Here is a 120,616-nt window from a genome sequence, read left to right as displayed (position 1 = left end):
GCGCAAAGTTGAAATTCGGATTCAGCGTCAAAAATTACATAGGAATCGATGAAAACATTGCTACCCGGGATTTTTGCAAAAACCGCAAAAAAAACGCGATTTTCGTTCATTTTTCGAAGTTCGGTGCCCGTCAGCGCGCTTAGTTTTGCCTTGAGCAAAAAAGAGTATAGAAACTTTTTTATGGGAAATTTAACGAACTTTTTTTTTAAAACAACCAAATTGTCGTTAGATCAATTTTGGACGAGTCACAGGCCATAACCCGCAAAAAACCAAATTTTCGCTCATTTTTCAAAGTTTGGAGCCCGCCAGCGCGCTTGATTTTGCCCTGAGCAAAAAAGTGTATAGGAACTTTTTTATAGGAAATTTAACGAGCTTTATTTCTGAAAATAACTAATTTTATCGTCAGATCAATTTTTGGCGAGTTACAGGCCATAATCCGGAAAAAAGGCCGATTTTAGGCCATTTTTGCCAAATTTGGCAACTTTCCGGTCCGAATTTAATGGCGCAAAGTTGAAATTCGGATTCAGCGTCAAAAATTACATAGGATTCGATGAAAACATTGCTACCCGGGATTTTTGCAGGCTCTTTTCCTTGTTTGCCTGGACTAATTCCATACCATGTCGTGTCGTGATCAGAGATGGAAAATTTCATGAAATTTATTCTAGTGAAATTTCACGAAATTTCATGAATCAATGAAATTCAATGAAAAATTCAATGAATGGCGTTTTCGAATCTTCTGTATTTACATGACGAGACTTTCCAAATTTGTTTGCATTGTATTGTCGATATGAGTTCCTTTTATTAATTACTTAAATTATTCCTGCTTCTTAATTTTTAATTATTCTGAAATAATTATCTTTTTGCGAAATAAAATCCTGGCTTTGGCGCTCTTATACTACGGCCTTTCAAATTTTTTTGCATTAAAATGTAGATTTGAGTTCCTTTATTATTTAGTTAAATTATTCCTGCTTCTTAATTTTTAATCATTCTGCAACAATTATCTTTTTGCGAAATACGATACTGGCTTTGGCGCTCTTATACTATACGGCCTTTCAAATTTTTTTGCATTAAAATGTAGATTTGAGTTCCTTTATTATTTAGTTAAATTATTCCTGCTTCTTAATTTTTAATCATTCTGCAACAATTATCTTTTTGCGAAATACAATACTGGCTTTAGCGTCCTTAAACTACGGCCTGAACGGTCAAAACTGGAGTAGCGGCACAGGGAAGCCAAAAAACCAAGCGGGGACGCTGCTTCGATATTAAACTTCCATCGCCTTGCTAAGGCGCAGGGATACAACTATTTGAACTCCCCGGAACGCGTGAGGTATGACGCCTCATTTGAAGGCGTTTTCGAATCTTCTGTATTTAGGTACATGACGAGATTTTCCAAATGTTTTTGCATTATATTGTAGATTTGAGTTCCTTTTATTATTTAGTTTAATTACTCCTGCTCTTTAATTTTTAATTATTCTGCAAAAACTATCCACTTGCGAAATACAACCCTGGCTTTGGCACTCTTATACTACGGCCTTAACGGTCGAAACTACGGTAGCGGCACAGGAAAACCGATAAACAACGCGCGGACGCTACTTCAATAAAGCTTCCATCGCCTTACTAAGGCGCAGGGATACAACTATTTGAACTCTCCGGAACGCGTGAGGTATCACGCCTCAATTGAAGGCGTTTTCGAATCTTCTGTAATTTCATGACGAGATTTTCCAAATTCGTTTACATTATATTGTCGATTTTAGTCCCTTTTCTTAATTAGTTAAATTATTCCTGCTTCTTAATTTTTAATTATTTTGCAAAAATCATTATTTTGCGAAATAAAATCCTGGCTTTAGCGCTCTTAAACTCTGGCCTTAACGGTCGAAACTGCAGTAGCGGCACAGGAAAGCATAAAAATCAAACGGGGACGCTACTTCAATATTCAACTTCCATCGCCTTGCTAAGGCGCAGGGATACAACTATTTGAACTCCCCGGAACGCGTGAGGTATCACGCTTTAATTGAAGGCGTTTTCGAATCTTGTGTATTTACATGACGAGATTTTCCAAATTGTTTTGCATTATACTGTAGATTTGAGTTCCGTTTATTATTAAGTTAAATTACTCCTGCCTCTTGACTCTTAATTATTCTGCAAAAATTATCTGTTTGCGAAATACAATCCTGGCTTTAGCGCCCTTAAACTACGGCCTTAACGATCAAAACTGCAGTAGCGGCACACAGGGGCGGACTGGTTGTCGAAAAGTTAGGAGGAGACCTAAATGTAAGGGCCCCTCCTGTCGTTCGGAGGCCCCTCGATGAAGGTCTCGGGGCCCTCCCCCAGTAAATTTTGAAAATTTCACAATTTTTAAACACGTAGGCATTCTTGGAGTTGGATTTTACAGTACTTGAACTTCAAAATAACCCATTCTCAGGATTCATCGGGGGTCCCTTCATCACAAATGCTTTTGGCGACCTTCCATGTCTCTTGAAGACAAATTTTCAAGGAATTCGGGGCCTTTCAGTGATTGAAAAGGATAAGAATATTACAACATTACGGGAAAAAAACGATGACTCGAAATAATTCGCCGCGGGGGCCCCTTCGGGACCTCCGCGGCAAATTGTTAGGGGGCGATCGCCTCCCCGCCCTCATGGCCAGTCCGCCTCTGCTCACACCGTTCTTATTTTAGGCAGAGAAATAATACAAGTTCTCAAAATCAAGAGCTGATACCTCTTAATTGTCGAAGAAAAATATTTGGACATATTTACACGAAAGAGATTTATTTACGATGTGCTTATCCTGTTGTTCTGAACCATAGAGAAAAAAAAGGAGGTGTTTGCATTTCGGGCATCTTGGAAGTTTTTGATGACTTGATGACGTAGGTGGGTACAGCTGGGTACAGCAACGTCCCCTTCACGCTGTACCCACCTACGTCATCAAGTCATCAAAAAATTCCAAGATGCCCGAAATGCAAACACCTCCTTTTTTTTCTCTATGGTTCTGAACAGCGAAAATAGCTATATTATAGTGCGGTTATTTGAATTTAGCGTTTTTTGGCGGGAAAGTGGGAAATTGCGTCGTTTGTGTGCACGGAAGTCGTGACGTCATCACTATTAAATGTTGTTGTTGCACCACCATGGTTTCTTCGATTTCAGTGCATTTGCATTTTCCTATTTTCTTTTCTTGATGTGCGAATTTAGAAAATAGAAATTTGTCATCGAAAACTTTTCGTTTCTTGTCCTGCCGTGCGCCCAGTCTTTCTCCATGGAGTCTATATTTCACGAAAAAGTAAGTTTATGGTCATTCCTCTGTATTAGAATCGCGTCTTATTTTTAGGCAGTTTTTATTTCGTTTTTGCGCGCATGTTTACGTGAAAGTAGAACTCTCTTATCAGAACAACAATCATTTCATTCTAACCTAACGGAATTGTACTAATTTTGAAACGGTTTTTATAGTTCCACACTATAATCTCACTTATGATTCTTGATGTGTTTTGCTTTTTCAGCAAGAAGGTTACCTTTGCGCCCAGCATTGCTTGAATGCCTTACTGCAAGGGCCTTACTTCACTCCGGTCGAACTGGCGACTCTTGGTCAGCAAATGGATGACGAGGAACGAATTAGGATGGCAGAAAATGGTGTTGACAGTGCTGATTATCAACGCTTTTTAGAGGTAATTATGCTCTCGTCTTTCTGTCGCTGTGAGCATTGGTCAGAGCGAAGAATCGTTGACTGTAGTGTTCCGATGTAACCCTATATTGTACGTTGTGTTGAATGCAAGCCACGCTTAGCATTTGAGAAATCTTGTGATGTTGCATGAGATGTTCTTAGTAGGCTGCAATACTTTTTGTCAGTAGAGAAATCACCATAATGTTGCGGGTATTCTGGCTAGGGAAGTTACGTTTTCTTTAGGTGATCCAGCACGCATATCTACAAATATTTGTTTCTTGTGTGCCTTTATTGATTACATTTCTCTCTTGGAGTCTCTCAAAATCGGTTTCAGTATGGGTGGTAAATGGTAAGAGGCTCGGATAAGGAATCAATCAATGAATATGAGGAACCAGGTGCAAGCCTTGCCTACGAGAATGGAGAGGCCGTAACTACGATTCTGTGATGTCACACTAGTAGATGAAACTCGGCCGCGGTTTAACACGCGTTCTTATGGGAGAACGCTTGCTGCACGATGATTACTCGCCGATATCTTTTTCAGAGTTGCTCTGACGCAAAATTTCATAAGAACCTTTTCGAAAGAGGATAAAATGTCACTTTAGAAAACTAATTAACCCATTTGTGACATTGTCTAAAAATCGAGGAAATGAAAGCGTAATATCAAAATTGTTACTCCACTCAGATTCAAACAGGCCGCTCGCGCAACTTCGGCCGATCGAGGGCCACTCTGATTGGTCCACGCAGTAACTGCCTCACTCATTGATGCACCTATGACCCGGAGATGCTTGTTGTTTTCGGTAAATATCTACTAGCTTGACGTCACAAAACTGACTAGTTACGGCCTCTCCATTCTCACAGGCAATGGTGCAAGTAGATCCTCAGGCTTCAAGGGCTTTTTTACAGAAAAAGTTTTCTCATTTATTGCTTCCCAAAAATGTATGCTCATAATTTTACTACTCTGTCTCACAAATTAAGCAAGATATTCGAATTTTTAAGGAGGCAAATCGGTCAGTTTTATGACCTATCCATCCTCGAAAACGACATGAAAAACTACTCGTTACCAAAGCTTTCCTTCTTTTTTTTAAATACCGGTGACTTTGTTGTTCCAGCAACCGTCAGGAAACATGGATGACAGTGGATACTTCTCAGTTCAAGTTATCAATAGTGCTCTTGGTGTATGGGGCCTGGAACTTGTACCTTATAATAGCACAGAGCCGCGAGCAATGCAAGCAAAGCATAACCCGGAGTGAGTATTCTCTTTCCTTGCTTTAACTATTTCCTTAACAATCTAAAATTCAAAAGATTTTTTACCTGCACAGCCACCATTAACAGGCTGATAATTGAAACTCACTTGTCAGCAGGACAAGACATCTAAATATACACACAGTACACAATGCGGTAAGGGCTACGTCTTTTCTTATTGTACAGGCATGGCAAAAAATATTAAAAAAATCGGGCTTTTGTACCTCCCTAATGTGCTTCAATCTTCTTACGACTTGTTGAAAGCACATCTAATTGATGCTGTCTTCGCAAAAGTGCTTTTGCGACCAATAATTTTTTTCGCGGAAGTATCTCCTCAATTGAATGTTGGTAGCATAATTTTCTTTTCCTCGAATAAATTTGGCAGCGTGATCGCATGCTGCCAAATATGATTCACACTGACATGTAGCCTCCGACTTGTTGTCAAGAAGTACTACTAATATCGATGGATTCTGGTAATTGAAATCGGCTCAAATTTTTTGAAATATTTAGAATAATTTTAAGTAATTTTGATCTATTCTAGCAAAAACTCTGGAATTAACTTTTTTTAGCGTTTTGCTTCTCCTCATACTGTACTCAGATTTTGCAGGATTCTCAAATTCCAACCTGATGTACTCCATTAAGAAGGTTTTTTTTTTTTTTTTTTGGTGGTATTATATGCAGTATTTTTATTTGTTTCAGCTCCATGAATGCATATATATGTAACTATAAAGACCACTGGTTCACTGTTCGTAAGATCGGTTCACAATGGTTTAATTTGAACTCCCTTTTGTCTGGACCAGAGCTAATATCTAATACATACCTAGCAATGTTTCTGGCTCAGTTACAACAGGAAGGTAAATACCTCAACCATTATCAATTAATAGGTATCATAATAATGACCTAGACTTTCATTATTCAAATCTTGTAAGAGTTGCAAGGTTTGAAGAGGGACTTTGATTTCTTCGATTTGAATAGATGTTTTAGAAATTTTCTCATGTATATTTTGTAGAACTGGGTAGAGTTTGTTCAAAGAAACATATTTCAAAACCAGATGTTTGTTCACATGACTTTTTACATTCTAAGGGGGCTAGAATTTGTGTACTCTTATTCATGTCAAACGTGTTATACTTGTTCACTTTGAATTTATCTCCAGAAGAGTTGACCCAGCTAGGTGATTCTGAAATATTTAATTTTGATATCTCACTTTATTAGATACCCCTGCTGCTGATGATAAGTAGAATTTACCACCTAATCAATTCGATTAAAAGATACCTCCAGTTACAGAATTAAGGTGATTTGGAATGATAAGAGGAAAATGAGATACATTGTTCTCTTTTTCTCCTTCTTTTTTATTTCTGTTTTTACAGTTTATGTGTTCACTCAAACATTATGTCAGGCGTCGTTGTTGTACTATTCAAAATCTACAACATAAAATAAAGGGCCACTTTTTGTAGCGCATTTTTATTTCTTAAGTATTTTTGAAGTGCTTAATATATTTTTTTCCTCCAATTTAGGTTACTCAATATTTGTTGTTTTTGGAAATTTGCCTGAAAGTGATGCTGATAAAATTCTTCGAGCCAATCCTGTCAGTAGAACAACTCGCAAACCTGTTCCTGTCATTCAAATCAGTGATATCGAAGATGAGGAAGATTTAGACCTGAAAAAAGCCTTGAGATTAAGTCTTGGAGAAGAAGTTGCAAGTACTTCAAATTCCAAGGATTGTAGAGGCTCAAGTTCATCACGTCTTTCAAGGTATCAATCGTTGTCTTTTTCTCTAGGTATTTGATTTCGATAGGAGAGATTCCACGATATTTTCAAATTCAATTTTTTCAGGAATATTCTGCCTCTCTGCTGTAGGATTGATACGTTGCATCAAACATTGCATTTGACTAATCAAAGGAAAGAGACTTTAAGGTTTTAAAGCTAAAATGATCATGCTAAAGGAGAAATATTAGACTGCATTTTGCAATTGGGAACTGCAAATTCTGACTCTTTTCAGAAGTAACATGTGCTATAGTTTCCCTACAAAGATAGGTGCTTTTGTTGTTTAGCCAGAAATTTTAGTTCCCAATCGCAAATTGTGCTCAAATCATATATCAGTCCATGAAATCAAGGTTATGAACAAAATAAATCTGTCATGTCTCCTCATAGACTTAGAAAAAATGTTTAGTTCATGTTTTTTAGTGTTCCCTTTAAAATTTGTATCCACGTACCTTCCAAATTTCTTCCATTTTTTCCGTGCCGTTTTGTTTTCAGGCAAAATGTTTCTATGGATCTGGGTGTTTCCTTGAAAATTTTAAAACCACCTAGCGCGACACACACAAACACACCCAAAAAATAACCCAGATATTGCGTTACGTTTTTGATCTAATTGTTTTTAATCTATCTTTTGACAGGAATGTAAGTGATGAAGATTTAGAAACTGCCATCAAATTGAGCCTAAGTCAGTTTGAAGTGTCACCAAGTCAACAAAATTTAGAAGAAGATATTGTTGATCCAGATTTACAGAGAGCACTCAGAATGAGTGTTGAATGCACTGGTGAGTAAATAATTTTCAGCCTCGGTGGTGTAGTTACTGCAAGCACATATGTAGCAGGCTCGGTCCTGGAAAGTGACGAATTTAGAAGGACCTTTAAAAGTTTAATCACTTGTAGAGTGTCCCAGTGCTATTGTTGGGTATCAGAGGGAGATTAAAACAAAAGAGTCTAACCCTGTGGGACCTTAGATGGCCTCCAAAATTTCGCGCCAAGTAGCATTTGCCATAGTCATCAATACTACTTATTGTTACTTATCACATGGCCGCTGGGCCTTGCAGAAAAATGCAATATGTCTCATAGTATTGAGTACACTAAATAGAGTGCAGGCAAATTTCATCGTGCACAATGACACAATTGCTAATGTGCAGACTTGTGAAGGGCCCCATGCGGGTCAGCATAGACCACCACAAATACTACTTCTACTAAACAAGTTCCCCTTATCATCTTGGTTGGTTGGTACTGGGTTGGAGTCCTTTACCCCTGCTCTAATCTTACTTTTAGCACGACGAGATTATGGGGCCTTTTTCTTCAAGATGTTTTCATCATTAAGTTAAAGTAGCTTAAAGGAGGTCTGCTCCTACCTATCAGCTTAAGTACATCAGTTACGGTTATGTCAATACAAAACCTTAAGTGTCCGTAACTCTCTCTGGTAATATTTGTGTAGTTCTGAGTTGTTGAAAGGGGAGTCCATTTAATGTGTGAAATTATTTTTCTAATTCTCTGATTCTCTCGCAATGCAGGCTCAACATCCTTCTTTTTTAGATGCACCAAAAACCCCATCTATAAGTAATGACTGTAAAAATTAAGTAATTTAATCACTTGTTACTGTCTGTACCTAGACTCTTTCTTACAAATGTTGTGCATCCTTTGTGGCTTAGATCAGCTTTTAAGAATTGACAGCCGTAAAAAACTCAAACTTGTTCCTGATCATGACACCTTTCATCCCCTTGTTACAAACCATTACATGCTCAGATACCCCTTCCCAAACATGCACTTAAAATTTCTCTACGCTAACGTACACACTATGTATTTCATAAACAGTCCTAGAGTAGGAAGTTTTTTTCTGAGAATTCTAAAAAAAATTAGAATTGCGCAGGACAAGAAAATTCTCTTTACCTTTTTTACATACATATAGGTCGCTCTAAAGCATGCCCTCACGCTCTACGACACCTAACCTCCACTGCTCTCTGTCGAAACACAACCCTTTGGGCATCGAGCACCTTAGCATTTCTGCTTCAATCCCCTCTCCAAACTGTCGTTGGGCGCCCTCTGCGCCTTCTCCCAGGAGGAACCCAATCAAGGATCTTCTACGGCAACCTGTCTTCTGCTATTCTCTGAACATGACCATACCAAATAAGTTGTTTCGTCATAATATCATGCACGATGGTCTGTTTTGCATCGATGATCTCCTGTACTGTCTCATTCCTGACGCGATCCTTTCTGGAAATACCAGTGGATTTACGCCAGAAGTCCAGCTCTGTTGCCTCTAAAACCTACCGGGTCTGCTGTTACATCGGCCATACTTCACACCCGTCTTTACCTTATTTACAAATTTAAAATTTTGTTTTTTTTTTTCTTCAAAACTTTAAAATATTTCTATCAACCAGATCACTCCCCTGTCATCTTTTGAACGGTTGCACTTAGAGATTCAAATTTATATTTTTCGATCAATGAAAGCTACGTTTCACCACTTTTCCTTACATCTGTGACCAGAGAATACATCCATAATTTTTAAACTGAGGTCCAGGGACTTTTGGATCACTGGGAATTAAAGAGGTCAGAAAGAAAAAAAAATGTTTTAAAATCTCTCGAAGTTCTGTGTCATATTGTCAGAGTGGATTGTTAGGAAACTTTGTTGTAATTTCTTTTTTGTTTGTTTCCAGATGAGCCTCTCGCTAGTACAAGCGCTGATATGTCAGAAGTAAGGAGACATAGGTTAAACTTTTTAAGCAACCTCGAAGCCAGATCCTCATCAGCGAAGCTGAATTCTTAGCAAAATGCTCATCTCAGTGTTTCTTTTTTTCATAATTTTTGTTTTGTTGTGTTTTGATTATTTTTCTCTACTTTATAAGTATTTAGAATTTAAAATCTGCATTAATGCTCCTGTTGTATTTTCGTCCATTTTTAACAATTTATGCTTAAATAACCAACCTCTAGCAACTTTATCAGTCACCGCAATATCAGTCAATGTGGTAAAAGTTCTTTTCCCAAATTAAGACAATTGAATCAGTGAGGATGAAAGAAAACACACCAACTTGGAAAAATGAATTTTTGCAAGAGACAAAAAATCGTGCAGTAGGTGAAGAAGTTGGTCCAAGAAGAAGCTTTTTGGTGCCTAAGGGCAATTACTTTGGGTCATTCCAAAATGTTAACCTGACGTAGATGCGCCATCTTTTATGGTTTTTATGAAAATTGGGCATCTTTAATGTAATTTGGGCATTTTTAAGTTTCCGAGTTGATGTGTTTTTATTCCCTCAGATTAAATTTGGTGTTCTGTTTTTCAAATATCTAGGTGAATTTTTGAAACTATTAGTGGGTCTTCTTGTTATTTCATTGTCAAAACTTTTTTTTAAGAGCATTGGTGTCTAATTGAGTGAATTTTCTTTGCTCTATTAGTTCAAGTAATGCAGGGACATCAATCATCATTTATTGCTCTCTGGTCCTGATTTCTCCCATAAAAATAGAATCGTCGTATGATGACTATTCTGTGTGTCACAGTGTCTCTGACACGTCAGTTATGAGGATTTTTTAATCTGACAGGGCTAAGTGAGGTCAAGTTTTTCTCAGCAGTTTTCATTTTGATTCAGCTTATAGCTGCATACATGTGTGAACTTCAAAGTTACGTATCCTAACCATTTCATTTTAAAATATCTTCCTCAATTCTTTATTTTTATTTTTATGAAAAGTAAACTAACTTAGTTGCGCACAGTCTACAGTAGAACATTCTTTCTGTTAACAAACAAAAAAATGAGAGAAAAAATAGATATTAAAGATTTTAATGAAATGACATTGGTTAGTTTTCTGTTAAAAAATTGAATATAACAGGAAATGTTGACTATTGCAGTTGGGGATTCAGTTCTCAGAGTTAAGCTGTAATGTGTTTATTATAATGCAGACGGTCTGAGTTTTCAGTGAGTGTTATCGTTTAATTTTCAGCAACAACTTTCAGAAGCAATTTTCATAGGGTAACAAATCTTCAGAAATGTGTCAATATTATTTTCCGAAAAATATAAAGCTCAAATTATCTTGACCAGAGACACTGAAATCAAGAAGTCTGCCAAAACAGGAGAGTAATTTACTTAAAGAAAGTTGTTTTTTCATGTTTATTTTCTTCTCAGAATTCTTACAATCTTAGCCTGAATATCAATGCTGAAACTCCCAAACTACATACCTCTGTTTGCAACATTATAGACTTTTTGTCTTACTTTATTTTTTTAAACAGAGAACTACTTAACGTCAATTCTTATAAATTCCATGATTTTTCCTCTTTGTCCTAAGATATATCTCTGAAAACTTCAAGAAATGATTTTGATTCGTTCTCCTTTCAAAAAATAAAGTAGAAGCAAAGATTTTGAAACACTGCAAAGGAGATATGCGGTTTGGGAGTTTCACCGTTGACATTCTCAAAACAAGACGGTGATAGGGATACTTCTTTCTCAAATACTATTGAGGGAATATTATAATATCAGTAAGAAGTGTATGATAACAACATGGAAAATGAAAATATGACTTCAAAGCAATTTTTTGTAATGATTGGCATCTTTCTTTCACCAAAATGTGTAAAAGTTCTTCCAGTGCCTTTAATCATTATTTTTTTTCCTAGTAATCAGTTTTTCATGTGTGTGAAACCCTGTAAGAAGTGAAATAAAATCCATACCACCCACTTTCCAGCAATAATACCTTTTCTCTCTTATTTTTTCCTCCTGCAAATACCTCCAATGAAAATTAAAGGAGGAACAGAATAATTTATTCTAGTTTTTTATTGGGCATAATAAACACACAGACAACTCTTCTCGAGTGTTGTTTTTAACCTTTTTTCCATGTGCGAATAGTTAAATGTCTTGTACCAAAAACTGCCCAACTAGGAAATAAAGCACCAAACTGATAAGTCTTAAAGTTTTAATATTTTCACTTAAGAAGTATCGCTGGTTTACCTGTTGGTTTCATTTCCGTTGCTGATGAATATGCCCTGAAAAATCCTTTCATATGGGGAAACATATCCTCTCAACTCAATTATTTTTCTGCTTCTAAAGGATTTGTCTCAATTTCCAAGTTTAGCAGTTTCAAAGATGAGTCTTTCAATTTTTTTCCTCTAGAATTCATGTTTTGACTTTTTTTTCAGATTTACCTAAATAAAAATGGACTGCGATCAGATTTAAGTGAGGAGGCTCCCTCCAAAACGGCTGATAAACATTTGAGTCGGGACGTACGAAAACCGCTAATGTCCATTTTTCCAGTCTTCAGTTTTTTTCAGTTGATAATACTTTTAAAGAGTTGATACAACCATATAAGTGAAGAAAGAACTCGTTTTGGGATTAAGGTGACCCGGAGACGAGTATCAACGCCTTTTTCGTGGTTGCATTCAACTACGAAAAGTATAATCAACTTAAAAAAACTGAAGAGTGGAAAAATGGACATTAGCGGTTTTCGCAGGTCCCGATTCATTTCACGACTTGACTTTTTCCCTGCTGCATTTGATATTCTAAATAACTCTAGATAAAAATCTGAAAGAATATTTATCAGAATGGGTGTACGTGAGAAAACTTAAATGCTACAATTTAATGTAAAATATTCTTAATCCAAAAGTAATCTTCATGATGAATGTTGCAAGGCGTTCATTGGTCATTACATACCCTTGTGTATTTTCACACTGGTTGTGAGGAAAAAGACGCAGTTTAGTGCCATGCCATCATTAAACTTTACTGTTTCGATGTGTCGTTCAGTATTCTGACAAGAAAATACAGAAAAGTCCCATTACTTCTGCATTGCATTCACTATGCTGCACTATTCGAAGCTGCAGAATTGTAATGTTCTTGCCGTGAGAGACTAACACGCACAGCTAAGAAAGTGTACCATGTTTCTTGTTTCTATGCAAACCCAATGGGTCAGTTGCGAGGGTCACAGAATCAAGTTTTCATGCTTTAATCTTGCAGATCAACTAAAAATGATAAGATCTGTCCTAACTGCAACTTTTTGCAATCAATTTTAACCGATATATCGCACCTTGAAAAACTCGATTTATGACGTCATCCACCGCGAAAGTACATACCATGTTATGCACTACCGCGGTGGATGACGTCAAAAACCGGACTTTTCAAAGGACCATATCTAGCTTAATATTGAACGTAGAAAGTTGCTGTTTAGACAGATCTTCTTATTTTTAGCTAATGTACAATAATCAAGCATCAAAACACGATTCTGTTACCAGCACAAATGTCCCATTCTTTACACTAATGAGTAATAAAAATCTTTAGTACTTTTCTTTCAAAAGAAAATGGGCTGGTTTTCATTTTACTTTAATGAGCCGCCCTTATACAAGCCCTCAGCTAGAAGTTTTGCTAATTATTATGGATTTTTTGTTTAAGATATCATTTGGACCGCGTTAAACAGAAAGGAGCCAAGCCACATCAGCTGTTGCCAAATTTAATTGGCTAATTTAATTTTTTACATGAAAACAGGTGTGCGGATTTTTGTGCAAATTTCAGTGTATTTTCTCCATAGTGCGAAGCAAATTCCTTAACATTTTCAAAGGGATCTGCACAAACGTTTTCTCGTAAAAAATTAATTAACCAATTAAAATTGGCAATAGCTGATATGGCTTGGTTCCTTTTGTTAGACGCGGCCCATTTAATTTTTGCTCTTTCTTCTTCTAACTTTCTCAACATAGCTATATTAAGCCCTTTAAATTTACGGTTTCTAAGGTAAAAATAGAGACCCTTCACAAATGTCCTGGCAATAGGGGAAACTTTAATTTCTGAGGATTCACATTTCCGCTCAAAGGCAGCAACTTTTTTTCTACCTATTACTGGCTATTGAGCCACAGGTTGAGTAGCAAAGTAACTCAGTATAATCTGGTTTGCCAAACAAATTCTACTTAACTTACACATCACTGTTGTTAAGAACAGCCCTAAAAATAAAAGTTTCCAGCTGGTTGCTGTGGACTAGTAGATTGTTGATATCTGCCTCTGTTGATTCTACTCTCGAGGTGTTCCTTGAAAACAAGGGTAAATGATGAAAAAATGATGCGTCAATGTTTAAAATGAATCCAAAATTTATTGTTTTTTTGTTGTTTTTGTTTTTGAACAATTTAGTTGCATTGAGTAAAACATAACCATTATTTTTTTTGGAATATTGTCAATAAATATGATTTACAAGAATATTTTTTTCTTTCTTTTTTTTATTTTATTATAGATAGTTGGATTCATTGACAGCAGAGCAGTATCGCTGCATGTTGGATATAATAGTTACGTATTCTAACGACAAAAACAAAACAAAAGTACAATTAATTCTACCATGCATTAAGATTATTCTGCTATAACTTGGGTGTTATACATATTTTAACAGTTTTTACATGATTTGTGTTTTTTCTCCAATGGAGACAATATTTCGTAAAGCTACACATTTTTCAAAAGAAACAGGATACTTAAAGTTCATATTTTGTTTTTAAGTAAAAATACTGAAACAAATTAAACATACTAACAAAGTTTAAATTAATAACCAGAGCAGTTAAAAGTAAAAATTCTTGACATTCAATTAAGGAACGTTGGATTACAAAATTTTAAGTTACACCTCTTTTCCTTTGACTTACACTTCCTGCATCATAGGACTGTAGCCGTTTACTGGCACTATACTAGCTTAAAAACTGCCCAAGGAAAAGTAATTCTTGATGCAAGGACCCACTCAACCTTATAGGCAGGTCAAGCAAAATGAAGTCTGAAAGATTTTACGTACTACAGATGATGATATACAACATTTTTTTGGTGACAGGATTAGGCACTATATTCCACCATAGGAACTCAAGGTTCGACCAACATTCGTTGATCATCAGCTAATGACTACATTTTGACAAATGTACATTACCTGCCAAGGCAATTCAAGGTTGATTATCATTTTCAACCAAAACTAAAAGATTGAAGATTTAACAAATGGAAATGAAACTCAAGAGAAACTTAAAAATATTGGAAGACAAGGGTACTATTTCACCAAACCACTTGAAATGACCATTTTTCTTTAGTGAAGGGTTGGCATTTCTACTGGATATGAAAATGTGAAGATTTTTAATTATTGAAAAAAATCTAGCTCGAAAATTGAAGCGCTGGGTGCAGGAAGGTCTCCTCTAGGCTGCAATACCTCAGAATCTCTGCCAACGTTTTATCTATTTTGATCAAAGCATATGTATGCAATTCGTGGAAACTTTACTGAATATTCTGTAAGACTTTCACAATGTTCTAAACGAAAAATTCCAGAAAATTCACCTGATAATTTCCTCTCTAAAATATAAAATACCAGCAGATATCCTAAAACACCGTAATCAAGAGATGCCCTTTCTGTACTCAACACCTGAATTTATTATGATCTCAAGATTATTGAATGATCCAATATCTTGACAGCGAAAATGAGAAAATTTTCATTTTTCCTTTCAATCTGAGGGTGAGAAAATGAAATACATTTCTTAAAATCAATACAGTTTGAAACTATGCTAGGAAAACCACTAAGAGCAGCAAGTCAATGGAGAACTCGCATGTTCTACTCCTTTGGTTGAGGCTGTAAATGTTATATACAGGATTTTTAAATTTAAAAAATAAAACACCCTCTTCAAGTACGCATGACAAAAATCAATTTTCAGTTGGCAAGGGGACAAAAGTGCGAATAAATATAGATACATCTAGCTATATTAGTAGCTATGATATATGCATTCATTGATGGAGTCAGAGAGCTCTATTACCAAATCTAGGAAAAAAGGAAATTCCTAAAACTTAAGATGCTCTACTTCTTGGCCAGAATTTTACAGATTTATTAACATACCTGCACATAAGAATGATGTAGTTGGAGTTAGGTCTATACAATTTCTATACTTGTTAAAAGAAAAAAGAAAGTTGAAATTAAACGGCTAAGTGGCTCCTTCTAATCTAGATGTCAGTGGTTTCAAATTTGCAGATTGAATACATGTAGAGCAAAAAAAAATAATAAAAAAAAAACTCCCTCCTATTTCATCCCCTTTTGTGCTTTCCCTTGTTTGCACCAAATTTTGATGGACAATTAGTTATTGAAGGTGTCATGAGGGAGAGCGAAGTTTGAATAGGAGGAGAGGGATCAGAGAATGTAGGTGGTCGATATTATTGCCTTATTTGTCACTCCTCTGACAAAAGGGCATATCTCAATTTCTATGCTTACTCTGTTCTATGTATAACTCTGTATACTTTTCGGGGTTCCTGTGGAATTAGAGGTACATCCTTACGTCAAAGAAGCGAGGATTTGTACAGTTAGAATAGGGAGTGTGCTTGAGGGAGGGGGGAGAAGAGTGAAGAAGAGACTACTTCAAAGTCCTTCTAAGCGCTTCCTAAATTTTTAGCTTTTTACGGTTGTGGAAAAGTAACGAAAAGAATACTTGATGATAGAGACAATATTTTTAAATATCACTTAAAATTAATTAATCATAGGTAAATAAGTTACATTAAAAATTATTAGTACACGAGGGCAGATTTAAGAGTCAACTCCCTTATGTTGATAACTTCTTAATTGAGAAAATTGATAAACCGATGGATTTTTGGTACTTTCAGCTTTCCAACAAACCTTCGAAAAAAATAATGCAATGCTATTTCAAGTTTTCGGCGCTATTTTTTGCTAGAGGGGTAATTTTTACATTTTTGGTTAATATTATACTCTGCATAGAATTTTGATGTAAAGAAATAAGCAGTAAGTCTCTGGATCATTACAGTAGGCTTTTCCATTGAGTAAAATTTGAATACCTATTGACTGTTGCTTTCATCGAGAGATCTGAATACATTTTACACTCAATCCAGCTTAGTTGATGGACTGTTGTTGAAAAAAATAAAGATATGGAGGTAATGAAAGCAACTTGAAATATCACCATCAAAACTTTTCTAGCAGGAGGCTAAAAGAGGAATCCATTCATTGACATTCTGTATTTAACTTCATTTTGAAACAAATTCAGTCTCCTTACTTTCAATGATGCAATGCAAAAAAAAAAGGGGGACCTGCATATTGAAGGGATAAAGGATTTGTTCTCATTAGTAAGTATGAAATGTAAGTTTTAGCACACTGCACTGTGTGCTTATCTTGAGCACAAAGTACAGTGTGCTGAAACATACATTTCATACCTACTTTCATTTGTAGAGATTCTAGCTGTGAATTGAAAAGATGATAAGGATTAGTGCAGTGCATGTTGATGATTTGATATTCTGCAAAGAAGGAGTTGAGACGTCTCATAAATTTCTTCCTAGAGAACATCTGAATCTTCAGGATCATACTTTACAAATATAGTACAGTTATAATGAAAGTCGATTATGTCAAATTAAATGAAGGAAAAACTTAAATTTTTTGGGGTCAAGATTGTAAGATTTAAAAAAGACCAGTCATTTCATCCAGTGGCTATGATGAAAAATAAAATTTAGTCATCAGACATAATTCCTTCGGCTTCTATCACATGGAACATGTCTGGCTTGCACATCAAGATGTGAAGTGATTACAGAATGACTAACATGGAGCTAGTTCATTGCAAGTGACCTTTCCTACCGATGAAATCCTATAAAATCTGTTAATCTATCCTGCAGCCACTGAGTTAATCGTTCAGGATGTGATGATATCGTTTTTTCCGAGCTGTCTGTCAGGTATTCTTCAGAGCGGACGGTGAAGTACGATTTGATGGGAGCTCTGCACATTGGACAGGTGTCGAGCTTCACAAAACACGAAGCGCAAACACAAGTGTGTCTGCAAGGCAATAATGCTCGAGAGAGAGGGAAAAACTGACACACAACACAAAGCTGTTCGCAAACTGAAAATGCGGATTCGTTGACAACCTCTTCATAATTGGATACATTTCCAGTCGCTAAATATAATTGCTGAAACAGAAAAGCAAGAACTACATTAGTTTAGTTCATGGTAAGAATATAAATCACACTACGTATGATGGTAGAAAAACGAAGGAAAGTGAAAGAAGTGAGGAGAAGAGAGTTTTGATCTTGACACAAGACCTGAACCTTCTGAACTTAGTCAGGATTTCTTTGAATGTTCAGTCAAATTTCATCTTCAGAACAAAATTAAAGGCTATGCAGCGAGACACACCATTATTTGACTGTTTTGGCCTTCTCATATGTATTTTTTGTGTACTTTCCAGGACCATACAATATTTTTATACTCCTGCCATCTTCTTCTGGTTTTTATTTAGGAAATTCTGATGGAATCGCAAAGATGCATTTTAATACTCCTGCCATCTTCTTCTGGTATTTGTGTAGGAAATTCTGATGAGAATGCACGATGGGTACACAAAATTAAGATTTGAAAAGATGCCGAGACTTCCAAAGAGAAAAACTCACTTTTAGAGACGATAACTGTCCATTGGCTTGTTTCAAATACTGCGCCAAGATACTGGTGGGAAGAGTACAATCATCATCTTTAATGTGAACGACGCTCACTAGTGCCACCTGAAATTAAAAAGCAGTGGAAAATAAGGAGCAATTAAAGAGTGTAGGTAATCATTTTAGAGTTTTTTATGTAATTATTTTCTTGCCACTGTTAGGAGAAGATGTTGTCGGCGATGAATTGATTTTATCTACGGAAAAATTCTGACTGTGCTGAGAGTCTGATAAGAATAATATACTCCTCTTTCCCTCCATCATGTAAAATAAGCGTAATTTTCAAACGGTTTCGTGTACTGGCTACTGCTTAACACATAATTTTTTGTTTTGTCCTTTCAGCAAACATAACAACAAATTTTTGAGATCCACCTTTCTGAAAACGGATAATGACAGATACCATTATCTAAATAATAAAGATATCAATCAGATACTCAATAAAAACTGAATAAAAACAGAGGCTGACTTTGGCACATAATTCATCAATGATATTGGTTACTAGAAGAGGTGCCCTCTCTTCCAGGGGGAAAAATTGAAAAAAGAAAAAAAATTGAATGGGATATTCTGTAACAATATGCTCGCCTTAGGAGATAATAAATGAATGTTGACAAAATATATAAATGTTAACAAAAGTATATGGTAGATAACAGTTCGAATGTTAGGTGGAATGAATGAATAGAAAAAATTTACTGACTGCATAGTTTTCCCTCTATTCTTAAGGTAGTTTAATAAAAATTTATTTTGACACGATTACATATCCTGAAGCTTTTGCTTTTTCTTCAAAAATAAAATGTGATTCATTAAAAATTCATCGTCAATCTATTTCCAATAAAATATAATCCATTTAAAATTCATTTGAAATCTAATCAATTTCAATATGCACCATTATAATTTTAGGATTTCACTTAAAACAATTTTCTCAAATTTGACAATTGAAGGACTGTTATCATCTTGGATGAAGAATAGGGAAAACATTAAATTGTTATTAAACGAAAAAGAAGATATTACCGTTTCATCTGGATGAAGAGAAGTGGGATTATCTCTTCGGACGAGAAAGATAACAAGCGGGTAGCATAGTCTCGGAGGAGGTCCAAGTTCCAAATCTGGTTTTGGGAGACACAGCCTTAGCGTCTTTTCTGCGTGTTTGTTTTGCTCACTAAAAATTGAGTTAAGGAACAACAAATCCACGATGAAAATGTCTCATGGACAAGTTAAAAATTAACAAATTGCTGGGAACAACAAATGAGGATTCTCATTTAAAACGATGATATGATAATCAGGAATACTGTGGTTTTAATGAAACTCTGATAACTGTATAAGACTCAAAAATTACAGCTAAAGAACTGGCCTCTGAGAGAAAAATTAGATCCATATTCACTCCAAGAAAGTTGCTAATATTAGCATCAGCAAAGTTCTTAATCAATTTATTCAAATTTTCTTCATTGCTTGGGTGTAACTAATAAATGGAGATATCAGCACCACTGCTTGAGGGCCTGTTTTATATAGTTTTCGATACAAAAAACGCCCAAAAAAGTCAGACCAATTTGAAGTCATAGGTGTAGTTAGTTTATTTTGCTGGGGAGGGCCTGGCTCCTCAATATCACGGGGGTCTGAAGGGTAACAAATACTCTTCGACCCTAACAGGGTCCATGGCCCCAGGCCTCCCCCGGAAATTTTTTGAAATTTTAACTCTGTTAGGACTCACTTTGAAGCTTCCGTTACACAAATTTTCCATTCATTTCTGCACATAAATTACGCCGTTTTACATATTTTCGGCTCCAAGTACTTTCAAACTGTTATGACGAGTTACACTGAGAGAATTCTCGTCGTTGAAGATTTTTCTCCACTAGACAAATGTTTTTTGGGAGGGGGGGGGGGGGGTAATACTGTTTTCATTTTTAGGGAGGGCAGGGGCCTCCTAGCGACGACGCTTACGCTTTCAAGGTTGTACAGAAAGTCTTAAAAATGGTAATTTTCTCCCCTTATATTAATTTGCTCTGTGCTGCTAACTTGTAGATTCAAGATTCAAGCGTATGCGATTTTGGGGGATTTTTCTGAGATTATATAATAGTGGACGCTAGCACAACAGAATTTCACTGAAAAACCGAAAATCGCGTCGGACGTTCTCTAGGCAGCGTTCATAAATTACGTGACTCACTTTTCGGACGTTTTTACCCCCCCTCCCCTTGTAACGCAATCTCGACCCCTCTTGTAAATACGTGACGCTTGAAGGACTCCTCTTCCCTCACCCCCCCCCCCCCCCGCCTTCAAGATCCCAAAAGTTGCGGGAAACTGTTGAATATTAAGCTGGATTCAATTTGAAGTATTTTTACAGGGTGTCTAGTATTTTTTAATTTTGAAAAATCCTGATATTTTCCTGATATTTTATTAAAAATTCCTGATTTTTTCATTTTGAAAATTCTTGATATTTTCCTGATTTTTCTCGACTCCTGGTACGGTAGGCAAAAAGCAGTAAGACTTTCTCCGCTGAGGAGATTCGCGTAAGAAAAATTCCTGATAAAACGTCTGATTTCTTCGATTATCCTGATATCTTCCTGACTTTTTCCTGATCGGCCAAAATTCCTGATATTTTCTGATTTTTCCGGTTTTTCCTGATGCTAGACACCCTGTTTTAATTACAATGTGACAAATAACGCCCCAGGAATGAGGGTGATACATCTAGGATTTTGTGTTTTTTTTTACCAGTAAAGAGGGTTACGTAACGCTGTCATCGACCCTCCTCCCCCTAGAGCGTTACGTAATTTACGAGCGCTCCTTAGGATCGGCTAAATGAGGAGGCGGTTATATTTTCACGATTTTGCCTGGTTAACCTGAAACTTTATTTTTTAACCTGAAATTCCTGAGTGCCCATGAGAAATTGATGCCTGCTAATCCTACCGATGTTTCGATTAATAGTTTTGTGGTAGTCGGGTCTTTATCTCCAAGGGCGTTGACATATTTGGCAGTAAATTACACATGAATTGCATTGATACTCCTGATAAGTGCTCCCATTTCCCGGAACTAGTTCGAATTGCGGAACTTTTGAGATTTTCCTGAATTTTTCCCGGAACTGTTGAAAATCTCAAAAGGTTCCGGATCTTTTGCATTTTTTGGAACTTTTTCGGAACTTTTTTTTTTTGTAGGTTTAATGGCTTACGTCTCTTATCAGAGATCTACAGCCAACTATAGACAGAGATTTAATGTCCTTAGACAACAGGGCGATAGGGACATCCACGCTCCGGCTTTCAAATTTTCAGGGATTAAGGCCGAGTAGAATCTGTTTCTGCAGATCCACACGTCAGTTCCGTGAAAATTTGTCGCCACCACCGGAATTCGAGCCCGGGACCTTTTGGTCTAGAGTCAGACGCGCTGACCGCTAGGCCAACCTGGCCTACCTTCGGAACTTTTGAAAAATCTAAAAAGAATTCCGGAACTTTTGGTGATAGAATGGGAGATTTTGAAACAAAAAAGTTCCGGATTCCGGAACTTTTGACGGTCATGTAATGGGATAATGCTCCTGATTTCTACTGATTGTGAGTGAGATTCAGGAACTTGACGTTCCCTGAGAGTGAATGCGGGGAGTGAAGCGGTGAATGAGTGAATGAGCGAGTGAGATTGAGTTTAAAGGATACTGTATGACACGACTTCTTTGTTGGTAGTGGCCCTGAAGCATGACGCCTTGCTGGAGGGAGGCGTTGAATTTGTTCCACGGCCGCCACAGGAACAAGTGGAGTTCGCGGATCGAGACTCCCCAGAACGCTTGCAACGTGTAAGGCACTTGACTAGAAAACAAAAACTGCACTTCTGCAACAAACAAACAAATATTCACGGTCAAAAACAACATAAAAGCGAAGCGGTTCTACAGAGTCAGAGTCACGGGGGACCCCAAAATGTGTCGTTTCCCGGACGAAGGAACAGGGTGGCATGAAACGTAAGAAAGAAATGAAAGATTGGAAATTTCAGTGAAATATTTCATGAAACTTTACAATGCTGTGAAATATTTCATATTTTTCAGGGGCTAGAGTATGCAACCCGCACTCAAACACACAAAAATAAAAGAGAATCACAATGTTTACAATTTGCGAAGTATAAAAAGGAACCGGTGTTATTCAATATCCTTTCATAAATGTCGACAATTTCATGAAATATTTCACGTGCACTTTTAAGATTCTATTTTTCATGAAATTTTGCCACCCTGCGATGGAACGTAACTCCATTCCTAAGTTGCAAAATCAACTTAAACCATTCAATTTTTATATTCCTGATCAATTTTTGTCCGGAATTTTTCTGATATTTGCATGAAATCGGAGGAAAAATCCGTGAAATTTTCAGTTAGAAATGTCCGATATTCTCCTCGCGAAAACGCAATTTGCGAGGGGAAATTTGGCAACATTGAAATGTAGTTACGTCCTATCGTGAGAAAAACGACGAATTGAAGTCAAGCAAAGTATCTTGAAATTAAAAAGATGCAGTGTTTTGCATAGGTGGAGAAAGAATTTCGAGGTTTCCCAGAAAAAGTCCTTTTCTTTTCCACGACTTCTCAGGGTTGGGCAAAATTCCCTAACTTTCTCTCGTTTCCGGTTTCCCCTATGACTTTTCAAGAAACTGTCACCCTGTGTAACGAAGCGATTCTGCGCTGTACGTGCATTCCTAAGAACATAAATAACGCTGCATTCCTCCCTTCCCCTTGTTTTTTGTTTTCCAATTAAACTTAAAAAAAGCGTGTTCTATTAATCTGGGGGGATCGAAGTTGTTTTCCAAGGGCTGGCATGAAAAAAAGAGATAAGGCGGGAAGGAAAGTTTCACCACAGCGCGTGAATTTGTCTCTTCGGAGGAGAACGTAAACAACACAACAGTTGCACAATCTTGGTAAGTTTGCAATTGGCTTGTGCATACCTTCGGAGCCCATCATATTGAAAGTTTGCATTGAAAAATGAATAAATAATTAGAAAGTTGCAATCGTGGATTACATAATATTGTTTATTGTTCACCGGTAAATTAATATTTCATTCATACTTTTGTTACGATTGCGGATTTATGCAAATGGAGAAAAAGACGACGGACTGCGTGTCTGCCACATCCACCGTTAAATTTTGATTTATGAGATCTGCGACGCGGCATTCCGGAATCTCCGTTCCTATACTAAGGGACACACCTATGGTCGCGTTTTTTCTGGTGACGTCCGGCATAGAAATTATGAAAGAAGTGTTGATTATGCCGTTCTTACTTCCATTTTAAAATTTTCTTCCCACCGGTCGACCAAAAAACTTGACGACTAAGAAGAGAAAAAGAGAAAAATACATGATTTGCGATTTGACCATTGATTCTTGTGTAAAATTTCGCGAGAAACACGATGGTGCCACTGGTTTTCTCTGAAATCATCTCCCAAGCTCAAAAAAAGCTCTCAAAGTGAGGCCAAAATGGAGGGGATATCCCACCCTACCCTGAGAGTCCACCTCTACATCAAAACAAACTCTCCATGCAAAGATAGGGAGCAAAATACATTAGCAGTGATGCCGTGTTTTCAGTTTTGGAGTCCCCAAATAAAGTGGCGACCCTGCCAATGTATTTCTCCCCTACCTTTGCATGGAGAGTTTGTTTTGATGTAGAGGTGGACTCTCAGGGTAGGGTGGGATATCCCCTCCATTTTGGCCTCGCTTTGAGAGCTTTTTTTGAGCTTGGGAGATGATTTCAGAGAAAACCAGTGGCACCATCGTGTTTCTCGCGAACTTTTACGCAAGAATCGATGGTCAAATCGCAAATCCCTCACACATGCAACATATCCATTCTTTATGGTGATATTTGCGGAGGTTTTTCGACGCGGCGATGCTGATACGTGTTTTAGAAATGGAGCTGTCGATATGCTCCGGGGCTCGCGAGACGCATGACCAGCTGGGCATATCCTCTGCCCCTCCCACACCTCGGGCGGAACTTCGAATCTCGGCAACCGTCGTCCGAATCTGGAAATTTAAATTTTCCCCGGTTGCCGCGGCCGATGGACGATATGCCGAGCGATTGCACACTCGTAGACACGTGCAGTATTTTCGACCGTTCCATCTTCTTCCAGCGAGCAACTCTTCATCGCCAAAATTTTACGCATTAGAGGAGGCAGCCCGTCGCACACTGGACCAAGTCCATGGGAGAAGTCGGACAAAATTTGGAAACTTTAAGAGCTTATAACTCCGTTAATACAATTTTTGAGGTTCTCAAAGTAGTTTCATTGGTTTTCTCGTGAAATTTTCTTTCATAGTCACCCTTTGAAATTTAAAATATGACGAAATAAACATATACATTTTCAGTTGTAGTCAAAAATTTCTTATCCGACCTCTCTCATTGACTCGATCCTGGAAACTGGTAAATTGAACGACGCGCGACGTGAGTTTCGTATTGCATAAGCAAGAAATTGAAGGCGCTTCTTGTTACAACACTTGAATGCGACTATTATTGTTGCATCACGGACGCCTGTGTCACATAAGCGAAGAATTGAAGGCGCTTCGTGTTCCTATAATCCCTGGGTGCGACACTCTCAACATCACAGACCACAGATGATCACAATGCATCAGTTAAAAGCTAAACAAGAGAAAATCACTAAGAAATCCGACCCGAACTGTATGTAACAAAGTGGTAAAATAGTGCTAGGTCCATACTATTTTGCGGGCAAAAAGTTGAAAAATTTCAATAAGTGTCAAAAAGAGCTCAAAATTCATTACAGCTCAGAATTCAGAAGGGCTCAAATTTCATTGGAGCTCAAAATTTTTAACTCCGGTCGTAATTTTTGGACTTTCTAGCCTTGTTTTCCCCGCAAAAAAGTGTGGACCCAGCGCACTGTCGTTAAATCTAAAGCAGTTTCTAATTACGACGCTGGAATGCGACTAGTAGTTCACCCTCGGATTTTCGTGTTATATCAGTTAAAAGTTGGAGGCGCCCTTCCTTCCTACAACGCGTGGATGCGATTCTTACACCGCCGACATACCAGCTGCATCGGTAAGAATAATTGTCAAACGCTCCTCATCACAGCATCTGGATGTGACTATTATTGCATTACGGATGCCCCGGGTGGTAAATGGAAAATAGTGAAGGCGCTTTTTATTATAACGCTTGAATGCAAAAATTCCTGCAGCACGTGATATCTGAACTGCATATGAAACGCTTTGAAGGCGCTTCTCGCTGCAGCACGGAAGCAAAGAAACGGTGGTATAATTAGAGGGGATGATTGGAATACTACCCCACAGTTTTGATGGTTTTAAACACGGGCTATATCTTGGAACAAAAAGTCAACTGCGCGTGTCATGCTGGTATCAGTCAAGAGGATAATAGATTTTGAGGAGTAATTTTTTTGGACAAATTTGGTCGTGAAAGACCAATGAGCTTTACTGGAAATGAACAAAAAATCGCACCAGGATTTTGAAAAACAACCATGGTGGAAAGTTATGTAACGCGAACAAAAGGAAAACTGGAAAAATCTTTTTTTCTCTCACATATTCCTCTGAGCAAAAAATTGCGCTAATTTAGAACGGCGATATTTCATGCTTCGACGATTTCTTTTTGGTCCTGATATAATTATGCCGCCACAACTTGCTGTATAGTTTACTTGCGACAATGTGGAGAGAGGGGGAAGGGCAAAAGCACAAGGCTAACTATGGTACGCGATGTTTACTTGAGTCCTGCCGTTATCGTATATCCTCCCTATATATTACATCTATTTATGCACTTCAACACTTTTCACAATTACCTTTTTTCGCCTTTTTCGTTTACCATTCTTCCGTCGGTTTTATTTTTTTGTTGCCGGTGACTGTCCGATGCAGTGAAAGAAATGCCGATGAAGAAGAAAAAAAAAACTCAAGGATTCAGGTATACGTGGTACCATTGTAACCATTCCATAAACGTAGTATTAAGCGAATATTTTGGCGCAAGAAATGCCTAGAAATGACGCGAACCAAACCTGGTCTTTGTCTGTGGATGTTGTGTCTGAAGTTCAAAGACAGAATTTGTTCTAAATTTAACCAAAAGTGTTAATATGCCAAGTTACGAGTTGAGAATTGTCGAATCATGATGTGAGGTAACGCCGACCATCAGCGACAAACTAAGCACAACAGCTTTCGACTTATTATTTGAAATACAACAGTGTTTCACGCTGAATACTCTCTAATCCTCGTTTCCGATTCAATTTGATAAAAACAGTTCTTAAAAGTTTTTCGCCTTGCACTAAGAGCCCCCCTCTATGAACTGTCAGTTTTAAAAAATGAATGGAATGTCAGTCGACGGTGGGGGAAGACTAACGTAATTTCTTCGTTTTTTTTCCGGTGAAACTCTGAGAACTACAAACTAAACAGTGGCGAGGCGTGAATGATCGATTATGGATATTTTCCCATATGAAGCTATGGTAAAGAATCGATTATTGAGGTGTTCAGTGCTGAAAGAGATTTTCGATGAGCTGGATCGGAAAATACAAATAATTTAAGCTTCTCATGAATGGTTTCTCTACCTGTAAAGTTGCTTATCTCAACGAATTCGCTTCGAATCATGAGACAAATTCTCTGTGTTCTCCAACTTCTCCGAGCAGTTTTCCTCGTGAGGTTGAAATTTCGACGGGAAACTCCCTCAAATGCCCTATAGAATGAATTCCAAGAGTGAGTTTGGTGCCGGGAGATGGTGAAAAGTCGCACCCATTCTAATTCGGCAAATTCGGGCCTTGAATATGCCAGATCATACTTATAAATGGCTCGTTCTCGAATTTACGTTTTTTGGATTGCAAACTTCTAACCGCTCTCCTGGTTAGTTTGAAGTTTTGGGCATTTTTGTCTCTAAATTCATCTTAAAACTCTCGTTGATTCCCCGGAAATAATTCAAGAATTAAAATCCCTTCCTCCGTAGACCAGACACGTAGCTGAGAGGGCCTCAAGCTTTTATGCTTGAAGGGAGGGGGGGAGAGACAGAGAATAAGAGAGGGCAAGAGGGGCAGAATTTTCTTTTTTCAAGCAGTATTTTGCTTAAATCCTCATGATCAGCTAGCTTCATTACAACTTAAAAGTTGGCGTTGAGTAGTGAAAGACATGATATTCAGGGTGTTTTTTCCTAAAAAATTTCCGCCCTTATTTAGGGGGGGGGGATGTCTCACCCGAACAAGCCCCTCCCCCGCTCTAAACAAAATTCTGGCAACGTGCATGCGTGCCTGCACGGAAGTCCTCAAAATTCGACTCGTATTTTGAGTTGCAATTTTCAGTCATTTGGACTCCGGTCAGCAAGTTCATGTGGCTATTTGGGTCAGTCTGCGCGAGGGGGCCGTGGGGGGGGGGGGGGGGGGGGGGGGGGGCACGCCAAAATTGCTGAGATCCGAGCCACGTGGAACTCGACAGCTGCAACTGCCGAGGCGGCGAGACTCGGTTCAACTAACGGTGCTGTTCTGTCGTGTACGCAAAAGAGCAGTAAGTACACAAAAGTATTGAGCCTCGATGCGTATGGGAATCAGCGCGACCCGCGGTTCGCGCCGCGATGCTATGTTTCTCTTTCGTGAGAAGGCGGTGCTGCAGACTATGACTAGCGCAATTCTGCGTGGTTAGGAGGGCGTCTAACGCGCATAATTCTTCCTCTTCACCGTGTGAGTGTAAATAATTCAACTGATTATCTTTAATAATAAAAAAAAAAAAATAAATAAAACAAAGGAGACGGATAGCTAATTGGAAGTATCTACGCAGAGCATGCATCCCAAGTATTCCCGAGTGAGCGAATTTAAAAGAGCAACTGATTTGCACATAGTTTTGAGCACGGTCCTTCATAGTGCATACCAGGGTAGTAACAAACTTCAGAGGATATTCTCAGACATTTCTATGATTTCTCAGACGTACTTTGATAAAATTCTCTCACACTGGAGGATACGGCTGATGGTTCGACGAACAGAATTTGAAATGGTTTTCACGCAAACTTTGTGGTTCGGAACTTCAAACCCACTCTCGAAAGCAAATGAAGGCGATCCGACACTTCGTCCCGCGCAATTTTCATCATTTTCCTTGAAATTTTCCGGTTTTCCCTGATTTGTAAAAAATGTCCAGGTATTTTACCCGGGTTTTCCGCTATTCCCTGAATACGGCAACCTTATTAATATAGACATTTCTTTCCGAATTTCATGCAGTTGGATCTCTTCTGCCTTTTGATTAGATTTGCAATATTTCAAAATTTCGCAATATATCGTTGAATTTTCGGGCGGCTGAAAATGCAACTCCCAACAAACAACCGAATATTCAATAAGGAACTCGGAAACTTGACTGAAGGTTTCAAACTTCTGATTTTTTTTTTTTTTTTTTTTTTTTTTTGATTTTTCCTGTTTCCACCCGTCTTGCAGCTTCCACACTGAAAAAAAATCTCGGTGTATTTACGAGGGGCGTTCAATAAGTAAGTATCCCCCCTCTCTAAAATCCATTAGAATGGACCAATTTTAAAAAACTTGGGCTCAAAATCTTCCTTAGGATATTTTGAGTTCAACAAAACAAACCGCAACAAAATCGGACTATGTGCGGCCGAACGCGAGCCGTTTGAACGCGCCGAGGTGCTCGACGCTCCCGCCGAATCCGCGAGGATTTGAAGTCCACTACAGGAGAAGAGCTTCTCTGCCAAAGCCTCAGTCGTTCATCACTGACGAAAAATCAAAGAAATTTTTGTAGAATAAGGGGTTTACCTCACTTCTCCACATAACCAGCTCGATCCAAGCAAGTCTGATACTGGTTGTGAGACTAAGAGAACAGCTTTTGGATGCCTCGTGCGTGGAAGTCTTTCAGCTGACCGCGGATGAAAGAGTGGACGATACGATAATAAATGGCAAACCAGACCACCATTTATTCCCGTTCCTGAAATCTGAACTTGGAGGAGTTAATTTTGAATCAGTGGAAGAGGTCAAACAAGCCGTCCACTCTTTCATCCGCGGTCAGCTGAAAGACTTCCACGCACGAGGCATCCAAAAGCTGTTCTCTTAGTCTCACAACCAGTATCAGACTTGCTTGGATCGAGCTGGTTATGTGGAGAAGTGAGGTAAACCCCTTATTCTACAAAAATTTCTTTGATTTTTCGTCAGTGATGAACGACTGAGGCTTTGGCAGAGAAGCTCTTCTCCTGTAGCGGACTTCAAATCCTCGCGGATTCGGCGGGAGCGTCGAGCACCTCGGCGCGTTCAAACGGCTCGCGTTCGGCCGCATATAGTCCGATTTTGTTGCGGTTTGTTTTGTTGAACTCAAAATATCCTAAGGAAGATTTTGAGCCCAAGTTTTTTAAAATTGGTCCATTCTTATGGATTTTAGAGAGGGGGGATACTTACTTATTGAACGCCCCTCGTACTAATAAGAAAAGGGTAAAATTACCAAGAATTCAGGGTTCTATTGGATCCCAGCTTTTTCTTGGTAAAATCACCATTTAAGGAATTGGTAATTTTACTGGGCCTTGGTAAAAACGCCAATATTTTTTATCGACTGTGGTAGAATTACCGAGATAAAATGGCAAAGTTACCGGGAATTGATTACCAATAAAAGTGGTATTCTTACCTGAAAAAAACGATAAAAATACCGGTTTTTAGGTAAGCTTACCAGTCTGTCTTGATAGAATTACCAATAATTGGTAAAAAAAGTGAGATGATAAAGGTACCGTAAAACGCCGAGAATTTTTTTTCAGTGCAGAGTCATTTGCAAAGGTCCAAAAAAATGTACGAAACGTTGAATGAAATTTCACATCTCTGGAGGAGGTTAAAGCTCGGGGAAATCCGCCGTGTCCAACCCAGCATTTCCACCGCCCGAGCGAGGCAGGAAGATGGCGGAAAAATTCTCCACCTCGTTAATCGGTCGACATCTTTCTTCCGCGCTGGGCGAAAACGAAGAATCAGAGCAGAGCCATCCGCGCGCCGACAGGCGGCCGAATCGGACGACTCTAAAACCTCGCAAATCCACCACCCTACGAGCCCCGAGCCCCATTAAAAACCTCACATCCCGGGGCTCATCAGATAACGAACGCGCTCGGATTTACGACTTTCGCGAATTCGACTCCGTTCCGAAACGGCATTTTTTACGCGCCGTCTCTTGAGTTTCCTTGAAAGGGGGGAGGAAGAGGGCGGGCGTGACAGAGAGACGGATACACGCGCACCGCCAGGTAGACTGCCACCGAGGAAAAACGCCGTATCAACATTCAGACGTTGCCAAACTTATTTTAATAAACACGAATTTATCGGAAAAGTTATAAATATTTTCCTTCCAATTTTTCAGACAATTTCGTTCGTAATTTACTCTAGAATATCAGCAACTTTCAAGGCAAAATATGCCTAACTTTCTTCAAAAATCCATGTTTTATCGGAAGAAATCTGGCAACATTCGAAAGTTCATACGGTGTTTTTCCTTAGCACGGCAGTAGAGAGAGAGACAACGGGTAAGCAAAGGCGTCGCGTCGAGTCGTGAGGGGCAAAAAAAAGACGGCGCGATGCCTCCAGACTGTATTTTCCTCGTCGCTTTCAAGGCGAAACATCTTCGAGTCGTTACGTTGGTCAGCCCGAGGCTCTGACGTCACCGACAGGAGATCTTCAACTCATCGCGTCGGCGGCGACCACGTCACGGAAGACGGCAGTAACTCCACTTATCTTGAGCCTCGGAGCGGGTAAGAGCGCGTGCCGGGCGCGGACCACGTTCCGACGGACTTACTGCTGTCTTCCGTAGCGCCGGCGACGATCTTGTTTTCATTCTTGTTCTGGGGTGTGGTCCCCGGAGCGGCGCTCCGTTAGCGTCGAAAACCGCGCGGGTCCGTAGCGGGTCCGCGGGAGTTACGCGGCTTCGCGTTACGGCTTACGGCGCGGTCTCGGTTTCAATGGCATGACTCGGCTCGGGAGAAAGGTGAAAGGCCCCGTGACGAAACCACCGTTTCACTTTCTAAAACTTTGCCGAGCGTTTGGATTCTGATTGTTACCGGAGGCGACCGGCCGTCGAGTGTCGCCGATTTTGCCGAGAAAGCACGGAAAGCTCGCAAAAAATTCGGCAGAGTCGAAGTGACATCCTGCACGAGACCGGGTGCGGCGATTTTCGGAGGATGATGGAGAAAGTTGCTGGAAATTGAGATGTCCAGGTTGTGTGGAGATCTCGGGGAAGGAACACAATGGAGATGTTGCATGTGTGAGGGATTTGCGATTTGACCATTGATTCTTATGTAAAAGTTCGCGAAAAACACGATGGTGCCACTGGTTTTCTCTGAAATCATCTCCCAAGCTCAAAAAAAGCTCTCAAAGTGAGGCCAAAATGGAGGGGATATCCCCCACCCTACCCTGAGAGTCCACCTCTACATCAAAACAAGCTCTCCATGCAAAGATAGGGAGCAAATACATTAGCAGGGTTGCTACTTTATTTGAGGACTCCAAGACTGAAAACACGGCAATCTTGCTGATGTATTTGCTCCCTATCTTTGCATGGAGAGTTTGTTTTGATGTAGAGGTGGACTCTCAGGGTAGGGTGGGATATCCCCTCCATTTTGGCCTCGCTTTGAGAGCTTTTTTTGAGCTTGGGAGATGATTTCAGAGAAAACCAGTGGCACCATCGTGTTTTTCGCGAACTTTTACATAAGAATCAATGGTCAAATCGCAGATCCCTCACACATGCAACATCTCCATTGGACTTCATTTTGCAATTAGGAACTAAAATTGTTGGCTCACTTCAGGAACAACGTATGTGCCACAGATCCCCCATACAGATTTCCCCGTATCATTATGAATTAGCGAAGTTCTTCACTGCAAAATTTAGTCCAGTTGTTACCCAGCAAAACCTTAGAAATATTGTTGAGAAATGTTGTTTTAGGCCTTTTTTCCAACACAATATCTGTGCATAGAACACTGTTGAGCGCGAGAAACAGTACACGCCATCTTAGCAACACCATAATGGTGCTTGCCAGATTTTGCATTTCCATTTTTTACCTGAAGGCGCTCACTATGAGTTTTGAATTTCCACAGGTCAATGAGGCTAAAAGCCGGTTTACCGGTTTTATCATCTCTGGTCAAACTGCTACAGTTACCTATGACAAGAGGATTAACATCAAAGTAGCGTTAATGAACTCTTATTGTTGCCTCAAACTTCTGGTCAAATCTTGCTCGACGGAGGGGAAATTTGAAAATATTTAGGAGGTGAATATACTTCTACTCGTTGTCAAATGTTTTCACCAGATGTTAAATTTAAATCCTGATCTCTGATTTAGTTCCTCCACCAATTCCTTGTTTTCGTTGTGTTCCTCTCAAGAATCGTTTGGGACGAATCGCGGCATCTGGCGAAACTGGTTTACAACTGATTTTTGCACGACGTGAACTGAAGTTTTAGAGGTAATGCGCCCACAGTTAGCGGCATTTTATTACTAGGTTTTCCAAAACAATCGTGCAAAAACAATAAATTAAAAAAGCCTGACCGACGATGAAACAAGGGATTTCTTTTTACTTGATGTAAACGCATGACTACTACATGCTACGCATCTAGGGGCCTCTGTAGATAATCAACTTCCGGAACCAATTCCCATCTAAGTGTCATCAGTCATCAGCCCTAAAATTGTTTTTCCGGAATTCCTATTACTTTCAAGAGGAAACTTGGCAGAAACGTCTCGTGCGGCAAGAAATGATGCATGTTGGCATTCCATTTCAAATAAAGAGGAACGTTGCATGGTGGACCAACAGTTATCACATCGATGGCTGAAGTGCGACACCACGCTTCTCCATGGCGGCGTTTCAAAATCTCCGCTCCTGGTTTATTTTTCCGACGAAAAACAAGTCAACGTTTTAGGTCTCGATAGACGATTAAATTTCCGAACCACTTACCATCAAAGTGTCGGGAGTCATCAGTCTTGAACTCATTCATTTGCTTAATTTTAAAATGAAAACTTGGCAGAAATGTTTCCTGAGGCAGGAAATGATGAATGGTGGCACTTCATTCTGATCTTACTTTGAACAAAATAGTGCGGCTCATCAAAATTTGATGGTAGATGGTGACCATCAGTCATCAGCATGTCTACTTTGATCGGACGGAATTGGTTCGGAATTTGATCGTCTATCCAGGGCTTATAGCTCAAAATTTCTACATGAATATTCTACTATTGTCTCCGCAGGACGTTTCATGGGATTTATCCCGAGTTCGAATCGCAGGGATGAAACTTCTGGGCTTTTTCCCCGTTAAACCAAACAACAAAATAACTTCCTCTTCTCTCTGAGTCGCTCTAGGACTCCACAAGGTCTCTATATGGTACTCTGATTAGTATTGACTAACCTAATCCTTTTCCCAAAATCGCAAGTGAGATTTTTCCCTCGGACAAACCCCACAAAACGCCCCGCAGAAACAAAGCTAAAGTCTTCAAGAAAATGCGTTTAATGGTTTTCCAAGGAGAAAATAAAGCATGAATGGAAGTCTACAACGTCGCGACGGGAGATACGTGATCTAGGTCTCGTACTTTAGCCATCAAAATGGCCTATTCGATCGGAATTGGTCCGGAATTTGATCGTCTATCGAGTCCTCCTGTTTTGCCCGGAGGCGATAGACAAAGAACCGGCTCTTACAACTGCCGTTCTAAGGAAGAACGCCGTATGAGCCTTCAAGCGTTGCCAAATTCCATTCGAAAAGTCACGAATTTACAGGAAAATTGTGAATGTTTCTCTTCCAATTTTTCGGAGGATTTACTCCGTAATTCGATCTAAAAAGTCTGCAAATTTCAAGGGGAAATATTCATAAATTTCTTCGAAAATAAATGTTTTGGGGGAAATTTGGCAACAAACGAATGCGCTTAGGGCGTTTTTACTTACATCACGATAGACAACTGGTCGGCCCTTTCCGCATCATCCGGCATCACGGCGATCCTTTGGAAGCTCGGCGCAAGCTCCGTGTAGAAAGTCACGTTGACGCGTCGTCCGGTGCCCCGCGCTAAAATGACGTCACGGGGCGGGGGGCGAGGGGGGGGGGGGCGGCCCGCACCTGCTCCCGCCGATGTCGCCTGATCGAGTGATCGCATCGCGCTGGGCGCACGCACAGGAGCCGATGCTCGTCCTCGACCCCTGGCGATGGCGCGTCGCGTGTAGTATCAGAGAAAGGTAAGCTCGCCCGGAATCCGATCCCATCGGATCCGAACGGGCAGACGGCCAGTCACGTCCCGGAGCCGCCTGACGTCAGAGCCGAGTCACGTGAATCCGGTCCCGAGCTGGAGCTGGGCACACCGATGCCGCGGATTAGGCCGATTTCATCCGCCTCTTGGATGCGGATAACAGGGGGCTGATTATTGAAATTGATAGACACAGTGAAAGACAAGAGGAAAATTGACCGATTCTAACGGTGGAAGCAAGTGGTGGTTGCTAAGGTCAGAGAAGGTAAGTAACCAAAGGCAACTCGGAGAGGACCCGTATTTATAGTTCATCCTTTTTAAGAACTACCCGTTTCTGCGAATTTAAGCGAATTTTATTTGCCTCTTTGATGCGGATAACAGAGGGTTGATTATTGAAAGCGGGACTTACGGATCATTTTGTATGGATGAGCAGGGGTCGTTGCCAACTTCCAACTGTTATCATCTAATGGTTTTTTTTTTTTTTTTTTTTAGCAAAAATTGCCACAAAAAAGAGGATTTTTTAAGATATAACGCTTTGCGCTGACTTATTGGTGAATTAAACACGTTCAAGAGCGTAATACAAGTAAAATTCATGATTTCAAATTTATTAAAATCTTCATTTTGACCTACATCTGCTTGGAACGTCCGATATTTTTGGGCTCTAGATGAACCCTTGGGAGCAGTGTGATTCAAGATCTCTGAGCTGATCAGAAATGGATTACGGGTGCTCATTAAGTTTCTCATGCTCCCCAAGGGTGGGTTAGGAATTTCCTATCGGTAAGGAACAACAAGGTGCCATCAATTAAATTTAAGTCGGCACAACGGTCGCGTGGGGATTCGGCCGGTCGGGTTTTTCGTGGGGATTCGGCCGGTTTCTAATTTATTATTCAGAGTGTAGAAAGTTTGGCAATATTGCACAGAACCAACATGAATGAAACGTGGTGTCAAAGAAATCAGCTATTTAACGTAATGTACTTACATACCTGAAGTTTACAGTCCATTTACAGTTGATAACCGGTCCAAACAATTCTTAAGGTCCTTGTGCTCGATGCATTGTAGCAAAATGTTCGTGATGCGATCATTTAGGTCCGTATATTTTTTACTCCTTTTCTTCAGCGGCATCCAGACGTTTATTTCCTAGACTTCTAGTAAAGATCGAGTGGCATCTTCTCTTAAAGTTTTTGACAATATATGAAAATTTGGTTGTTTCTTGTTAACGAGTCTTTACTAGAAGTCCAGGGAATAAACGTCTGGATGCCGCTGAAGAAAAGGAGTAAAAAATATACGGACCTAAATGATCGCATCACGAACATTTTGCTACAATGCATCGAGCACAAGGACCTTAAGAAATGTTTGGACCGGTTATCAACTGTAAATGGACTGTAAACATCAGTATATGTAAGTACACTACGTTAAATAGCTGATTTCTTTGACACCACGTTTCATTCATGTTGGTTCTGTGCATTATTGCCAAACTTTCCACACTCTGAATAATAAATCAGAAACCGGGCCGAATCCCCACGAAAAATCCGACCGGCCGAATCCCCACCTAATCGGCACAACTGTGACTCGATGCATACGCCTAATCTGCAAAGTTTCATTTACAGCGATATTTTCAAATTTTATTTTGATATCTAATAACTTATCATAGAATGAAATCAGAAGAGCCATGGCAAGCTACGACTGTGCACTGAGACAAAAGTTACGGGCTGTATTGCAGACATATCATCCATTCCGGGCGCAGAGGCCGAAACTTCCGGGTGCTGGTTCCGTAGCTTCAATAAATTGCTCCCGCCCTGAAGTTTCGGCCTCTGAGCCCAGAACGGCGACGGTATGTCTAAACTAGGGGGCTACGCCCCCTGCCCGCTACGCGGCCCAACCCCCCGAAGGCGCTCCGCGCCATCAATGGGCCGCTTCGCGGCCCTATTTTTACCCTTCTATCAGTGTTCGTTTTATTTTTCCCATAAAAAATTACGATATGAGGTATACTTTAATTTTAAACTTTACTTAAAATTACTTTAAAATTAAAAGGACGCATTTTGGAATGACTGCTTGATGAAATATTGCAGTAAAACAATGAACAATGATAGTCAGGTAATAATTAAGATATCAGGAGTCGGGGATCGGAACCCACACCGATTTTAAAGAGGACGCCTTCGACGTCTTAGACGACTCGGCCACCGCTCGACATGCGTCCTAGGGGCGAATCTTGTGTAGATAAGTGTAGAGCTGATGCGCAGGCTACACAGCTACTGCGCAACCTCCTCGACCACTGCGCATCCTCCCGCGCATAGCGGTAGCAGTACCGGAGCATTCTGTAAACTCACTCACTTTTATAACGTGATTTTAAAAAAACCTGGGTCCTTTTTCCAAAATCTGATTACAGCGGGCTCATCTAGGGCCTATTACCTGTCGATTTACGCAAAAATCATGGAAATCGGGCCGGTAGAACGCTCAAACGAACTATGACAAAAAGTGTAAATTTACATTGTTTAAATGGGAGAATTCGGAACTTTACCACGTAATATAAAAAAACCTGGGCCATATTTTGAAAATCTGAAAAGAGTTGGCTTATCTAGAGACAATTGCCCGTCGATAGCCGCAAAAATCATGAAAATCGGCCCGGTAGAACGCTGGAACTAAGCGTTACCAGTTTCGCAAAATTAGGAGGTCTTGGAGCTTATAGTATAGATAGTATAGATAGACCGTAAGTACGGCTTCCACGGCCGGAGTTTTTTTTTTTTCAGAAAGCAATGCCATCGAATTTTCGCGTAAGGTATACTGCGGGGATGAGTTTTAAGGAGTGAGTTTCGTGTGGGAAGGAGCATCAACAAAACTGTCAGGATACGAAAAAAAATTGAAGAACCACGTCCAAAATAAAACAATTTTAAAAGATTACTCCCGACCAGAATTCGCTGAAGCGTGATAACGAGCCGAATAATAACAAAACCATCCATCAAGTATTCTCAGGATTCCACGTTTTCATGATTCATGACTTTCCGTCGAGGACGTAATGCTGACGTCATGCTCTACCATCATGATTAAATACATCCGAACAAAGAGTTGAATTTTTGAACGCGCAGGTGAACTTACTCGCGGGCAACATTTCAGATTTTTGCAGGGCCGTAAAAAATATTTTTTAACATATTTTTTTCTCTCTTCATTTCTTTAATCATTATTTTCTCTTGTTTATTTTTATTTTATTTTTTTATGAGCGATTGTGCCAAGCGGCTTTAACCAGTCACTTCTAAAAACGTAGGGTCGGACAGCTTTATGCGCACCACGCATATCCGTACCTCCACACGGAAAAAAATTAAATGTTGCTTTAGCATTTAGAATGTTAAAAAAATGTGCGAGATGATTCAAATGCTGTTTTTACATTAAAAAAATGCTAACCCAACTACGGCTACGGTTAAATGAATATATTCAAAAGTAAAGTTAGCATGTTTTAATGTAAAATCAGCGTTTGAACAATCTCACACATTTTTCTAGGATTATAAATTCTAAATCAACATTTTATTTTTTTCCGTGCATATGCTGCCGCTGAATTACTGATTCAACCAATGGCGAGGCGTAAAAAGATCAATTAGCGATATTTCCCACATTTGAACCTATAGTAAGAAATCGATTATTGAGGTGTTAGTTGCGAATACCCTATTTATCGATCCTTTCCCATAGTTTTAAGTGGCATATTGTTCGATTCATTGCAAAGCACGTAACGCCACTGGATTTAACCCCGACCAGTTGTGGCTAATTAACTCCGAAAAGGGAATTGGAACATTGTGATAGCATGCTGAACGCATTTGTGCTAAAACGAATAATGCACCAATTAATTAAATAAATGGAAACTAAGTATGAACAATTTGCAAGCTTCTTGCAAATAGACGCAGCCCACATTTGAACAGGGAAAGAGCAGAATGTACTAGAATTTTCACCAATACATTATTTATCAGACATCATTGGGTTATAGTTTCGCTATTGCACCCAGGAAATCATATGCGTGTATTTAGGCCTGTTGTGTTACCGATTTCCTGTCGCATTTCATTTTGTGGAAAGACGAATGGTCATCGTTTTTGTTCCAAATTCCGTGCGATTCGTCAGGATTGTTCTTTGAAAATTTCACATTGAAACGTATAAATTAATTTCCCAAAGGGAAAAACAAACACAAAAGATCCAAACCAAAGACGACTCGTTAAAGTAGTAGGTTAAAAGTAACTGTCAAAAATATCATGCTTAGACGTAATTGCTTTGAAATTTCAAGGACCAGGAACTTTGTAACGCATTTAAAAAATGCATACTTGCTAAAATTGGCAATGTCGCGATGGAAGTCGGTATGATTTACTTCATCGCCACAATAAGCAACTCTGGAATCAAGTTAAGGTGTAATAGAAAGAATGAAACCGTCAGTTACTGTCGCATGCAACAAATGCTCAAAATAATTTCATAATAACGCCTGGATGCAACTATTCGAGCTCCATGGACGTCCGTGTTGCATACGCACCTAGATGAAGGCATTTTGCAAACACCAAGCGCCTTACCAGCAGCGTTCAGTAGAACGAGTCAATGAGAGAAGTCGAACAAAATACGGATTCTGATATTTTCACGGGAGACAAAAGTTAATCCCGAGCCTTACTGACAATGGCGTGTCGTGCTTTGCGATAAACCGATATTATATCGATGTGTGTATCCATTTGAAGCTTTGGCAAAGAATCAATTATTCTGCCATGCTAAGGAAGAACGCCGTATGAACATTCGAGAGTTGCCAAATTTCCCCGGATAAAACATGTATTTTTGACGAAATTAATGCTTATTTTCCTTTAAAATTTTCAGATATTTTAGATTACGTTGCGAACAAAATAGTCTGAAAAATTGGAAGAAAAATATTTACAATTTCCCCATTGAATTCGTACTTCATCAGAGGAAATTTGGCAACGCCTGAAGGTTCATACGGCGTTTTTCCTTAGCATGGCAGCATTAAGGAGTTCGGTGGGAACATCCTGCCTCTTATCGATTCTTATTGATTCTTTATCGATCCTTTTCCATACGTTTAAATGGTAGATAGATCGATACATCGCAAAGGACTGCTTACTAATAACGTCAATCAAAAAAACCGAAGCGCACGAGACCGCCGACAGGTCACGGGTCGGCGGTACCGGTACCGCAGCGTAAAATTTACCGGGCGGAACCTCGGTAAGACAATGGGTATAAGTGGGCCCGCTCGCCAATTCCACTGACCATGAAAAACCGAAAATAGTGACCGATGTGAGCACCGCACGGAGTTGCGGATAAATTACCGCGTCCCATCCAGAAATGGCCCGGAAAATCGTCCCGAGGCGATCCTTTCTAATGCCCATTGGAATATATGCCGTGATTTAAACCGTCGCACAATAGTCCGAAATTCGCAGTGCGATCTGCCTTCCAACGCAGTTCGCTTTAGACGCAGTCAAGAATCAAGCATTGCGTTAAACTTATTCCCTCTTCAAAATTTGACAAATGATACTTAGCCTTTAAACGTGTCCTGACCCGAATCAAATTTTTCCACGAGGGTGCAGGAAAAAATGTCTCCTTAATTTTTTTCTCTGGGAGCAACTTCTCCGATTTTCTTTCGTTCCCTCTCTATTTAAAATCTGATGAGTTCTCTCAAATATGAAAGAGATCTACTTATTAAAGGCAGTGTATCAGGGTGCATTTCAAAAATATTTAATTGGGGGCGTCAGGCGTCATCAAAAGAGGTAGGGAAGACGACAGCTTCTCCTGGGAGTGTTAAAAAATTACGTAACGCACTTTTCAGGCATTCCCCCCCCCCCCTTTTAACGCTTTTGTGACGTACACCCCTATCCATTAACACGTAAAAACAAAACGGCGTTACGCTCTACTCGACCCCTCTCCCCCCTAGAGCGTAAAGTAATTTATGGACGGCCCCTAACGCACCCACAGATGAGTGTTCTAGCGAAAATTTCAATGAATTTCAGAGAGTTTGTTTGTTTCTGTGGGGGTTTCCTTAACTTTCGTCTTCGAAAATTCTTGCAAGTTGACATCACTATTTTTCCTGCATTTAAATCCATTAAAAATATTGATTTAAGGTGCAAGCTACCTCACCACGAATTGATTTTTTAACATACATTTAAATGGAGGAGGCAGAGTTGCCATCATTCAAGAATCGCCACTGCCTGGACTGAAAAAAAATTCATGGCGTTTTTACGAAGGCCCGTTGGTACCTTTACCATCTCACTTTTTTTTACCAATTATTGGTAATTTTACCAAGACAGACTGGTAAACTTACCTAAAAACCGGTATTTTTATTGTTTTTTTTTTTTTCAGGTAAGAATACCACTTTTATTCGTTAACTTTGCCATTTTATCTCGGTAATTCTACCACAGTCGATAAAAAATTTTGGCGATTTTACCAAGTTCCAGTAAAATTACCGAGAATGTTCAATAATTTTACCGAGATTTCTCAGTAAAATTACCAATTCCATAAATAGTAATTTTACCAAGAAAAAACTGAGATCAAATAGAACCCTGAATACTTGGTAATTTTACCCTTTTCTTAGTAAATACACCGATATTTTTTTTTCAGTGCGCAACTTGGATACTTGTCTCGTTCGTTTTCTGCCAAGAAATTCGCTGCAGCTCTCGGAGTCCACATCGATGCGAAACTCGACTGATAAAGAAGTAAAAAAAAGGAAAAATAAAAGGCATAAACGAGAAAAAAACAAACGTTCGACGGTCATAAAAGGGAGGGGGGGGGGGGAGGAGGAGGCGAAAAAAAACCCCGAGTGCGACGCGACAAGGCTGCCGCGCACGATAGAGGATCGAAGAAGTGACAATGGGAAGGGAAGAGGGGCACACTCCGCGACACTCACTTCCTCGCTTCATTTTCTTTTTTGTCGGCCCTGCCACGGCCGAACCGCGCAAGTCCCCGGCGAAAAGCCCGTCGACGTACGCGGTTTTGTCTCGGTGCCGGTTGCGGTGTACATCGCGCGGGGAGAGGGACGGGGCGACGCGACCTTCGAGCTTGGCACTTGCGGTCGTTCTGTAATAAACTTCGAAGGCGATTTACCGAGGAGCCGCCGAGCGGGCCTTCGCCTTCCTTGCAGACACTCGAGGAGTCGTCCGACGTCGGATGCGCTTCGGTGGGCATTCGGAACTGGGATGCATGCTCGGTGCTCGTACGATGACGTCACCGCGGTGCGAAGTTGAAACGGGTGCACTGGACAGGATATAGTGCTGGACAGGATATAGGGGAGATCCGACGTGTAACGAGGATTCAGTCCAACCGGATGATGATATGATCCTGGATGAAATTTCACAGATAGCACGATACGACGCGACGGCTCACTGAAAAAAAAACGCTTTCCAGCCACAGTGGAAACGAGAGGTAGAATTCGACTAATGGTTTCTATGAAAACAGTTGCGCCTAATGAGCCTGACAGGTCTAAAAATCGTCCCCTTTGAACTTGAGATTTTCCGGATAAGGGGTGGTTTTAAAGGGTAGGTGAATACAGGTTGTTTTGAAGGCCACGGCGAGACGAATTTTTTGACGTATCACCGACTAAGATCGGACGAGTTTGAAAAATCATCCTCCTTTGGACTTGAGATTTTCCGAATAAGGGGTGGTTTTAAAGGGTAGGTGAATATAGGTTGTTTTGAAGGCAACGACGAGACGAGTTTTTTGACGTATGTTCCGGGCGTAGCACCCGGAACTTTCGGCCCCTGAGCCCGGAGCGGACGGTATGTCTATGTAGCCCGTAACTTTTTTTTTCAGTGCTCTAGTGGTTGTGTCTTGATCAGACGCTAAGCTCAAAAAACTTTTAAAGTTCAGCAGGCTGATTATTGAAATTGACAGACAAAGCGATAGACAAATAAGATGAAGGGAGTATGGAGCGATCCCATTTGCTGAAATTGGTGCTTGTTATGAATTAAGGGGAAAATCAGCGCTCCTCAGACGTAAGGGTGTATCTCCATTTTAACATGAGTCCTGGATAGGACAGTACAGAGCCACTTGTTTTCTCTTAAGCTCTAAAAATCTCTCAACGTTAAGGCCGTGATAGATGGGATTCCTCACTCTACGCGAGCTGAGAGTCTACCTCTGTATCTACTCAAACTCTCCATGGACAGTCACGGAGCGAATAAATTACAATTCTACATGGTAGCAGCTTTGGAGTCCCCAAAGAAACTTCAGCGATTAATCGAGAATTTTTCGCGAAAAAAATTCGTGCTAGATGAAACGGTTGGCACTTGAGGCAAAAAAAAGAAAGAAAAAAAGAAAAAAACTTTCGATAACTTTCGAAAACCACTTACATAAAAAACCATCGTATTGACGCAGACTGGCGATAAGCATTAAGCGCTGTCTCTTTACTAAAAACTGCGCGATTGACCTTGATTCAGTGTTCGGCGAGGAATCTCCCCGAAACGAATTTCGAGGGGAGAAAAATAGAAAAAAGACCATTTAAAGCCGTCTTAATTCCGCCTTTGAGTCCACGCTCAAATTTTCGGAGAGAAAAGGACCATTGTATGGAAATGAGCCACACGTACGTACGTCCAGACTGGGAACCGCCAGGTGCAAAATACAAGCATGTGTTGTGCGTATTTCGGAACCCACGTGTCCGGCAAAAAAATTTCCGTCGAAGATATCATCTAAAAATACACGAGTACATATTCGGCTGGATAGCCTAAAATTCTAAAATGGGGGGAGGGGGGAAGGGGGAATGCAAAGGTAGAAAATCTATTAAAATTATAAAAAGGACAGTTTGGAGGGAAAATATACCTGTCATATAGGGGAGAAGGGGACGCCACTTCATGCACCACCGTTGAGTATGTGTGCAATTGTATGTCTTATCGACATATTTGAGGACGCCACTTCTTTTCAAAAATGTCTTTTTCTCACAGAAATGAGTTTGCGTTTGCATACATGTTGAAACATTAGGAAACTTTATTTAGGTGAAAAAGAAGAACCATTTCGATGAAAGGATCTGCAGATTCAGACTCCAATTGGCCTAAATCCCTAGAGATTTGAAAGTCTGGAGCATAGATGTGTACTAGCTATGACCCGATGCTCATTCAAGGTTGCAGAATCCTCAAATTGATTAAAAACCTCAAATAACTTTAAAAAAAAGAAGGAAAAAGGAAGAAAAAAGAAGTGCTATTTGCAACTTTGGTCGAGTAAGTTAGATCAGGTTAGGTCAATTGCGATATTAAACAGCCCAAAACCATCATTTGCTGCCCCCCCCCCCCCCACTAAGTCAAAAATCTGTACAAATGACCCTCATTTAAGATTGCAGACTTCCTAAATGGAGTAAAAACCTCAAAAAACTTTGAAAAAAAGTACCATTTGCCATTTCGGTCGAGTAAGTTGGGTCAGGTCAGGTCAATTACGATATTAAACAGGCCAAAACAATCATTTGCTGCCCCCCCCCCCCCCCTCCGGACTAAATCACCGGCGAAAACCCTGTAAAAATGACTCAAGAGAGGGGCTTTTAAAGGACAATAAGGCCACGTTCGAGGGGGTCCCGACAACTCGTAGCCGTCCGTGCTTCTCTTCCTAGTTCGCCTAGTGTGCTTGCAGTGTCAATGAGCGTCATCAAGCACCAACAGATTAGTTATTAACATGGTTTGTGTTTTATTCATGAACGAGCATGGATCGCATTTTGATTGCTGGAGCCGCGGACTGCTTAATAATCTTTCTACGAGTGTTTCATTCCGACATGACTGACTTATAATTAAAGGATCGAGCTGACGCGACGCGGGAGACACCGTCCGCTGTGCCGAGGAAAAACGCCCTATCAACATTCCGATGTTGACAAGTTTCCTCCGATAAAATGCGGATTTTTGAGGATAGAAAAGAATATTTCCCACTGAAATTTTCGGACACGTTAGATTAAATTGCGAATGAAATTCACTGTAAAATTAGCAGAAAGACACCTACAAGCTTTCCGAAAAATCATTGCTTTATCAAAGGAAATTTGGCAACGTCTGAAGGCTCATACGGCGTTCTTCCTTGGCATGGCATTAGTGTGCCGGGGAAAATTCCATACATTCACACTCGGACGTTGGTAATAGTCTCCCGCCCGATAAAATATTGATTTTTGAAGAAAGTTTTGGATATGCCTCTTCAAAATGTTTGAATACCTAAAAATGCCTAAAATGTCTTAAATTGCCTGCGATATTATTTGAAAAATTGGAGGAATAATATTCCCAAGCTATCTTGAAAATTCATATTTTATCGAAAGAAATCGACATCCAAAGGCTCATACGGCGTTTTTCTTAGCACGGCAGCAACGGGCTGGTTATTGAAATTGATAGACAAAGCTATACGGACGAAGGCTATATAGCCTAGGGAAAATGGAGGGATCCCATTGGTGGAAGCAGGTGGCTGCAATGGACAAAGGAGGTAAGTGATAGACTATAACTAGCGGCAACTCGCAACTCGTAACCCCATAGTTAACCCACCATTTTCTCTTTAAGTCTAGAACAACTACCCTTTAACCGATAGGATTGCTATATTTTCCTGTCGTCTTCTTGTCCATCGCGTTCTCTATCGTCATTTCAAAACTAAACCCACAGTTGCGTACTGCACTGCCTGTCACCCGTAGGAGGGCCGCCTTCAGGGAAAAACAGTCCTTTTTCGGTTTTTGTTGTTTTTTCACGAATTAAGTGGATTTGAACGAAAAAGCATACCGTACGGTCATACATTGTGAGCCCACTCAAACCCATTTTTTTGTTCCAATGACCATCGTCGTATACACCACGAAAATAGAATCATTAAAATACAACGCTACGTTGCTTTCTTAGCATGAACTCGCTTACCAACTAGAATTAGTAATGATCCTTGCCACTCATGTTACTGAATGTTTTCCAGGGCTTAAGTGGAAATAAAATTACGCGGGTTACACCCTTTTGTCAAAAGAGCAGCAAAATAGTCGTATGGAGCAAATACAGAGGTACGCCCATGTTGCCAAATGCAGCGGAATCAGCCAATTGGCGCGGAGGTTTAGGGGAAAACGGGGGGAAATAATTCATAGGAATGAGAACTAAAGTAGATACGCAGCTTTCTTAATTTTTTTTTCACCTAAACTCCTATCGTCGTAGGTAGACCCGTTTTGTTGGATGACGCCCCATGCTCGGATTGCCCAAGGATGCAGAATGAAATTCCACCGAATGAATAAGAGTCAATGTGCTGAAAAATGTTATGGAATTTTCAGGGGCTGAATATGCAACCCGCTAAAAATAATCCAACATCCGACGAGGAACATGTTTCGAAGAATAAATACTCAAGCTTTAGTAAGAACTAGAGAAAATTGCGAAAGAAAAAAAGGTGCCCCGACAAAACCGGAAAACTCAAAATTTGGACTAGTTGCTATTTCAAACGGTGATGAACGAAAACTTACGGTTCGAGCAAAAACTTTTCTATCTACTATGCTCCTTTTGAACAAAATGTGTTATTAGGTGAACATTTTGAGTGTACTACCAGCCTCAGTACCTTATAAAAAGTCACGACACCCCCCCCCCCCCCAAAAAAAAACCCGCCCCTATACCTGTCCAATTCATACAACGATCAGAACCACTGAGAGAAAAACAATTATGTACATGGCGATAGTGATGGTAGTTCCTTTGAAACATTCCGGTAAAAGTCACTGACAAATTAATATGGTCCACTTCAATATCGCACCGAAGCCTGGCAACTCTGGAGGTAGCGCATACTTGCGAATTCGTTTTTTCGCTCAGGAACGAGGAAGACCTGAGAAAAGGAGTTCAAGAAGTATTTAAATATAATCAATTAGCTAACAGAAAGTAAGGACCGAGAGAAGAGAGTTTTCCACATTTCCTGCGGCGATTAGGAACCTAGTCTTGTTAGCACTAAAGTGGGAACAATATTTCTTTTTTTAGACTCGAGTTATTTTCAGCAGTTGACAAAAAAGGAGAATAAAAAATTCACCTCTTTTTATCAGTACGGAATTTTGCCAGAATTTTAGAAATAAAAGAGGAAATTATACAATGCTTTCCAACGGATAGAACTGTCGAATCTGAGCGGGCATGCAAATCCTCCGATGTTGTAAAATATTGCGAGACCCATCTCCTTCCATTTCATTTCTCTATATCGGTTTCAATTCAAAACAAATTATTAGGGTAAAGTTTAACCTAGTACACAAAATATCCTTTGAAAGTACTTATTCTGAGCGTGAAGGATGTTTTTTTTCGATCAATTGATTAAGAATATGGGTTGATTTCTCTATCAAATTTGATCAATGTGTTCTTGCGGCCGAATTGCGCAACCTTGAAAAACGCCTATTCATAAATTGATGCAGCACAATTCGCTGTACTTCGGTTTTTTTTTGTTTTGTTTTGTTTTTTGGACCGACGAATGACTCAGTAACAAGCGGGGCCTCAATGCGAAGCTCTTACATCCTGTTTTCTCGCCCACGTGGAGGGAACGATTGCATTTATAAGCCCACGATAAAATGTTCAAGTGTTCCGGCTTGCACCTACCTGAAAGCTGAGTGAAAAGGTAGGTGGATGTGTCGAAATTTTATTACGGCGAATTGGTTCACATCGAATGCCAATTTTCATCAGTGTCCCCAGAATAAGTTCTTCCGCGGCAACAATTACACGAAAGTCGATTTGCGCTGCCTAATATTTAGTCGTATCGAATTTGTGTAAAAATCCAAACGATTACCACTGAACTTTAAACTCGATTTTTTTCTCGAAAATCTCCACCCCTATAAGCTGAGATTAGTGCCTAGTCCTGAGAGGGTGAATTAGTGCCTTACTCAAAATCTGTATGACAGTATTTGGTCTACATTTTGCAATCGAGAGCTACAATTCCTGGCTCGTCAGTATTCACACTTATGTGTATGGGGAAATTCACGATACGTTCGTTGTTTCTAAACCGAGCCAGAATTTGTAGTTCCTACTTGCAAAATGTAGTGCATTTGACCTATACCTTCTCGGGTGTGAGCACCATAAATCGTTTTTCCTGTATGCGTGACGGAGACGACAAATATAAACCGACTAAAAATATAAACTTTAACGGCAAATAACGGTAAAAGACAAGTAACTTTTGTTCTGATCCGCTTTCCTTCGGCTAGAAATACCGAATTCATCAGAATCCATATCGTAAATCGTTATTTAGACCGTTGCTACGAGGAATTCGGCCCAGCTTGACAGCGTAGCAAGAACCTCGACCTTTTTCCAGCACGTCGTTAGGTCGGCGACGCTGCATTCCAGGAAAATTTAAAACGAATTTTAAAATCATCGGACGCATAAAACGACGTAGCGCGACGATCGAGATCGAAAGAGCATTCTGCCGTGCTAAGGAAAAACGCCGTATGAACATTCAAGAGCTGCCAAATTTCCCTCAATGAAATTTTCTTTTGCGAGGAAAGTTATGAATATTGTCCCTTGAAATTTTCAGGAACTTCAGGTCAAATTGCGAACAAAATTATCTAAAAAATTGGGAGGAAAATATTCATTGGTTTCCCAGGAAACTCGTGCGTGTTTATAAGAGGAAATTTGGCAACGCAAGATGGCTCATACGGCGTTTTTCCTTAGCACGGCAGCATTCTGATTCGTCGAGCGATCCGTTCCCAATTTCCTCATCACCAACGGGAGGGCCTGAACCCATTTGGCATTCTGACCTTGCAACGGACCGTTGTCAGAAATAGTTCCATTCGGATTGATTCAAACTAGTGGGTCATGCACTCGAGCGTGTTACAGATTCGTGTTTTAATGATTCGACTCTTACGTAGAATAGCAGAAAATAATTAGATCCGTCCAACCGCCAAGCCTCTACTGTCAGAATTAATAGAGTTAAAATCACTGCTCACGCTGGTGCTCATGACGGCATTCAAGTGCAGGGACAGTGCAATGTGCAATGTGCTCGTTACCGACAACAGAGAAAAAACTGTTGAGTTTTCCATTGAGTTATCCACCGTCCAACTGCTTGTTTTGTGTCCTTCAAGGCGGCAGAACGCCCAGTTTCAGATTATGTTATGTATACTCAACAATCCAAAGATTCCCGCTGAGCTGTTGAGCCATCATGACAGTCACCGGGTAATCAGCAACGAGTCAACATGAGTTCAAGAGCAATCGTCGAACTCTCAGCATTCTCACCGCGGGTAAGCAACAAAAGGACCGTTGTCTATAAAGACGCACATCTCATGTCATTGGTTTCATCCACTTCGATACTGTTGCTGATACATCCATGGCATGATAATACGATCGAATCCCGTTTATTTGATAGACAATTCCTATGGTGACGCAATAACTGCATCAATCAATGTAGGCATAATGGAGACTGGAGGCGGTTGCACTTCGGGGCCTTCTAAAATTAACGTTGGAAATTCGTCGTTCCCCTCACGAAAGAACGTAACTACATTTCCATGTTGCCAAATTTTCCTTGGTGAATTAAATTTTTACAAAGAAAATGTTTGGCACTTTCAACTGAAAATTTCACTGAATTTTTCTCGGATCTTATGCAAAATTCAGAAAAATTTTCGAAAAAAATGGCACGAGTATGCTCTTGTAAAAAATTGTATTGTTTGAGTCAATTTTGCGACACTGGAATGAAGTTACGTTCCTTCGTCCGGGAAACGACGTGCTTTGCCAAAAGGAACTATGTGCATTATGACATGAGCCCTGAGACCCATAAGAATGTATGTGCAACAGGTCTCACCTTATAATGCACATAGTTCCATTTGATACGTCCAATTTACGGCCAAGGTCTTATGGATGCACATCAGACGGCGAGGAGACCTAACACGGGCGAGGAGGGAGGAGGTCAAAAAGTCGAAAACAGTCCCTGACGTAATTAATGGAAGACTCCTTCAGCCTTGACGTACTTAACTGTTTATTAACCATCATCAGGTTCAACGATCGTTGCGTGCGATTGAGTGAGTATGTAAAACTCATCGCGATTTCATTAATACCATTCAGCAACGCAGAAAATTAAAAAATGAATCGCAAGCATCGGTATGTTTAAAATTTTCCAGTTTAGTTTGTGTGCCCGAATTCAAATTCTCGCGGTGATGGGACTTGCGACCTTTTATGAATTATTTTCGCGGACGTAAGCGAGCCGCGCGGATTTTACCTTAACGAGGAGAAAAATAAGGTTGGACTGAATCCAAATTCGACGACTCGATGATCGGAGAGAACCTGATTGAAGGTCCATCGGTTGCGGGATCGGTTTAGACTCAGGTGAAAATAGAATCGTACATTTCTGCTTGCAAAGCAGGAATGCCTCACGGAAAATTATGGCGAGAAGGGACCTGATAAGGGGTCTCTGACGTAACTGGGGATGCACATGACGGCATGACGCGCTGCATTGAACAACATTACCGAGTTTGATGGTTATTGTGCGTGATTGCATGATTTGCGTGATTGAAACTAATTGTGAATCCAGGGTAACAAGTTTTCTCGAGGTTTCAAGAATCCCTGAAGTCTCAGGGGTTTGGAACGTAAAATTTCCTGACTTTAAACTGACTTTCCGATGTTTCGTGTTGTCGCGTGATTTGCGAACGTGAAACTAATCAGTGCAACATGTTTTCTTGGATTTCAAGACTCCTTGACTTCTCAGGGATTTTGAATATTAAATTGTTTTACCGTGTCCTGGCTTTTCAATGTTTCGTATGTTATCGTGATTAGCGTGCGGAGACCTGATCATGACTTCAGGGTAAGAAGCTTTTTGGGAATTCCAAAACTCTCTGACTTCTTAGGGATTTTGAACACAAAATTTTCCGACTTTTTACTAGGTTTTCAATATTTTAGGTAGTGGCGCGATTTGCGTACGTAAACTGATTGGGAATCCAGGGCAACACATTTTCTTGGATTTCGAAACTCCTCGACGACACAGGGATTTTAAACATAAAATTCCACTCTATTTTCCTGCCTTTTGAGGGTTGGACCAATTCCCTTGACTTTTGATGGTTGGGTCAACTTCCTTGACTTTTGAGGGTTGGGCAGGGTCGTCCAACTTTCTAGGGTCGGACAGGATTACCCAACTTTTTAGGGTTGGACAAAATCCTCTGACTTTTTGAGGTTCTCCCTGAATTTCAAAGATCTCGTCACCTCATGGGATCTCTTCAAAACCTGTCAGCAAAGAGCAAAACTTAAAAAAACATCTCACGAGCTTCTTTCGAATTTTCCAGTTGACTGTAATTGCCCGAATCGAAAGCCTCGCAGTGGGACTTGCGACCTTTCCTGAATTATCCACGCAAGCGGTCGGAGTGGATTTTACCCTAACGAGGAGAAAAATAAAGCTGGATTGATTCCAAATTCGACGCCTCGCACCCATCCCTCGAGCTGTGGATAATTGGAGAGGAGCCGCTCGCGAGATCGAAGGTCTATCAATCGGTTTGCATCACTTACGCGCCGCACAGTGGATCGAGTCAATCAGAGAGGTCGGACATGAAAGCTTTAACCAAAACTGCTTTTGATGTTTAATCCACCACATTTTAAATCATGAGCAGTGTTTCTGATAGACGATTTCACGAGGAAACCAATGGAACCACATTTAGAACCTCAAGGTTTTCAGGGTGTCTACTAGAACAGGCTGGCCAAAAATCAGTAGTTTTACGGTACTTTTTTAGTACGTTCCCGAGAAATTCAGTGCCTCCTCTACAAACAAATTCGGTACTTCTTACGGTAGTACCTCCAATTGACGAAATTGGAAAAATTTCGAAAAATTTGCATTTCTCGCTCAAATTGCGACAAGAATTACGAAAATTCGGACCGTCTTGCGGCATTTCCGCACTTTTTCAGAACTTCCGGACCGCCCTTAAAAAATCGGTACTATTTCTTCTCCTCCAATTGACAAAATTGGACAAATTTCAAAAATTTGAATTTTTCTCTCAAATTGCGACAAAAATTACACAATTCGGACTTCTTGCGGAATTTCCGCACATTTTCCAGTACTTCCGGACCGCCCTTAGAAAATCAGTACTATTTCCGGACTTGTAGACACCCTGGGTTTGTACAAACGGAGTTATGAGCTTTTAAAGTTTCCTAATTTTGTCCAACTTCTCCGATTGATTCGTTCCACTGTGCGGCGTGGCGCTCCGCAGAAGACAATGACACATCTCTCGCGGCTGCATCTCTAATGCGCGTTGCGTAATTCGTCTCACGAGGAAAATCAAAATCGGCGTCGCGACGGACGCGCGTCGGCGTCGCGGCGCACGGTGGATCGGCCGATCGAGTCGGCGAGTCGGTGAAAAGATCCGGCGCGACAGGTCGGTCGTTCAGGTGTGAGCGCTCCAGCGTAACATCGGTCTTTTCTTAATTGATCTGTAGCGCCACAGGTGGCGTTATGATAGCGCTAACTGCGTTCTCCGAACGGGTCCCCCGGTCGGTGAATCAGCCTCGCATCGGACTGATCGGATTGACTTTGTTTTGACAGACGTTCTGACGTCAGGTTGATTCTCACCCTGTGCGCTTGTCTCACCCTGATTGATTGCATTACCACCATATTGGCCTTCTATTTTCCGACTGATGTATGGAAATTCATCACTGTTCGGATTGACTTTGTTTTGTCAGACGTCCTGACGTCAGGTTAATTCTCACCCTGCACGTTTGTTTCACCTTGATTGATTGCATTACCACCATATTGCCTTCTATTTTCCGACTGATGTATGGAAATTCATCACTGATCGGATTGACTTTGTTTTGACAGACGTCCAGACGTCAGGCTAATTCTCACCCTGCACGCTTGTCTCACCCTGATTGATTGCATTACCACCATATTGCCTTCTGTTTTCCGACTGATGTATGGAAATTCATCACTGATCGGATTGACTTTGTTTTGACAGACGTCCTGACGTCAGGTTGATTCTCACCCTGCACGTTTGTCTCACCCTGATTGATTGCATTACCGTAATATTCTGCCGTGCTGAGGAAAAACGCCGTATGAACATTCGAGATTTGCCAAATTTCCTTCGATAAAATGCTTATTTTTGCGACAAGTTAGGAATATTTTTCCTTGAAATTTTCAGGAACTTCAGGTAAAATTGCGAACAAAATTATCTGAAAAATTGGAGGAAAAATACCTGGAAATTTCCCCGAGGATTCGTGATTTACCAAAGGAGATTTGGCAACGCCTGAAGGTTCAAACGGCGTTTTTCCTTAGCACGGCAGAATCGCCTTCTATTTTCCGAATGATGCATGGAAATTCATCACTGATCGGATTGACTTTGTTTTGTCAGACGCCCTGACGTCAGGCTGATACTCACCCTACACGCTTGTCTCACCCTGATTGATTGCACTAGCACCATACAGGTATCCTTCTATTTTCCGACTGATGTATGGAAACTCATTACCACATTGTCTAGGCAGATGGCGTATTGATGTTAGTACGACATTTGGACGCTTCTTTCGTGTAAGAACCTCGTATGAGACTACTAATTTTCTACTGATAGACGACGTCACGTCGGTCGATAGAGAGACGTCACAATGATATCTTACTGATAACTGGACTGGAATTTCATGGCAAAATTGTGTCCAGTCCCGTTATGTAAGAACTTATAGCCTTTTTTGAAATTGTTCACAATTCCTATATCTATGGTTTCGCAGAGTGGTAGGGTGCAGTAAGTTCTTAGCGTACTCATTATGAAATTGTTTTTTCTAAACTTTTAAAAAAGATGACTATTTTTGCCCATTACGTTCGAATTGCCGCGATTTTGACCGCGGTTTTTGCATGAAACAAGGGACATTTCACTCAATTATGCAAAAAATACGCAACTTTCACGCAATTGCGCTGCGGCGTCCCCTTTTTTTAACGTGATCTATTGCAACTCGACGGTCACATGTTTGAGAAGATTTTGTACCCCTGCTGTAACGTAAATCAGTCTGATATTGATAAGATCAGCCTGACTAACTTTTCCTTAATAGGGGAAAGAGCCAAATCGAAGGATCTGGATCACGTTTGAAGAAACGGGATAAATTTTCTAACACATTTTTTTTAAGGGGGGGGGGGGGGGGTTGGCATTATTGATGGCAGACGGTCAGACAGAGAGGAATCAATCGGCATTTATGATCTCGATAAAATTTTACACTCCAGATTTTATCCCCTTGAATTGCGAAATAACCGACTTTATGCGCTTGATGACTTCAATAAAACCGCCATTCAATTTGATGGGAATTTTTTCGTGGATTGATCGCCTAAATAATAAATCATCCTATTTCAAAAAATTCCCATAAATGTAACTTTATCAAATCTGCACTATGAGATGAGCTGCAGGTGACCGCTAGATGGATTACGTAACCTACGAAGAATTCTGAATACCGATGCGACTCATTACGAGATTACACAATTTTTTACGAGTTTACTCGATGTTTTCGTCGACTTAATGAGAAATTCAATGACGAGCTAAATGTACATGACCGTTCAAAATCACAAAATACGATTTTTCATTACCTGACACTATCATGAAGTAGATTTGATTGATTGCAACCAGTTGATTGTTATTTCCTTTTTTACTTCTAGTATTTAAAACGAAAAACATATATTTGAAGAACAGTTATACTGTCCTATCGTCTCAAGGTACTCGGGTAGGGGTGTGCCGCAATTTTTATTCCGAGAATAAAATAAGAATGAGAAGATAGATAAAGGAAGAAAGAAAAGATAAGACATCAGTGCATTTTGTTGTTGCAGAATTCTGAGTATACACATGGGTAGTAAGGCATAACTGCCCACTGCTTGGGCGATACAAAATCCTACTCTGCCGTGTTAAGGAAGAACGCCGTATGAGCCTCTAGGCGTTGCCAAATTTGATTCGATTAAATACGAAGTTATTGGGAAAGTCGGCAATATTACTTTTTTAATTTTTCAGACAATTTTGTCCGCAATCTCATCTAAAAAATCTGGAAATTTCAATTAAAAACATGCATAACTTTCCTTAAAAATAAGTGTTTTTTCCAGGGAAATTTGGCAACTCCCGAATGTTCATACGACGTTCTTTCTTAGCATGGCAGTACTGTTCCTATACCAGGGGCCGTTTCAAGCGTGACGTCAGTGCGATCCTTTTTAGATATCGATTATTCCACAAAAATCGATTTATTCCTATTTGCAGGTGAGAAAAAAGTTACGTAATTGTTTGCATCCAACTTCCTACTACAAAGACCGATTATAGTGATTTCGATCTGGTTCATACACAACATAACTTCAAAGGTTATCCGATGAGATAGGTTTCGATTGTATTGTATTGAACCACTGTGTCAATGCCACCGATGGAAAAATCGATACGTATCGAATGGTCGACATTATTCCGTGACGTCGCTCTGAATCGGGTTGATTCGCGTCGGGGATTAAACCAATAACGTATCGTTTTTCAATGCTGCCATTGATACCATCCGATACGTATCGGATATTCGTTCTCCCCATGGACCTACTGGACCGGAACTTTGGTTGTTTTACTTTCAGGTGATTCTATGTGATCTGGGGACGAGATCAGCCACCACGCTGCGCTGCTTGGCGCGTTTGCGCATGGTGTCTAGTTTTCTTGGCGAAGCTCATTCCCTGATTTTCCCTGATTTTCAGGAGCTGATTCCCTGATAAGAAACCGAAGTTTTCTCCCATTTTCCCGGATTTTCTTGGGGAAAAGAATATAATTTTCCTGAGTTTTAGATATGCATATCGATTTTAATTCATCTTACAGCTATTTCTTTGGCGCACGTCAGATTAGACCGCCAAATTTGAAAACGAAATGACCCCTGGTGGTTCGGGAAGAGATTCCCGGTTTCTGGAACAGATTCCCTGATTTTCCCGGTAAATTTTCATTCCCTGATGAATCCCGGCATTCCCCGGTTTTTAAAAAACTAAACACCCATGAGTTTGCGTCTATAAGAAGCAATAAGTATTGTAATGTACGAGATAATGCAAGGAACGGATCCATAACGTGTAGCAGCATTAATGATGAGTAGAATGACATCAAATTTGTGAAGATTCACTGAATATTTATGTTTGAAACTAGGATAACGGTTGTCGCCCTTCGAGTCAATGGGTCACGTCCGTTATCGTAGTTTTTAATATAAACTTTTAATGACACTTTACAAATTTTCCCATATTTTATGTCATTCTACTCAGTATTAATGCTGCTGCACGTTATGGATCAGTTTCTTGCATTAACTTGTTGTACGTAACGACAATGGAGATGTTGCATGCGTGAGGAATTTCCGATTTGACTATTGATTCCAATGTAAAAGTTCGCGAGAAACACGATGCAAAGATAGGGAGCAAATACATTAGCAGTGATGCCGTGTTTTCAGTTTTGGAGTCCCCAAATGAAGTGGCAACCCTGATAATGTATTTGCTCCCTATCTTTGCATGGAGAGTTTGTCTTAATGTAGAGGTGGATTCTCAGGATAGCGTGGGATATCCCCTCCATTTTGGCCTGAACTTAAGAGCTTTTTTTGAGCTTGGGAGTTGATTTCAGAGAAATCCAGTGGCACCATCGTGTTTCTCGCGAACTTTTACATTAGAATTGATAGTCAAATCGCAAATTCCTCACACATGCAACATCTCCATTGAGAGGCTTGGAGGACAAGACGCACAAGTTGTAGTTTTTAAAAAAATTGAGATATTGATGAACTCAACTAAAACTAGATTGAAAGTATATTTTTCAAAGAGGTTTAGAGCTTATCCATCCGTAAAATTTTCAGATAAACTGAAATATAAATACCTCATAAAATTCCCTGAAAATAGCACAGGTAAAAATATCAAACGCTTTCGGGAAAATTCTTACTTTCTCAGATGCAAGGCAACGCCCATCGCTCACGCGGCATTTTGATTTTTTTCAGCACAGGAGTTACCGGACACACTTTGGGTGTATACCTGATCGAGAGTCTTTAACGACACTGCTCAAATTAGAGATTATTATTCAAATAAACATCCGTCGAATCAGGCAGAGTAAAAGTACGCGTTTAAGATGAATTCTCCGAAAAACAAAATAGATGTGCAGTTTTCACGGAGCGTGGAAAAAACATTTATTACAGGAGCCGGCGACGCGACCAGGAAAGAACAATAAATCCGCGCGTTTGTTTGTTTTTAAAATTTACACGCTCGCAATTCGTCGCCCCTCCGACGTAAGCGCGTATCTTAATCTCCACGTGAGCCCTGGGTTACATTAAAACCCATACTTTCTGGGGCTCATGCGGGGATCAAAATACGCTCCAGAGGAGCGACGAATCCAGCCCATAAATCACGGGACGTCAAACTCCACTTTCCACACTCCATAATACCGTAGATTTACGCCACCGTCCCGAGGAAAAACCTCTTATAGACACTCGGATGTTGCCAAATTTCTTACGATAAAATAAAAATTTCCAGGAAAATTTGCGGATGTTTTCCTTTGAATTTTTCGAAAAATTTTCAGACGTCATTATGTGAAAAGGGCCTGAAAATTTTTAGGAAAATGTTTGCAGGTATTGGTGCGAAATATTTGTGTATTTTCGGAAGAAGCTTGGTAACGTCGAAGTGTTTAAACGACGATTTTCCTCTATGATTCTTTACTGACACCGCGTAAATTTCCGCCTCCGTGCTAAGGTAAAACACCGTATGCACGGCCGGATGTTGCCACATTACTTTCGAGAAAATACGAATTTTCCTAAAAAATTGTAGGACGAATATTTCCCATTGAATTTTTCATTTTGTATGGTGACAAATTTTCTTGGATTTCAAAATTTCATAACTTCAGAATTTTCTTGTTCCGCATGATGTCTCATAAAAATGCTTTTTACGAAAAATTTAAAGTATACGAAATCCCTTGAAATTGAATGATGGTAGTGTATTGGTTGGAACGAAAAAATTTCAAGGTTCCATGGAAAAATTCCCTTACTATTCTACGTTGCAAAAAATTCCCCGAAATTTCTGTAATTGACAACCTGTGTTTTTTTGGCGCCAGGTATCATCTACACCGAGATAAAAAAATGTATGGTTCTAGGTACAAAACTTCGGTTCATATTGAACACCAAAGCTTATCATATCCGAAGTTCCCGACCATAGGAATCGAAGTTCTATTACCATAAGTCAAATTTCGGTTCCATTGACTGAAAACTTCGGTTACTAGAACCGAAAACACATTTTTCTCCGTGTAATGCGTCTAAATATTCCAAAGGGGGGAAATTGTAACTTTCCGGACAATTGTAACTTTCCGGAAAATAAATATTTCCCCACGGGAAAATCGGCAACGTTTGAATGTTGACACTGCATTTTTCCACGAAAACATGACCCGTATCCCCGCTCGACGCGAGGGCCGCCCATTGTGCGCCGTCGCCGGGATTTAATAATCGTTCGATTTGAATTTGAATCGATTATCCGGACAGTTAGTTTAGAAAGTGGTCTACCCCGCGCCTCCCGCTTCATCTCGTAAACCTGTACTTTAAAATTTATTCCGCGTTGAGCGCCGCGCGGATTACACTCCAGCGCTGTTGCTTTTACACTGCAAAGTCCACGTGTTGTAATCCCTCCTTATAAATACCGTCCTGCATGCCGTGGTGAGTCAAGCGCCGTATGAACATTCCAACGTTGCCAAAGTTCTTCCGATCATATGTTTACAATGGAGATGTTACATGTGTGAGAAATTTGCGATTTGACTATTGATTCTTAGGTAAAACTTCGCGCGAAACACGATGGTGCCACTGGTTTCCTCTGAAATCAATTCCCAAGCTAAAAAAAAGCTCTCAAAGTGATGCCAAAATGGAGGGGATATCCCACCCTACCCTGAGAGTCCACCTCTACACCAAAACGAACTCTCCATGCAAAGATAGGGAGCAAATACATTAGCAGGGTTGCCGTGTTTTCAGTTCTGGAGTCCCCAAACAAAGTGGCAGCCCTGTCAATGTATTTGCTCCCTATCTTTGCATGGAGAGTTTGTCTTGATGTAGAGGTGGACTCTCAGGGTAGGGTGGGATATCCCCTCCACTTTGGCCTCAACTTGAGAGCTTTTTTTTTTAGCTTGAGAGTTAATTTCAGAGAAAACCAGTGGCACCATCGTATTTCTCGCAAACTTTTACAGAAGAATCAATGTTCAAATCGCAAATCTCTCACACATGCAACATCTCCATTAAGGAAATGTATGAATATTATACCTCAACATTTACAGATACTACAGATTAAATTACGAGCAGAATCCTCTAAAAATTCGCGGGGAAAATGTTCAAAAGTTTTCTAGAAAAGTTAAATTTAATTGAAAGAAATTTGGCAACGTCTAAGGGTTCATACGGCGGTTTTCCTTGGCATGGTAAGCGTGCTATGAGTTTCGAAGTCTGGTTTTGGTGCTTTTCGTAAGAGTAGATGGATGAGCTTACGATCTGACCTAAATTTAAACGAGGCTGGGAAAATTTGCAGAAACTGGAATATTGCAAGACGAGCAACAAATTTGCATGATTGGACCAGAGATGATATATTTTGGAAATCCCAACAAATAACGCTAAGATTCTCTTTGTGATGACCGATGACCAATTAGTGTAGTAATCCTAACCTTATTGCAAAATCTTGCCGGGCACAGTGCTCATCTCGATATTCATCAGACATCGGTAGGCGAATTTTATTCGATTATTTTGAGATAATATATTTTGGAGATGCCAACATTTAACGCTAAGCTTCTCCTGGTGATGACCAAAGACATAAAGACGGAGGGCTACAAGCAAAAAATGAAGCTTCTTTTCAACCACCTCTACTATTGGCTAGAGGATTGGCGGGGAAATCGGGACAAGTTTGAAATTCAAATGTAGGGCGGGAACTAAATAAAATTGCGGAAACAAAGTATTCTAGGTTGATTTTTGCCCAAATTCACTTACCCACTCATATTTCTTTAACTTTAGGTTAGTTTTGGTCCGTCGTCGACCGATTAATTTCATTTGGGAGTAACGGTCATCTAGCACTGCAACGGCCTGTTTGAACCTGCAGAACCACCATGAGCAGAAGAAAAACTAACTTTATCTGAGATTACTGCCTGTTACTGAGCAAAAGTAGGTGTATTATATTAGGAGTTAGGACGCAGACCTAACTTTCTTAATATAATCGTTTTAGGCATTTAAAACACGTTTAGAAGAAGAAATAAGGAAAAATCAAGAGGACAAGTTCAAATCAAATTTCCGTTTGCCGCCATGGATTCCCGCGCTCATTTACACACTCACACAAGCACCCAGCGCCAAACCAGGCTTCACTTTTTTCCCGTGCTTTTAGATACGAGCACTCCGTCTTTATGTCTTTGGTGATGACCGATGAGTTTAGTAATCCTAACCTCATTGTAAAATCTCGTCGGGCACAATGCTTACCTCGACATCTATCATACATCGTTAGGCGAATTTTACTTGATTTTTTTGAGATAATATATTTTGGAGATGCCAGCAAAATTCAACGAGAAGATTCTCCTAGCGATATAACCGATGACCAATTAGTTTAGCAATCCATAACCTTATTGCAAAATCTCGCCGGGCACAGTGCTCATCTCGATATTCATCAAACATCGTTAGCGGAATTTTATTCGACTTCTTTCTCAACAAGATGCTCATCAGCCACCATTCCGCGAGAAACAGCGTTGACTTTCGAAAATTCCTTTACCTCGCGCGAGTACGTTGCTTGGGTTGTTAGCGCGGGGTCTCAAGAATAAATTGTCCCAGACTGGACAGATCTTAGTGAAAGGAGAACCAGGGCGACTTCCCCGATATTGGTACAAAGGGTTACATTCTCCTCTGCGAATTGAAAGTTTTTATTGCTCTTTTTGTTGTTTTTATTGGCTTGACGAATCTTTTATATTTATTAGAGATTTATATGCGCTCGGTGCTTAAGAGCCCGACAAAAAGGACTGTGCCCTGGTCGTTGGAAGAAATAGGAAAAGAGGAAGAAGAACGAGACAAAAAAGAAAAATAGGAAGAGTCTTTCATCTTACTCAGGTTTGTTCGTGAGGTGGAGGAAGTAGGTCAAATTGTAATCGAAAAAATCTCGGTTACAAGGACCAATTTCGGTTTAAGACGGATTTGAGCATGAGCGAAACCAGAAATTTTTTAGTGGAAGGGAAGAGGCAGAGGAACACCTCATCGAAGGGGTTTGTCTGGGGGCATAGACACCCTGCTAAGGGACAACTTGGAAACTCCGTCTACTGGAAAGGGGGATATCCGGACGGCCTCCCCGGGAGAATTTAAAAAACACGAGTGAGAACACAATAGTGTATTTTCTGCGAAAATACACCAAAGGTTTGAGTCGTCTCAAAAGCAATTTTGAATTTTGCTCACTGACAAATTGATTGAAATGCAATTTTAGAGATGAGAGATATTATTTTTATGGTTTTATATCTCTTACATAAGGGTGCCACTTATTTGCAAAACAAAGATGTACAACGATACACAACGATATACAACGCAAAACCACAAACACACACTAAACACAAAACCCGGCAAAATAAACAGCAATATTTTGCTCAAGTACTAAAACGACCAAGTAGGCCTCTCGGAAAAGGGCAAAATTCCTTTGGAGCTCCTAGTTATGCGCCCATGAACTCGAGAGATTTGGTTCAGATAGCCCAACTTCGATGCAGATGACCGAGGAAAGGTAGAATCCGTTTACGCACGTCTAGGCTGCGACAGAAGATTGTCTGACGTCACTTTTACATGTAAAGTAAATGGAAGAATCAAGAAAGCGGATCTTTTGTCGCAGTCTAGAAGTGCGTAAACTTATTGGGCGTGGATTCATTTTTCCTTCATCTTTCTTTCTTTTTTCTTCAAAAATGTCACTTGGTTCCTTTTTGCTATCACCGCTGTCCAAATATAGTCAGTCGCGAAACCATTCATCCGTGCCTAACCGGACGTGTATTTCGATTTTCGAGGGGTAAACAAGGGAGTGGGGTATGGTCAAAAATGTACCGAAGTAAGGGGGGAGCTAAAGGTCAAAAATTCCTGAAAGCGACAAAAATGACCTTTCCTTCGGGAAAGCTGGGGGGCATCATTGGGTTCTCTGCTACTCCGCTGACGAAAGTCATTACTTATTCAAAGAGTCTTTTTTCACTACACGGTCTCATTCTGTGAACGGCGAAATTGGCTTAGTAATTAATTAAAGTATCAAGTGTTCAAGTCGATGATCGGTCGGTTTCCTTTGAGATCCTCGGGAGGGAATCAATTAAATTTATAAAAAAGGGATTAAATCCACATTAATCCACATTGACTCGGATGGAAAAGTCACCGACGGCGAACCCCTTCGGAAAAAACCGTGCTCCTTTACTGCCGCGCTATGGAGGAACGTCGTATGAGCTTTCAAACGCTGCCAAATTTCCTTGCATAAAATTCGAATTTTCAGGAAAATTCGTAAAAATCCTCTCTCCAATTTTGTAGGGAATTTTTATCGCAACTAGAGTGAGATTTTATAAGGAGAGTATGGACAACTCGATTTGTGTAGCTCTTAGGGCCCAAAAGGGCGACAACGTGAAAAACAAAAATCACTAAAAAAGTGCCGCTGCTAACCTATGCATTTGAAAGATTCATCAATAGGGCCAACAGCACATTGTAAACATGCGTTTTAAAGGATTAAAGACTTCAAAACTGAGAAAATGTGTGCGAAATCAAAGTTTTATACGTGCTTTCATGATTTTTGATCAGAGCACCTACGCTCGTAGTTTAAATTAGTACCACAGGATAATTCGAGTTCATGAGTTGGGTGCCTTTTCGGGCCTCGAGGGCTACATGACCAGATCAAACCTATCCTCCAAATTTTCGAGTTGTCCATAGGCTCCCCATAAAGGTACTTTAATCGCAACCAGATCTACATTATCTGAAAATTCCAAGAGAAAAGATTCTCAATTCTCCTAAAAAACGAACATTTTATCGGAGCAAATTTGGCAACTCTCGAATGTACATACGGCGTTTTCCCTCAGCGCGGCTGAATGCAGTCCGCGTGAAAATCCGGTTTCCCCATAAGGAATTGAGATGAAAACGGCATGGCGGAGGGAAACCTCCGGAGTTTCCCGGAACATCTCCACTTGGTGGCGCGTCGAACTCTCCACTTAGCCTAAAGGTCAGCTTAGGCTCATTACGTATTCTCTCTTGCAAATTTTCCTGGATTCCGACCTCTCCTGAGGTAACCTTTGTGCTTCCCTCACGGTCGACGGAAAAAGTTCGCGGTTACAGCCCAGGATCGAACTCGCCAAGTCAAAAGACCGCAACCGAACTTCCAGATGAGCTTTATCTTCCGTTCGACTCCGTAAATTTCGAAGCTTATGGCAGAATACAGTTACGTCTTTTCTTCTTAGCCGCGAAGAGTCCGGCGGCGCCTGGCGCGATCGCGCTTCGTCGAGGTCGCGTGAGGTGGAGACAAATATTTGCCGATGAGGCACGTGGATGGTTCCTCATCGCCAGAATCCACACGAAAAAGCGTAACTACTTTTCAACGTTGCGAAATTTCCACTAGGAAATCGAATTTTTACTGGGAAACAGTTGGGCGGTTCTACAGGGTGTCTACTAAAGCAGGCTGGTCAAAAATAAGTACTTTTACAGTGCTTTTTCAGTACATTTTCGAGAAAGTCAGTGCCTCGGCTAACGGAAAAATTCCGTACTGTTTCAGTACCTCCATTTGATGAAATTAGGAAAATTTCAAAAATTTGGAATTGCGACAAAAATTTTAAAAAAATTAAAAAAATTCCGGACCTTCGTACAGAATTTCCGTACTTTTTCAGTACTTCCGGATCGCCCTTAAAAAATCTGTACTATTTCCGGACTTGTAGATACCCTGTTCTAGCAGGAGATTCCCTTGATTTTTCCTCCGACCATTTACGGAAATCAGTTGAGTTTTGGACTGGAATTACACGGTAAAATTCCTGTGAAAAATGTTATGGTTTGGATTGTCTTTGCAATCTTGGAGTGGGATTACGTTTCTTCGTTGGGGAAACTACGAATCATTGTACTCCCTGATCGGAACCAAAGGCAAATCCTACTTGCACCGCCGCACATTGGATCGATTCAATTAGAGAGGTAGGACATGAAATTTTCGACTGAAACTGCACATTTTGGTGTCTATTTCGTCACATAATACATTTCAGGGGACGCTTCAAGAAGTAAATTTTACGAGGAAACCAATGGATCCACTTTAAGAACCTCAAATTGTTGTATTCACGGAGTTATATATAAACGTTTAAAGGTTCCAAATTTTGTCCGACTTCTCCTGTTGACTTGGTCCACCGTGCGCAGCGCGGGTGGAGTCTTTCTTTTGACGGATGGCGAGAAATACAGGTCTTCTCTACACCCGGTCTAACCACATCATCACGGCGATGAGTCATTTTTTCCATCTTCTTCGCGTGATTTTGCTAGTTCCGCGTGGTGTACTCGTACTCTCCGTATGAATGTACGTATGTCCGTAGGAGAGAGTGTGGTCGTTAGGTTCCATGGAGGCCCTCAGGATTAATAATAATAAAAAAGAAGGAAAAAAAATTCGGAGACTCTGGCTGGACTCTGGGTGTAGTCCAAAAACTAGTTTTATAAATCTTTATTTGTAAAACTTTTTAAAATTTAAAAATTTCACCTATTTAAGTTTTATTTAATTTTTTTTCTTTGCTTTGGCAAACAATATAATTTTTTTAGACTAAAACAACCTGGAGTCGAACCACAACTGCTGGCACTTAATTATCTGGTAAGATTAGTTCTTATTATAGAAGTTTTTAGTGGTTCTTATCTATTCGCGGTGGTTCTTAGTCTGACCCATTTACTCCCTAAAAGTCATTCAAAACCCGAAGGAAATAAAATTATTCGTTCCTTTGATTCATTAATTTACGATACTTTTAGAAAGGACTTTTTTCCGGATTAAAAAATTATAAACATAAAAATTTGATGAGTGAAATCAAGAGATGCGTAAGATTTTATTACTTTAAATGAGGGACTTAAATGATAGATCAAATAAGAGACTACACCAATATGGTCAAAATTAATTTGATGGTTTTGAAGTCAGTTTGCTAAATCCACCCCCTATATCTAACATTTAGAGGATGAACTCTTATAGCGATCACTTCCAGCGAGACTATTTCACGTTGAGGATTCTACACTTTCACAGATATATAATAAGGAACACGCATAATTCTCCCGATTTTTCTCCTCTTATTCGACGAGCACGCATTAGTGAGGATCCAGATTTGCCGTTTATTTATGATAAACAATTTGAAATTTTCATGATGCGTTAACGGTCCCCTGCACTTTTTACGAGGCTAAACTCTGCAAAAGATTTTATTCTTCGCTATAAAAAAGAACGGAAAAAACGTCCAAAGCAAGGAGACAGATAAATTATTCTCATTGTGCGGAAAGTTATCCGATTTAATTAAAAGTGCTAAATATGTATGATATGACCGTTCACTATAAACGTGAAATATAAGTGGAAGTCTAAGTTGTTTGTAACACTGCGAAAATCAGATTTCTATCACAGAAAAATTCCCTGGAAAGCTAAAAAACGGCTAGGTCTTTTGCAAAATTAGCAAAAATCACCACTGATGTTCGAAAATACTCAATTTTGAATTTTCCGCCACCAAGATCCGAGTTCCTCTTGCTTTCCACTGTTTAAAAACTAAAAATTTTCCAAAAGACTGGGTATAGACTTACCGGCATAAGAAGATTTTGAGGCGTACTGAAGTTTAAATGTGAAAGGGATGTGAACTTTCATCATTTTCATCTGTGGTATCCTCTGTTGTACGGTGTGTACTGATGTTCCGAACATGAGCTCTTCACCGTGAAGCCAAAACAACGTCATGTTCCTGGAACAAAAAACCAAGAGAACAAATTAAGCTTCAGTGCAATGCGTGACTTAATGAAGTTCGAAAAAGATTACAACATGCAAGAATACTTCCGTGCTAAGGAAAAACGCCGTATGAACCTTTAAACGTTGCTAATTGTTTTTTTTTGTGCGTGTGTGTGTTTTTGTTGTTGATTAAACACCATTTTCTTGAAAAACTTATAAATATTTTTCTTCTAATTTTTCGGATAATTTTGTTCGCAATTTCACCTAAAGTTCCTAAAGGAAAAATATTCGCATCTTTCCTTAAAAAAATGAATGTTTTATTGGAGGAAATTTGGTAACTCTAGAATGTTCATGTGGCGTTTTTCCTTAGCAGAATACGCGTAACAAGTCGCGCGCGGAAGTTGTTTTTCTTCAAAAGATTGGAACGTCAAACTGGCATCAAGGCCGCTTGGATGTTCAAAAAACAATTCGACACATAGAAACAATGAAGATGTGCTAAGGTGGGAAAAAATTCTACGAGGAAAACTTAGGATGTTGGATGCATTTTCGAATGTTGGAGTGTTCATGGAGTATCCTCGCGGACGGATGCACATAAATGCATACTCATTCCCGGCGGTACGAGAATTATTGTGACTGACGATTTCATTACTGTTGATGTCAGTGGCGTGGCGTGCTTTGCGATGTATCGATTGTTATGCCATTTAAACCTATGGAAAAGGATCGATAAATAGGGTGTTCGCAGCGAACACCCTAATAATCGATTCTTTACCATAAGTTTAAATGGCATAACAATCGATACATCGCAATTCACGCCACGCCACTGGTTGATGTAACGCTCACGAGAGCGTATTCGGCGCTTGCTGGCTAGGAAAAGTGATGATAAATCTAATTTACATGACGTATTTTTCCTCTCTTGAAATTGGTTCGTGTGAGAGTTAAGTTCCAGTTTTTCGTCGCGCACAGTTTTCCACAGCTCGTTGTTTCCCGGACGAGGGGACGTAACTCCATTCCAAGGTTGCAAAATTGACTCAAACAATACGATTTTTTATAAGAAGGTATCTGTGCAATCATTCTTCAAAATTTGTGAGATTTTCGCATGAGATCAGATGAAATATCAGCGAAATTTTCATTTACGTATACCGGAGATTCCACAATTAAAATTGAAATTTGTGAAGGGAGATTTGGCAACATTGAAATTTAGTTACGTTCCTTCGTGGGGGGGGGGGGGGGGGGGGCGAATTGACTGCATAATAGATAAGCTTTCCGTGTAGCTAATATTTAGGTACCCATGCATGTAACATGACACTATTATTTGTAAGAGACAATTATAAAGTAGAGGCACTTGTAGTGTACAAAATCCTATTGAGGAGGAAAATAAAAAAAGACAAAAATACCAGGGAAGAGTCAAGATGAGCGTTTTATAGATTTGAGAAACAGATCTCGCTCTTGTTCAAGGCTTTCTATGCTAACTTCATGACAAACTCAACTCTAAGAAAAGAGTCGCTCCAAGAACTGAACAATTTGGGAAAGAGTTTTAAAGGATTCCGTCCCAAAACTACGTTTTTCGAACTCCGAACTTCGAACTGTCAATACTCCAGTTGAGTCTGCAAGTTCTGAGCGTTTTTGTCCCGAACCATTCGGAAAGCACTCGGTGTGCTCTGGTATCAATGAATCTGTATCGCAGGCAGTCAGCAATCGTCGGCAAATTGCGAACGGCATGCGTGTTAACTCGTCAAATTGCAATTATTTGCATCGACGTAGCAACAGTTTCATTAGTAAAGAACTTCAAAAGCGCGGCCACGGTTTGCAGCGCCTTCAAATTCCGGTGATGCTCTCCGCTTTGCCAGGCAGTTAGTTTAGATGCCTACCCGCACCAAACCCAACTAAGGCCACTGTTCTCTCTACACGCACTGACGAGTGTGGTAGCTGATACCTTGTATTCAAGAAAAGAAACTTCTGTTGTTGGTTGTGATTTTCTTGTGTTGCTCTCGACTAGTGAAATCTTATTTTTTGGTCCGCGCGAATTTTACCGTGATGGGGAAAGGGGGAGTAAACCCCCACTAAACCCCCTAAAATTGCTCAAAATTAAGACATTCAGAAATTTTACAAGCTATCAGATTAGCTATGGGCAGTCTTGCTGTAAAAGGGGAAACACTTACAATAAGACCAAAATTCTGGGCAATTTTTGTTTTCTTTTTTTTTTTGGGGGGGGGGGGGGGTTGGCGGCTAACTTCCTTTCATCAAGGTAGAATTCGCGACCTATCTGGACCGAAAAAATCTTATTTTACAAAACGAGAGCAGCCGGAGCATCATTCAACATCCCTAAAATGACCGTCGGATAGGGAGGGGGGAAGGGGTTTCTTACTAGAGTCCCTTTATAGAGAGAGTTGAGGCAACGCGGCTCGTGGATGTCACAAACGGGAATACAGATTACAAAAATCGGACATTTTTTTGTAATCTTAGATCAACTTATTCCCGAATTCCTATTTCCGTTCCCTCTCTCGTTCCGTTTGTTCCCTGTCGTACCCCCAATTCTCCGGTCCATTTCAGTTTACTATCTTTGCAGTTGGTGAAAATTTAATCTTCATTCCCGTTTGTGACACTGTGAAGACCTGAAATGCGGGAATCAATCAGAAATGGATTCGCTTTGTCTTTACTCTCGGTATAAAGGGACTCTCGTTCTTACGGGCCCACTGTCTAGCAGTGCCTCACTAGAAAAAAATCACATTGAATCTAGAGTCCAGACTCTTGAAAACATTGACAAGAAAAAGGACTCTTGATTCAATCAACTTTAAGCTTATATCAAGAACCAAGCCTCTTAATTTAAGCGGATTTCCTTTGAATTTAAGCTTAAATCCAGACTCAAGAGTCCTTTTCCTTGTCAACGTTTTCAAGAGTCAGGACTCTAGATCCGATGTGTGTTTGAAGCGTGCCAGTAGGGCTCGCTTTTTGAAATCACTCGGATGTACCATAGTACAGCACACAGATCAACCAATGCTATTCAACGGGTCGTCCAAATACTTTTTTCCTCGCACCCGTTTCTTTGTCTTTGAACCATTACACTGTCAAGCCCTGATGGTCTTTTACCAAAAAATCTAATGAACTGCTAATTGGAAACCCTTGAGAACATTTTTCTGTCAAAACCGTATTATTCAATTTGATAGAAACCTCATAGGAGCTTTCTTACGCTCGGAGGACTCAACTCTAGAACCTTCTTTCCCGCCAAAACTCTATAGCCAATGAGCGTCTTGCACTGTAAGTGCAATCTGTGATGAGCCTCGTGACTCATTATACTATGTACTAACCATGGCCCCTGCCGAAATCCACTTAAACCACTACAGTTATCTCGCGATATATAGCTTTGAGTGTCCGGTTTCGAGCAAGGCAATAAAAGACGGCGAGGCGATTAACCGATTAACCATTCGCCGTGATGCCAGGATCCACCAAATTTTCTCAAAAATTGTTTTCCGTCTATTTAGCGAGTTTTTCCTTACTTTCCGTTAAAGTACAAATAAAAAGAGACCTCATTTGTACAAATCGGCCGAATAGGAGAGAAGTTACAGTTCGAAATCCAAAGAGATTAACTGAACGCGATTTCGATGCACGGCAGTTCGCCCAAATCACGGTCGTGCGCAAATGCCGCATATCAGCTTAAAATCAAGATAATTGGACGGAATCTTTAAAATTAATTTACATTCAACGTTCATGAATCAATATTTTCTCCCAAATTTAGCAAAAAGTACCAATTGATGCAAAAAGCAAAGACGTGAAAATAAGAGGTATTTGTCCAACATTTCAGTTATTCGGCACGCTTTTCCAACATACTCATGTTGGATTTTTTCTTCTTTTTTTTTTCCAGTGCTCCATCGGGGATATGCAGAGAACGCTTCTGACCGTTGCGAAACTTCTAACAGCGCGATCCTAGGAGAAGAATAACAAAATGAGAGGGTTTCGGGGGAAAAAGGCGGAAAAACACTGCTCCTTGTCTGCACGCACATGTGCTCGTAGCAAGGTCACGCGGGCGTAATTGTAGGAGCGAAATAGTTCAGCCAAGTGAGTTGCGGATTTTCGGGGCTCCTTATCCCCCCGAGGGTCCCGGGTCTAGGAACTCGTAGAAAAAGACGGAAACGATAATTGATTAATGCCGACGGAGATGAAGTCATCCTGGGTTAGCATCTGTGATGAATGGTGTTTGCTCGGCGCCTCCCGGTTGTTTGCTTCTCAAAATCGGTGCGGACGCGAGCGAAGGACACGATGGTCACGTTATGCGAGCACAGAGGAGCGCACTTCAGAGAAGCGCCTCGCACTTGAACTCGGGTTGAGGAACCAGGAACCCCGGTCCGGTCGTCGTCGGTCGTCGTCGCGACGCCACGCGACGCATCGCCACTCGCGCCTCGCCGCCGCGACACCCGCTGGAAAAACGCCGAATGAGCTTTTCAATGTTGCCCAATTTAGAGTCCCTTTATACTGAGAGTCAAGACAATTGAGAATCCATTTCTGATTGGTTCCCGTATTTTAGGCCTTCACAGTGTCACAAACGGGAATAAAGATTACATTTTCACCGATTGCAAAGATTATAATCTGGAATGGACCAGGGAATTATGGGTTTGGCAAGGAACAAACGGAATGAGAGAAGGAACGGAGAAAGGAATTTGAGAATGGGCCGATCAAAGATTACGAAAAACGTTCAATTTCTGTAATCTTTATTCCCGATTGTAACTCCATGAGGGGGTTTTGTCTTGACTCTCAGTATAAAGGGACTCTAACCGAACTCGACGACCCAGGCCAATCAGCCTAGACTTTAACTGTGCGACCAAATCTCTGAAAAATCAAGTCAAACAATTTTACGAGGTTTCCAGAAAATTCTGATTTTATTGGAGGATATTTGGCAGCATTGGGATACGGCGCTCTTCCGTGCCACTGGCCCCCGACTAGAGCGCGATCATGTAGTGCTAGTGTAAAAGTCAACATTTTGCTTCTAGCGACTTCGAGACCGGCCAACTAAACGCGCTAAAGCACACGGAAAAAAGTCTATTTGCACACTGAGGAAAAAGTACGTTCGAATCCGGGTGGTTCGTTGATTTCAGATAAAATGGTAAAATTTAGATATGCACAGTGATCGAACCAATCTCTACGATATTGAAAAAAAAAAGAGATCAAGAGAAGCTAAAATTCAAAGTTTCAAAAGTTCAAAACGTTGTTAAGTTTGTGCCAGGGCAGAGACAATAAATTGGGATAAATGTAGTCGGGCGAGGTAAAAGTTGAGATAAGAGGTCGGCGCTACTTTTCTTCTAATGATGAATGATGAGCAACTTGTTGAGCATAAAATACGCCTCATGATGGCTGGTGAATAACGGGCTCAGCACTTTCCTAGGCGATTTTTTGCAAATCTGTTAAGGTGATTCGATGAACGCCATATTTTGTGTCAGAACGGCATGCATGCGATATATCGCATCAATTGGTTCCATTTTTTCAGCTACTCGTCATTTTTCTCCAATTTTGAGATCGCAATTCTGTTGTTAGGAGACTAAAGCATTCACTTACCAATTTTAGCAAAGAAATTCAACGCAATATAGGCGTGGTTTTTTTAGAAAGAAAACATCGCATTCGATACTGATATCGAAACTGCACTCGACTGCTATATATTTTCTCTCTAAATAAACCACGGCTTTATTACGTTGAATTTCTTTGTTAAAATTGGTAAATGAGTGCTTTAGTCTCCCGACAACAGAATTGCGATCTCAAAATTGGAGAAAAATGACGAGTAGCTGAAAAAATCGAACCAATTGATGCGATATATAGCATGCCGTTCTGACACAAAATATGGCGTCCATCGAATCACCTTAAGCTCTAAAAATCCGATCAAAATGAGAGTAACGGTGCGGTAATTATCAGTCCTGCGTAAAATCGTTATTTTGGATTATTTTCAGATTTAAACTTGCAGAAAGGTTCTTTGTAACAAAAAAAGACGACTTTTTTTTCTATGAGTACTTGATACGGGTGGGCAACTTTGAGTGATTAAGTTCAAAAGAATAAGGAAAATTTCTTCAGCTGAAATGGATCGAATCGGTGGATCGGAATACGTGAATTTCAGCCCGTAATTACATTGCTACACTGTACTGCGTTAACGACTTTTTTTGACAACCGAATTAGGTAATAAGATAAGTTGTAAAACTCAAAAAACTTTTTCCTCGTTATCACAATTCAAATAGCTTCATCATTAAAAATTCTTTGGAAATTCCGGGCGTTTTTGGCTGCAAGAAAACGCAAAATGAGTTATTTGATTTAAAAAGTAGCACTGACTCAAATCAGAGAGTGAGAGGTTGCTCATTGCCCATTATACTTGAATAACATTTGATACGGTCTTCTAGTCAAGGTCACTATCTTCGTACCTGAATTTTTAATGTTGCTGTCCGCGTAATTGCGGTCGAACTTGTCAGTGTAAAATATTTTTTTGTCTTCTCATCACCTGAAAATCATTAAATTCTATAAAAATATTTGAGGACGGGCGTCTGGGTATACGAAAGTAAGAGAGACATAGGTCAATGTAAGGCGTTCGTGTGTGTGACGTAATCTTCTGCGAGGAAACTAAGGGCGGTTTTCGAGTATAATTATTTATTTTACTAGGGGGCTACGCCCCCTGACCGCTACGCGGCCCAACCCCCCGAAGGCGCTCCGCGCCATCAATGGGCCGCTTCGCGGCCCTATTTTTACCCTCCTATATCAGTTTTAGTTTTATTTTCCCCCTAAAAAATTACGATATGAGATATACTTTAATTTTAAACTTCACCTAAAATTACTTTAAAATTAAAAGGACGCGTTTTGGAATGACTGCTTGATGAAATATTGCAGTAAAACAATGAACAGTGATAAGGGGTAGTGATTTAGAATACTTAAGTCGGGGATCGAACCCACACCGAGTTAAGAACGGACACCTTCGACGTCTTAGACGACTCGGCCACCGCTCGACGTTAGGTCGCAGGTGCGAATCTTGTGTAGATAAGTGTAGAGTTGATGCGCAGGCTACACATCTACTGCGCAACCTCTTCGACCACTGCGCATCCTCCCGCGCATAGCGGTAGTAGTCCCGGAGCATTCTGTAAATTTACTCACTTTTATAACGTGATTTTAAAAAAACCTGGGTCCTATTTCCAAAATCTAATTAAAGCGGGCTCATCTAGGGCCAATTACCTGACGATCTACGCAAAAATCATGGAAATCGGCCCGGTAGAACGCTCAAACGAACTATGACAAAAAGTATAAATTTACATTGTTTAAATGGGAGAATTCGCAACTTTACCACGTAATATAATAAAACCTGGTTCATATTTTGAAAATCTGAAAAGAGTTGGCTAATCTAGAGACAATTGCCCGTCGATTGTCGCAAAAATCATGAAAATCGGCCCGGTAGAAGGCTGGAACTAAGCGTCACCAGTTACGCAAAATTAGGAGGTCTCGGAGCTTATAGTATAGATTGTGAGTCAAAAGATGACAGGGTTGCCAAAATTTCTTAATGTTCTAACTCCTCGACTTTCCCTGACTTAAGCCAAAACTTGGAACAAAATTGTCCTGTTTAGAGACCAAATTATGGAAAAAAGCATCCAGTGGCTGGTTAAAAGATGGAAAACCTTAAAAAAGACTAGAAAAGGTAAACAGTCGGAAGTTTGGTGATAAGTAGATGTGACGGAATTCCCTGACTTTTTCCTCAAATTCTCTGACTTTTTCCTTAGTTCCCTGACTTTTTCTTTAAATTCTCAGACCTTTCCCTCAAATTCCCTGACTTCTTCCACAAATTCCCTGACTTTTCCCGGTCGCCGCAAAGTCCCTAACTTTCCCTGATTTCCCTGGTTTTCCAGACCGCCGGCAACCCTTTAAGAGATACGCAGGGGGGGGGGGAGCGGCTGAATAGACATTTCCTGATCTTTCCATGGATTTCCCTGACCAATTTTAAAAAGTTCCCGGGTACTTTTTTAGACAGAAAAAGTCCGGAAAATATCTGAACTTTAAAAATGAATAAGAAATGAATTCGAAGGAAGTTCAGCAAGAAAGCCCGATTTTCCGGCACGAAAACAAAACTTGCAACCCTTTCTTGAAGACGATCCTGAATTCGCACGACTATCTTCATCCTCGCGGCTCGCGATTTTCCGACGAGGTTAAAAATAATGCCGGGGGTTCATTACAACGTCACCGGAGTTGATCTGGACGGCTCCGCATTCACTCGAGCAGAAACAGGTTCAAAAAGCGGGCCTTTTCGGGAGCTCGCCGTATCCTCAAAAGATTTTGCCCCTCGGTAATTTGGAGACGGTCACGGATCGATGCGTCTGAATGCTCGCCAAAGCGCATTCGGCGATGCTCGGCTCCGAGTATAAAAGATAAGGCGCGGATCTTCATTTTCCCATCTTTCTCTAAACCTACCACCTGCGAATCAAGACCCACAAGAGTCACCCTCCCGGTTATTTCTCCGCTAACGTTTCCGACAACGTCCGCCGCGCGCCTTCATCGCGCGAGATATGCAACCCGAGCCCCCGCGTGCTGAAATAGTGGTATCTGGGCGCCTAGCCCTTGGTAGAGTCTCTTTATACTGAGAGTCAAGACAATGTGAATCCATTTCTGATTGGTTCCCGTAGTTTAGGCCTTCACAGTGTCACAAACGGGAATAAATATTACATTTTCACCGATTGCAAAGATTATAATCTGGAATGGACCAGGGAATTACGGGTTCGGCAAGGAACAAACGGAATGAGAGAAGGAACGGAGAAAGGAATTTGAGAATGTGCTGATCAAAGATTATAAAAAACGTTCAATTTCTGTAATCTTTATTCCCGTTTGTGACTCCACGAGGGGGTGTTGTCTCGACTATCAGTGTAAAGGGACTCTAGCTAGCCCTTGGCTGAGGAATTTATACAAATGGTAAAATGGATCGCATTTAGCAAAAATGAGCAAGCGTGATTACATTGTTCTTAAAACCGTACAAATTATTTTTTTCTTTTAAAAATGATAAATATATGTACACTGCAAAAAAAAAAAAAAAAAAAAAAACACTTTGGATCTAGAGTCCAGACTCTTAAAAACATCGACAAGAAAAAGTACTCTTGATTCAATCAGAATCTAGCTTAAATCAAGAACCAAGCCTCTTAATTTAAGCGGATTTCGTTTTGATTCAAGCAAAAATCCGATTGAATCAAGTGTACTTTTTCTTGTCAATGTTTTCAAGAATCTGGACTCGAGATCCAATGTGTTTTTTTTCTAGTGTACAGTAGACTCTGGATTATCCGGATTAATTGGTGCCGGGCCCGATCCGGATGAAAAAGAAATCCGGATAATAATAGTAAACACAAACACCACCAACCAACACCACAGTATTCTTATTATGTATACATCATGTACATACCAACACGAATTTAAAAGGTTAACGCCAAACTGAATGACTCAATGGTGATTGTGAATGGTAGCCGACAACGATAAATTACAATACAACGATTAAAGCGCGCAATGCGTGAAGTATTCATGCAGTCTTGTAGCCGCTAATGTGCGTTTTAGGCTAACTAACCGACTGCACTGCGTTTGGCGTAATGCGAGAAGTATTTATGCAATCTAGTAGGCGCTAATGCGTTCCACGCTGACCTCACTGTTTGGCGCAATGCGTGGAGTATTCCTTCAGCCTTGCAGGCGCCAATATGCCTTGCGACCGCTTCTCCGCGGATCCGCTCACTTATCGGTATGCGTACGTAGTTACATGGTTGCAAAATCGATCCGGATAATCCAGAGTCCGGATAATACGAAGCCGGATAATCTAGAGTCTACTGTATAGCATTACAATTTACAAAATAATTTCCCTTTGAAATTACCAATTTTTTAGATAATTATGAAGAAGCAGCATTTTAAAAACACTGTCTTGGCGCTGATTCCATTTTGCTAAATGCGACCCAAATGGGTCCGTTGCAAACTTTTGCTCCAGCGAAATTAAGTGTTGTTTCTATCAGTAAATGCCTCAAAAATCAGAATGAGCGCATTGGCAAAGTTTGAAATGTACTCCTAACTTCACAATCTGTGTAAGCAATTTGCATTTTTTTGCAGTGGCGTGGCGTGCTTTGCGATATATTGATTGTTATGCCATCGATGATCAGGGTGTTCGCAGCGAACACCTTAAGAATCGATTTTTTGCCATGGGTTTAAATGGCAGAACAATCGATATATCGCAAAACACGCCACGCCACTGTTTTTTTGAGCTTCCCGCCGCTTCCAAAACGATACTACGGCACAGGAGAACATTTCGTTAGAGGTGTCGTTCACCTGTCGCCATAAAACCGACTACAAAGCTTTCACCTGTCGCCAAGAGGCCAGTGGAGGGTCTCTTGTCTCTGAGTCGTACTCTCCCTATACTGTCGCGCTAAGGAAGAACGCCGTATGAGCATTCGGATGTTGCCAAATCTCTCCTCGGAAAATACTAATTTTTAAGTAAGTTATGCATACATATATTTCCTTTAACATTTTCTGACACTTTCGATCAAATTACGAACAAAATTCTATAAAACAGAAGAAACAGAAGAAAAATTTTCACAAATTTTCCCGAAAATTAGTGATTTTTTGAGGAAGATTTGGCAACGCCTCAAGGCTCATACGGCGTTCTTCCTTAGCACGGCAGTATGTAGGTACTCAAGTGTGAGTCACTCTGTAAGGAGAGTAGCTCCCACTCCGTATTCACATCACTCCATCACTCGGGGTGTTTTGAGCGCTATATACAGACTCCAGCACAGAATTTCACTCCGAAATGTTTCACAGTGTATTTACAGCAAAGCTCCATTCTGTTCCCTTCTTTCTTACGAAACATTTAATTTTGTCAGAAAAAGCTCAACGCGAAACTAAAACACGCCGAATTACCGGTCGTTTCTAAACCGGTCATCTTCATTTAATTCAATGAAAACTTGCAGTACATAATGTGAAAGTTAAAAGCAATACCCCCGGGTTCCAAGAAAATTAAAACGTTAAAATTTCCGGCTCATCTGATGCGATGCTTACGCGTACCTGTTCAACACGAACTCAGATAAAAATACCGACAAGTTACGATGCACCCACTTAGAAATCGCCGTAAAGGCGTATCAAAAATTCGAGATGATCCCTGTCGTCCGTATGACCCTATGTTTTCCAGGACTCACATGAAAAGAACTTACGCCCTTACGTCGTCGTAGGAGCGAGGAAATGAGATGCAAGCGTGCTCTATTCTCAGAACCTCTCGCCTTACTTATTGTTTTGACTTCCCCCAACTTTGAGGTTCTCATTTATTCCTCGGAGCATTTCCAAACTATTCCCGGTTTTCCGGAATATCAATTTCCATTCACCTGATTCTTTCGCGGAAACAAAGTTCGATCCACTGTTCAAGTCTTCAAAATTACGGGTTATCGATGCTCTTCCCGGAACAAAACAGAGCATTTCCACGGTTTCCAACTGGGCCCTTAGGAACCATAATCCTCTCTTTTTTGTTACCTTCCCGTGGAGTTTTCCGTGCTTTCTCAAAGAAGCCGTTGGGTTTCCTAAAATCCTTCTTTATTTCCGAATACCTTTCCTTGATTTTTTCCTCGCGTTAAGCCGATTTTCACAAAAGAGGAAAAAATCGGATTGAATGCCGGAATGTTACCCTGCCATGCTGGGGAAAAACGATGTGTGAACACTTGAATATTACCCGATTTCTCCATATGAAGTATTTATTTTGAACGACAGTTAGGAATATTTTTCCTTGATTTTCTCAAATACTTGAATTATCCACTGGAAGAAAAACACAATGGATCTAGAGTCGAGACTCTTGAAAACATTGACAAGAAAAAATACTCTTGATTCAATCAGATTTTTGCTTAAATCAAAAGGAAATCCGCTCAAACTAAGAGGCTTGGTTCTTGATTTAAGCAAAAATCCGATTGAAGAAAGAGTATTTTTTCTTGTCGATGTTTGTTGAGTCTGGACTCTAGATCCAATGCGTTTTTTTCCAGTGTCCAAATTGGAAATAAAATTCTTTAAATGCTACAAAGAAGAATAGCATCAAACCTCCCGCAAAATTTTCGTCAAAGGAAATTTGGCAACGTCCGAGGGTGGATACAGCGGCGGTCTTTCTCAGCACCGCGGGAACGTGATACAAGGAACTAAGTGCAGAGACTGCATACCTCAAATACTATTTTTTCGGTCCATTGCAAAAATCTGATACATCCTCATTTTTCCATGGAATATTGGTGCATTTTCCTTACATTCGTAAAGTATTTCCAGAATCCTTCTTTATTCAGACTATCCGTACTTCTCTCGCGCGGTAGATATACCCTGAAAAATGTGTGGTAGCTCAAGACTCTTATCTCATGTCAATGCGTATACATAACCTTCGCCTTAAAATAAAATGGATGATACGACTATTAACACCTTTTCATCGAACTTTTAAAAATGCTCGTTCGCACGAAAGAGAGACAGTGCATTCTTCTCGCAAAATGCCCGCGCAGCAATAGTGTGAAATACGGCACAAATGAATGAAACTACGACCAAACGTACGCTCCGAAAATACTCAAGAATTAGCATACGGGGAAATGACCTTTCCTTCTATCCGCGCAGTCCTAGCGAGGACCTGTTACTCACTGGCTGAACAATTTAATAAAAGCTACCCGCACGGTTTTTCAGACTGTGAGCAAGCGGCTGGTTTCGAGCGGCTTCATTTTCCGGCGAATCTTCTCCATTTCCAAAATTAAAATTTGCAAGCAAAAACCATCTTTGATTTTCTCCGCAAAGCTCTGGAAGATTTACAGATTTTCCAGCATTGATGGGAAATACTACTTTTGCGGTTTCTCCAATATCTGCGGGTATTCTATACGACTCTCATACGAAATTTGCTCTGAACCATACAGTGGCGTGGCGTGCTTTGCGACCTATCGATATTTCCCCATTTGAGGCTGTGGTAAATAATCGATTATTAAGGTGTTCGCTGCGAACACCCTGTTTATCGATACTTTTCCATAGGTTTAAATGACCGAGCAATCGATACATCGCAAAGCACGCCACGCCACTGAAACCATACCGCGCGAATCGGTTCAAACCGCAGAGCGGGCGCTCTGATGATAGTAAGAGCTACGCGAGAGATTAGTGAATAAATGGAGATTTTATGCGGATAGCTTGGAGATTCGCGGTTTAAGTACGTAATCCGATGTAAAATTCATTGGGAATCTGACTAGAATATCGATTCGAGCTATAATTCACACTCAAGTTGAGAAAATGCTTCTGAGACTCGGGCCGTTTTGACGGTCTTTTCACGGGGAGAAATGACCTTTATACTCAGGTCACGTGCTCCATACAAAGACCAGCTACTGATTGGATGGAATGTCAAAAAAAGCTACTGCACTTTCAGCGAATTGGTATGATCCTTGAGTTAGACAAAGGAAAACGCCATTTTGCTTTGAAGAGGTAGCCTTTCTTGCTATGACTCAATAGTATTGCTAGGGACTTATGCTGCTGTGCTGAGGAAAAACGCCGTATGAACATTGAAGAGTTGCCAAATTTCTCCCGATAAAACCTGTATTTTTGAGAAAAGTTATGCATATTTTTTCGTGAAATTTCCGCATATGTTAAATCAAGTTGCGACAAAATTATCTGAAGAATTCGATATAAAAATATTAAAAAATTTGCCAGTAAATTCGGTTTTTAGTGAAGGAAATTTGGCAACGTCGAAAGGTTCATACGGCATTTTTCCTCAGTAGGGCAGGACGGGCCTACATCGCTCTTTGGCGACACGAACGCGAAAATCTGTGATCAGGATCTTTGATTAATATTTCAATAATTTTGAGCAGACACATGCAGCGTGCATTTTGCGTCGTGATCAAGGGAGAGATCACGCCTCTGCGCGCTGATTGTTGAAAATTGATTAAAAAAATATAACCAAAAAATATTAACCGCACGTGAAGAATACTTCGTGTTCTATTTCCTACATTAACACAAAAAGTCTGTTACTTTCCCTTACTTTGCAGGAGAAAATTCCCTTAAAAAAACTCGAGGGGTCTCTAAAACGATAAGAAGTGCAGTGCTTCCATTCCTGTCACGTGTCACGTTTTGCCAGCACCCAAGAATTTCCTGTACGGCCATGACTAACATATGTTTCAGTCCTAAACTCCTGCACATGTGTCTTTTCCCAAAACTCCAAAGGTAGATATGTCTCGTTTGCTTAGTTCCATACATTCATGACCTACGTCAACATGTGTGTCCTTGCACGTATGTACGTGAGCATCAAATAATCTTTGACACTTAAATGTCGAGAGAGAGGCGCCTCGTGAATACGAAAGTTTTTAGTTTACCGCATATTCCCATTGTTCAGAATTGGGGTTTTACATTCAGGATTACCTGGGGGGATTAAAAGATTAAAGCAGATTAAATTCTTAATATGTGAAGCACAAAGTCTCCGGATTTTTTTTTTTTTTTTGATGATGAAAACGCGTTTATAATTTTATCCTCAGTCAATTAATTTACCGGGTCTGATTGTGAGTTTCTTTACTTCTCGGATTCCAGGTATGCAACGTTTTTTTGTTTTCTTTTTCCTCCGTTCGCGCCGTTTTTTCCGGTCGTGAACCTGCAACCTGCACGCTCGACGATTTCTGGAATCATGTACACTTGAACGAGTTGGTGCTATAAGAGAATGTTTCCACCTACGGATGATCCTTGGCCTATATGAGAAGTCTAGCATTTTGGGGCTCTCCTGAAAACTGGTCATGTTCTCTTTTGAAAGATATGACTCGTTCATTTACAGCAGTCATTTCGTATGGCAGGTGCCCGGGATCCGCGAAATAAATGCAGGCTGATTATTGAAATTGATAGGCAAAGCTATAGAAAAAGAAGGCAAAGAGGAAATCAAGTGATCTTTTAGGTGAAGGTGGGTGGTTGCAATGGACGACGGAGGTAAATAATGTACCGCACTTGGTTGGTCGTGTGTTCCAAACCCCGTAATGCCGTTCGGTTCACAAAACCCAATACTTCGGTTTGTGCCACAGAACAACCGTATACCAAAGGGTTTGGTAAAAATCACCGAACTTTTTTCTCCAGTGTGCGTCTCATTACGACGAAACAAGAATCTGAGAAGATTCTTGTTTTTCCGCACATCCAAGCCCAACCCTAAGAAGTCAAGGAAACTAGCGAAACAATGCCCCTACCCCTTTTTGATGCAATGGACCTTTAAGGTCATTCAAATACGTATTGCTCAACCCACGAGATAACTAGTTAGTCCATAATCATCCCCCTAAAAATCTATAACAACCACCCGTTTCAACCGATTAAACCGATCTATTTTCCTTATGTCTTCTTCATCTATCAAATTGCCTATAAATTTCAATAGTTAGCCCGCTATACTGATTACACAGAGGGAAACAAAGTCAAATTTTGGGGGGAAAAATTAGTTGGGAATTTAGGCTCAACTGGACGCCTTTTTCTTTTGTTTATTTTGTACGTACAATTGTACAAAACACTGTAAAATTGCTTGTACCATAGTTTCTGTACTAAATTAAATAAAAAATAATTGCGATTGATACTTCCGTGCGCGTGCGATTCGTCCATCGCACCAAAACAACGTTTAGTTGCATGTTTTAATAGTGAAAAGTAATGCGTGCTTAATGCACCGGGAAACAGGAAACTCATACTCAAACGGTACGTGAGCGTTGTGTCCATCGATCGCACCAGTTTTGCCCTAGTTACAAGATCAAAGGTCTTAATAACACGATTATTTGAGATGGAGTCCCGATCCTCAACCAGGGTACTCGCACCCTCTCCGACTCTCCTGTGAACACAAGAGGAATCGGAGATGACCTTAATCGCCTATTCTGAACGTCCAAAAAATAAAACGATGATAAAAACTTCCTTTTTTTCAATGACATTGGCGGATCCAGCAAATTGGCAGTTTGTCTTTTCTCCGTTTAAACCTATGGAAATGTATCGATTATTGGAGGGGCCAGGTGCTCCGACAAGAATCGATTATTCAGCATAGGTTTAAATGGAGGAAATCCAGTGTTGCCAAATCGTTCGATCCGCCTCTGTTCAAAGACTTTCCGAGAACTAACTTATGACCAAAAATAACGAGAATGGAAATAAAATTGTTAAACCACTCCTAACTAACGTCAAATCTTAACTTATGAGGTGTTACTACACCTTAAAATGTGAGGCACATTCTCACCACGATAGCCTGCACCAAAAAACGATCGTTAGTAAAATTACCAGCTTTCCTACAGTCAACAGTGTCATACACTCTCGATAATTATACTATTTTTACAGAAATTTTGACGTGTTTGATTAAATATAATAAGAAATAAATAAAATGGGAAAAATTAAAGACAATTGAAAATATAAAAAAAGAATAAATGAATACATTCGAAGATAATAAAAATACGTTTACAAACTGAATAAATACAAAATATATAAAGCTTCAAAAATAAAAAATAAATATTCGGAGATAAAGACCTTTAAAAAGGAAAAAAAATCCGAAGTCTGAAAAATTTAAAAATAATGAAAAAATATTCGAAAGGAATAAAAGCATTGAAAAACGATAGAAAAATATTCAAAAATAAAAATACAAATTACCAAGCATTCATTCATCACCAGCAAACCACGTAATGATATCTACCTCTTTCCTATGATAGATAACAAAAATAATCCTAATCCAAGAGAGTGGTCAACATAACCGACAAAAACAAATATGTCAAAATCAAAACCGGGTGGGTTTTTTCACTTCGTTTTTCCCTTTGTTCGCTTAGAGGCCTCGTGGTTGATGTAAAACCCCTCCCCTGAATTTACAAATGAATATGCGGGGTTAAATACGCTTTTTTCGACGGTATTTTGTCCAAAGCATTATCATCCCCTCCCTCCTCCCGTTCGCATGATGAACTGCAGTAAAAATTCCAAGCTAGTCACGTGAAAAAAAGAAAGGATAAAAATCAAATGATAATTCCATTTCAGGAGGACTGGGTCACTTGCTCGGCGTAACGTTTCGTGGCTCCCGCTGCGCAGGGCATCCAAATTTCCATTAAATATTTTCATATTCCATGATTGTTAACTCTTTGAACGGCGCTAAGACGCTCTGATATATTGTTGCGCTTATGTGTGCCAGATTATTAGGTTTAATCCTTCGATCGCACACGTGTTCAGTCAAATTTTTTCCTTCTTCAACATTTATTCACATGCGAAATTAATCTTTCGCCCTGATAGTATTTAGCATACAATAAAGCCTCGCAGTGTTTAACGGCTCCACCCAGTGAGATAAAAAAGATTTCTTCTGAAAGTTCAGAAATTCATTTTTATTAGAATAACTGGCAAGCACAAGTGTCGACATTCATTTCATAAGTGCCAGAAATTATGCAAATTTTCACGCAATACGAAACAAAACGGTTGGGCATGATTTTCGACACAGATGCAAGTATCCTTATCATCATGCAGATTCATCCTTCAAAATAAACGATTGAAATTCTTTTCGAGGCCTATTATAAAATCCAGTCGGTTGGAGGTGAAAGACATTTTTGCCAGTGCGCAATTGGAATGATGGTTAGTGGAGAATGCAAGGACTCGCAGCTTGAAGATCGTAGCCTTTGGCGTCAAAAGCTTTTGATCATGAAAAATAATCTCCGCAGTATGCACACACTCCTTGGTGCAACCGTATGACTTCATTGTCTCCTTAAACAAGCCCTATGTTGCCAATTTTTTTTCGCGCGGAGTCAATGCGAAAATCTGATTCCAGTTTTAAACGATACTAAGAGACGACTTGGCACTGCTGTAAAATGGAAAACCAATGCTTGTTTTTCATTTCAACTGGGAACATTACGACTGAAATATTATCTATGTTGGTTTCAGCAGTTCCTGTAAAATATAACTGCAATCATTCACTGATGTCTTCAAAATTTTTCCTTCCAGAACTAAGCAATATTTTGAAATCAAAATCTGACAAAATTTCTTTGGATATCAGGACCGTGAGTAAAATAAATACTAAATATTCTCATTCATCAAAGGTAGAAAATTGATAGCAGCTGGATTTGAATAGCTTGTTCCAAAAAGGTCTCAAATCTGGAAAACCCCAGAAAACAGAAAAAACACTCAATTCGGCCGAAAATTTTCGATGAAACATGTTTAGGGCGGATTTTATTCAGTTTCCAAAAGGAGCCCTGTGATGGCCAAAAATATGAATGAATACAAAAATGAACATGGATGGAAAAAAAATAAAAAACACGGATTAAAAAATAAAAAAAAGATGCGTATCATATAAATAATCTTCATTTTTTCCAAATTTAGCAGTTTTCAAAGCAAGGCGTTCAAGTATCCTTCAAAATTTTCCCTTCAGAAACTATTCAGTATTTTGTCATTGAAATCTTAGGAAATTTCAACAGACACCCAGGCCGTAAAAACCAAAAAAAGTAACTAATCACATTAATCGAAGTTAGAAAACTGATCGCATTCATATTTCCAGATTCTTTACGAACATTAACGTCTAATCTTAATTTCTTTTCGGAATAGATTTGGCGGCGTTAACGATTCACGCCTCCCGATTAAACACTTGGGAAATAGGAGGTTTCAGCTGGAATGGCAGCCCTGTGTTGTTGAGTAAAAACCACAGCGTGCAATCGGTAAAGGAACTTGCTTCATCGGGCCGATTGCTGAAAGACCAGTGGTCCCATAAACCTGGGCGACTTGCAAAGTGGCAAGCTCACTCGCATTCCGACTTCAAACCGCAGGATTTCTCAAAACGGGGAGCCCATAAATCATTTCCTTCGTCCGGTGGCGTAATCCGACGTCCTTCGGGGGGGAAAGGGGTCTATAATCGTCGTTTAACGTTGGAAAACCCTGCACTGAAAAAAAAATCTCGGTGTATTTACTAAGAAAAGGGTGAAATTACCAAGAATTCAGGGTTCTATTTGATCCCAGTTTTTTCTTGGTAAAATTATCATTTATGGAATTGGTAATTTTACCGAGAAATCTCGGCAAAATTATTGAACTTTCTCAGTAATTTTACTAGATCTTGGTAAACAGTCAATATCTGTTATCGACTGTGGTAGAATTACCGAGATAAAATGGCAAAGTTACCAGGAATTGATTACCAATAAAAGTGGTATTCTTACCTGGAAAAAACAGTAAAAATACCAGTTTTTGGTAACCTTACTAGTCTGTCTTGGTAAAATTACCAATTATTGGTAAAAAAAGTGAGATGGTAAAGGTACCAGCGGACCTTCTTAAAAACTCCGAGAATTTTTTTTCAATCTGAGAGTGAAAAGAAATTGAGTTGGTCGGTTACAAAAGAGCTCAAGCGCCAAAAATGAGAATTCGAGAAAAATGGTAATAGGTAGCCGTTTTAATTGACCCCTTACAAATCTCAGAACTCTAAAATATTAACGCGATGAATTAATTAATCACATTATTAATTAATCTGCAATTTAAAACAGGTTGGTTCATGCAGTTTCTACTGTTTTTTTTCCGTATTTTGGTATGTGGCGCTTGAGCCCTTTTGTAACTGACCGATTCAATTGTCATTTGGGGTAAACTGGTGAAAGCCTTTAAAAAATTAAGGAATCCAAAATCTGACTCCTAATGGACAAAATAGAAACAACAAAATTAAACAAATTGACCACTGGACAAGGTACAAAGTTTAGCATTCTGATACGTGTTTCCTGACCAAAATTTCATGTAAAGCACGATTTGCGTTAACGAAAATTACTGAAATTAACTCCTAACTAAGATATTTTCTGTTTCTTGACGAATGCAAACCCCCCTCTCATGAAAACACAATAGACAGCGTGATTAAATCGCACACTAAACTTTACCATGACAATCTCTGCGATATGAAAATCTGGCAACCTCAATCTTGACGCTTTGGCTCAGCTAAAAGCAAATTGTTTACACTTTGAACGATAAAGGGTGGAAAAAGAACAATGCTCGATTGAGAAGCCTTCCAAAACCGTTGTAGTGGGCGATTTAACTCACGTAGAGTATTGCGTTTCCTGTGACCGGGCAATTCAAAGTTCCCGTAACCAATCGATACACTGGAAAAAAAAAAAAAAAAAAACACATTGGATCTAGAGTCCAGACTCTTAAAACCATCGACAAGAAAAAATACTCTTGATTCAATCAGATTTAAGCTTAAATCAAGAACCAAGCCTCTTAATTTGAGCGGATTTCCTTTTAATTTAAGCTTAAATCTGATTGAATCAAGAGTCCTTTTTCTTGTCAATGTTTTTAAGAGTCTAGACTCTAGATCCAATGTGGTTTTTTTTTTCAGTGTATAATAGAATCGTGTTTTACGTGAAATTCTGGATAAGAAACATGCACCAGAATGCTTACATTTTGTACCTTGTCAAGTGGTCTCTCTGGGGGAAACTGGTAACATCCTTTACTTTCTCGAAAACTTATATGAATGCCAAAATTTGACGGCTGAAGTTTTTAGAGGGGCAAAAATCAGGAGGACGAACGCAAGCATCAAGAGTAAAAAAAATCGACTTCTGGGGGAAAACTGGTAAAAGCCTCAACTTTATAATGTCTAGAGTTCGGAAAGCTGACGGCTTCTAGACTTTTAAAAAGCAAAAATTAGGAGGACAACCAGAGGAAACAAGAGTGAAAAAAATCGTCTCAAAGGTTGTATAAAAGTTTCCAGCTTTACCGGCAGCCAAGTCTTTTAAAAGGACAAAAAAAACGACAAGCGAGAGCATCAGGAGTAACAAAAACATCTTTAAGTTTTTATACGCTTCTATCTTTACTTTGAAACTTTTAAAGTTTGCAAACATTGCCACTGAATCTTTTAGATGAGCAAAAGCAAAGAAAGACGAAAATTCAATTTTTCTATTTAAAAATATCACATTCAAAATATTACTTGTAGGCAACTACCTACTCAGGACGCGTAACAGAACAAGTTTTCGAATTTCTGGTACAGATATTTGGTTGGATTCTAATTATTTATTTATTTGTTTACTTTTATTTTTTCTCAACACAGAGACTAAGATTTTTTCGAATGTTCCAAGAAAATTTAGACTCTGCTTATTGCAGGTGGCTTTCTCGTCGACACAACACGGGAAATTCAAATTCCGGGGAGGAGTTTGGCTGTTTGAGTCGCTATGTGCCTCTTCTCAGTTTTCCCTCTCCTTTTCCTTTTCAAAGTTTCTGACTATCCATAGTAAAAAATTGATCTTTCTACGGCCACAAGTAAAATGAAAATTTATAGTTGGTAGTTAAGTGGAAATGTGCTTAAATACTCAGATAATGATTGCTGATCTCATAAGAAGCTTTAGAAAAACCAGCATGAATTCAAATTTACAAATTTAAATAAAATTTATCAAGTCCATGCAGGCTGAAAATAGGGCGAGGTTACGGAAATGGTAAAATTAAAGGAAATTCTCTTCCTTCTTCGGGAGAGGTAAATTGAGAGGGCGTGGGGTTGAAAAAGTTAACGCCACGGCTCTTGACCACGAGTTTAGTAAGAGTAAAGCCTCTACAGCTGGCAACATGTGGCTGAAATTCCGGTGACTGGTGACCGGTGCAAGATGTTGCCCCGACCGCCAACTCCACAGATCTGACATCTCTACCGTCACTTTCTCTTTTTTAATCAGCCAGCTTAGAGGAGTTTTTTAGTGCTTTTTTCAGACCGGACCGTTTTCTCTTTCCTGCCGCGGAGAAATTTGCCACGCTGCTTCTCGGGACAGATAATGTATGGCCGGATTTATCAAAACCCACGTCCTTGCATAACGGGTGAAAATTTCATAAGATATCATGCGTATAGTATAAAATCTTACGAACGCAGAGATTGAAGTATAAGGGTCGAGTTCAAGAGAAAAAAAACCCGAGTTTTACGAAAACAATGGTTGCTGGAAAAGTTTGAAAAACCATTAAAAAATTAGAAAAAATCATTGTGAAACTGTTGCGATTCAATGGATAAAAAAACATCTACTGAGCCATGTAAATTGGTACTGGATGCATCCCACATTTCAAGAGGGAGAGAGCAGCCAGACTTTGTTGTGCTATAGTTTCGTAATTGCACCTACTTAGGGAATCATATACGTGTATTTAGGCTTGTAATGTTACTTTCCTGTCGCATTTTTTCGAGAGACGAACCACCCTGGCGAAGTGGTGAGTGCCTGGAGAGTCGAAACGCCTTCACATCCAAGCGTATGCAACACGGACATCCATGGAGCCCGAATAGTTGCATCCAGGAGTTAAAATAAAATTTTTATAATGTTAGTCGCATTTGACACCGACTAAGGGCTGTTCGTTTGTTTTGCTTACGCCGTAACTTAATTCCAGCGATGCATATTGTGCCGCTGAAGTTTAGTATTACTGATTTTAATCGCGACATTACCAGTTTTTCAAATAATGATTTGATTATCGAAATAGATAACGACGGTGCAGTCCTAAATTGTGGACTGCGCCGATACCCTCTCCGATCGAAGAACGAAGAATGCGGCAAAATCAATTCATAGTCACTTCAGGAAAAATTCGAACGCGCATCTCGACATATTTGTATTTTTTTTTTTTTTTTTTTTTTTTTTGCTGAAAAGTTAGAAAAATGTCCAGTCAGATATGTAAATCAACCTACGGTTTATTCAAAGGCTAGTGAGGTAGGACCTAAAGCTTGTAGAAAATATTTCTCACATTACTGGCTACTTTAGGATCATCAGATCGGAGCACCGGTGGGCTGAGTTCTTAAAAAACGAGTCAATGATGAGGTATTTCAAGGAAGCCAACCTAAACTTTTCGCATAAAATCCTAGGTAAGGCGTTGACAAAAATGAAGTAAGTAAATGTTGCTTCGTAAGTTTTTCTTTATTTAGGTAGGTACTTGAGTTTTCAAACAATATCCGTAAACATATTCAGTACAATGTTGTGAAGCCAACACTGGAAAAAAAAAAAAGAAAAAACACATTGGATCCAGAGTCCAGACTCTTAAAAACATCGACAAGGAAAAGGACTCTTGGTTCAATCAGATTTAAGATTAAATCAAGAACCAAGCCTCTTAATTTGAGCGAATTTCCTTTTGATTTAAGTTTAAATCTGATTGAATCAAGAGTCCTTTTTCTTGTCCATGTTTTCAAGAGTCTGGACTCTAGATGCAATGTGTTTTTTTTTTCCATTGATCCCCGTAAACATATTCAGTAACATTTGATTCAGCCAAAACCTGGGGAATCCTTCCCTAAACAATAGGATTGGTCGAAAATGGAAATCACTTTATTCGAGCCGCCAAAGGATTTCATGAGGCCTAGCGAATATCGGGAGGTGACCCGAAAAAATCTTATGAGCGGAGCCGGGAGCTGGGTGTGAATGACCGCGCGCAAAGCAACAAAAAGAAAACCGGAATGCAGCTTGTATGTAAATAAGTGAAGCTTTTCATACTTTGTTAAAACAAATCGAAGGATTTCAAAGGCTCGAATCTTCGGCAAATCCGTAGACGCATCGCTTCTTCCGCGGAAAAAAATTCCGTGAAAATCGGCCTCACGGAAAAAAATAAATTGCTGATTCAACAATTCAATTGCTAAAAATAGTGAGTGCAATGTTTCAACGTAGATTTTACAACAAAAAAATGCTACTCTAACAACATTGTAAACTAATTTAACCACGGGGGTGGTTAAAGTAGCATTTTTTTGTTGTAAAATCTAAATTGAAACATTGCACTCGCTGTTTTTAGCAATTGAATTGTTGAATCAGCAATTTAATTTTTTTCCGTGCTGATATCTTACTGGTATGAGAAATCGCTTCTTTTTTTTAGATGTATCGATTTTCTTCGAACTTTCCTTATTTTCCTTCTCTATTACCGCGTGGGGCTGAGAATCGAAGATCCTCGACTCTCACGACCCAGATAGAATATAAATATCACCAGCATAAGACCAAACTCCAAAAAAAGAAGAAAAAAGGAGCATCAGACCAAATATTTTTTATATAATGGCACCTAGCAGACAGCTACAGATAATACATGAGATAGTGGATCTCCACCAAAAGTCATAGGCCGCGAAAGATATACATTGAGAACGGGCGATGAGACGAATCATCGACTAACAATATCATTACGATTGAAGCTACGGTAAAGAATCGATTATTCAGGTGTTCGATGCGAGCATTCTGATAATCGATCATTCGCCCTATGTTTAAAGGGCAAATCTATCGATTCATCGCGACGCACGACTCGCTACTGGAACGAGCGAGGAGATGATTGGAGACAGCGCCGGCGGGCGAAGATATTTTTACACCTGAGTATTTCCGTGAAAAATGGCAAAAAATAATCATTTTTTTGCCTTACAGTGGAGCAGTGAACATGCAAGGAGCGTATTGTGAGATTTCGCTGACTTTTGATAATCTAATCGGTGAAAGAGTAGTCACCCCATGTACCGAAAAAAAAGAGGAAAAAAATCTTAGCACTGTTCACTTTCTAGTGGACAGTGATATCCGGGGTCATTTAATTTGAATTAGTCTTTCTTGGATCAAAAACAAGAATTCAAGAATTTACTATAAATAACACTGTTTAAATAAAGACCTTTGAAGGGAAAAAAGGAACGAGAAGGGAATGTTGCAATAGGACCTTCCCTTAACGATTACTTCTGCCTAAAAACGCTAGCGTCATCTGGTTCACACCACATTCATTTTCTTCGAAATAGATAAAACAGAGCCCGTGTGGTCTCCAAATTAAAGTCACGATGAATAAATAACAGAAATACGCTGTTTTAGAGGATGATTGGCGACACTGAGAGGTGTTCTTTCAAATAAATTTAAAACATCGATTCTTAATGAGGCAGCATACAAACCTAGAATCTATCCCTACGACGGATTTAAATGGAGAAGAAACAGTTGCAAACTTTCAACAATCGCCCTTGATTACTTCCCTCAACTTTGCAAAATAGATGAATGGAAATTCAGACATTTTTTCAGTAGGAGCAAAGGTTATTAGATATATTTCAGCATTTATTTTGGGTCTTTGGTTTCTGCTCTGACTGCTGATTTTAGTAGTGGTAAATTTAAGAAATCGATAATTTGTTCATTGGTATTTTGCTCTGTTAAAGGTTCCTCTAAGTAGAGGGAAACTTGCATGAATAAGATATGGATGGATATTCGCGAAACTTTCATTGGAAGGAATTAAAAAATTCCGAGTTTCTCCCGAAATGGCAAAAACCCGTCAGTACCGCTGCGAATGTAAATTAAGGAACTCCTGTTAAATTTGGCCTTTCGAAGAGCAAGGAGTAATAAGACACAAAAACGAGTTCAATATATTGAAAAATCGCCGGTTTATGCTGAACACGGATAAAAAACCGGGATGGTCGAGCACCGTTATCTTCCGTACTGAAATGGACAAACACTGATGGAATGGGTTTAAATATTTAGCCAATTAGACGAATTCAAATGACGAATCAGAAAAAAACATATGTGGCAACGTTGCTTCCGAACATGGCTTGGACGCAACCTCCATGTCCGAAAGAATCTTTCCAGGTGGGTAATGGGCGTACGTCTCAATTTCATTTAAATGATTCGCATTTCAGCACATGGAAAATTAATTGAATCAAGCATCCTCCGTCAGAGCAACAACTTCCTCTCTTCGAAAATGGCTGGGAAATTAATGAGACGATACAGGTTGTCGACACTATCTTGGACGTTTATGACTCCAATTTAATTATGTAATGTGAATTCTGATCTGAATACAGTGGCAATTCTTGAAAGTTGGCAACGCCGTGTTTCCTTCATTTAAATGAGTGTGTAACAATCGATTCTCTGTGAGGCACCTTGCTTCACCTAAAATCGATAATTTTGATGGATTTAAATCGCGGAAAATCAGCGTTGCCAACTAACATAATCGTTGCCAACTAACATAATCGCTGCTATCTGAATATAAGCTCCTGGGAAAACGAGAATTTGAACGTTGTTGAATTTCTCCAAATAAAACATGACTTTCAAGAGAAACCGTAAGATTTTCCTATGGGAAACTTCTCTGGATCTTACAGCTGAAGAGCTCAGCAGTACTGCCTTTAGTTGGCGCAATTTTACCTGTACCCTGTAGTGTTGCGGCTCAGTGCTAAGTTATTTTCTTCATAACTACAAGAAAAAAAAAGAAAAAAAAAGAAAAAAATTGTTCAAAATACATATTTTATTGGAGGAGATTCGGCAACATTAGAAGACTCATTTCCTCGGCACGGCACATAAACACTTGTTAATTACGTTTGATACTTTAGTACCTGATCTCTCTCCTTTCATTAACTTAAAGAATTTTCTTTCCAAATGTTACAATAGTTTTTACCCCCATTTGTCTTTCTTCTTCTTTATTGTAATAATTTGGAGAGAACCAGTTGATACGGGGAGTAGAGGCAAATACAGCATTTTTAGTCTGTCTTAACCTTAATCATTGTTAGTTAAGTTTTTTTTCTTTCGAGCAAACAACTGCGCCATGGTCCGTGAAGATCACGGCCAGATTTTTGTTTGACCATACCTACACCTGAGAATTGTTTGATAGTCTTTTTGAGTGGTCGGCACGAGGAGCGTTCCAAGTAGTGAGGTCCAGATGCCAGCCGGCTGTGCAAATGAGAATAGATCGTAATCGATACATCAAACAGGTGAGATTTTATCGATATCGATTGGTTCAACATGTAAGTATAGCCTCAAAAAGTCAAGTGAGCAATCTGAGGGAAAGGGATTTTTGTGATACATTTTCGATAAGTATTTTTAAGTACATTACGGGAATGAAAACTTGGCTACACTGTTTTCTCCCATTTAAATGTATTTGAAATAATCGATTTTTGATGGGACAGCTGGGCTCATCAAAATCGATATTTTTAATGGATTTAAATGGAGGAAAACAATTTTGCAGACTTGCAAAATCGCCACTGGCACGGCAGAATAGTGCGCAGGGTTTATACATTCTTCATCCGTTTTTTTAAAAATTTGGCAAACTTGCAGGAAACTGGGTTGTGGTTTTAAGAGCTGCTTTTTGCAGCGGATCAAGAGGAAGTCCTTGTTTTTCAGCCGAGCGGTTTTCCCCACTCAATGAGCTGACATAGAGAGCCCCGAAGATACGATTGGAAATAAATCATCGAAAAATGTGTCGATCACACACTGAGAGTACGTGCAGAATAGAGCTTTATTCATGACAATTTCTTCAGTATTGAGAAAATATAAAAAACCGTTCTGCAGGGGGTGGAGGGTGTTTCTCAACAGGTAAGATCAAGGTAAGAAATTGAGAAAATCCGGTGAAAATTAAACACTGCGAAAAGTGGTTTGAACTCGAAAATGGGAGAGGGAGAGCTTCGTCTTCCTTGATCAAGAGGTAGGTGTGATAAAATTGGTAAAAATCGCAAGAGTATAGGACGAAAGTGAATTATTTGCAGACAGTACAAATAGGATTTGCCTCCGACAAGTACTTTTAAGGGTTATGACTGAATTATAGATGTACAAGGATACCTATATAGTTAAAAAAAGAAAAGCTAACTTGAAGTGAGCATTAGGAGCTTCGTAAATGAAAATTGCAGAAAATATCAGCTGTTAGGTACTTAGGTAGGTGGGAAGAGAAATGGAACCTAAGGTCCAAGAGAACACAGTATTTTTAAAATAAGGTGAAAGTAAAAGAATGATTGTCAAAAAAAAAAAAAATCTGATTCAATTCCCCTTGAGACGAAAGAGAAAAATAATATCAATGGAGATAAGGGGGCAAAATTTGAAGATTTTTAATACTACAGATTTCCCGCAGGAAAAGGACCCGTACCTAGAGGACTTTTGGATCGTGTTCATAATCGTCCCTCAAACAGCTCTTTCCCTTGAGAGGGCCCTATAATAATGCTAACTGTCTGTAAAAAAGTTATTTCAGACTTAATGCGAGACAAATTACTTCATGAATGTTCAAACAGAGGAGGATTCTGCACGGCAATTTATGATACAAATATTTTAACTCTAGTGTGAGCGGTGAAGCATCGCGCGAAATTGAAGGCGTTTTCGACTGGTGACAACAGTTCGACGTGGCTCACTGTAAACTGTAACACGTGCTACGCAAAGGGATCATATAAACCCGCATCCCTCATTCCATCCCGTCGTTTCTTCGAAGACGAGTCATGATCCACAAAGATACAATGCATTTGGAAGATAATTTGCAAAATATGGTTTGCCTTTTAAGGAGGCCTTTTGAGTAGCATCATCAATGGGACAATTTTTCTGAGGCGCAGGTAAAATTCAACAAAATAACTTTAGGAATAGATCATAAAAGGTATTACAATGATTTGACACTAGGAACAAAAAATACACAAAATTCTACGATTTTGGCAAACTCTAGGGTAGATGTGGACCAATCTTAAAATTTTCAAAAATCGTAATATTTTTTTTATATTCTACATTTTTTGTAATGCCAGTGTCTATTCTTTTACTATGCCTCATCCTGTTTTTGACAACTTTAAGCGATTTATGACAAATTTCTAAGTACTGGGCAAATGAGACAAAATGGTAAATTCTTTACTTGAAGGTTTAAACTTAAAGTTTAACTTAAGGGTATCGCATTTCATGGTGGTACTAGTGCCTAACAAATACCTACATCTTCAAATATTTTTCGTCTCTTATTACTGAGGAGCTGCATATTTATCTAAATAGAGGTGCTTGACACAAAAAATTATATTTAGTCAAGCTTTATTATTCCCAAAAATGTTGGGGCTCATATTCCAACCGACATTCTGTCATGTAAGAGGCCCTAATTATAGTATGCATTTTATGCAAAAATGAGTTTTATACAGCTTTATCATAGCAAATGACAGTAACTAAAAAGTATGTGTTATCCATTGTGAGGAAAGTGCTGATCAAGAGAGACCTAAATCGTAGGACAGGAAGTAGAAGAAGTGGCAAGGTAAGTAAACGGACTATATGGAGAGTTAATTTGTTAGTATCCTCAAAATTTAATAACTTTAAAAAAAAAAAAAAAAAAACTTTATTTTCTTCAAAATTGAGAGTGGCTTTAAAAAATGATTCAGATATTACATTTATCCACCAGTTTTAAAGTTATGCATCTCATCTGTACCCCTTAATTCAACAAGACAATACGACTATGTGACACTATTCGACTAAATTTAGGAGTTGTGATTCTGCTGATGAAGAATGCCAAAGAGATAAGGAGGAATGATGATAAGCTTAATACCGTCACGTTGAATGAAAAAGACAGCCCTGTTTCAGAAGAAAAATCACTGATGGCCAAGTCTGTTTCGGTACAGAGACAGGAAAAAAATTAAGACTCTCCTAGGAATTCATTAATTTCTTCTTTGAAAAATGCAATATTGAAAAAACCAATGGCAAACCTTGGCAATAGTGTGTTGCTGTCACATGGAGAAAATGTGAATCGTTAAGTCCATTAATCGATACGTTCATCAATGTACATCAAAATCGCTTGTGAAAATTAACGTATTTAATCTGTTATCAGTATCACCATAAAATCAAATTATAGTGCCCTTTGATTACTGCCCATGATTTACCTGGCAATTAATTTGGGTTGTCAAGATGAGGTAAGCTCATAGGACATGGGAGAGAATAGTTTAAAAACCTGATGCTGATATTGTTCTGTTCCTCAGTATTAGGACACTTCATAATCAGCAAGTTAGTAAGATGCAACTGACATGCTATGTTTTAGGACCAAGAAATGACAAATGGAGCGGTTCTCATCTAAGTACATGGTTTGAATCGGACATGTATATTCTTTAAAACGTGAATTATTTCAAAGACTATGTACTTTTGGTGCTAAGTGTCTTTACTAGACTTGACTGTGGTCTAATGTGCTGAGATGAGAAAAAATAACAATCGTACCTGATCTTTAATCTTAAGGAGCAAAAAAATACTTGCATGTGTTACTCCAGAGAAAAATACCTTCTGTTAGTTAAGGCTCTGCTGAAGTTTAATAGCTATCTGATGAAGATTGTGCCATCCCATACTATTCACTCTTCCCGCACTGGGTCAAACTCAAATATTTCAAAAAGGAATTCCATACTGCGTGCATGAAATACCTGATGGTAGTTTCCAAAATAAGTTAGGGATATTTTAAGTTTGAAATGCTGATTGTACATCCAGAGTACAGGACTAAGTAGATTCTTGCGCTAATGTTATCATAACAAAATGCAATAATGAACAAGTGATAATTTTACCAAAATTGCATAATATGTTGTTGGTATAGGTACTTTATTTGCTTGGTTATGATCATTCTGGACAACTTGCTGTGATGAAATGTTCGAAGATACGATAATCAGAGGAATATTCGTTTGGAGGTTATGTGAGTGCTAACGTTGGCGTTATCTATATTCCAATTAAAACAAGATTTACTCGAGTAAGACAGCACAAATGGTGTACGAGAGGCACATATGCTGCAATTCAAATCGCAGTGCTAACCCTGTGCGTAAGTAGGGCTGTTGACCTTGAAATACATTGCTATACGAGCCAAATATCTGGTCATCGCTTTATTGATTGAGAGTGATAATTAGTCGTAAAGGAAATTTTCAGACTATTTCTAGGTTAGATCATTATCCAGCTGTGAGAAACTTTTAAGGAAGAAGCAGCCTAGCTGATAACATGGCAAATCTGGGTCCACCTCATCTGAACAAACATAACCAATAGAGACAAAAACATGCAGTGTCTTACCTCATTATCAAGAGGAACATTCCACAAAAACACATAAAAACAGCTAAAACTGAGATGATGTTGGAAAACTCTGCCACCGACACAAGCATTGCTGTCAATGAAACCATCACTATTTTTTTAAAATTATGTACCTGGCTGGCCCAGAGGCCTGCCGAAAACGGAAAATTTCACAGGTTAGGGGGAAACAACTTAAACAAATCGAAACCGAAATTTTTTAAGCTCACTCCACATCCACAACCCGATTTAGTGCGACACTAGAACACTCCGTTCGTTTTCTGATCGTCTGTTCTGTGACACTATCGAAACTGACGAAACAAGAAATCCTTTAGAAAGTAAACACCAACTTGTTTGAATTCGGTCCTCCCAGTGCTCCCCCCACTACTACCGCAGTTGCTTCGCTGACAAAGATGTGAATCGAGTACACACAACGAAGGAAAATGCGCCTGCAACTTCCTTATGGTGAATTGGATAGGCAACCCGTCGCAATCCTTATAACTATGACGCAATGCCTCACTTCCAAACATCGATGAGTAATTGGATTATCAGACAAATCAATTGATACTGAAGTGGATTATTTTATTGGAAGTATGTCTTGGTAAGCCCTCTTTTTCTTTTCTTCTCATTTTTTTCTCCTCAAAGCATATTACTTATATGAAAAAAATTATTGCAATTAAGTTGCGAGAAGCGCCTACCTCACAACTAGTCGCTTCTTCGAGAGAGAGAGAGAGAGGGGGGGGGGGGGGGAATTAGCAAATATATCATGCAGAAAGAGAATGTTAACAAATATTTTTCAAGTATGAAATGAAATTGAATTGAATTGCACTAAATGGTGATATCCACTTTCTAAGATAGGTGGGGCATAAGCTCACCTTGTCACCGCTTTCAGAATTTTTAGTGCCAAAAACGCGGCGTTTCAGCCTTAATCTCTATTGTGTAAATGCAAGTTTTGTCTCAATTCAAAAATTGCAAGGGGAGCAAAAAATTAAAATGAGAGAGGAGGAAGGGCTCGTGAGAAAAACTGAAATAAGCACCGAAGCGAGAGAGATAATATTTTACTCAAATCTAAAAATATTCCATGAGAAAGGGCTGTGACATTTTTTGAAGTTTTCAAGAGCTGCGTTGAAAAGTACCCTCAAAGTTTCATGGGGCTCAAAATTTCAGCTACAAATTGTTTTATTGATAAATATAAAACATTTTGCATAAGAAAATTAAAGACCTTTTATGATAATCGTCAGTACCTAGGCGAATCATCATCATTCAATTTGGGAACGAGGGATCTCAGTTCTTATAGGCAACATTTTAGGAATTTTCAAATCTAAAATTTTCTCTGGTGTCCTAAAAAATAGGTTGCTAGCGGCTCAGTTCATTTTAATGCCAACATAAAGTGTAAAGTTGCATGATTCGAGGATTTCATGTATTGACTTATAGGCATATCGATGACCTAAGTGCGACACCAAGTATCTCCATTGCAGTGTGTCAAAATTTCCGCTCCTATTTTATTTTTTTGGAAAAGGAACAAGCTAACTTTATAGCTTGAAAATGTAGCATATTCTATCGATGGGAAAGCAAAATCAAAGAAGTTTTCAAGAAATTACGTTCACTATTTTCTACCGGAAAAAATAAAATATGACACGAAGTCTGCAACGTCGCAAACGGAGATACTTGGTTTTGCAATATCACCATTGACATGTAGAAGTGTAGTTGTAAACCAGAATTTCAAAAGTTTTTATCATTAGAGCTGTGGATTACCTATTCCATCATTTCAGACTTAGCTTCTGGAGCTACAGTAGACTCTGGATTATCCGGCTTCGTATTATCCGGACTCTGGATTATCCGGATCGATTTTGCAACCATGTAATTACGTACGCATTCCGATAAGTGAGCGGATCCGCGGAGAAGCGGTCGCAAGGCATATTGGCGCCTGCAAGGCTGAAGGAATACTTCATGCGTGGCGCCAAACAGTGAGGTCGGCGTGGAACGCATTAGCGCCTACTAGATTGCATAAATACTTCTCGCATTACGCCAAACGCAGTGCAGTCGGTTAGTTAGCTTAAAAGGCACATTAGCGGCTACAAGACTGCATGAATACTTCACGCATTGCGCGCTTTTAATCGTTGTATTGCAATTTATCGTTGTCGGCTACCACTCACAATCACCATTGAGTCGTTCAATTTGGCGTTAACCTTTTAAATTCGTGTTGGTATGTACATGATGTATACATAATAAGAATACTGTAGTGTTGGTTGGTGGTGTTTGTGTTTACTATTATTATCCGGATTTTTTTTTTTATCCGGATCGGGCCCGGCACCAATTAATCCGGATAATCCAGAATCTACTGTATTTTGAACCTGGAGGTTGATTTAGAATGAACCGATGACACCATCTCATTTCTCTTAAATTTTCATACAGGAATGGAGGGAATACTCGAAAGGAAAAGAATAGAAATCATTATATAATTTTTTTTTTTGTAAAGTTTGATTTATGAAGAAATTTAAAACAATTTTCAACTGCAAAGTATTTTTTCTTCGAGTAAACGTCTTTTTTTTTCAGCAGAAAAAAAAAAAAAAATGTCATAAGCCATAAATATTTTTCTTCAGATCGCAATACTTTTTTCCTCTTATTTGACCCCCCCCCCCCCCCCCAATTTTCTCAAAGCGCGTGATAGCGACTCCCACAAGTTGGCAAAATTGGGTGCAGTCCACTCAAATGTATGTACAACAATCGATATCTATTGAGGCAGACACTTAAAATAGAATATAATGGATTCACGTGGAAGGATAACAGTGACCTCTTTGGCGAATCTTCGCCGGAGCGTCATGGTAGAGGAATTGCTCATTCATTCAGAAATTTAAATTTTACAAACTTTAACAACTGAAGGTCTCTTCTCTTTTATATTCCGATTCCGAACGTATATCCTAGCTTAACAGGCAGACATTAACATTCGCCAAACACAATAATGAAACATGGAACAAATGGATATTATGGATGCAGAGGATAATGGAAAGACCATTCTTGCATTATTCTTCTTCCTCTTTTGAAAATGTTAAATTTTTCAGCGGCCGGCCGGCGAAATATGCACATTCCTGCTGCCAGCGTAGACACAATTTGCATTTAGAGTGAATGTTTGTACGCGTGTAAAAGTCTCAGGAGTGTATATTTTAGGAGCCGAAGATGGAAATTAATTTCATATTGATGCTGCTTAGTGTGGGGTTGATCCGCCAAAACTACTCGCATCAAACGACATAGATTTTTCAGCAGTTCGATCTGTGAAGTATGGAAAAGAGTTGGAACAGTGAGGTGTGAGAAAGGGGGGGGGGGTAGTGGAAGGGGGGGAATACATACTGCAAGCCAAAAATTGTATGAATAGTAACTTGCGCTAAAAAATGATAGTTTGAAAATTTACAAGTTCAGTAGATGATTATTTACTTATCTCATCATTCATTAACCTTGATAGACGCAAAATGTTCGTTGTTCGATGAGAGAGGCACATCACATCTGTCGGAGTCAACAGGGGCCTTGAAAGTAGTACGTAACACATTTTGGCCGATTTTTTACCAGCTGCCCCCGCATAAGACAACTTTTGAATTACGTTAGACAAACCCGAGCCTCCCCCACCCCTCCGAATTTTCCAAGAAATAACGAAGAAAGCCTAAAAATGACTGAAAAATTCTTTTTTTGGGAAAATATTAATCCTAAAGAGGAAGGTTTGCGTAAGACGAGGCTCGACCCCCAAGACATCGTAAGGCAAGCCAAGACCTCTTCCCATCCCCTTAGGTAGCTTACGTAATACTTGAATGGCCGCATAGATGAAATAAATAAATAAAGAGGGCGTTGATATCCGTTGTTCATGATGGCTGGAGCATGCATGGTTTATAGAGTTTTGGACATGCCCCTCTTTCACATGACAAAGGAGGTTGTCATTATGGACCGAAATCGATCCCGCCCTGGGGACGATATCAAAACACCCCCGGGCCTTACTCTGGATTTCAAAAATTTCAGTTTATTTTATTTATTTATTTATTTTTTTTGATGACGGAGCAAAATCCATGTTACAGTTTGCTGCGCGTTTTACGGTGATCCAGATCGCCGAGGTCCGACGCCCTGACGACCTCGGAGAGGTCCCAAACAGCCGAATTTTGGCGCATTGACAGTTGGACTACATTTTGCAATTTGGACCCATAGATTCTAGCCCGGTTTAAAAACAACGTATGTGCCATTAGTTTCCCTATGCACATAAGTGTTTTTCCAGAAGAGCCAGAATTTATAATTCCACATTGTAAAATGCAGTCCAGTTTATGTTGCGATTAGTTGGACTGCATTTTGCAATTCGGACCTATAAATTCTGGCTCATCTGAAAAAAATACTTATGTGCATAGGGAAACTAATGGCACCTACGTTGTTTTTAAACCGGGCCGGAATTTATAGGTCCAAATTGCAAAATGCAGTCCAGTTTATGTTGTTTCATTATTGTGCGGAAATAGAGTGATTCCCGTCATTTTCTTGAGTTGCATTTATTGTGCTAGAGCAACACCACGCCCTCCTAACAAAGCGGCTCAAACGTCGGGAACAACATCCTTTTCACCCCGGGTCTACCACATCATTAATGATTTCTACTTAAAACTAGCCTTAAAATATATATCCATGGAAAAATTCAATACTAAAATCCAATTTTCAATAGTCAGAAAATGAGTTTGAACTTATTCTTTCGGCCCAGGTTTTATGTCATTTTGAAAATTTACTCACGTGTCTCTTGAAATAGCAAAAACTACATTTACCCCATTTGTCCTCCGAGCCCCTCAACTAAAGGAGCTTCGTTATTTGGATCCTCGCAATGCAACCTACTGCCGCACCCCGCGACTGGTGGAATAATGCGCGAGTGCCTGGAGAATCAAAACGCCTTCAATTTTTTGCGTATGCAATACGGAAATCCGTAAAGCTCGAATAGTTGTATCCAGGCGTTACGATGGAATTCGCCTAGCGCTCGCTGCATGCGATACTAATAACTGAAGGTGCTCAGCGTGTTCCTCTTACACCTCAATTTAATTTCAGCGCCACCCAAAATGCTTAAAGCGTAAAACTTCATTTGAACTTTTGGGGTTCGCGCTCTCGGAAATTTCCATTTGGAAGTATTACCAATAAGGGACTTCGTTTTCCACGGCACTCCACAGAGGCGAAATTTTCGGAGGAACTATTTTTGCCAAGTTTAGTAAAAAATCTTGTTTGGAGATTTTGACTCATAACATGACTTCTTTTCCAACTCACCTTGAGAAATCATAAAATTCTGTCCCCATATTGAAGGCGAGATTTTACCTTTAACCATTTTTGACTCTAATTGACTGGTAACTGCTGTAATTGACTCTAAATCACTTTAATTGCTTCTCAGGCAGATCCAGACACCTCGAAGGGAAGAGGGCGAAGGGGGGGGGGGGGGGGGGCTCCTTCAAGTTTTGAATTTTTGAAGCATCGAAAATGCAGTTTGAGTAATTCCGTCACGAATAACGAAATATAAACGTCAATCCTTTTTTTTTCCTATGTTCCTGCCTGTTTCCTTTCCCTCAGTTTTCTTCCTCCTTTTTTTAAACCCTACAAGTGGGGGGGGGGGGGGGGGCTGAATCCGCTTATGTATTGCCTCGAGGTTGAAGTCTTCGTTGACTCAATCTACAAGAGGATCGACTCAAATTTTCTTCAATATGGAGAAAAAAAATATATTAATTTTTACAACGTAGACGATCACACTTTGAACTCTGGCGACTCTCAGATAATCAAGCGCCGTAGCTCAAAACTGCATTAGAAATTATACGGTGGTAGCGTGGGTGGGGTTAGATTGCCACGATGAATTCACTCCATTCGTTAGAAGCAAACATTGGAACGGAATGAGGGGTAGTGGACAATGCTCGTGACGCAGACTTATGTTACGATAGTTCCCGGCATGGCATTTGACACCAATTAAGCCCATACGCATGCCACGAAAGGCTTACAACCATTCCCCCTTTCCCTTCGTCAGCACCCCGTTTCACTTGAATGTTATGAAGAGAGAGGGCCCCTCGGCAGGTAATGAAGTACCAAGTTTTTAAGTAGGTATTCATTAGTGGCAGCTCACCATCGCAGCAGGCCGATTCTCGAACATCAATCGATACTCATGAATCGATAGATTATATCCAGAGTTTCGGCTGTGTCGATGAAAATCATTCGATAAAGTGATTGTGTTCGAACGATCCATCTACTGGTGAGGTGACGGAGGCAGAGTTTCTTCTTGATTAGAGCCTCGTTAACTCCGAAGTTCTATCTTTGATAATTTGATATTATTTTCCCCTAAGAACGTGCCAAAATCGCCTTCTAAGCGACAAAATTGCAACCAACAATCGCCATGTCTAAACGTTCGACGTTCAAAATTTGCACACTACTGTGTGCCGGTTGAGAGGTACCAAGCACCTTTAACGAGCTATCGAATTCTGAGCGATAACTATTCGAGCACGGCCGTCGAGGGATTGTATGTATACAATATTGAAGGCGAACTTACGCGCGTTTGTTCATCTGTTAGGAATACTCTTCAGAATTAAATGCCATCCCTGTACTTTCATGGGCTCCTGCCCTACATACTTGGCAACAGGACAAAATGCAGTGCTATTGGGGTACATACTTTATTATGTCGAGAGCTACGCCCCTAGACCCAGTCCAATCTCATAGGATTTGTCGATGCCCTCCGGTTGGCACAGGGAAATAGTTCTATTCCGATTTTGACTGTTTTGGCTTTTGATGGTTTCGATCTAATTTAAGTGTATTTTCCATTTTGATTCAGTCATTAATGATGTAATTGGTCTTTCCATGGCAACTTTTGTCTTCATCTTCATAGATATTTTAAATTAAAAAAATAAATTAACTAATTTTTTAAACACCTTGTTGTCTTTCCGGGCGATTTGACGAACAATTTTATTTTTAAAAGGACAATGTTTCAAGTTTATTTCGGGATTCACAAAATTGCTATCTAAAACTCAAAAGATTTGAGCCTTAAATTTAAAAAAAAATGAGCCCTAAATTTCAATGTTTTCCAATTATTCTTCAGAACCCAAACTTTTTTAATTTACTGTTTCAAGCGGTCAATCAATCAATCAATCAATCAATCAATCAACTTTCTTCACCCATTCTTAGGTCCACTGTGCTATTGTTATTCATGCATGACGATGTTTTGCGGTCCTGTAGCCTACTCTTCAAATCGAAGGCGCACCTCCAAAAAAGTACTCATAATAATTATAGAAAACTTCGATGCGCAATGCTTATCGGTTTCCCTCTCAGAGAAAAAGGGTGTGGAGATTGGGCAATGCCGTCTGATGTTGATGTAGGTTATTCGCCCTCTGAAAGTTTCGATCAAATTATCTCGCAATAATATTAAAAATACCAAAAGTGGGCGGAGTAAGTCTGGCGTCCTCTCATCCATGCATGCGGGGTATTTTTACGACAATAATGAGAAATTGATTAAACACTCATCAATAAGAGCATTTCTCTTTCTCGCTCCCTCTCTCTCTCTTGCACCATGCTGGCGCTCAATCGTATGCTTGGCGTTTTCCACCAAATGCACTTGAGCTTATTTCCTTGTGACGCTCTAATTTCCATGTGCTCCTGTCAGCGTAAAAATGTTAACTACCCCTGGCCCCCGCCCCTTCCGGGCGAAGGAATGCAACCCGCGTCGACATTCCGCAGAAGTGCAATAATTTCAGCGGCCTGCATGTTTTCCGTTTAAACGGTCGGCGCTGATCAATAAAGGGGCAAGTGAACAACCCCGCTGTTACAGGCACCGCACGCAGCGCGCCCTGGCGGGGTTGCCGCGAACCCCGACTGCCGTCACGAAAAGGGTGTGATGCGCCTGTTTTCTGTGCCGAGTACTCCAAATACTCCATTTAACTTGACCTCCGCCTACTGACAAATATTCCACGAAAGTTCGTTTCGCCCTTACGCTTAATTATACCCGAGTTAAGGCCGTCTGCCTCCGTGTGTGTGCGTCTTGATTTCTTTGCGAGCCAACGTCCCCCGTTTTCGCGGTCGGGCAAGTTTTTTTACGAGTCCCTGGTCAGTTCCGTCGAGCAAGCTGTTATCAAGTGTTTTTTCCTCCCCTCGACATTTTTCCCACCGAGATACAAATATCACGGGGGCCCTTTGTTTCCTTTGCGTTACTTTGTTCCATTGTTGTCTATGAATAGACGATTCGGAATCATCAAAGGCGTTACTTCTAGTTTCTTGTATAAAAATCGCCTCGTTTATGCCCTCGCCTCTCAAACTTGTATTTAGTGCGCTTCATGGTACCTCCTTAATCCCTGTTACAACCTGGATATCCTGGGCTTAACCAAGATTGAACTTTCGTCCGAGGTACGTCGCATCGCCAGTTCTAGAGACTTTTTCTCCTCTTTTTTTTAGCATGGAACTTTCATTTACATTATTATTTAAACTTTTCGTTTTCCAATTAAATACCTATTGCGTCTGGGTCATGATTTTCTGTGACCTAGGAGGGAGTTTTTTAAATAAAAGATATCACTCGTATGGTAACCATTTCATAGTTTTCTAAAATGCTAACATTCAAATACGGGGAAATGATCGGATGATTAGTGTGAACAATTTTTCACCCTAGAACAAGGAAGCATGTAATCTGTGACATTTTTTTCATTAACAAATCACTATAGTGAATAAAAATGAACTTTTGTTGCTGTACGCTTGCGCTCATTCAGTCTTATTAAAACTGCAAAGGAGTTGTGGCTCCAAATTTAGTGCTTTTTTTAATGCCAGTCTCAAATGAGGTAATTTAAGATATTGTTGTAACTAATGACTCTCATTTCAAAGGTTCCCACCCTCTTTTGTGTTTTGTGTACACCGTCGAGTTGAATTTCTTTCTCTTTTTCTGCATCAATTAACTGCTGAATCCTATTTCTCTCATATTTTCTCATTTAATTAAAACAGCAGTTGTCTTACCCCCATAAAATCACGCAAATCTAGCGCGATGCTATTCAAGGAAAGACGGTTTACGTTTGATTTGTTCCGCATTGATCTCATAGGGGAGATTTACTTGAAATTATCGATCATTGCACGGAAATCAAAGTGTTAAGGGTTACCCCCTAAAATTTTGGTACTTTATACGCCAATTTGTCGGATGATATGGGCATTTCCAATTAGTTGTGATAGTGCCGCAACATGTTGGTTAGTAACCTAATTTATTGGGGCACTATCACAATTGATTGGGGTACTACCATAAATGATCGGGGTACTACCACAATCAATTGGGGTACCACCGAAATCGATTGGGGTACTACCACAATTATTTCGAAATGCTCATATCATCCAAGAACCCATATCTCTTTTTCGGTGCGCAAAATTCGCGAGAGAAAATCATAACTCAGAACACTTGGTCACTCAATATCTGAGATCTTTCACTTTCAAATAGATTCAGAAGACGAATCACACAACAGAAATGTACAAGCAAAATATGAAAAAAGAAAATATGAAAGGAAAATAAATGCAAGAAGAGGAAGAAGAAGGAGAAGAAATCCAAGTGTGTCGGCACCGCACCTGTCGTGAACAGAGCTGAAGCAAGAATTTTCTCCGGGGTTGGGATTGGGGGAGGGGGCGAGGACAAGAACTGACAAGCTCCAGAGAATCGCAGAGAATGGCATTTTTGCATTGAAATTTCAGGTTATAGGGAGGTGAAGGGCTCAGACTCCTTTTCTTTCTCCCCCGGCTACGCCCCGAAGCAATGGAATTCTATTAACTTGTCCGTTGCAACGATACTTTTCACGAGATCCAAACGATCGGAATTCTTGAAAAGTTCTATCCGACTCTTAATCTAACAACATCGAGAAAAAACACTTTGTCCCATGAACCTAAAAGCCCCATTAAGACAGTAAAGCAGATTGAACCATTAATTTTTCCCGGCGGAATCTAAATTTTCTGGAAAACTTGTGAATTTTTTTCTGTGAAGTGAATCCTAAAATTCAGATAAACCTACATAAATAACCTAAGTTGAATATATAAAATAGAATAAATGTAAGTATAACTAAAGAAAAAATTAGTTGAACCAGATAATATCCTATTATTATTTCCTTACCTCTATATCCCTTTCATGATGTACACAAGCCCACAAACCAAACAAGACATACCTCCATTAGATATCAAATTAATCAATTATTTTTTAGTCCAACCCATAATCCTAAACCACCATTGCACCATTGCATTTTCTCTAGCTCGTATAAAAAAAGCAGGGATAAAGTTTCATAAAGGAGGATATCGATAAGGGCCATTTTCGGGCCCACCCTGAATCTTCTCCCTGAATTTCCTCTTTTCTGCGAGTTTTTGTTCTTCGAAGATCTACGGGATGCGTCATAATTTGGCCTTTTTCGGTCTCTTTCCGGGTCTGATAATGACCTAATCTTGGGTCTGAGGGCTGATTTTGGCGAGAAATGCGGGTTTCGTGGGTTTGAGGCCGAATTCCACATAGCCATGATTTTTGCGAAAATTGACCTTCAAGCCCCTTGTGTAGGCCATTATTCGACCTGAAAAGTGACCGCAAAAATGACCAAATCACGATACACAAAACAAAAAGGAGAAAGGAAAAATGGAGCAATCCTATTGGTGGAGGCGGGTGGATACATAATAGACTGAGAAGGAAGAGAATCAACAGCTAAGGGCAGCCCACGAAAGACCTTATAGTTAATGAATTACTTTCCTCTTTGTCCATATGAGCCGCTCGTTTCAACCAATAGGATCGCTCCATTTCCCCTTTCTCCTCTTTGCCTGTCGCTTTGTTTGTATACTCCTACAATTCCAAAATCAGCCCGGCTGTATGCTGATTTTTTCAAATCCACCCAATTAGTTTCTTTATCCTTAACTTCATTTTTCCTATGCGTATTCACAATTTTAGCAGTGATCACGATAAGTTATGATTTGATCGGAGATTGTATGGCTTTTATCGATAGCTATTTATCGCATTATTATCAAACAAAAAATTGTGATACATTCAGATAAACTTTCGATTTTATCGCTCGCGATTTGATAGAGTTAAAATTGCGATAAGATTGAGGATAATCGATCAGATATTGATGCTCCTAGCGATATAATCGTAAAAAATCGCAGCTCAATTTAAAAATATCGCCAATATATAAATGATTTTTCTGTTGAAAAGTACTTCTTGGGTCTGGCAAATCCATGCATAGCTCTGCGAATTTGTGGGGAAATTTTGTGCCACGCACTGAAAAAAAAATCTCGGTGTATTTACTAAGGAAAGGGTAAAATTACCAAGAATTCAGGGTTCTATTTCATCCCAGTTTTTTCTTGGTAAAATTACTATTAATGGAATTGGTAATTTTACCGAGAAATTTCCGTAAAATTATCGACTTTCTCGGTAATTTTACTGGACCCCGGCAAAAACGCCAATATTTTTTATCGACTGTGGTAGAATTACCGAGATAAAATGGCAAAGTTACCGGGAATTGATTACCAGTAAAAGTGGTATTCTTTACCTGAAAAAAAAAAAACAGTAAAAATACCGGTTTTTAGGTAAGCTTACCAGTCTGTCTTGGTAAAATTACCAATAATTGGTAAAAAAAGTGAGATGGTAAAGGTACCAACGGACTTTGGTAAAAACGCCGAGAATTTTTTTTCAGTGCGAGGACTTGCCGAGAGTTGAATCGATTACAAGCCACGACTTGCAGGATCACTCCAATTTTGAGAACGTTGGTCTGAATACGCTCTTAAGTCGAGAGGGCACTTGCACAAAAAAAGCTGTGGGAGGTGCAAAAATAAAGACGTGAGAACTCCTACGCCCGCGATCGCATGCACGAGTGCCGTGAGCGCCGGGAAAAGTCTAGAACCGTGGCACGGCGAAAAAATAAAAAGAGACCGTTTGATTTGGTATTCCGCTACCGGGCCGTAGAACAAGGCCGTCTGAATACTCGGAGAGTCTCACATCCCTACTTTAGCACTGCCATGATTCTAAGGAAGAACGCTGTGTGAGACCTCAGGCGATGCTATATCTCCTTCTGCGGGACGATTATTGAAATTGATAGACAAAGCTATGGACAAAGAAGATATAGGGAGTATGGAGCGATTCTATTGGTTGAAATGGGTGGTTCCTTTAGACTGAGGGAGAAAATGATGGACTAACTATCGGGTTCCTCGTGGGTTGTAGTTACTTAGTCCATTACCTACGTTCTTTGTCCATTACAACCACCCGCTTCCACCAATAGGATCCCTCCATATCTCTTTTGTCTTCTTTGTCTATAGCTTCGTCCATTAATTTCAATAATCGGCCCGCAGTAAAGAACAGATTCGCTAAGATACTATTGAATATTTCTCTTAAAATATATCAGACGATATTGTTCCCGAATTAATCTAAAACTAGGGGACTCGGCCCCCTGGCCGCTACGCGGCCAGACCCTCGGGGCGTTGTGCGCCCCCAAAGACCGCTTTGTGACCAGCGAAATCGTCGAAATCGCCCGTTGGCGGTTAATGAGGAAATAATTTCAATGGAATAACAAAAATGCAAAATTTCCCGCCAAACACTATTTTTAATGACTTTCTTCCTACTCTAAATTTTGATTCCTTTTTTTGGAAGTCGACCTTGACAGGGCCACATATAGCTGTCCATGATTAAACAAAGGGCTCTGAAAGAAAATACCTACTCTATTAAAACTCTGACCTTTTAACTCCCCTATCACTCCTGCCCATCGACCGTCTCGCTCCCCCTCCTCACCCCGTCCATCGAGTATCTTAAAAATAATTTTATTAGAATAGAGCAGACGATATCAGACAATATTGTTCGCAAATCAAACTAGAATATCTGAAAATTTCAAGGAAAAATATGTATAGTTTTTTTTCAAAACTAAGTATTTTCTGAGAGGATTTGGCAACATGCTTGCACGACGTGTTTCCCTAGCACGACAGAGTAGCGCATCGGAAAAAAAATGTTTATTTTAAAAACGTTTCATCTTAATCTTTAAAAACACTTTTTTTATAAGTTAATAATATATTCTTTTAAAACAGTTTAAGAAACAGTTTCGTCATTCTTAGCTCTAGCAAACCTCTTGTTAAAAAAATTTTACTCGTGTTTGGTTTCAAAAATAATAAGGCGATTGAGAACTATTTTTGAAAACCCATTTAAAGTGTAAAATACATATTTAATAATTACCTGAACGTATATTTTCAAAATATGTCTATAAAAATGTTCACAAATGTTATCAAAATAATTAAAAAGTGACCTAAAAATACATTGAGAACGCACATACACACACATTATCATAGATAAGCAAAGAAAAAGACGCGCGTTGATGACGGCGCAGTGATACGACTATTCGTGCTTGATGGATGTCCATGTTGCATTTGCAAAAATGAAGGCGCGATGTCGCGAGCCATGAACTCGCGATGCTCCGCCCAATGCTGCTATGAGGTGTACTTTAGATTCGGGAGGAAAGTTAAAAAACGAGGCTTGAACTTCTCTTCTATCTTTGGCTGTGTTACTCAAGTAGCCCCTTGAAGCACCACTACAAATAAGACAAACGGAAACTCACACAATATGGAAATAGAGAGAAACGATGCATGTTGATGACGGCGGAAAGACATAACTATTAGTGCTTGACGAATGTCCGTGTTGCATTTGCAAAATTAACGGCGCGATGAGACGAGGCGTCAACTCTCAATGCTCCGCTCTATTCTGCTAGTGAGATGTAACCTTCGGGAGAAATGTTAAAATAGGAAGTTCAAATACATCTTTTCTATCTTTGGCTGTGTTGACACTCGATTTTTACTTATTTTCAATCTGACGTATGATTATTTTTTTAAGGGTGTATTTGTAGACTTATACTGAAACTCGTACGTACCGGCCCCATATACAACCCGCGAGGCACGTGTTCCTTGACCTTGTAAGCCTTTGGTCAATTCACCCCGCCTTGGGCATCTAAGGGGTAAACGAGTAGGAATTTCGATTTAATGAATGTGAATTATGTTCACAATAAATTCGAAGTCTAATTTACGAGTTGGTTTAAAAAACTTTCACAAATTCAAAATATTTTGCATATTCTTTTGATGAGGAAATACTGGTGCTTCGATTTGTATCCTCTCCAATGGTCCATCATATTATGGACATGTTGCAGGCAGTCAGCAATCGCCGGCGATTAACATACGTCTTGCACGTTGTCTAGACAAATGGCACCAATAATTCATGCAAAGAACAATGGGGGTTTCATCGGTAAAGGGTATTAAAAACACGAAGCCGGTTTGGAGCGCCTTCACTTTCTTTTGATACTCAAACCTTTGCCACACAATTAGTTTAGTGGCTTATCCGATCCGAACTAAACTGAAAACCAATTTCAATACACGCACAAGCAAATATACCCAGTAGCTTCAACGCACTTAAGGAGAAGAGGCGCTGCTTTCCATTCAGGCAAAATTATAAGCATTTTGATTTGGATTCCATTTTGCAATAAGGAACCACTATCTCTGACTCTCCTACAAAAGCACATATCTGCGTGGGAAACCAATGGCATGTATGTTGTTTCTGAAATGGGCCAGATATAGTGGTTCCTCATTGCGGAATGTAATTCATTTAATATTTCTTTTATTTTTGAATTAAACGTAAATATGTATGCATCAATAAAGAATTGGCAAATTCCGGCGATCGTCAATTGTCTGCTCTCTTTACTAGTTTTCACTGTGCATTGATTATTAATTATTTCGATTTTTGTGGTTATTTTGCAGGATAAGTATGGCCTGACGAGAAAAGATGAGGGCAGCAGCAAAGGAGAAACCAGACCCACCCACCAGCATCAGTTCTTTCCAGATTCCAAAATGCGGTCCCATTCCTCTTGGTTCATATGCTGATCAAGGTAAACATTTTTTTTTTCATTTCCTTCTTCTTTATCTTTTATTTTTATTTATTTAAAATCTCTTTCCGGCCAAAGCATCGCAAACGCCATTTGTGCTTTGGCACGAAGTCGCTAAACTCTTCGACTTGTTCGAAAAACTTATAAACAGATTCATATGAAGTGTAATATTTCTTTTGTCCTTAAAATTAATGCATGAGATTTGCATGAAGGTATGTGCATTTCTTTAAATAAGGATCAAAACAATATTGAGATGACCGCATCATAGCGTCTAAACGTAAATGGCGCTTGTGTTACAGCTGTAGAGGGGGACGATATTTGGAGGGCGAATAGTGGGTCCGCTTTAACTAGAATAAACTAAAATACGTTGCCTGATTTCCTCCCATGTTATATCTTTTTAACCCGATACAAACACGAACCATCTGTAAAACTTTCTGTACATTTTTCCGGATTGGTGAGAAAATACTCGCAAAATCTAATATCACAATGCTGGGTAGTTCCCTGTTAAAAAAATTACGAGAGGTAAGTTGGCAAAGTATAATATGATTAGGCTCGTCTCTACTTGCTAGGTCGTTCTTATAAGGTTAACTATGTTTAAATCTCTATCTATGAGTCGAAGGGAGTATTTAAACTCGTTGTCAGAAGTCAGAACTGCCTCCTATATTAAAAATTGAGATCACCTCTTTTTTTAACATGTTTTATTGTTTCGTTTTTGTTGGTTCAAATTACTGCTGTTATACTTTATATTTATACTGGAGTTTAATGATTTTAGAATTATTGCACAGACGCATTCAGAGATCAATGATAAAGTCACTTGAAGCCAAGGGAATGAAATGGGTGGGAGGAAGTTCTGCACTTTATGAAAAGCTTGAAGTGGAGCACCCGTTAAGCTATTTATACCAGAGCTTTTACTCTGTCGATGGCAAAAGGATTTCTCTCTACTTTTTGTTTGAGTATTCTCAGTTTTCATGTAATTTGTGTTTGATTTGAATATTTATTTGTTAAATGTTTCAATATCTAAGTCCATTTTATCGAATGAATTCGTTTCACTCAAACTTTTAATACTGCCGATTAAATAAATGAGAGAAAATTGGTAATGAGAAATTTTGTGTCTAAATTTTCTAAAAAAAAAGTCTCTGATATCTCATGGTTAAACAATGTATCATCTACCAAATCCTTATGGAAATGCTCATCCAATATGGGAAAGTACGTTTAGGATTGGATCAATGAATTAATGGGTCTGTTGTTAACTTTTGCCGGAGCGAAAAGAGGACTTGTTACTAATTCAAATGCGCTCAAAAATCACGAAGGGTGTACTAGAATAGTCTGAAGTTCACTCCAAACTTCAAAATTCTCGTGAGAGATTTGCACTAGTTGGAGTTTTCTGCTTTAAAAAGTACAAAATATGACGAAATGTAATTTGAGGGACTTGGAGTACGAGGCGCATTAGTGCAGTTTTTGCTATTTCGAGTGATGCATGTTTGAGGTTTCGAAATACATGGATCCTTATGGCAGGTAGAAAGTTCAAACCGACTTTTTGATGCTTAAAAATTGGAATTTGGAAGCGAATTTTTCACAGAATATGCATTCAGACTATTTGTACTTGAAATCGTTAATATCTCAACTTTTTTTTCTTTCTTTCTTTTCTTCTAAAAATGCACTCATATGCCCTGTTTTCCAAGCTCCTCATTAGATACGGACTAGTAGGCTACCTTCCTCGACCGGTAGACCACAGGGCGGTACATTTCCTACTTTTAAGTATATTTGTCTCTTTCCAGTAATAAAAAAATCATAAGAAAACACTGCAAAATCAGCTTATCAAGTTTTCTGTAAAGAAATGGGGGGGGGGGGGGGGGTCGTGCTGAAGCTTCATTGGGAGAATCGCCACTGAGTCTTGACGAGTACCAAGTCCAAAAATGAGCAAAGGGCAAAGGAGGGCCGGGTGATGAGGAGATGGGTTGGGGGATGTAGGGTGGTTTGGGGGTGGGGAAGAAGCATGCAGTACGCAGTGAGCTATGAGCTTTCCGCCCGGAACCGGAAACCAACATTCCACTCGGCGCCCCTCTCTATGCGCCGTCGGGCGGAAACTGCGTATTGCACCCCCCCCCCCCCTTATTCGACTCAACGAGCCCCTTCTTTGATTAAAACTTCGCGCCCACCATGAATTTTGATTGGGAGATCAAATGAGGGATAAGATACCTTACACCAGGAAGGAGTCTTCATCTAAGTAGAAATTATGTAGCTTATTAGTACTTATTACTTAATTCAATGCTTTTTAGTTTATACTTACTGCGGGCCGATTATTGAAACTTATAGACAAAGCTACAGACAAAGACGACAAAAGGGATTTGGAGGGATCCTATTGGTGGAAGCAGGTGGTGGCAATGGACATAGGAGGTAGGTAATCAACTAACTGACGGCAACCTACTAAAGACCCGACAGTTAGTCCATCATTTTCTTCCTTAGTCTATAAGAACCAACCATGTCAACCAATAGGATCGCTCCATACTCCCTATGTTTTTCTTTGTCTACCGCTTTGTTCATTAGGTTCAATAATCGGCCCGCTGGTTGTATAATTATTAGTGATTCATATGTGCTCGGTACTCGAGAGTATGAAAAACAGGGTCATGGCTTTGTCATTAGTAGAAAAAGGAGAGGAAGAAGACCGAAGTAAAAATATTTTTGAAGAAGCCGCTGAAATATTTCTTCTTGAATCATTAGTAAAGTTGCTTTAATTATGCAACTTTCAGCTTCATATTAGTGAGTTTCTCCGTGTTATAAGAGTCTTTTTTTCTGAATTCAAAAGAAAATTTCCATGGCCGCTGATCCAAGAATATCCCCCTTTTTCGTTGACAGCCAGCACCGTCTTGTTGCAATGGTCTAATGTTCTGGTTTATTTTCTAAATTTGGTCATGGTCAAGTTCATGGTCTAAATGTCCTCAAAATTTTTGGAGAATCATTCTTCTCAATTTAGAAAAAATATATTCGAAACATAAAAAAAGTAATAACAATTGCAAAAGAACAGTTTCATGACTTTAGACAGGTCCTTCTAAAAATTTCGGGTGATTCAACATCGCATTTGAAAGAGGTATGATCAAAAAATTTATCACATCGAAAAAGTCGTAATGGTGACGAATTTGTTGAGTGCAAAGGTCTGTTGCTTTTTTTAAAGTAATCCTGCACTACTAATGCAATACATGAATTTATGCAACACATAGACAAATTATCAATACTTCGTCATTCTTGGTTTCAGAACTGGCTGGATTAAAATGAGGAGGAAGAATTCGGTGCTCCAGTTAAATGCAATTTTTATGTTTTACCTATCACATATCTATATAGTCAGCTCTTCTCAATTTTTCAAGGGTAAGTTTCGTCGTCACTTTAACTTTTCTCCTGCATGATTAAACTTACGATTCTTTTCCACTTTTTCACGACAACTTTACATACTTAATTCTACAAGCCTTCCAATTCCTGCCATCTCTCCCTCCCTTTTTCTCATTCTCTCCCTCTAGCGATCTAAATTCTACTTTCTTCTGCTCCACAGATAGAATTGAGTGAGAAAAAGTTTGCTACTTCAACTTTTATTACTTACAAATATTTTTCCTCTCTATTTTAATCACTCCATCTGAACCCATTCCTAGTCCATATTTCTTCATTTGAGTCTCAAGGAACCGTGGAAGTTCAGGCAGTGTAGTCCACTTTGTATCCACACGGAAAAAAAGTGTTAGGGGCTATCCCCTAAAATTTTAGTACTACCCCAGTCTGTTGGATGATATGAACATTTTCAATTAATTGTGGTAGTATCGCAGCTCAAGTTGGAGTAGGACCGCAACCAGTGTTCGAAACTCACAGGCGCCAATGCGCCAAATGCGCCTAAAAAATCGGCCATGGCGCCCAAAAAATGAAGGCTCTGCGCCAACGTGGCCCCTAAAAATTGCCCCCCTAAAAATCTGAATTTTCATATTCGGTGATTATTCGAAATTTTCAGCACCACAAGTGAAAGCTCTTTCCATTCTTCACGATTTCATCCTTAGTGCTTTTGTCTTCCCCAAGTTACAGCTACTTACTGGTTCTGTGACGGAAACATCTTGCGTCTAACTTTTCACCAAATGCGCCGTAATATATAGGCAAAAAGTCAATTTGGCCCCTAAAAAATCTTCAATGGCGCCTAAAAATCGGGCTTGATGCGCCACATGGCTCCTAAAAATCAATAGTGAGTTTCGAACACTGGTCGCAACATTTGGACCAGTATATCTAATCTAACTTATTGAGGTATATTACCACAATTAGCTGGGCACCACCACAATTAATTGGAAATGCCCGTACAATCCAAAAACTCTTACCTCTTTTCTCCGGATAAATTGGATAAAATAAGGGTAGGGGGTGAGACTTTAACGACGTAATGTACAATAAAATATAATGTCCATATCATGATACTCTCAAATTTACATTTCCTGCACTGTCCTTCATGTCGATTAAATTAACGTGTCAAAATCACGGATTTAGGTCACCTTAACTTATATCGTGGCTCACTAGATTTACGTCAGCTCATCTTTTTCCAGAAAAAAAAAATAAAAAAAATAAAATTCAGGGCCTTATTAAAGTGTCGTCGGTACTAGTGCTAAGTCGGCAGTTGAAGCGGGCATTAACAAATAAGGCGCTTAAAGTCAGGGTCGGGATACTGAGGTCTAGCGATGGCGGCTTATGACAATAATACGACTGAATCCACCCCGTGTATTTTTTCGCTTATTTTATTCAGTGCAGGGCTGAGCACGAAAGAGAGATGAGTATGGACGGTGAGAATTTTTTTTTTTTTTTGTTGAAATGCAGGACCTCCTCTTCTCCCTTTTTCATGCGTTTCTGCCCTTACAATAAGCGACAATATAATAGTTTCATTTCCGACCCCTTTTTTTTTACACCCCTCCCACGACTTCTTTTCGTAAAGGCCTTGTTAGCTTCGATCGGAAGATTCGTCGCTCCCCATAGGCAAAAGGACATAGCTAAATTTCAACGCTGCAAAAATTCTACTCGTAAATATTATTTTTACCAAGAAACTTTCGGGAATTTGAAACTGAACATTCCGCCAACTTTTCCTCCGCTTACAATCGACAAAATTCGGAACAGAAATTACACGGTCATATTCTTAACAATAATTGAATTATGTCAGTTCGATTAAGATTATTACATTTTGCAATAAGGAACCACTATTTCTGGCCCATTTTAGAAACAACGTACATGCCATTTGTTTCCCTATGCAGATATGTGCTTTTATGGGAGGGCCAGAGATAGTGGTTCCTTATTGCAGAATGTAATCCATATATTTGTGCCTGGAGTGCTTATACTGTCTTGTTTTTTTTTTTCTTTTTTTGTAAATATTTAATCCTAATCAATATCATAGAGTGCAAAATCAAAATCAAAAGATACTCGAGTTCATTTCGCAGCCTCCGAGTGGAGTTCCGTTCCTTCTTCAGGGAAAAAGCGGATTGTAGGATTCTTTAATCCGAATTCCGTCGGGGGATTTTGCGAAAAGATGCGGTCTGGCCAAATTAAAACGAGCAAACGGAGCATCTGATCGGAGAGCGAGCCACAAAGCGTGAACAAATACTCATAATTAAAGAGATTAGTTGCACACGTTGCGTTTTTAAGCACCCTGCTGAGCCGCATCCGTTATCCATCGTGCACTAATTAAACCTCTTTAATTACCGCGTTTTGTTTTCATTTGTCACGATGCTCCACTTTTTACGATAATGAGAGCGGTGCGCCTGGTTGTTGCTCCGATCTATGGACAAAAATCGAAGCCTCATCGTTCAGATAAATCATCATGGATCTTGAAGATCTAAAGACGATTTTAGTGTGACGTCACATCTCGTTATAATTTCGATACCTCGAAAGTCGAAACGTGCCCCAAAAAACGAACATGGAGGAATCTGCGGGATATAGGCAGGGGGGGGGGGGGGGGTATTCGCTCGATGACTGTCTATGATCTTATTTTACAATCAATTCTTGTGATTGTGATCTCAAACGTTTTGATAAATGAGTAGCTTTCATGATTTTAAAGTCCCATGGATTATTTGTTTGGTTTCAGGCTAGTTTTAGCTTATTTCGTCAATTGTTCATTTTGTAGGTTATGTTTGTTTGTTGGGGCACATTTCGACTTTCGAGATATCGAACCACCAATATCGCTTCGTGACGTCACCACTAAAATCGTCTGTATGTCACGGTTAAGGTGATTCGATGGACGCCATATTTTGTGTCAGAACGGCATGCGATGTATCGCATCAATCGGTTCCATTTTCTCAGCTACTCGTCATTTTTCTCCAATTTTGAGATCGCAATTCTGTTGTCAGGAGACTAAAGCACTCACTTACCAATTTTAACAAAGAAATTCAACGTAATAAAGGCGTGGTTTTTTTAGAGAAAAAATATCGCATTCGAGTGCAGTTTCGATATCAGTATCGAATGGGATGTTTTCTCTCTAAAAAAACCACGCCTTTATTATGTTGAATTTCTTTGTTAAAATTGGTAAATGAGTGCTTTAGTCTCCTGACAACATAATTGCGATCTCAAATTTGGAGGAAAATGACGTTGTGTCAGAACGGCATGCGATATATCGCATCAATTGGTCCCATTTTTTCAGCTACTCGTCATATTTCCCCAATTTTGAGATCGCAATTCTGTTGTCGGGAGACTAAAGCACTCATTAATCAATTTTAACAAAGAAATTCAACGTAATAAAGGCGTGTTTTTTTTAGAGAGAAAATATCCCATTCGATACTGATATCGAAACTGTTCTTTGTCTATAGCTTTGTCTGTCAATTTCAATAATCAGCCCGTTGGTCGGAACGAAAAATTTTCAACTTATTAAGGGACTTATTCAACTTAAGGGAAAACACCGTAACTTTAACTCTCGATAGTTGCCAAATTTCCCCGGATATACCATGAAAGTTTCAGTAGAGTTTATGAATATTTTTCTGTGAAATTTTCAGATATTAGGTGATTCGATGGACGCCATATTTCGTGTCGGAACGGCATGCGATATATCTCATCGATTGGTTCCATTTTTTCAGCTACTCGTCATATTTCCCCAATTTTGAGATCGCAATTCTGTTGTCGGGAGACTAAAGCACTCATTTATCAATTTTAACAAAGAAATTTAACGTAATAAAGGCGTGGTTTTTTTAGAGAGAAGACATCGCATTCGATACTGATATCGAAACTGCACTCGAATGCGATATTTCCTCTCTAAAAAAACCACGCCTTTATTACGTTGAATTTCCTTGTTAAAATTTGGTAAGTGAGTGCTTAGTCTCCTGACAACAGAATTGCGATCTCAAAATTGGAGAAAAATGACGAGAAGCTGAAAAAATGGAACCAATTGATGCGATATATCGCATGCCGTTCTGACACAAAATATGGCGTCTATCGAATCACCGTAAAAATCTATATGTCACGGTTAATATACGCGGATGGTACTAAGCATAGGAGACAAATCTACATTTGACCGCGTTGAGCAGCAAGGAACCAAGCCACATCGCTCATTACCCAATTTAATTGGGCAATTAAATTTTTCACATGAAAACGGTTGTGCAGATTTTTGTGCAAATCTCAGTGAATGATCCACTTAGCACGAGGCAAATTCCATAACATTTTTAAAGGAATCCGCACAAACGTTCTTATGTGAAAAATTCAATGGTCCAGTTTTTGGCAATAGCTTATGTGGTCAGAGCCGGATCCAGCAATTTGGCAACACCTGATTTCGTCCATTTAAACCTGTGCTAAGTAATCGATTCTTGTCGGAGCACCTGGTCCTCCAAGAATCGATAGATTTCCATAGGTTTAAATGGACAAAATCCGGTGTTGCCAAGTTGCTGGATCCACCAATGGATGTGGTTTGGTTCCTTTCTGCTAAACGCGGTTCAATTGATTGGGTCTATTTAAGGAGGGCCAATCTGTTTAGCGGATGAGTTTGGCCTTAATTAAGTCGTATTAAGGCTTGTTTGGGGTAATCAAATTCCAATTCTATCTGATTGGTACTAAAAATTCCAGGAGTATAACAACTAGGCTCGACCTTTTGTTCATATAATGCAGTTGGTTCGTTACTGCGACTAATCTCTAGTTCACCCCTGGGGATGAATTTTGTCGGCTCTTTCACACAGGGATGCAACATCCATCGATGAGTCGCCAATCGCACCACCAGCCAATCAGAAGTGCTAAGCCGGACTTAAGTGCAGTCGAGACTTGCCCTAGCTATATTTAAGCGCGGTGGAAGGGCCAACATAGTTTGGTCTCTATGATTCAATTGACTTCATGCCTTTTTAGAACCTCAAAGAGGAATGATTTCGAGATTTCTTTCTATAGTAGATATTTATACTTAATCAGAAACTTGTGCTTCTCCTCTGTCTAGATTTTCACCGTTTGGTCATTAATACTTGTGTTAATGTATTCTTAATTTGTAAGGAAAAGATCGAAAAAATGCTGTAGTATTTAAGGCGGAAAATCCGAATTGGCTTAAAGTTCATTCGAAATCCGTCAGCTCAACCTTTTCTTGGTGCTTTAAATACAAGAGGCTCTCTGATATTTTCCTTTAATCACAATGGCAATTTTGCAGGACGAAGAGAAAACTTAGCCATTTTTGTAATTTTGAGGTTAGATTTGAAATGTTTTCATACACCACAGCGTCATTACAGCGCTCCTCAACTGAATTGAAAGAAAAATCAGCTTACATATGTATTTTATACTGCAGAATGCGGCAAAGTTGCTGACTCGTTTTTGCCAAAATTGTCAGTTCGGGTGATAATGTTCCTCAGCCCTTGAATTGGAGTCTCTACAGAAAATATCACTTTAAAAACTGATTATGAATTAAACTTCAGGAGGTCTTTGTTATACGTTTTCTGAATTATTTCGCCCCTTGCCGTCAGGTATACTACGCAACGAGTCAACATTAAGTATTTACGGTCATACATTCAAAGATAAGAGTTTGAATGAGTCTTCGTTCTTTTTCTGGCATGCCTCCATCCTTTAATCTCAATCTATAAAGTTGCTTCAGTTGTGGCAATTTACTGTTGATTTACACTGTATTCCCGATGGGTCTTCCAGGAAAGCGAGAAACGAGGGGACGAGACCTGTTCGGTTGGCAGCAGTTGTGGTATTCCAGTGGAGATGACTACCAGCAGTTCAACGAGCCAATTTTTATCAACAACACAGTTACCGATCGAACCGTCCAACTTGGTGCTACCGCCTTCCTCAATTGTAGTGTTAGAAACTTAGGCGAGCGAACGGTGAGTTTCTTCCTGAAAAATTCCACTAGTCTACATACATTTTTTTAGTATTATGTAAATTTTAGGAGCAATTTTATGCACCCGGAGGTATGAATCTGCATATAAGGAAATGTTTGGCTAGTTGTTGAGGTTTGATTTTCGTCCTAGTGTATACGTTTTAACACAGTAAACAGAGATTAAACGGGGGAAAAATTTAGATGTTTTAAAAGTGAAAAAAATAACAAATGTAAATATAATATAGTTAAAATGCATTCTCATTATCTTAGATAATTGAAGCACTGGTTGAGGGAATGACTCGGTTGCGATGTTTCAGAGTCTCCATGGATAATTTATATTTTAGAGAGGCATTTAATGGATGATTTGTTCAGAAACATTGTAAAGCCGTAAAGAATGTTTGGAGAGAGTTTTAAAAAAGTACATGCATTTACTTTCCTTCTACTAGACGGAAAATTGGCAACTATTAGCAGAGCAAACCGAGAAGTGCCCTTGCCGCACCCAGAACTTTAACTTAGTTCACATCCGTCAATTTTTTAAGTTTGAGCTTAAGTTTGAGAGATACTTGAACCCATTCCTGCATTATCATCCTGATATTTTCCATCGAAGTCTTGGATTCAAAATACCGAGACGTATTTTTCAGCTGATAGCGCACCAAAATCTGAAATTTGAACTTGTTGACCTGTGAGAATCTACCTCTTTCATTCGTATTTTCGTATATGTTCTGTTTTGATATCAAGTCTTGATTCGGCTTCTAATTTTATGAGAAGAGTATGAAGCTCTTCTCTCTTCAGGGTTAGCAGAAACGAATATAATATGGGGAAACAATACATATGAGATAACATGTTGTAAAACGCAACAAAATCTTTTGTTGGGGAATGGGGAGAAAGATGCGAAGTGTTTCCTGACTGCCGCAAAAGTTCATGGGTAGTAATTAATAATAAATGGGCATATTTCCCTCTACTGAACAGGTCAGGGCACATGCGCTCCTGACCGGCTATTGCACGTCATCAATTCGATTTACAGAAGAATGCCTTTGGAGATACACACATAAGAGCCGCGGTTTCACAGTGTTCTCTGGCGCTCTGCGACACCTAGCCA

The 120,616-nt window shown here is 39.6% G+C and overlaps 3 protein-coding genes across 3 annotated transcripts in view; 2 read left to right on the top strand and 1 right to left on the bottom strand.

Annotated features, from left to right (window-relative positions):
* Nucleotides 1-3,109: 3,109 nt before the first annotated feature.
* Nucleotides 3,110-11,332, top strand: LOC109041517 (ataxin-3). Its single transcript, XM_019057888.2, has 7 exons — nt 3,110-3,276; nt 3,494-3,658; nt 4,764-4,900; nt 5,596-5,750; nt 6,411-6,648; nt 7,293-7,435; nt 9,317-11,332. The coding sequence occupies exons 1-7, from the start codon at nt 3,253-3,255 to the stop codon at nt 9,424-9,426; spliced, it is 972 nt and encodes a 323-aa protein (XP_018913433.1). The 5' UTR covers nt 3,110-3,252; the 3' UTR covers nt 9,427-11,332.
* Nucleotides 11,333-13,686: 2,354 nt separating this feature from the next.
* LOC109041515 (cell growth regulator with RING finger domain protein 1) lies at nt 13,687-95,795 on the bottom strand. Its single transcript, XM_019057885.2, has 6 exons — nt 95,389-95,795; nt 64,663-64,814; nt 21,661-21,832; nt 19,037-19,184; nt 17,990-18,097; nt 13,687-17,515 (listed from the first exon to the last, which is right to left on the bottom strand). Exons 1-6 carry the CDS (start codon nt 95,493-95,495, stop codon nt 17,186-17,188), a joined length of 1,017 nt encoding a protein of 338 aa, XP_018913430.1. The 5' UTR covers nt 95,496-95,795; the 3' UTR covers nt 13,687-17,185.
* Nucleotides 95,796-103,229: 7,434 nt separating this feature from the next.
* Nucleotides 103,230-120,616, top strand: part of dpr12 (defective proboscis extension response 12) — a 25,641-nt gene continuing 8,254 nt past the window's right edge. The window contains exons 1-4 of the mRNA XM_072301822.1: nt 103,230-103,749; nt 110,119-110,246; nt 113,497-113,606; nt 119,340-119,521. Coding sequence (XP_072157923.1) covers nt 113,513-113,606; nt 119,340-119,521 — 276 coding nt within the window. The 5' untranslated portion in view covers nt 103,230-103,749; nt 110,119-110,246; nt 113,497-113,512. The remainder of the gene's footprint in view (nt 103,750-110,118; nt 110,247-113,496; nt 113,607-119,339; nt 119,522-120,616) is intronic.

The sequence above is a fragment of the Bemisia tabaci genome, chromosome 6 (assembly GCF_918797505.1).
Source record: "Bemisia tabaci chromosome 6, PGI_BMITA_v3".
Lineage (NCBI taxonomy): Eukaryota > Metazoa > Arthropoda > Insecta > Hemiptera > Aleyrodidae > Bemisia > Bemisia tabaci.
This window is presented reverse-complemented; position numbering and strand designations above follow the sequence as displayed.

Excerpts from the sequence above, each read along its gene's own strand:
- LOC109041517 (XM_019057888.2), top strand. The coding sequence starts at position 3,253 with ATGGAGTCTATATTTCACGAAAAA. Across the intron at positions 3,659-4,763 it reads ATTATCAACGCTTTTTAGAG|CAACCGTCAGGAAACATGGA; the intron begins GTAATTATGCTC and ends TTGTTGTTCCAG. Across the intron at positions 5,751-6,410 it reads GGCTCAGTTACAACAGGAAG|GTTACTCAATATTTGTTGTT; the intron begins GTAAATACCTCA and ends CCTCCAATTTAG.
- LOC109041515 (XM_019057885.2), bottom strand. The coding sequence starts at position 95,495 with ATGGTTTCATTGACAGCAATGCTTGTGTCGGTGGCAGAGTTTTCCAAC. Across the intron at positions 21,833-64,662 it reads CTCAAAATCTTCTTATGCCG|AAGTGCAGTTTTTGTTTTCT; the intron begins GTAAGTCTATAC and ends TGTTTGTTGCAG. Across the intron at positions 17,516-17,989 it reads GACAGTTATCGTCTCTAAAA|CAATTATATTTAGCGACTGG; the intron begins GTGAGTTTTTCT and ends TTTCTGTTTCAG.